At 36.1% G+C, this 144,179-nt stretch overlaps 2 protein-coding genes and 1 non-coding gene across 4 annotated transcripts; 2 read left to right on the top strand and 1 right to left on the bottom strand.

The window, feature by feature from the left end:
• The first annotated feature begins 40,145 nt into the window (after positions 1-40,145).
• On the top strand, positions 40,146-76,937 carry DSG1 (desmoglein 1). The gene is made up of 15 exons (XM_007974371.3): positions 40,146-40,371; positions 48,587-48,622; positions 48,879-49,010; positions 50,195-50,350; positions 51,783-51,927; positions 53,587-53,753; positions 55,456-55,590; positions 55,843-56,028; positions 58,473-58,732; positions 60,427-60,566; positions 61,864-62,145; positions 65,962-66,095; positions 66,439-66,508; positions 68,490-68,698; positions 70,756-76,937. The coding sequence occupies exons 1-15, from the start codon at positions 40,324-40,326 to the stop codon at positions 71,809-71,811; spliced, it is 3,156 nt and encodes a 1,051-aa protein (XP_007972562.3). The 5' UTR covers positions 40,146-40,323; the 3' UTR covers positions 71,812-76,937.
• LOC119618635 (U6 spliceosomal RNA) lies at positions 67,870-67,971 on the bottom strand. The gene has a single exon (XR_005235012.1). It is a non-coding gene; the product is annotated as a U6 spliceosomal RNA (small nuclear RNA).
• Positions 76,938-93,430: 16,493 nt separating the features above from the next.
• DSG4 (desmoglein 4) lies at positions 93,431-130,071 on the top strand. 2 transcript variants are annotated; one of them, XM_037982256.2, is made up of 16 exons: positions 93,431-93,478; positions 101,623-101,658; positions 103,184-103,315; positions 104,878-105,033; positions 105,385-105,529; positions 107,156-107,322; positions 107,560-107,694; positions 108,604-108,789; positions 115,173-115,444; positions 116,784-116,923; positions 119,335-119,553; positions 122,300-122,596; positions 125,624-125,763; positions 125,910-125,973; positions 127,379-127,632; positions 129,304-130,071. In XM_037982256.2, exons 1-16 carry the CDS (start codon positions 93,431-93,433, stop codon positions 130,069-130,071), a joined length of 3,159 nt encoding a protein of 1,052 aa, XP_037838184.2. The 2 variants fall into 2 exon arrangements, with proteins under 2 accessions (XP_037838184.2, XP_007972964.3); XM_007974773.3 differs by lacking the exon at positions 125,910-125,973 and having other exon boundaries at positions 125,624-125,767; positions 127,235-127,632.
• The last annotated feature ends 14,108 nt before the right edge of the window (positions 130,072-144,179 follow it).

Here is a 144,179-nt window from a genome sequence, read left to right as displayed (position 1 = left end):
CTTTATACTGTCATGTGGGAATCTCTGATTGAAATGATTTCTTCCAAAATTGTATGAGTGGTTTTTCCAAAGAAGCACTAAATTTATTTGCATATAAACTAGGCCAAATTTTAAACTGTTCTCAATAATGTTATTTTAATATAATAGCTTTTATATCTTAAGTACTTAAAGAAATTATTGACCCCAAATATTACTTCAGTGTTAAAGAGAAGAAAGGAATATAAAATATGCTTCAAATAACAAATTTTGAGCAGATATAAAATAAGATGAATAAATAAACCAACAATGGCTAAGTAATGGAACCTAATAGTAGTTGAAAAATATTTATCTTTGCCTATAACTTTTAAAATGTAAAATGTAATTATAACAACCTTGAGATAATATGTTACACCTATAAGACTGACAGAAATATTTTCAATGATAATGTTGGTTATGTTGTGATAAAATTGGCCAAACAAAACATTGTTAGTAACTTTATAAATTATAGAATCCTTTTGGAAACAATATGTTTCAACAATCATGAAAAAATTCATATCACAGTTATATCATTTTTGGAAATTTGCTTATTTCTTTACTTAACAGATTTTTATTGAGCACCTATGCTGGTGGCCTAGAATATAAATATCAGCAATATTTATCACCTTCCTTCAAAAAACTAATATACTAATTGAAGTCTTGAAACAAGTCATAAAATACTTTGAGTTGAGTAATAGCTTTAATAAGGTATAATATGCATGGGAAAAGAAGAAAACCAAGAATAAATTATCCTTAGGAAGCCATTTTATTTAAAAAGCAAAAGGTAGATTCATGAAGATGTCTGCAATAACAAAACAAAATAAAGGGATACAAAACTCCTGAAACCTAAAATACATTGACTTGATAAGACAGTTTAAAGCATTCAGATAAGACAGGGTAGAATATCACAATACTTTTAACTGCAAAACCATAGTAAATAAAAAGATAATAAAATGGCATTTAATGTTATGTTTTTTTCCAGTAAATTGTAAACCTTATTTATCTGATGGTTCTTGGAAAATTGAAGAAAAATCTATTTGAATTATAAAATTATAGAGATTATACCTAAATAAAACTGAAAACTCTGCTATGTTAAGTTGTGGAAAGTTAAGGCAAATTAGTATCACATTTGCACCATAAAATTGCTCTAAATTATAAACACAATATTTCTTTCAAATAAGTGGGTATTGTTTGGTGGCTATCTCAATATTTTTCATGCAAGAAAAATGAAGCCGAGATTATTTAAATGACGTATCACTTGTTTGATACAACAGGAGAGGCTCTTTATCTCAACTCAACAATGATTTCCAATGAGTTCAGTAGCATCTAATCAGAAACTTTCAAAGTAACCTTTTCTTTATCTGCCAAACTTTGAACATGGAACACAGTGTGTTTTTTTAACCAGTTATTATATTATAGCACTATAAAGTCACTCTGGATGTCTAACTATGACACTTCTTTGTCCAAAGTTCACAGATATAAAATTTTGAAAACAAAATTCAGCCAGTAAAATTTCCTCCAGAAGGCAAAATTCTGTGAGGTTTTGTTTTTAATATCTATATACACACAATTTTCATCATCAAAGCAAGTTAACAGTATTGCAAGAAAAATAACTCTCAGAATTATACTATAATCGGATAGACTTTTCAGCATTGACCCCTGCTGTTATTAGTGGAATACTACTTTAAGTATGGCTGCAAATGCTTGTACCTAATTGCACTCGTGAATTAAATAACAATGCTTGGATTGTGCCCTTTCCCGCCCCAAAGCTATTTGCAGTTGTACCAACAAGTTAATAGATACGATTTGACCTCTTGCTCACAAGTCTGAAAACAAATGGCCCGTGCACATTTTAGACAATTATTTCTTTAGAAAAATTTATGTTGGTCCCAGCTTTTAAGTAAGCATTCTATAAAAGAAAGGTATTACGTAATGTGATGTTTCTACAGAAATCTTTAACTCTTTAAAAGTTGGAGAGAAAAGTTATGTCTTCAAATAAGTTATTTTTAATTTTTTAATGAAAATGCCTCATGAATATTTATTTGACTTTGCACAGTCTAAATTGAAAACTGAAACAAGTCTTTTTACTCAGAAAAAAAAGAATTGCCAATTATTTGAATAGATCTAGTAATATTGAATAGATCTAATATTTTAGAACTATATCTATCTATGCTTTCACAGAGCCAAGTTTGTGAGATAGACACAACACTAATATTTCTCCTATTCTTTTAAAATGAGAAAAGTAATAAAGGTATCAGCCCAATATGTTTCTTATTGCTCTCCTTATGTTCTCAGAGCACTTAGACATTTAACTGTCCCTGATTTAGCCTTCTGTTCTGCCTGCTTGCTTATCAACTCCCAAGTTCATACTTTAAGCAATTTCAATCAGGACAGATTAATAAATCCCAGCCTATTCCTGGGAACCAACTAATTCAGAATGAATCTTTCCTAATTGTTTTGTGTTCACATGGGTGTTCGCTCTGGCCCCTCTCCAAGCCTCCAGCCAAGGGAGAAAATTATCTCACCACACCCAACTAAAAACAGAGTCAAGGAATGATTCCTTTGGTGAAAGCGTCACTGAATAAGCAGTTTTAGCTTGGTGCGTGTGTGTGTTTTTTAAAAGGAGATCTGTTTGTAGATTGTCAACAAAGCAATTTCCACATAGAAGTATACCAATTCCTGTTGTTGCTTTTTTCCTAGCAATAACATTCTGAAATTTGCAATCTTTAGCACCAAGCTTTTAAAATCCCAAATGACCTGTTGTTTTTTCCTGTATGAAAGTTTTCTTAAAAAGCAAATTATAATTATTTTCTCTGTCGTTTTCTTGTTGTTTTTCATCTCTACCCTTCCAAAATAACATAATTTTCTGATACTTTCATCGTTTAAATTTTAAAAGCACATTCTTGAGTTACCTCTTTCTTTTCAGAAGGCAAACATTAGTGCTCCAGTATAAAAAAAAAAGGTCCTGACACTATTATGGCACAGAACTTTTTACATAGTTTCTTGCCCTTCTGCATATGAAAGTCCAGAATTCGTTATTATATGGTTGGACCTAGGAACTGTGTCTGAGCCCACCAGAGAAGCCTGATCCAATATTCCCATATCAGGGATCTCTTAGCTTTTGGAGAACAATGCAGATTGGGTGCTTACAAAAAAATAAAAAAGAAATATGCCATGAACTGAAGTGATATTCTAGAGAAAAATGGAGAGGCTTTCATAGAGAAATAAGGAAGTGCTAGTGAGGTTTTAGAGCCTCTGTTTCTTCTTCAAATCTACATCCAGGAAGTATCACCACCACTTTCCAAGGTGATGAATCAGACAGTCCACCCCTCTCAGGAGTGGTTTCTGCAGTGATGGCTGGCAAAGCACTTCGCTTGAGGGTTCATAAACACTTTTTGAAAATGGTGGTGATGACAGGTTCAGTGGTCTCTTGCTATAAGGCTTATGGGAGAAGGATTTTAGTCGTAGGATTTTAAATAAATGCCACTGATAAGAGCTCAATGAGATAAAAAAATATGTGTGGATGTAAGAATACAAACAGAAATTTGAAGACATCATTGTCTTCCACGAGGTTGTAAGAACTTACTTTCGACCCAGAAAAATGAATGAATGACTTTCTTTCATGGTATGTTAATGCTGACTGAAGATAAAATATATAAACATCAAATAACTATGTCATGTGTATGCTTTCAGAGTGTGGAGGAGGTGTCTGATGCTACAACATAAATGTTTTGGTGGTATTTACCAAGTAACCTCTCATTTAGAAAAATAAAAACTTATCTGTCTCTTATTTCCTAAAAATTCTCCCGATTCTATAACGTTATCCAGTTAAGAAAACTAGGTATCTTTAACTCCTTTAGGCGACACTAAGAGCCAAATCAACATGTAAATTTGTGCTTATTGTATTCTGTGAAAAATAAAGCAGAAACTTAGGTAAATATTTTTCACAGAATACAATAAGCACAAATTTACATATTGCCACGTCTCATAAACCACGCCCTGTTTGTGAATGAATCTCAGGGAACATTTCAGAAACAACAGAGGAGACCTTTGATTTTCCTTATCCACTTTCTTTATTCTTCTCTTATTTCGCATCCCTTTTTTGTACTTTCTTCGTTAAAAAGAGAAACATAAACATTCTGTTCTAACACCTCCAATCCAATCTATATAAATGATGCTAACCAATTGCACTTCACAATACTTAGTAAACTGTGCATCCACGTTGCTCTGTATTTGTTTTTGTTTTCTTTTTATTTTTTATACTGTTTTTCTCTATTTGGGAAACAATCCACAAGCATTTACTAAGCACATTCCACCTATTTAGTTTCTAGTATTAATTTCTTCCTTCTTGGAAAACTTAAGTTACACTGTGAAGGGCTCTGTGAAAGATGAGAAGGTTCTAACCCCTTTCTCCTAGAAGCTGATGTGTGCATGTGTCCATGTGTGTATAAAAGAGCAGGGTGAGTACGTGAGGTATATATGTGAAAACGATCAACTGCACTTCAAGTCAGAATGAGGAAAGTGATCACAGTATTTTAGATGCGTCTCTTCTGATTGTAACACACATATCCACAAGGTCTGTGAAGCAGGCAGCTCGAGAGGAAGAAGATGGGCAGAGAATGCAGAGGAGGAGGCGTTCTCTGCTGAGGCAGGGAAGTGATGGGCAAGCGCCCTGCGTGAGGGAGCTGAGCGGCCTGGATAGGTGATTTAGTGCATGCCTATTTGCCTTTATCTCTAGGAAATCGAATGTCTCCATGAGATGGCCTCTGATATGGCTTGGATATTTGTCCTCGCCGAATCTCATGTTCAAATGTAATCCTCAGTGTTGAAGGTGGGGCCTGATGGGAGGTAATTAGATCATGGCGCTGGTTTCTCATGGTTTAACACCATCCCCTTTTGGTGCTGCCACTGAGATAGTGAGTTCTCATGAGATCTAATTGTTTAAAAGTATGTGGCACCTCCTCCCTCTCTCTCTTGCTTGTACTCCTTCCATGTGATGTGTGTGCTCCCCCTTTGCCTTCTGTCATGATTGTAAGTTTCCTGAGGCCTCACTAGAAGCTGAGCAGATGCCAGCATCGTACTTACCGTATAGTCTGTGGAACCATGAATCAAATTAACCTCTTTATTTTCGTATCTAAAACAGTCTAAGGTATTTCTGTATAGCAATGCAAGAAGGAGCTAATACAACCTTGATGACCACGCAGGATGGTCAAGTTAATACATTGTAATATACACATCGTCCTGAATGAGTGGGTTTTCTTTCATCTCTGTCAGAATGTAGCTTCTCATTCAAACACTATTTTCTTTGTAGTCAAAAGTGTCCCACTGAGTTTATACCTTAGGGAGATAATGTTTTGAACCTGGTTTGAGCTTTAAATTTCACGTGCTTTTAAATCTTCAGTTTTTTAAACAAAAATCCTTAAAGCTAAGAATACTCAACAATAAATTCAGAAAACATAAGGTGATTTCCTAGGATTCTTTTTTAGGAGGCTGAAGGGGACCTGAAAGAGACTTCCTTGAACTTTGTCCCCCTGAAAGAGAGTTCCTTGAACTTCCTTTGTGGATTTACAACTTCACTTTCTCCTGATTCTCTGATCAGCTTTTTTCTTAAAGGATTAAAGTTATTTGTTATTTCATCAATGTGTTCATTTACTCAGCATTTTATGATAGCGTATTGCTTTCCAAGCAATGTGAGAACTCAAGGAGCTCAAAGAGTGTTTTTGGTTTGTCATTTTTTTCTTTTAGTTTGGTTTTTAGGCTGAAAATAAATAAAATAAAATAAAATAAAATAAAATAAAATAAAATAAAATAAAATAAAATGAGATAAATGCTCCACCAGGAGAAGCCCAGAGCACCCAGGGAGCCTGGAGGAAGAATCTTTACTTCCTGTCCAGAGAAGTCAGTAAGAACTCCAGAGCTTAGTCCAAGCTGAGCCTTTATAGATTAAGAAGTGGTCAAGCATAGGGCACAGAATGTAAAAGTATAGAAAGGCAAGAGGGAATATTAAAAGTGGTGGGAAACTGAGGAGGATAGAAAGGGCCAACCAAAAAACAGGAAAAAATGCAGTGGGAGTGGCTGCTGATGCCACTCAACTTGGGGAAAGATGGCAAGTTAGAGGAAAGCAGGCTGAGTTTGTGCTTCCTGGGGCCACCCCTATTTACTCCCTGGACTTCCTATTTGAATACTGTCAGAGATGACTATAAGAGGACCAGGTGCAAATTCCATAGAAGGCATTCAAGGCCCTGGTATCCTATCTCCAGTGACAGCTTCCCAGCCTGACCTTTCACACTCCTGCTCTCCCTGCTCTCAAGCACACCCTGCAAGCTCCAACTCTGAGCCTTTGCTTATCTAGGCTCTGCTGAGCTTTATGCTACTTGGTCAAGTCTGACTCATTCCGAAGGGTCCATTTAAATGTACCTTCTGTGTAAAGCACTCTGGGACTTCTTATAAGCCCTAAATCAAAATGAATAACTGTCTCCTGTATGCTGCCATGATACTATACTCTAATCTTCTTCCGTTAAATGAGCACTTATAACATTGAACTCAGAATAGCTAGTAAGTAGCTGTAGATACTATGTGCTATGTATAAGTTATTTCTTTAACTGTGCTAGCTCATTTAATATTCACAACTGATCTATGAGGAACATACTATTATCTTACTTTACAAATATGCAAGTTGAAACAGAGAAAATTGAACTAATCTGCCCAAGACCACACAACTAGCAAATAAGAAAGTCAGGATTCAACCCAGCCAGCCTGGCTCTAGGGTCCATACTCCTATGGTGGACTCTCCTATAATGAACTCCTGAAAACTAAGACTGGGTTTCACTCACCCTTGTATCCCCACTAGCTCTAGGGGTGGAAATACTCCATGACCATTTGCTATATTATTATTTATGTTAAGACTTTTAAATGTCAGATGATAACTTTTAATAACTTCCTGTGACAATATCTTCTGGTCTCACTGCTGTATGATCAGGAAGCTGTTTATAATATTTATCTTTAATCTTCCTTACTATGGTCAAAATGCATCCTCTCTGGTTCAATCATCAATGGACCCCTGAAAAACTCATCTGTCTTCCATTCAAAATGCAATTCTGTCTTCAATTTTAGAAAAAGCCTTCCCTCTCTACTGGATCCTCCCCATCAATGTACAAATGTACTTCTGTTTCTCTCATCTTAAAATTTTTGTTAAAAAGTACCAAAAAGTCTGTTGCTCCCACTTTTCTTCCCTGCTACCTCCCCATTTTTCTCACCCGTTAGAACAAAACTCTCAGCAAGAGTTGCACATACCCACTTTTACGTTTCCTCTCCTCTCATTCTCCCTTAAACCCATTCCAATCAGGCTTTCATCCCCACTGTTTCTCAGGAACTGGACACAACTAATGGTCATTTTCCTATCAGTCCTATAGTGTGACCTATCTGCATTATTCAATTGAATTAATCATCTTTCTTTAAAATGGTTTCCTCGTTTGAACCACAGTGTACCTCATGTTTCTTCTCTTCTTCCTCTTCACCATTTCGTCGATTCGTTTCCCTTGTCTGCTTCTTTTTCCTGAGCACTCATATTTAAAATTCCACAAGATTTAGCCCTTGGTTCTCCTTTCTTGCCACACTCCATTGATTGTATCCTCTGGTCTCAAGGCCTGAAAAACCATGTGGACACCAATGACTATCAGACTTACATCTCCAGCCCAGGCCTCTTTCCTGAACTCCATATTGTATTTATCCAATAGCTTATTCAATATCTGCTCTTAGATGTCTCATAGACATCTCAAACTTAACATGTCCCAGCTGAATTCATCTTCAGCACCCTCATTCTGTCCCCAAATCATGACCTTCACTGTTTTCCCCCATCACAATAAATTGTAACTCCATGCTTTCCATCATTTAGACCAAAAATCTTGAAACATCTTTGCCTCCCCTCTTTCTTTCATACCTCATATCCAACCTGTCTGTGAAGCCAACTTCCAAACTTTATTCAGTACCACCCCCTCCCACCTCCATTACTACAGTGTTAATGTTGGCAACCAAGACTATTCACCTGGATTACTGTGAAAGCCTCTTAGCTACGTGACTGCCACCTTCCACATCTCTTTTCTATTTTCCACATTGCAGTGAGAGGCATCCTTTGAAAATAGAAGTCAAATCACATCATGTCTCTGTTCAAAATCCAGCAACACTTTACCACATCCAGAGCAAAAGTCAAATTCCTTATGATGTCTTTACAAAGGCCCCATATCATCTGTTCCACTCTTCCCTTCAATTTTCTGACATACTCTCCTTCTCCTCTATTCTGTTTTAGGTATTTCTGCCTTAAGATATTTGCTTTGGATGTTTCCTCCACCTGAGAGGTTCATCCTTCAGATATTTGCATGGAAAATTCCCTTGACTGTTCGAAGTTATGTCCTCAAAAATCATGTGTTCAGTACAGCTCATCCCGATCATCCTATTTAACAGTGGCCGGTCCCTACTCTTTTAAATTCCCCTTCCTCTGCTCTAACCTTTCCGTGACACTCAGCACTTTCCTACCTGCTATGTAATTTACTTATTTTATTGTTCTTGTCTGTCTCCTTCCACTAGACTGAAAGCCCCAATAACTCAGGGATTTTAACTATTTTAATTACTTCTGTATCCTAAATACTTAGAATACTTACTAGCACATGGTGAGAACTAATAAATGTTTGTCAACCGAATAGATAGGAAAATAACTATCCTCCCTCAGGCTTTAACCTACTAGACTGAATAAACAGAGATCATTAACCTTTAAGTCTAACTTACAACATGGAAATTCTTTTTATGATTCTCCTTTGACTTTTCTCCACATTTTTAGAATTTATTACATGTTGTGAATTCAAAATTGAATTCAGAATTTCAATGAAGCTTGTATAGTCTGAGAGTAGAAGAATATTGACACTGAAATTGTCTAACTATTGATCCACATTTATCATGGAACTGCTACTTGACTTCTGACACCATTCCAAAAACTAAAACAAACTTCTCCTAGAGGAAGCAACAATAAACTTGAATTCCTTCTTCAATGACAAATATGCCTGGCCTTTGATAACCGTATGGTTTGAATGAGCAGATTACTTGTTCACCAGCATAACAATTCCATGATGCCCTGTAGATGCCTTACACTAGGAAGCCATAAAATTTTAACAATATAAAACGTTCAGTTATTATCTACTGTACCATGAAATGTACATGAAATGTACCATTGGTAACATTCCACAGGCTTAGAATCTGTGTTTCCAAAAAGGACGAGCGGGTTTCTCCTTTTACCTTCTCTTATAACTAGCAACAATTGAATTACTCTGGATATTTATGTGAATCTTATTTTGCTATTTGAAAATAATAATTATGCAGTTGTCAAAGAAACTACATGTGACCAAATTTTAGAGCTAACAAAATTGAATCTTGGGTCTAGCATGAATTTTACCTTAGTGCCTCATTAACACAATTATCTATCAAAGTTTTAAACAACATGCTTTTTTACTTGATGGGTAAGTGGGTGGAGGGGTCGTAGGGTGGCAGGAAGGCACAATTTAAGGGGTGTTTGTTTTTGTTCTTTTCATGCATTTTTATAAAGCATGATGTTTTGGCAGCAGAACTTGATGATAACTTTCTGTCTGGTTAAAGACACATACTAGTTATCCCTGTTGAAATTTTACAGAAGATGTTCTCAGAGAGAGCAACTAAGGCATAATTTCTTCTGCCTCATAGTAAGCTCTGTTCACATCAGAGCCTGGGAGTAAACAGGGCATCTTGGAATCAACAAGGGCTTTATAATCACTCACATTGTGATTTGAATACAATTTGCACTACTTCATTCAATAAATATTTATTGAATATCTATTTTAAGACAATTCTGGTTTGAACACTGGAGATAAAGTAGTTCACAAGAAACATGAGTTTCCTGTTTTCATGAAGCTTAAACCCTGCACTTAAAATCTCTTCGGTTAAACATAATAGTGTAATTGAGAGTTTGAGATAACTTAGGTAAGGTACTGAGATAAAACTTATGTCAAGTGCTTAGACAGTATGTCAGTTTCTGGGGTGAATTTCAGTTTCACCATCCCCATCTCTAACATAGCAATGCCTAACAATGGTTACACAAACCATTTCCAGTTTAGTGTTCACAGTGTTAATTTGTTATTAATGAATTGATTTAAGATTTGTTAAAACAATTTAGTTGTCTAGCCACACATCATTTCTTGGGGGTAATTTTCTTCTGAATTGTTCTATTAGGTAATGGATAGAACACTTGAAAGACAGTAAGATTTATGCTATCTCAAACTTTTGTGAAAAGATGAGTCCATCTTCTTACCTCTCTAGGTCTGTGTCATACAGAGAATAAAAAGTAGAACTTGACCTAATGACATCAAAGTTCCTTTACAGTTGCAAGGTTTTGTGGTTCTACTTCCTTTTAATTATCCAAAACTTGCCCTTTTAAGCATCAAATGATATCCAGTATTTGTTATATACTTAAGTTCATTCATATGCAACATTCATTCATATATTTTATAATTATATAAATTTAGAATAGATTTTTAAGGTTTAACACTTTTATTTTTATTTTTTTCTTCAACTTTGATTTTCAGTTCAGTGGTACATTTCCAGGATGTGCTGGTTGTTACATAGGTAAATATGTGCCGTGGTGGTTTGCTGCACAGATCATACCATTACCTAGGTATTAAGCCTAGCATCCATTAGCTATTCTTCTGATGCTGTCCCTCCCGCAATTTCCCCTCTCCAACAGGTCCTAGTGTGTGTTGTTCCCCAACACGTGTCCATGTGTTCTCATCATTCAGCTCCCACTTACAAGTGAGAACATGTGGTTTTGCTTTTCTCTTCCTGCCTTAGTTTGCTGAGAATAATGGCTTCCAACTTTATCCATATCCCTACAAATGACATGATTTTATTCCTTTTTATGGTTGCATAGCATCCCATGGTGTACAAGTACCACATTTTCTTTATCTAGCCTATCATTGATGGGCGTTTAAGTTGATTCCATTTCTTTGCTATTGTGAATAGTGCTACAATGAGCATATGTGTGCATGTATCTTTATAACAGAATGATTTATATTCCTCTGGGTATATACACAGCAATGGGACTGCTGGGTCAAATGGTATTTCTGCCTCTAGACCTTTGAGGAATTGCTACCTACACTGTCTTCTACAAGGGCTGAATTAATTTACACTCCCACCAGCAGTGTAAAAGCATTCTTTTTTGTCAACAACTTCACCAGCATCCATTGATTTTTGACTTTTTAATAATAGCCATTCTGACTGGCATGAGATCATCTTTCCTTGTGGTTTTGATTTGCATTTCTCTTACGGTCAGTGATGTTGAGCTTTTGGGTTTTTGTTTTTGTTTTTGTTTTTGTTTTTTGAGACGGAGTCTAGTTCTGTCGCCCAGGCTGGAGTGCAGTGGCACGATCTCGGCTCACTGCAAGCTCCACCTCCCGGGTTCACGCCATTCTCCTGGCTCAGCCTCCCCAGTAACTGGGACTACAGGCGCCCACCACCGCGCCTGGCTAATTTTTTGTATTTCTAGTAGAGACGGGGTTTCACTGTGATCTCGATCTCCTGACCTCATGATCCTCCCTCCTCGGCCTCCCAAAGTGCTGGGATTACAGGCGTGAGCCACCGCGGAGCTTTTGTTCATATGTTTGTTGGCCACATGTATGTCTTCTTTTGAGAAGAGTCTATTCATGACTTTACCCACTTTTTAATGGGGTCTTTTGTTTTTTCTTGTAAATTTGTTTAAGTTCCTTGTAGAGTCTAGATATTAGACTTTTTTCACATAAATGGATTGCAAAAAATTTTCTCACATTCTGTAGATTGTCTGTCACTCTGATAGTTTCTTTTACTGTACAGAAGCTCTTTAGTTTAACTAGATCCCATTTGTCAATTTTTGCTCTTGTTGCAATTGGTTTTGATGTTTTTGTCATGAAACCTTTGCCCATGCCTATGTCCTAAATGGTATTTTTCACTTGCATTCCTGTGAAGAGATCACCAAACAGGTTTTGTGTGAGCAACAAGGCTGTTTATTTCACCTGGGTGCAGGTGAGCTGAGTCCAAAAAGAGAGTCAGTGAAGGGAGATAGGGATGGGCCCATTTTATAGGATTTGGGTAGGTAGTGGAAAATTACAATCAAAGGGGGTTGTTCTCTGGCTGGCAGGGGTGGGGGTCACAAGGTGCCCAATGGCGGAGCTTTTGAGCCAGGATGATCCAGGAGAAGGAATTTCACAAGGTAATGTCGTCAGTTAAGGCAGGAACAGACCATTTTCACTTCTTTTGTGATTCTTCAGTTACTTCAGGCCATCTGGATGCAGGTCACAGGAGATATGATGGCTTAGCTTGGGCTCAGAGGCCTGACAATTAGCCTGCCAGAAACTCCAATACCATGTTGATTAGGAGTGGTAAGAGAGGGCATTCTTGTCTTATGCCAGTTTTCAAGGGGAATGCTTCCAGCTTTTGCCCATTCAGTATGATATTCAGCTGTGAGTTTGTCATATATGGCTCTTATTATTTTGAAGTGTGTTCCTTCAATACCTAGTTTATTGAGAGTTTTTAACATGAACAGATGTTGGATTTTATCAAAGACCTTTCCTTATCAATTGAGATTATTATGTGGTGTTAGTCTTTAGTTCAGTTTATGTGATGAATCACATTTGTTGATTTGCATATGTTGAACCAACCTAACATCCTGGGGGTGAAGCCAACTTGATCATGGTAGGTAAGCTTTCTGATGTTCTGCTGGATTCAGTTTGTCAAAATTTTACTAAGAATTTCTACATTGGTATTTATAAGGGATATTGGCCTGAAGCTTTCTTTTTTTGTTGTTTTATCTCTGCCAGGTTTTGGTATCAGATGATGTTGGCCTCATAGAATGAGTTAAGAAGGAGTCCCTCCTTTTCAATTTTTTTTTGAATAGTTTCAGTATAAATGATACCAGCTCTTTTTTGTACCTCTGGTAGAATTCAGCTGTGAATCTGTCTGGTCCTGGCTTTATTATTATTATCATTATTATTATTATTATTATTACTACTGCCTTAATTTCAGAATTCATTATGGGTATATTTGAGGATTCAATTTCTTCCTGCTTCAGTCTTTGGAGGGTGTATGTGTCCAGGAATTTATCCATTTCTTCTAGATTCTCTAGTTTATGTGCACAGAGGTGTTTATAGTATTTGCTAATGGTTATTTGTATTTCTGTGGGGTCAGTGGTGATTTCCCCCTTATCAAGTCTGATTGTATTTAATTGATTCTTTCTTTTCTTCTGTATTAGTTTAACTAGTGGTCTATTCTATCAATTTTTTCAAAAAAAAAAAAAAAACAGCTTCTGGATTTGTTGACATTTTGAAGGGTTTGTGTGTGTGTGTGTGTCTTTATCTCCTTCAGTTTAGCCCTGATCTTGGTTATTTCTTATCTTCTGCTAGCTTTGGGATTGTTTGCTCTTGGTTATCTAGTTCTTTTAGCTGTGGTGTTCAGTTGTTAACTTGATATCTTTCTAGCTTTTTGATGTGGGCATTTAGTGCTATAGATTTCCCTCTTAACACCGCTTTAGCTGTGTCCCAGAGATCTTTGGTACATTGTCTCTTTGTTCTCATTAGTTTCAAAGAACTTCTTGATTTCTGCCTCAGTTTCATCATTTATTCAGGAGTCATTCAAGAGCAGGTTGTTTAACTTCCATGTAGTTGTGTGGTTTTGACTGGGTTTCTTAATCTTGAGTTCTAATTTGATTGTGCTGTGGTCTGAAAGACTGTTTGTTATGATTTTGGTTATTTTGCATTTGCTGAGAGGTGTTTCACTTCCAATTATGTGATCAATTTTAGAGTAAGTGCCATGTGGTGATGAGAAGAATGTATATTCTGTTGTTTTGGGGTGGAGAGTTTTGTAGATATCTATCAGGTTCACTTGGTCTAGAGCTGAGATCAGGTCCTGAATATCTTTATTAATTTTCTGTCTCAATGATCTGTCAAATGTTATCAGTGGGGTGTTAAAGTCTCCCACTATTATTGTGTGAGAATCTAAGTCTCTTTGAAGTTCTTTAAGAACTGTTTTAAAAGTCTAGTTGCTCCTGTGTTGGGTGCATATATATTCAGGATAGTTAGATCTTGCTGAACTGAACCTTTTGCCATTATGTAACACCCTTCTTTGTCTTCTTTGATCTTTGTTGGTTTAAAGTCTATTTTGTCCGAAAGTGGGATTCAGACCCCTACTTTTTCTGTTTTCAATTTGCTTGGCAAATTTTCCTCCATTTCTTTATTTTAGGCCTGTGTGTGTCTTCACATGTGAAATTGGTCTCTTGAAGACAGCATACTGATGGATCTTGGCTCTTTATCTGGCTTGTCATTCTGTGTCTTTTAATTGAGGCATATAGCCCATTTACATTTAAGGTTAGTATTGTTACATGTGAATTTGATCCTGTCATCATAATGCTAGTTGGTTATTTTGTAGACTTTTTTATGTGGTTGCTTCATAGTGTCACTGGTCTGTGTATTTCAGTGTGTTATTGTAGTGGCTAGTAATGGTTTTTCTTTTCCGAATTTAATGCTTCCTTCAGGAGCTCTTAAAAGGCAGGTCTGGTGTTGACAAATTCCCTCAGTGTTTGTTTGTCTAAAAAGGATCTTATGTCATTTCAGTTTTACGTTCAGCACCTCAGCATACATTGAGGTCAAGAAATAAATGTGTGTGATGGACAACATGGTATATTCTTGATTGTTTTTTTCCCCTAAGGCAACCAGTCTTTTGTTTCCTGGACCAAACTTGTCTGCTTGACTCTTTTCCCCTGTGAGATATATAAGATTCTCTTCTGGGTAGCTCATCAGTCCCTCATGCATACCTGAATTGCTGGTGGTTCATCCCATACCTATTGAACCTGGAGGCATACAACTGGGTCAAAGAAAGGCAGCCTTTCCTACATTTAGATTCATACTTCTTGCAAGTTACTAGATCTTGCATTTTAGGAGAAGCTACAAAAGGAAAGAATACAATTTATGTAGTTACATATTTATTCATTGAAATTACTAAATACTAAAAGAGCTCTCTATGAAAAAGAAATGCTTTAGAGGCTCTAAAATGAAAGAATTGGCACCATTTTATTTATTTCCCTCTAGTAACCTTTGAAATATTTTATTTTCACAATCTTGTGAAGTCTTTATTTTTTTTTGAGATGGAGTCTTGGTTTGTCGCTCCAGCTGGAGTGCAGTGGTGTGATCTTGACTCTCTGCACATCCACCTCCTGGGTTCAAGCGATTCTCCTGCCTCAGCCTCCTGAGTAACTGGGATTAAAGCCCCCCCTCCCCACCAAGCCCAGATAATTTTTATATTTTTAGTAGAGACAGGGTTTCACCATGATGACCAGGCTGGTCTCAAACTCCTGACCTCAGGTGATCCACCTGCCTCGGTCTCCCAAAGTGCTGGGATTATAAGCATGAGCCACCACGCCTGGCCACAAAGTCATTTTTAAAAGGTTACATTGATCATTGATATGTGGTTGCAAAGAAAGGCAGATACTTCATCCTAAGGAAAGAGAAAAGCAGGCAAAGCTCAACCCAGAAACAAAGCCTTGGTCTGGGAAACCCACATAGTGTGTGCCACTCTGAGCTCTTCCTGGCCCACCCATGTCTGAGATTCAGGGAGACAGTGGTACAAAACTCTTTAGCTTTGAAAGATATTGTAATGCATCATTAATTTGATATCCCCCCATAAGAAAAGAGGGCAACATTTTATTTTCTTCACCCCAGATGGCTGCATCCCAGGATCTAGCTCTCCTGGGATGGAGACAGTAGGTGTTGTTTGGGGAAGAGCAGTGGTGCTCAAGCATCTGACCAGATCTGCTCATAAACACTAGAATGAATTCCACAAGAAATCACAGAAATGCTTGGGGGTTGAAAGGATGGTCTTTTTAGTGATCCAGGGGTGAGTTTTAGCAGATGCAATCTGTATCTGTTAAAAGATCAATTACAATTAAAAGGATCAAAACTACTTACCAATCCATTTTTCTCACAGACTGCCTTTCGTTGCTTCTCTACAATTTGTTTATCAGATTTAATGGATGACTATAACCTTTGGCTAGTTTCCTGGATGATTCAATATCTCCTTAGAAAAGTCTCCAAACATATCACACTGAAAATCACATCAATACCCTTTTGCTTTTTCAATTCATTATGAAGACTACTATTAGATAAAACTCATCATTAGCTCCAGAAATGAAATTCAGACTTTACTAATGCAGCAACAACTTTTTGTTCATCAACACTGCAAACAGTACAACCTGTGAACCACACCATTGCATTGATTTGCCATTGTTCAATTTTGCTCTTACAGCTTAAGGAGCACTAGCACATCATTGCAGTCATAAGGAGTCTAGTGTGTACAGATTCTTTTCTCTTTTTTTATGTTTTTGAGATAGGGTCTCATTCTGCACAGTCTGGAGTACAATGGAATAATTATAGCTCATTGCAGCTTCCAAATCCTGGGCTCAAGGAATCCTCCCACTTCAGCCTCCTGAGGAGTTGGAATTAACAGGTGGATGTCACTTTGCCTGACTAATTTTTTTTTTTTTTTTTTCCTGTAGAGACAGGGTCTTACCATGTCACCTGAGCTGGTCTCAAACTCCATGCCTCAAGTGATCCTCCCACCATAGCCTCCCAAAGTACTGGGATTACAGGCATGAGCCACTACACCTGGCCCAAATCTTATTCAATTGATTCCAACTTTCATTTTTATCGCTTCCCCTCAACATCTCTCACCATTTGCCCCTGCGCCATCTATTCTTCTCTTTTCCCTCCCACGTTTCAACAGTGCTGTCCTCCTCAGAACTGCATCACATGCCCTAAAACACTTGCACACTTTCTCTCCTTTCTCTCAACCTGTACTCAATCCATTCAAGGACCAAACATGCCTAATCTCAGAGAAGCCTCCCCACCTATCAGTCCAGCCCAGCCCAGAGTCTGAGCACAGGTTACTGCTTGCTCTGGGACTTCTCCACCCAGTTCTACCTCCCCACCTGCCGCCTCTGCTCCTCGCCCAGTGGACACCCTGAGGGGATCGCCTGCTCTCCCAAGCTAGTTATACCATTATCTTCACTCTCCATCCCTGGAGCCAGTTTTACTGCTCATTGTTCACTAGAGAAAGGAAAAAAAAAAAAAAACTAAGGCTTTAATTTTCAGAAGACACTTAACTAGGGAGGAATTTGGATGCTATGGGACAGTCACGTTCAATCCCTTTTGTTTTTTTTTTACCATAACCCATCACAAGAAATACCTTTTATACTCTTACCCAGTGTATATACTTATACGCTGAAGAAAATATAAATTAGTACAACACACCAGAGGAAGGAACCAAATACACCAAGTATATCATGTGCAGAATTAATTTCTGTGAATTCAACCACACATTTAAAAAATAATGGAAATTTAGATAGGATGCATGTACTTCAATATATTATATACATTTCTGTGTTGTAATTATAACAGGCAACACTTATTCAGCACTTATCCTGTGCCTGGCACATATATTGAATCACGTAATTCTCCTAACACTATGTGGTAGGTGCTGGTGTTAGTCCTATTTTACCAATAAGGAAGCTAAGGCACAGAAAGATTAAATAACTTTCCCAGGGTCACATAGATAGGAAATGATTGGACCTGGGTTTAAACCCAAGCTGACACACTCCACGACTACTACCCTACCTCCTCCATCAGACATGTGTAACTTTATACCACTACGTAAGGTTATGTTCACAAAGTATATTGCTGTTTTTCGGTAATTTAGAGGTTTTTCTAGGGTTTTATGATCAAAGTGATATTCTGATGAAGTTTTCATCCATTATCTTATAATCTTACTCTCCACAAGATGAAATTCACAAGAAATATTCATATTTGACAGACTTTTTTAAATTTTGAAGATGGCATAGGCTCTCTTAAGGCAATAAATTGATGTTAATAATTAGCATATTCTTTCCAATTAAATATAAAACACTGGCATTATACTTTACAATAAGAACCAACTGTGGTGGAGTGTGGTGGCTCACACCTGTAATCTCAGCACCTTGGGAAGCTGAGGCAGGCGGATCACTTGAGGTCAAGAGTACGATACCAACTTGGCCAATGTGGTGAAACCCCATCTCATGTAAAAATACAAAAAATTAGGTGGGCATGATGGTGGGCGCTTGTCACAGCTACCATTACAGTAGGATTACAGTAGCTGTAATCCCAGCTACTCAGGAGGCTGAGGCAGGAGAATCGCTTGAGCCTGGGAGGTGGAGGTTGCAGTGAGCTGAGATAGCGCCACTGCACTCCAGCCTGTGCGACAGAGTGAGAATCTATCTCAAAAAAAAAAAAAAAACAACAACAACAACTGTGCAGCAGCTTTTCTTAATGCAATTTTAAAGTTTCCTTTCTCATAAGAAAATGTACTTATTACAAAAATATTTACTTCCTAGAATCACAAGCTGTTAGAACTAAAAGCAGCCACACTTAACCAACATACCATTTTTACTCTGTGAAAAAGAACCTTGAGACCAATAGACATGGCAGTTCTTCTCAGGGAACAATTTAATTAAAAATGAACAAAAGATTTTTAAAAAATTAACCGTAACTTTCTGGAATACTACCAAGAAACGCTCATTTATAATGTCACAAATGATGTGAGACTTTAAAAAATTCGTTCTTTTCTTAAAGTTTCTGTAATTGAAATATTAAGAATGCATTGACTTCAAAGCTAAGTTCTGTGTGAATAACTTCAGCTGGTCCAAAGAAATAACAAGTCTGAGTATGAATTTATGCTAATTGGACACACCTACTCAGAAACAAACAAGTTTAACAAGTTCTTACTGAGAATATACATTTAGTAGACCTATTAATTTAGCAAATTAATAGTAATATTGACACAAAGCAACTATACCAGCTCACAGGATAATAAGATAGCAGTGGACATAGGACAATGGTCAAATGCTTCCTGAGTTTCACAAGTGATTTTCCAATTCAACTTAGACATGCATCATAAGCTGAGTGTGAGGTAGCATTTATGGGTATGGCGTTATCTGGGAGGTATCTCTAATATACCTAACTAAATATAATATAAATATAACTAAATAAATATTTAGTTAAGCAGTAAAAGAAAGTCCATTTAGCTTTTAGTAATATCTTAAATTTCAACATCATTTTGCAGAATCCAGCCAGGTAATGATTTTCCTGAACATTGGACTGTCGATGAATTTGTGAAGGTGATGCACCCAAGAGTTTCCAAAATCATTTTGAAATTAAGGGCTTACTATTTAAATCAAATATTTACCCCCAAGTTAGAAAATTTGGTGAATAATATACATGTAAATACAAATACATCATCACTTTGACCTGATACTGCTTTCAGGTAGGGGGCTAGTAAACTTTTGTATGTATCACTCTCACAAATTCATCAGCTGTCCAATGCTCAGGAAAGCCATTACCTGACTAGATTCTGCAAATGCCATCCTGATGTGTAACAGCCCCTAGTAAGCAACAGGCCCTTAGGTATATAAGCAGTTAGATTGAGAAGATGGATAAGACTGTCACAATCTACTCATTTGCTCAATGCTATCCAAGTATTGGCTAGTCCTACACATGACCCAAAATACTAAAGCATCCTCTTATGTTTCAGCAAGTTTAGATAATCTTCAGTTTTAAGTGCCACAACTTTCTGAAATTCAAGGACAATTAAATAAACTATATACTCTGTCCTTAAAAATAAGGATGTTTCAAAAGATGGTGATTGATTCATTTCATAAGAATGTAAAAAAAAAATGAACATTTCATGTAAAATATACTTTAAGTTAGGAGTTAAGGAGGTGTTCAACTACGTTCATTAAATTAGAAAATCTTTTTGTCTGCTCTCTCTATTGCAGTAAAATGCATGTGGTAGATATCACACTAACAGAATTTCTGATCTTATATTACATTTTCACTTTCGGTGCTTATATTCCTTTACTTATTTAAATATAAACAATACTATTTAGGGTTACTGCAATATATTTATTCATTTATGAACTTTTAAAAGTTTAACAAATTTTTCACAATTTCCCATCAAACATGTGATATAAGAGGGTAATTTAAATATCAGGTCATGGCATTTATGTGACCAATAAACACATGAAAAAAAAGCTCAACATCACTGGTCATTAGAGAAATGCAAATCAAAGCCACAGTGAGATGCCATCTCATGCCAGTCAGAATAGTGACAATTAAAAAGTCAAGAAACAATAGATGCTGGTGAGGCTGTAGAGAAATAAGAATGATTTTACACTGTTGGTGGGAAAGCAAGTTAGTTCAATCATTGTGTGAGACAGTGTGGTGATTCCTCAAGGATCTAAAACTAGAAATACCATTTGACCCAGCAATCCCATTACTGGGTATATACCCAAAGGAATATAAATTATTCTACTGTAAAGACTACATGTAAACGTATGTTAATTGCAGCACTATTTACAATAACAAAGAGATGGAACCAACCCAAATGCTCATCAATGATAGACTGGATAAAGAAAATATGGCACATATACACCATGGAATACTATGCAACCATAAAAAGGAATGAGATCATATCCTTTGCAGGGACATGGATGAAGCTGGAAGCTATCATCCTCAGCAAAGTAACACAGGAAGAGAAAACCAAACACCGCATATTGTCACCAAGAAGTGGGAGTTGAGCAATGAGAACCCATGGACACACAGAGGGGAACAACACACACTGGGGCCAGTTGTGGGGTTGGGGGCAAGGGGATGGAGAGCATTAGGACAAATAGCTTATTTATGCAGGGCTTAAAACCGGAATGGCGGGTTGATAGGTGCAGCAAACCACCACAGCACATGTATACCTATGTAACAAACCTACACATTCTGCACTTGTATCGTAGAACTTAAAGCAGAATAAAAAATTTAAAAATAGGACAGGGCGCAGTGGCTCACGTCTATAATCCCAGCACTTTGGGAGGCTGAGGGGGGCGGATCAGAAGGTCAAGAGATAGATATCATCCAGGCCAACATGGTAAACCAGGTCTCTACTAAAAATACAGGTGGCATGCACCTGTAGTCCCAGCTACTCGGGAGGCTGAGTCAGGAGAATCGCTTAAACCCAGGAGGCAGAGGTTGCAGTGAGCAGAGATGGTGCCTGGTGACAGAACAAGACTCTGTCTCCAAAAATAAATAAATAAATAAATAAATAAATAAATAAATAAATAAATAAACAAACTCATAATGAGGAGTCTAGGCAGAAACAGACACGAAGGTAAAGTTCCAGTATCTGTGTATCTGTTCATTTTACACCTATTTTTCCTTATGGGCCGGGTTATTTTTTCATATTTGTAATCTCTGCTATTCCCTTAATAGGGACCCTGCTAACAATAAAGGTTGTACTTGTGAAAAAACAAATAAATAAATAAATAAATATCAGGTCATGGAGAAGATTAGAGGATATCTAAGTTTTTTCCAGTTTTTGTGATAAAAAAGACATTGTGCTGCATTCATTTTTTTCCTGCATTTTTACCTAGACAGTATTATTTAGCAAGGGCAATTACATTTTATTTGAAACATTAACATCTTATATACAAATTAATGAGAAAAATAGTCATTTCAGAGAAATTAACTTATTCATATATCTTGTTAACTAATCTCAAAAAATTATATAAAGTTTTTATACAATATTCTGTGCCAGATGCAGCATATAGTTGTAGGCACTCAATCAACACTAGTGGAATAAATCAGAGACTATAGCATTAAATATTACCAACTGAAAATTCTTTGTGGGTGACAAAACAATAGTAATAAATTACTCATTATTTGCTTTAAAAACTATGTCTTGGCTCACTTATGTTAGCGCAGTTTAAATGGTCAGTGGTTCTCTGGTGGTTTATATTTTTGGAATATGAGAGTCTCCTTTTAAATATTGATTAAGCTTGTGTTTATATAAGACCTTTTTACTATATTGTAATGTTACTACTAATACCTATCAAAAAATGACTAAAATTACAACTAATTTAATTTACATTTTATTAATTTTATTACATTTTATAAATGAGATGATTTTTATAAATATTTGAAAATTTGAAAAGCTACTTGGACATATTTACTATTCATTTACTTTAAGTAATGAGTGGAAAATATATAAATTTGTATCTATCAATTAATAAGTCTATAAAATTTGATGAGTAAATGTAAGATTTCAGAGGTTCCTTGCAATTATTTCAGCCCTCTAAGCTCCTAGCTTACAGGCTGAGCTCCTCTGACCTGAGAAAAATAAATAATATACCTATAAATACAAAATAATGCTTGCATTTTCTCCATGAGGGCATCATGCTCTCTGGACTATGACCTCCTTATGACTATCTTCATTCCTCAACACCCAGCATAGCATCTGAAATATAATAAGAACTCAATCCATGTTTATTGCATGAATAAATAAATTCTTGAATTTTACTAATTGGCGGGTCTGTCTAAATTTATTATCCATCACTTTCTCAAGTTATTTTACTACCAGGATCTCTTCTCTGTTATAAGAATTGATGGGTATTCTTTCACCAAGTGAGTGTATACTGGCTGTGAGTGTGAGTGGAGGCAAGGGTGTTCCGAGGAGCAGGTGGAATTCCTGCTGGCACTCAGACCATACTGTAGTGCAGGGGTGTGACCTTATTTGTACCACCTCCTTCACAACAGAGAAGGTCTCTGGGAAATGCCCTCTTTAAAGAGGAAGTAACTCTTGAAGGCTAACCTGCATCTTACCAAGGATCCTGGCATGAGGGAACCCTGGCTCAAGCACAGCTTTATTGGGTGAGACCCCATTCAATGTCAAAAAGCCCCTGTGTTTAGAATTAGGGAGAAAGACATGGAGATTTCACAATGGGATATCTAGTCCCATGGAACATTTCCAGATCCAAAAATCTTTTCAATAAAAAGGGCAATCAGAAAAGGAGAATCTTTGGTATGTTGTGAGGAGTTTGCAGCAACACACACAAAACAACAAGCACATATGCACCAACACACACATACACGGCAACACACACACACACAGGCCGAGAACATCCTCTGAAAAGAAGATATATAATAGATAAGCAACAATAATAGGTTGTTAAGCAAATATTTAGAGAGGAATACCTAGCATTTAAGAACATTATTTTAGATTCTGGTTGTATACATAAGATGGCTAGGAAACTTTCCCATCAGGGCCCTCATTCTCAACTTGTGCTGAGGAGGAAAAGCTTACCATAGAGCATCCGAAGATGCCTTGCAGGTGAGTAACATAAACCAACTGTTGAAGGAGCACTGGGAAAGCAGCACTTGGCCTTCAGAAAACAATTCTGTTGTGGGCTGATGTGAGCAGGCCAGTGATGATTGCAAAGCCACCTGCTAGGGTGTGTCCTGGTGAGGAAATGCTGGAGGGAAGAGAATGATAACCCACATGACATACCATTCCTGTGAGGGCTTTTGCAGCCCACTCCACAGCTGGAGAAGGAAGTTCGTCTGTGTCTCCCATTGGAATAAAATAAGGCTAGGCTAATTACAACAAAGCTAACCCCAAGAACAGTCAGCTGCCAAGTCCTGTCTCTTTCAGCTCTCCAGGCTTTGGCTGACTGAGGATTTGGAAAACTCTGTTTCCTCTAGGATTATGCATTCTCCACCTCCCTCATCTACAACATCTTCCACATTTCATTAAGACCCATTTCAAATGTTAGTTCCTCTCCGAAGACTACTCTCACTCTTTAGGACAAATAAGTGTTTTCTCCTACAGAATTTTGTACAAACTTCTATTACAGAAATTGTCACATAACATTTTAATTTACATATATTCCTCCAGTAGACTTTGTTTGTTAACCCACTTATATTCATATTCTTATATTCATATTCTCACTTATATTCATATTCTCAGATCCTAGCATGGTGAACGCTCAATGAACAACGCATTCTGCTTCCATGTTCGTGTGTGTGTTTCTGACTGCTTGGCAACTTCCACTGAAAGTGCTCAAATTGTCGCTGGCAACCCTTTTTGCTGGCAGAGAGATTAGCACTACCTTTTTTGACTTCCATGTTCCCAAAACAATGTCCCTGTCATCTGCTTCAGGATCTTTAGACAGTGAGAGGCTGAGATGATTTAAGTAGAGGGCAGAAAAGATATCTAAGGATATTAGAGATATCCATAGATATCGCTAATAAAATAAAGACCATCAGGCAACAATCTGGGATTTGGAAAATTAATATCATCAGGCTCAAGTAGCTTCCAGTGGCTATAAGACCATTCATAACCATCTATCTGGTTTTATCTCTCACTACTTCCCTTCATACACGTCATTTCATCTCAGTTGCACTATCTGAAGTTATACAAACTCACCAAGATTTCTCCTTCCCCTTATTTAGTTTCTATAAACTTTTGCTTGCCTTTTCAACATAGTATCTCCATTTTTCAAATGAGTATATCTAAGACTTATGAGCATTAATTGATTTGGCCAAGGTCACTCGAGATCAAATCAAGTGGCCAGGATTTGATCTCGGCTTTGTCTGACTCCAAAGCTTGCTTTCTGTCCCGCTATGCCAAGCAATTCCTCTGATTAACAGCAACATTCAAATTGTTTCCCATTGCTGAGTTTGTCAATAAGAGTTTAAGTAATGGAATACTCTCAGAATCACTGTAGTCTGTACTTGTTTGTAACAGTTGTGATAAATGCACGAGTACATCTTTACAAATAAAATTTTATTAACCAAATATCTATAAAAAGGGTTCTCAGATTTTAAAGTATATCCAATCCACTTTGGGTGCTTACTAAAACTATAGTTTTGTGGGTCTCACTCTCTAGAAATGTGGATTTAATCAAACATAAAATAAAGCCTAAGAATTCACAGTTTAAGTATACTTTGGAAAACAGTTTTCTATATACTCTATTATGCAAGACATTTCAAGTGTATTTTAGACACAATTTTCTATGCTCTATTAAGTAAGACATTTATTGGCATCAAATTTAATACTTCTGGATGGAAGCAAATATTTTCAATGGTAAAATATTTTGCTAAGATTCCGTAGTTTCTGCTTGATATGATTAATATGGGTTAGAGTTGATGATATAACATTGACACAAGATTCCTGATAGAATTAGGTGTTACCTCTCAATCAATATATCTGAATGTATGCAGATTTTCCTGGGTGTTCTTCTCACTAACTCTAAGTTTAAAGTTCTGTGACTCACAACATACAAGTTTGACTGCTTGCATGTGCATTTCCAGAGGTTAGTCATCAGCGTTTCCTACCACCTAGCTGATTATATCATGGAATTTTGATGATGTTTGCAGTTGCTCTAGTTGGAAAACCCTCCCAAGAACCAGAAACACGTTTTTAAAACCTGTTTCTTGTTGTAACTCTTGCCATAATTGCCAAAAACGATTTGCTGCTCACTGGCTGCAACTGCAACATAATTCTTGAAGTCCCTAGCAGTAGAAAAAATGTGATATATATATATATATACACATATATATATCACTGCCTGGGATGAAGGGATGAGGAAATAGATGGCTTTAAAAATACTAATTATTCATTCAAGAAGTTGTAATGAAGTAGAGTTTATATGGCTGTAACTATGAGATACAGTCTAGAGAGATGCTCTGAGACCTGAAGTGGCAAACTTTCTGAAAAAATTGGGCTTTAATTCAATTTAACTCAAAATATTTACTATGTTTATACTGGGTCCCAGGCAATGGTAAGGAAGCAAAGGGAGGGGCACATGCTCCCCAACTTTAAGGCCCTTTTTACTTCCCAGGGAGCATGTACACAGGCTCTAGAGTACAGATCCTACCATCATCAACACCGGTTCTCATGGCCACATCCTAAGCCTTAGGAAATCATTTTACTTCTATACATCTGAACTCAAATATGAAAGCTTTACAACCAAAATCTACTATCCTTCTGGAAATCTCATTTCTTTGCTTGTATTAAACATACGTATGTCTTTTGACCTCACAGACTCCAAACCCATACTCTGCATTTCTTCAGAATTAATCGTATAAGGGATCTATTCTTTGCTTCCTTCCCTTTCCAGAACATACCCCATAGTCTGTTTGGATATTCTTGCCAACACTCACCTCCACGTAATTATAAGTGCTTCTGGAATTCTCCAACAATCATCTATTTTCAAATTAGTTGGCTTCTTTAGGATTTAATTCCATCTTCTTAGATCTCTGAACGAAGATTGAAACGTACCCTTCCTTCTTGAAACTCCACTTTGCTTTCATTCATTTATCCATTAATCCAAAATAGTATATGGTAGGTTCCAAGAACACAGTTTCGATTAAAACGTTTTACTTGTTCTCAGGGACATAACAGTCTGGTAGTGAGGATAGAGAGTAACAATCACACGAATACCTGTAAACTTGGCAACTATGACAGATGTGAAGGAGGAGATGGACAAGGGTCCCAAGAGCTCCTTCTGGACTGAATGTGGTATAAGGTGAGACTGGAGAGTGGGCAATAAATATTTTATTTACAAATAAGTGTTAGATAATGTAGGACCTTGCAGTCCAGATGAAAGACTCTTGTTCCCCTTTATTCTAAAAGTTACCAAGAGGTGTTTGTTAGTTTGTTTGTTTGTTTTTTCTTTAAAGGAATTGATATGCTTAGGTTTGCTGTTTGAAATTATTTTTCCACCTTTAGTGTAGCAAACAGATTGGAGGCTGGCCAGCATAGATGCAGACCTGCCAGAAAGTTATAACAAAATTTCTGGTGAAGGACAATAATCACCTGGCTAACATAGTGGTAGTCAAGATGGAAAAAAGTGAATTAACTTGAGAGATATTTTGTGTGTAAAAATCAATAGACCTTGGTGATGGATTAAAATAGAAGGGTAAAAAAAAAAAATGTTGATAATATCTCTTGGGTTTCTGTCTTGCACAACTAGATAGATGGGGGTATTATTTTCTGGGAAGTGATCACTGGTGAAGGTAAGAATGAATTTCCAACACATTGAGTTTGAATTGTATTTGAAAATTCCAAGAGAAACGTCAAGTAGGCAATTGGATGTGTAGGTTTGGAGTTCAGGAGAAAAGGCCTCGACTGGATAGATCTATCTATACGTTGTTATTTGCATGAGATCACTTTTGGGAGAGACAACAAACAGGAAAGAGGGACACAGACCGAAGCTTCATGTGACGATACATTGAATGGGTGGTTAGAGAAGAATATACTGGCAAAAAAACAGAAAAGTAACAGTCAGTTGGAAAGAACATCAGGGGAATTTCAGTGCTCTTCCTATTCTCTTATCTTCCGGAGTCGCATGGAAACTTTTTACCTCGAAGCATTGCCTTTGATTTAAATTACGTTGGACTGAGCTAGTTCTATGACTTCTTTGAAGCACCTTTTCTGTCTCCTTAGCTGACTCTTCTTCTTTCTAAGCAAATGTGGACAAGCCAGTTTGCTCTTCGGATATTTTCATGTCTTTCTCTTCAGCTCTCCCTAAATGATTTCCTCCACTTATGTGATATCATTAACACCTTTAAACTGACAACTTTTACATATACATCTTTAATCCTCATCTCTATCCTCAGATGGACAAAACATCATCTCATCGAGTTGCTGTGCCAATACTATATATGTACATTGCTGCGGAAAGTCAATTATGAAACTTAAAATATTTTTACTTTTTGTTATAAAACAAAGGCCTGTTAATCGTAAACTGTAGAAATGTATTAGAAGAATAGAAAATTAAGCATATAATTATTTCTTCAGTTAACAGATTTTGGTGAATAATTACAAAAATTTCTATGCATATATAAAATATATTTACACAACATATTTTTATTTTTATGCGCAAGTGTTCACATTGGAGCCATTATTCTACATACTTGATTTTACACTTACTGTAAGTTGGACACCATTCATTATTAATATATAAAGATCTGCCATTTTTTTTTGTTACGCCGTACAAATGAACCCAAATTTTCTGACCAAATTCTATTCTAATAGACATTGGGGTTGCTAAGAACTTTTCATTATTACAACAACAATGAAATGAACATCCTTGCAGGTAATTTTTAATCTGTTGTGCCAGTGTATCTTGAGCTAAATTCAACGAATAGAAATTGTTGCATGAAAGTGTATATATTTCTTAATTTTGTTAGCTGTTGTCAAATTGCTGTCCCAAAACATTATATAAACTTACACTTTCACTTCAGTCAAGTAAATGATTTTCTACTTCTGCCTCAGCAATAGATATCTAGTATTTATAACAAAACTCTAGTACTTTTGTTATAAAGTGCCAATCTGATGGATGAAATTTTTTTTACTTGTTTGGTTGTTGGTGTTTTTTGCTATTTATATATCTGATTTTGACTGAGGGTGAATATCTTTACTTCTGCATATTAACCATTTTATATGTTTTTAAATGCAAGACCTATTTGTGTTCATGTAAGTGAAAGACCTCTTTATTTCTTTTGCCTATTTTTCTTTTGAGTCATCAATTTTTTTCTTATAGTTTTACAAGAGTTAAGTATATATTTTGGAAACTAGACCTTTGTTATATATGTAAAAAACCTTTTATTCTACCTTGCCACTGTTTTTGTTTTGCTTATGCTTACTTAACATATAGACATTTTAACTTTTATGTTGCTAAATGTGTCAATCCTTCTTGGTCCTGGATTTAGAGAGACATTCCCCACTTCAAGATACTTCCATTGTTACTCAGTTATTTTTTCCCTACTATTAGTTTCTTTCACATTTAAATCTTTTTTCCATCTGGAATTTTTTCTGGCATAAGAAGTTGGTGAATTTTTTTCTAAGTGGCTAGCCACATGCTCAACACCATCTTTTGAGTTATGTACATTTTGCTCAGTGATTTGAAAAGCCATCTTTATTTCAGACTAGAGAGCTTTTGTTACCTCTTCTATTAAGTTTATTTCTGGATCTCTAATTAATATTTTATTCATTTCCCAGTTCCAAATTGCATTAATAACTATAGTATTACAATGTTTAGTAATCTGTCAGACTTGACTTTACTAATTACTATTCTTTTCCAGAATGTTCATTTCTATTCTTGATTATTTGTTGTTCCATATGAAATATGAAATAATTTTGACAAATTTCACACACACAAAAGACTTGAAGGTCTCTTTATGATATTGCCTCTTTCTGTACAAAAACAAGAGCACTTTTCTATTGATTCATGACTTCTTCTGTCTCTTGAGAAAGCCTGAAGTTTTTGTCAGGCAGGTGCTACACATTTCTTCTCAGCTTCTTTATAAGATAGTTTATACTCACAGTTGCCACTTTAAGTGGGACATATTTATTTCATTATATTCTGTAACTAATAATTATTTATTTAATTTATTAATTATGTACTCAACATTCTTAATTAAATTTTCATGTGTCTTACAAGTTATAATTGATTCTCTTGGAATTCCCATGTAGACAAATTTATGGTCTATTAATATAATAATATTTACTCCTTTCCAATATTTTCCTTTGGCTATTACATCTACAGACATTAAGAATCTAATAGTGAGATTATTTTTTCCCTGATTTTAGTAAGACTGTTTACCATTTGGACACTAGGAATAATAGTAGATTTCTGTATAATACATCATTTTTATTAAGTGAGAAACCATCCTATTTCTTTATATTTATTCTTTCATTGAAAAACAAATGATTAATTATATCAAGTTTTTCAAATATGCATAGAAGTTATTTTTTTAATTTGAGTTGTTATGATGGTTAATTACTGTAATAGATCTTTTTAAACATTAAACCGACTTGCATTTTTAGAAAGAATTTCCATTGGTCATGACTTATTCTTTTACTGTGCTCCCCAAATTTATACATCAGTGTATTATTTCAAACATTAGCAATTATATTAGTGAATATGATTACTCCATTCGGCTTTTTGTTGTGTTGCATTTTGTGTTTGCTGTCTTTGTCTAATTTGTTTGCAGAACCATTTTTTATCATCTGTCAATGACTAAAGATATAAATTAAATCCTCTTTGTCCTATCTAGTTTGCCTGTAGGTTTTGTTTAGCATGTTATGCTATTTCACCTGATGCAAAAATATTTATAACAATTACCTGTTCACCATGTATTGCAATCTACATATTTAGTTGTCTCATTTTTTTTAAATTTGCCTCATCCAAACACGAAAAGAAGTCAAACTCTTTCTCTTCACTGAGAATATGATTGTATATTTAGGAAAACCCTAAAGATTCTACCCCAGAAGTCTCCTGGAACTGATAAATGATTTTAGTAAAGTTTCAGGATACAAAACTAATATACAAAAGTCAGTAGCATTTTTTATACACCAACAACATTCAAGCTGAGAGCCAAGTCAAGAATGCAATCTGGTTCATAATAGCCACACAGGAAAATAAAATACCTAGGAATACATCTAACCAAGGAGGTGAAAGATATCTACAAAAAGAACTAAAAAACACTACTGTAATAAGTTATAGTTGACACAAATGAAAAACCATGTCATGTTCATGGATTGGAAGAATCAATATTATTAAAATGGCCGTACTGCCCAAAGCAATCCACAGATTCAATACTATTCCTACGGAGCTACCAATGTCATTTTTCACAGAACTAGAAAAAAAAAAACTATTCTAAAATTCATATGAAACCGAAAAAGAGCCCAAATAGCCAAAGCAATCCTAAGCAAAAAGAACAAGGTTGGAGACATCACATTACCCCACTTCAAGCTATACTATAAGGCTACAATAACCAAAATGGCATGGTAGTGGTACAAAAACAAAAACGGCATGGTACTGGTATAAAAACAGACACATAGACTAATGACATTAAAAATATTAAGAGAAATGAACATTTAAAAACTTTATTTTTTTCTAGAGTCTAAAATGCCCAAAATCAAAATTTTAAATTGCCCATTTTCCCATAAAATGTCCTTTACTGCTATTCTTTATTGTTGATAGAGGCTCTGTGATCCAATTAAGGATTGAACGTCATATTTGGTTTTTTTTTTCCTTTGAGTTCTGGGATACATGTGCAGAACATGCAGATTTGTTACATAGGTATACATGTGCCATGGTGGTTTGCTGCACCCATCAACCCATTATCTAGGTTTTAAGCCTTGCATGCTTTGTCTGTTTAGTCTCTTTTGGTCTACTACAATCCCCTACTATATTTTGTATGTCATAACAATGACATTTTTTAAAGATCCAGGTTATTTTTTATTAGAAATTCTAAAATTGATGTTTTTTGGATTTTTTCTTCCTTTGATAATTCAGGTTAAATATTTTGGGAAAGAATACTGTGTGTGACATTGTATAGTTTTCATTACATCATGAAAGGAGGTACATATTGTCACTTTGTCTCATTATTAACAATACTAGGTTTTATCAAACAGTAAGATGGTGAGATAATTGGAGACCATGTAAACTCCTAGTTTTCTAACTTTTACTCAATAGTGTGAATACCCATTGATGGTCTTGGTCTGAATCCGTTATTTATGTTGCTGGGTGCAATATCTCAATTTTCTACTTCTATCATTTTCTTCTCTATTTACTAGCAATCTTCCCTAAAGAAAAGTTTACTCTTCATCACCGCCACCACCCTGTTGAGAAACACTATGGACTCATGTATTCTTTTTCGTTCAGCGTGCCAAATAGCTCATTAGCATCAATTTTTAGTACTTTTTGCAACAAAGACACTAAAACTATGATTGTGTAGCAAAAGTCTTTATTATTATAAGGTATATGCTGTAGTAATTAAGTGGCACAATATCTACAACTCACTTTTAAATTATTTAGCAAAAGATGTGTTTATGCATAGAAAGAGCTAATAGGACAAAATGTTAACATATTGTAAATCTGGATAAAAGTTTGAATTTTAAGGTAAAAATAGAGAAAAAACACAAACAAACTACATGTTAAAAACTGATCAGTTCTTCCACAAAAAACTCTAACAGATTCTTTTGTTGTTGTTGTTATTAATGGGATAAGTATCTTCCCTGTGCACCTAATTTCAAAAGAAGCAAAGTGTTTCCCCTGAGCCTCCATCACCCTATTCCCCCACCCCCTTTGAATCTGCCATCTGCTACTGTCTATTTTAACTTCATCATGCTCCCATCTCTCTTCCCCTTCCCATTGAAACCACACTATTTCAGGTTCTTTACCTAAACTATTATGGTAGCCTCTAAATTCATCTTTCTCCCTGTAGGGTCTCTTGCCTACCCACTCATTACAGAGCTTCCAGGACAAACTCCAAAAACACAACTTTGAGGTCAATACCTTGCTCAAAAGCCCACACTGGTTCTCTATCTGCATTGAATATAGTCCAAATTTCTCAGCAGAGCATTCAAAGTCCGTCACGTTCTGCTTTCACTCTATTCTATTATCAGCCCTGCTAACTCTCACAAGTGAGACACTTAGTCCAATATGACTCCTTTGGGTCCTGAAAAATATGTATTTCTTTCTGCTTTCTTTTACATCTGTATCTTTATTTGTTGTGAATGTAGTCATCCTGAAAATTTCAAAATCTACCTCTTCCATGAAGTGCTCTCAAATTCCTTTAATGGGAAAATTATTTCCCTTTTGCAGGGGCTCATAAAACACTATAAGTCTTTCCTATACCACATATGTCAGTGTGCTTAGTAAAAGGAACAAGCCTGCCTCATCACACCTTTGAGATCCAGTCAAGATGATAGCCTTCTTAAACTTTGAAACTTCTATTATCTATTTTTTAAAAATTTCTCCTGGCTTGCTGAGAATGATGGTTTCCAACTTCATCCATATCCCTGCAAAGGGCATGAACTCATCCCTTTTTATGGCTGCATAGTATTCCATGGTGTATATGTGCCACATTTTCTTTATCCAGTCTATCATTGATGGGCATTTGGGTTGGTTCCAAGTCTTTGCTATTGTGAACAGTGCTGCAATAAACATATATATGTGTTTGTCTTTATAGTAGAATGATTTATAATCCCTTGGGTATACACCCAGCAATGGAATTGCTGGGTCAAATGGTATTTCTCGTTCTAGATCCTTGAGGAATTGCCACACTGTCTTCCACAATGATTCAACTAATTTACACTCCCACCAACTGAACAATGAGATCACTTGGACTCGGGAAGGGGAACATCACACACCGGGGCCTATCACGGGGAGGGGGAAGGGGGGAGGGATTGCATTGGGAGTTATACCTGATGTAAACGATGAGTTGATGGGTGCTGACGAGTTGATGGGTGCAGCACACCAACATGGCACAAGTATACATATGTAACAAACTTGCACGTTATGCACATGTACCCTAGAACTTAAAGTATAATAAAAAAAGAAAGAAAACAAAATAATAATAATTTACACTCCCACCAACAGTGTAAAAGCATTCCTATTTTTCCACATCCTCTCCAGCATCTTTTGTTTCCTGACTTTTTAATGATCATCATTCTAACTATATAACAAATCTGCACATTCTGCACATGGATCCCAGAACTTAAAGTAAAATTTAAATTTTTTTTAATTGTCCTGGCAACTATCACAGTCCCTACCAGGGCTCAGGAAACATCAGTGCAATTGGATTTTTAAAACTGCAGTCAAAAAACAGTTTCTGAAAATGATGGAGTAAGCTGTTTACATGCCCATGGGCTATACACATACCCCTAAATGAAAAATATCCTGGACAAACATCAATCACGACTATTACCTTTCATATTGGTATCATCACTATCAAAAGCCGGGTCTTCAAAAATGAAAGGCAATGGTGGAAAAATCTTAAGACCATAAGGGTGATGGCACTTTGTTTCCATCATATACAATAAATAACCTGCAGACATAAATTTGCCATAATGTTTTTACAATGTAAAGTCATTTTCTTCTGAGAGGAAATATGGAGTTACTGCGTTTTCTTTTCTTTCCTTTACTTTTTTTTTTTTTTTTTTTTGACGGGGTCTTAATGTTGCCCAAGCTGCAGTGTGATGGCATGATCTCAGCTCAGTACATCCTCTGCCTCCCAACCTCAAGCAATACTCCCACCTGAGCCTCCTGAGTAGCTGGGACTACAGGTGTGCACCACCACACCCAGCTAATTTTCACATTCATTTGTAGGGACAGGGTTTCTCCATTTTGTCCAGGCTTGTCTTGAACTCCCAGGCTCAAGCCATTCTCCTGCCTCAGCTTCCCAAAGTGCTGGGATTACAGGCATTAGCTACTGCGCCCAGCCTACAGCACTTTCTTAAGAAGAGGCATGACATAAAGAAAGCAATGTTTTAGAAACACTATTCTGGAAAAGAAATACAACGTGGACTAAGGTGAAGAGTTTGGATGCAAAATGTATAATCAGAAGTATGCACAGCAACACCAGGTGAAGGGGGCCTGGAGAGAAAAAATGAGAGCAGAAATGAAGACCGAAAGGCAAAGTGCAGACAATAGAAACAATTGACTATGGCTGTATTCAATTAAACACTATAAAATTTAAAGTATAAGATGAGAGATTTAGGTAAGCTACAAAGAAAGGAAGCAATTAAGTATTTTAGCAATCAGTTCTATTATGCCACAAATGTGTATCCATTAACATTATAAGATTTCTCTCATGTCACCTCCAATAAAACTGGGCTATGGATTCCCAAAGCATCTTATGTACGCTTCTGTTCAGCAAGTGGAAAAAAAAAAAAAAATCTGTTGTTTTCTCCATTCCACTTAGCTTGGAGCCTCATGAGGGCAAGGACCGTATTCTATCCATCTTTGTAACCTCAGTCACTAGTATAGTGCAAGGAATATCGTAGGCCAAAAAAAAAATGCTGTAGAACTGGCCTGGTGATAACATATTACAAGAAAAAAAAAAAAGCCTGAAGTTGCACATGAAATCCAAACACTCCAGTGGGATGGTGGCTAACCCACATAGGTGTATGAGTAGAACAGTCTTCCAGAAGGGAGTAGAAATACTTCTGTGTCAGTGTGTTTGTAGCTACAAGGTAAGCTCCTTAAGAGCCAGAGTTCAAAATTGTTTTGAACACAGTGCCTAGTACAGTGATGAACATGTAGCAATACTCAGAATTATCATATATTTTTAACTTCTTCAAAACACAAGCAATAATAGCTTAGTCTCTTTCACCATTCTTATTTCATCATAAAATACTCACATATTAGATAGAGGTCACAGTTCTCAAAATCATTTAAGATTTTCCCTTGTTCATAAACATTGTTTCTATATAGAGAAAGGCATAAAAAGATGTAATGCTGTTGAATTCTCATTCTAGAATTGACTAGAGAAAAATAATTAAGATTTCCCTTAGATCTAGAAAGAAAGGAAGAAGAGTTAGGCTGTAGATTATTTTGGTCAATTATAAACAAAATCTCTCTAAACATATAAAACTAAAACTACAGTTTTATTATAAATATCTTTTTCTCAGTGATTGGTTTTTTTAATTTTTTTTTTTTTCAATTTGAGATGGAGTCTCACTCTGTTGCCCAAGCTGTAGTGCAGTGGCACCATCCTGGCTCACTGCAGCCTCCCCCTCCCCAGTTTAAGCAATTCTCCTGCTTCAGCCTCCCAAGTAGCTGGGATTACAGGTGTCTGCCACCACACCTGACTAATTTTTGTATTTTTTAGTAGAGATGGGGTTTCACCATGTTGGCCAGGCTGCTCTCGAACTTCTGACCTCAAGTGATCCGCCCCCCTTGGCCTCCCAAAGTGCTGGCATTACAGCCAAGAGCCACTACGCCTGGCCTAGGTTTTTAAATTTTAATGGTTACTTTCAGTCAACATGATTTCTGTTCACATCCTTGAGATCAATTTTGTGACTTCTCCTAAAATCAACTAATCTACTCATGAGTCATATTTGTACTGCAAGCTATAATCTATTCATCTAGTCAAGGGATTGTCAAACATTTTCTGTAAAGGGCAAGAGAAGTAATTATTTTAGGCTTTCTACGCCAACATGGTCTCTGTCATAACTTCTTAGCCCTGCTGTTGTAGAGTGAAAGGAGCCACAATCTATATGCAAATGACTATGACTGTGTTCTACTAAAAAGAAAACAAAAACCACACAGTGGACCCTATTTGACCCATGGCAATAATTTGCTGACGTCTACTTAAGTTCATTATTTTTACTTTTATTAGGAAAATTTTCAAATATACACAAAACAAAGAAAACCATACGCTATCATTTAGATTTAACAGTTGTTAATATTTTGTCATATTTATTTTATCTGTTTCATTGCTGAACTATCATGAAGAAAATTTCCATCATCATGACATTTCACTCCTAACATAATTCACATATCTGTAAAAATAGACATAATATGGCCAGGCATGGTGGCTCACACCTGTAATCCAAGCAGTTTGGGAGGCTGAGAAAGGTAGAATGCTTGAGGTCAGGAGCTCAAGACCAGCCTGGCAACATGGTGAAACCCCATCTCTACTAAAACTACAAAAAATTAGCTGGGCGTAGTGGCTCACACCTGTAGACCCAGCTACTCGGGAGGCTGAGGCACGAGAATTACTTGTTCTGGGAGACAGAGGTTGCAGTGAGCTGAGATCGTGCTACTGCACTCCAGCCTGGGCAAGAGAGCTAGATGCATCTCAAAAAAAAAAAAAAACCAGACATAATATAATATAACCTGATAAAATAGGTCATACTTTTCTATAGTTCCTATTTAAATTTTCCAAGATACTCAATATTCCAAAATTACTTCTGTAGCTCTTTTGTCCAAACCAAAAATCCACTTACCAACCAGACATTGCATGTGATTTTTATATATTAAAAAGAAAAGTATCTTTTAATTTAAAATGCAACCCCCATCTCCCAGACATATGTGGGTGTGACATTGACGCTTTGAGGAATAGTTTAATTTTAAACAATGTGAACAAGATCTATAATCAATATATCTCATGGGAATATTATAACACTATAGAGGCAAAAAGAAAATTTTTATTTATATAATGCCTAACATATTTACTTCAATTTCTCCTCCAGTTTTAAGTTTTTTACCTTTCACCTATTTTTTAAACAATTTGTAGAGTTCATTAGGAAAATTTAGACACATGTAAAACTAGAGGTTCACATATAACATTAAAACATAGTTAACAGTAATTTATGGTATATTTCAATATAGCTACAAGAGAAGAATTGTAAGCTTCCCAACACAAGGACATAATAAATGTTTGAGGTGACGGATGTCACAGTTGCCCTGAGTTAATCATTATAACAACGCATACAGATATGCAAACATCACATGCACCCCGAAAATATGTACAGCTACTATATATCAATTTAAAAATACTTTATTGCTAAATGGAAAAAAAGCACATTCCAAAGAATTTCTCTGAAATTCGAATTCATGCTATGGATGCTATGTAAATGAAGGTGGATAAAACAGTTACTGTCTTTAGGCTTGAGAACTTCTAGATCAATACAACATGTTACCTTTAGTTAAATAAGCAGATTATTTTGTTTTTCAAAATTACTTTTATAGAGGCTGATTATTTTGTTTTCTTAAAAGGTACTGCAATATTTCAAGCTAACAGCAAATGTAGAAATGCAAACACTTAAAATACATTCTGGAGTTTGCAATGCCTTCTTAAAAAGAGGAAAATCCTTTTCTCTAGAGAATTTTAGTCTCTATAGAAAACTTTGTCAGCTCACCAGGGAAATTCCAGACAGAAAAATCACCCCAAATTTCACAAAATTTTTATGAAATGAGAACTGTTGCTATGTACATGCAGGTACACATACTGAACAACGTTCAGAGTAAAGAAAAGGAGTTCACTGAGATGGGAAAGAAGAAGCAACAGTGTGATGTGAGGTTACAGATGAGATTGCTGGAAGAAAGAATTGAAAACAATGTGAATGCGGAAATGAAACGGTTTGTGTTGCCTATGTTGTAAAGTATGTTAACTCATTGGCATTAGGAAAGAGGACCACTAAGTCAGGAAAAGGGACAGGACCAACTGAGATAGGAGTACGTGAAGGAAAACTAATTAAATGTGCTAATTGAAAGCTGGAACAACGGTGGAGTTCTCAGTTAAGAAAAGGCATAGGGTAGATTGAGAGAGTTGAGTTTGTAAAAACCAGAAGGAATTAAATCTTGGAGTAAGAGAGAAGATAGACAACAAAAGCAACGATGTCTGCACTGTCCAATATGGTAACCACTAGCCACATGTGGTTATTTAAACTTAAATTAAGCAAAGTTAAATATTCTTTTCCTTAGTCATAATAACCATATTTTAAATTCTCAGTGGCCACATATTATAAGTGGCTACCATATCTGACAGCATAAAGAGAGAACATTTTCATATTGCAGAAATTTCTACTGGATACCACTGTTCTGAGGACATTAAAATGAGTAAGAAACAGAAAAAGGTAGGGAAGGAGGCAAAGGAGAGAAAGTGATTAATAATTTCCCTCTCCCACTGTGTTTAACATCTAATTGGCTCTCATGTGATTGCCAACACAGACGCTGCTCTGCAGTGCTGGAGTTCTACCACACCTCCTCTCCAGAAAGATGTTTGGGAGGTTGCTGCCTTATGAATCACCTAGTCAGATAGGAAGGTTGGAGTGAGGCATTGAGTTAGAGGTGGAGTCAGGGTTGGGTTTAAGGAAAGGTAATTTAATGGATGAAGAAGGCCCCGTGCATGTCCTAGCATCGTGCCCAGAATCCAAGGTACATACACATTGACTTGCCACTGGAAAGCTGCAAGAGTAGGTCCAGTTGTGTCTGGTGCCCAATGAGTCTTCTGTTATTCATGGTCAGACAACCTGATACTAATATATTGCTCAGACTAAGTCATAGGTTTATGCAGTCTATTTTACTTGACATTTCTCATTAGAGAAAATTGACCAACCCATCTTTCTAAATTTTATTTATTTACATCTGCTATTTACAATCATAAGCATTCTTATTCACTGCAAATAAACATGGGCAGCCTATCTCCTACCCTCTACAGTCTATGATGGATAATATGAAAATTCAAACCACACATCTTCTTTGCCACAAATCTGTAGTGAAATGACAGCCTTCTATAGACTCTCTGACCCTCAGAGATATTCTTCCTTTTGGAGACATTTTGAGTATTTTTTGACCATAATCAACATCTCATCAGATAGGTCTCTTGTTCCAAGTAGCCGTTTCAAACTCTGAGGGCATCCAGTGCCTATGAGCTTCCTGCCACTCACAATATTTATACTAGACATTGTCAGGGGAAGAGAATAGCGTCCAAAAATATGTCCAAATGCTGCCTTGTGAAGGTTGCTATTTATTTTCACAAACCACAGGGCTGCATTCAGTTTCCCATCTACATGTGTAGGCAGCCATTTCTTCAGTGTATTCCCTATGTTCTAATTGGCTCACTGTACAGATTCTTGGCTCTGTGCTTGGGAATTGTCATTGACTTTTAACCCACCTCACCTGTTGAGCAGCTTTCTGTGTTTCCATTAGTATTTCAGGCACCAAATCTCATTTTAAAAATTATTATCAAGATTTTAATTGATAGTCCTCACTATTCACCCTTAATTAAGTTTAGTAATATTTAAAGTTTTGTTTTATTGCATTTAAAAAAAAGAATCATAAAGAAAGAAAAATACTTAGGGAAAGAAAATCATTCCTTTAGAGGGAAAATGGAGGATTCTTTAGACTTAAGGCTGGTCAGTTAATGGGAATTGTGACTTATGCAGAGGATCTAATTATAAGCATCACGGTTTTACTTGTTTGAATTAATAACTTTAAAAAAGCCTCACTCGTATTAGCAAATTTTCCTTCTCTTAACAGTTGAAAATAACTGAAACTTTCCCAACATCTACTAAAATGGAAAGTTTGTAATTTTCTACTATGACCCGAGGGTTTGGCTACAAACAGCTAATCGAATGAATAATATGAGCATTCAAGTTATACCTGCCTGTTGAATATGGGGAGAAACTAAACTAGCTGTAAAGAAAGCATGGGGTGAGAAGCCCCCATCACCTGTATAACCCTCCACATTTCTGTTCACTTTAAGAGCCTGCTACTGAAAACCTTCAGTAAAGGAGTGAATCTTCCTTGCCCCATCGAGAGTTGCTTTTCAGCTGGAAGAAGGGTGTGTCCCCAAGTTTTTACCTGGGAGCAATGATGATCTTGTCAAGCATTTCAGTGAGACCAGCCCAAGTTTTTAGGGTGGGGATCCAGACTGGTTATACGTACCTTCAGTCCTTCTCCCAGAGGAAGGCAGAAACACCTCAAAGCCTGCATGTAAGAACATCTACTGAGAAATTATTTTAATCAGACACCAGCTGAGTGGGAGAAAGAAAAAGAACAGAGAAGAACAAACAAAACTCCCTTGGTCTTGGATGTAAGAGAATCCAGCAGAGATGGACTGGCGTTTCTTCAGAGTAGCTGCAGTGCTGTTCATTTTTCTGGTGAGTGGATTCTGGTAAAAACCCTTCATAATCGTGCTCATTGTAAACAAGTGAAAACTTTTTAGAAAATGTTAGTAGGCATTATTTCTAACCTAAACCCATTTAAAATGTATGTTAATGACAAGGTGATTTTATGAACTAGATTTTTCAATAGCATTTCTCTCTTTAACTGAAGACTCAAGATCATGTTAATGCATCAGTGTCAACTCATTGTATTACATCTCTGACATTGAAGCCATTGCTAAGTCATGCTGGGAAAATATTGAATTTAGGAAATTCCTGTCGCTAGTTAGTAGCACTTTGTGGTTCAAAATCTCTTTTGCAAGGGGGCTTTTAAACTAAATATCACAAGTGTGTCTGGGTTTTTAACCTAATCTTTTTTTTTTTAGTATCTTTGATAGTGGAATTACTCTAATTTTTAAAACATAAAAATGGCATCCACATAATTTAAAATCATAGCAGTTTGTGGCTGGCCTCGCTATCCAAATAAACTCATCAGTTGCATATTTGGTTAGAATCTGTATCACTACTTTACAAAGCCCCACACTGTTTATGATTTTATTTAAAACACTTTTAATTTCAAAAAATGGCAGTATAGGAGGTTTATAAATGACATATGAAGTGAAGAAGTGGCTACAATTAAAGAGTAAATATAACTATTATTACACTTGATCTTACTACTGGAATGTCAGTGATGACTGTGATACAAAAGTTGTGCACTTGATGGTCAGACGAATGTGATGAATACTTTATCATTGCCCCCTTACATGTAATTCATTTTCTCTTTATAGAGATAATACTAAGTGCACCACTAATGTATTATGTCAATTTCACTTTCAGTGAAAATTTGAAAATTGTAATCTCTCTCACAATAAGGTTAATGTAATTCAAAAAGGCAGGTGCCAAGTCAATTGCCCTCCAGCTTGGCAGGATGTATAATGCTGTGGTTCACATTTGTTTCTACTTGCTTCATTTTTGAACTGGAATGTTGGGTTGGTATAGTAAGTTAGATCTTTGTTTCAAGGTATGCTGGTTAGTTTGAACTCAGTTTATTAACTAAGGCGGGACATAATCAATGGATTTAGTTATAAATGAGCATCAGTAAGCTGGTGGCTTTACTTCCAAGCTTTCCTTCAAACATTAGTCTTATCCCATGCTCTTTTCAGTGGGTATTTAGGATCAGCTGATTTCATTACTTAGGGTTTGGTAGGGATCACTGAGCATCATACAGTATGTCATTTGAAATGCAAGAGTTTCATATTGTCAGTAATCAAATACTTTGACTTAAAATTTCAAATAAATGTGATCCATTAAGGGCTATTATAGTTTTAGTTGATCAGCTTGTTCAGAAAGGTGTGTACACTACCTTTCATAGAATCTCTAAGATATACCTTATTTCTTGATTTATTTATTTCAAATTAATTAGAGCATATCAAATGTCTTTAAGCAATCACTTTCTATTTAGTCATTCTTCAATAAAATGTATCATCATCAAAATCGTATATCTTTATTGAACTTTCTCTGACTGTGCCTAGATTGTTCTTTGTTGGTTTATGGGTTTTTTTTGGGAATGGGGGAAGAGGAGGTTACCTTATTTTATATTGAAATCAATCACAAGTCTCTCACATGCCTTATTAAAATGATTTCTCAAATAACTTACACTATCATGAATTACAATGTTTCATTTTCACGTTGACATGACAGCTTTTTTTTGAAAACATTTCACTTTCTAAGGTTTGGAAGATCAAAATTTATTTTAAGTACTGATTTTGCCACATGGGATAATTTTGGTAATTGTCCTTTGGAGTTTCCTAATCTGTATTTTTCTTTAAAATACTTTTTTTCTTCAAAACAACCACCCATTATAGCAAATTCTTTCAGTTATCTTTCTTCTAGTCTCATTATAAATGCATGCTTTTACCAAAAAGTGAAAAAAACTATGTAAAGTCTTTATATTCATCTCTACTTAAAGTCAGTAAGTGGGAACCTGCATTAGGAAGTGTATTTGTACAGTGGTTAAGGCCTTTACGATATTTAAATTGGTCATGTCTTTTAAGCAAATCTACCTGAGAACTGGGTAACTATCTGTTTGCAAGCGTACTGTGTATTCAGCTCAATGCATCTGAAGGTTGTGAACCTTGTTCAAATGAGTGGGTTGAATCAGGGAGAACAAAGCTGGAGGAGCTGCTCTTACAGCAAACAAGATTGCTCTATGGCTAGTCTATTGTTCTGACAAGTCTCCTGGACAGACAAGAGATTACACCTGCTATAACACTGCAAGTCAAACACATTTTGTTAATTCTGCATCTGTTTTGCTTTCTTCTTTTTGTTTCCATATAATCATTGTATGGAGTAGGGAAAGGAGTTAGAATGTATTTTCTTTAGGCCAGAGAACAATGTTTCCTATGCACCAAATAAAAGAAATCTGTGTGCATGTGTATGACAATGGTAAAAAGTACAGCATGGTCACTGTGGGAAAGCAAAACAGAGCCAGCGGGATCTCTATCGTTTTAATGATTTCTGAAAATTACTTGCAGCTTTGCCAGGTCCAATTAGTCCGTTTAAGTCACTACAAATATGAAGATGTCTTTTTCTAAAAAGGTAAATTTCTGCAGCTCAAGCTCAAAGAACAGAGAAAATGACTTTTATCTATGACCATGAATGATCTGATTATTTTGGTTCATTATGGTAACCATTTTCCCCCTCTTTCTATGGGTTAATATTTCATTTCAAAACAAATAAACAAACAAACAAAAAAAACTCCAACCCTCTGACCACCTGATAAACTAACTCCACAGTTTGAACTGAACTGAAATTCTGTAAAATACGAGCAGGAGTTTTTAAGAGTACTTTCTGCACTCAGGCTAAAATGCACAGAAAATAAAACACATTTCATTACATAGTTCCTAAACTTACTTGAAGACATCTTAAGTCCCCATAATTGCATTCACAGATGCCTAAAGCAAAAGGAGGACTAACAAACTAGTGCAGACCAAACAGAAGGCACGCAAAAGAGAGGGCTCTTTGTACCTTCTTGAGCATGTATTATAGTGATATACAGCATAGAGATTAGTGTTTCAGTAAAATATTTTACAGAGAATGGAAGGAATATTTCTGTTCACCTATTCAGTGAAACTTACAAATTGCATTCAAGTATCATCATTAACAGTTATATATGGTGTTCATAAAAGCTTTATTATTTCACTGCAGATTTAGGATTAGCATCTTCCGTCACATTTACAGAAACAGGGAGTACAAATTTATCATCGCTCAATTGGTTTGAGTTGCCGCAAAGTAAAAACATTTTGTCATCCCTGTTTTAGGAAAGAGTAGAACCTAAAGCACTAAAGAATGCTGTCTTAAATCTGAAAGGCTGACCCTAGGAATAAGATTCACTTGTTTAACAAATCTCATCAGTCTAGAAATTATCTTATCTCTACCCAGAGCACTTAATTTCTGGTAACTCTTTCTCCATGACACATTCATCAAAGACATGGTTGCTGAGTATCCCTGTGTCCTAATAGACATTGCCTAACGTATCAGCAGGAAGCCTGCTCTGCCAGGCGTCGCAATTAGATTTATAGTGCTCCCTCAACTCAGGGAACACCCCTGCCCAGTGCTAGGTCATGCCACCCTTGCTGATTATGCTTGATATGCAAATTCCTTCAATGGACTTAGGTCAAATTTTTTTAAATCCCATTGGCTGCTGATCCATACTCTTAATTGGTCTATGATAATAGGGCACAGTTTTCCATACTTGTCTAATGAGAAATCATATCTCTATAAATTAATGGTTGCCTGTTGCTCGTAAAACTACAGGCCTGTAAGTTATTTGAAGGCAGGTTCTGTGTCTAATTTGCTTTTGTATCCCTTATAGTACCCTGCACCAATGCAAGATTGCTCAAAAGATGTCTAATCACACACAGCAGAGGTACCACAAGGAAATTTTTGAACAGTTTATACAGCTCTTCCCCCACACACTCCAAAAAATTATTACACTATTAAACATAGAAACAATAACACTGGATTTCCCCTTTCATAGTGTAGTATTAAATTCACTTTGCATTTCATCTGAGGCTTACTATAATATTTTTAGGCCTTTGAAAGTCTTAATCTAGCATTGGATCCACATAATACACATTTAGTATGTACTTGTAAAATACACAAACAAAAAGAATAAATTAGAGAATTCAACCCATTGAAGTGTTGTCAACCCCAGACTGATACCCTTTGTCAGAGCAGTACAAAGGAAATACAAGAGGAGGTTTTAAAATAAAGCAAATTGTGATATTTTAGCTTTGTTTCAAGTGCATCCTTGCTATGTATATAAAAGTTAACAATTACATTAGAATTGAATGCTTAACAAAAACTTAGCAATTATGTTAGAATTGAATGCTTAGCAAAAAGTGACTGAGAAGACCGTCTCACAATTGTTAAAGGCAAGAGATTTTTAAAAATAAAAATAGCTTGTTACCCTCAAACCCATTTTTATTATGTGCAAGGAAGCATGAACTTCAATATTAAAAAGAAAAATATTAAAAATTACTGTAATTAGGGATTTAATAAAATTAGCCTGCAATTTTGTCTTCTGTAGCTTTTAAAAAGTACATAAATGGATTGGTTCCTAAAACAGAAACGAAGGGAAAACTCATTGAGGATGCATTTCAGATGAATTATTTACTGCTTTCACAGAATTTTAGGACTAGAGGGGACTTTTAGTCTCATTTACAGCTGAGGAAACTGAGGCACAGATTGATTTAATGACTTACCCCAACATCCCTATCCACTGGGCAAGACAGCTGAGATATACTCAGCCTGACAACCCCTGTGTTCATCTCTAGGTAAATCTCCATCACAGCCTGCATAGCACACACTCCAAACTCATTTGGGAATCCAAACTTCTCCCTTAATTGCCAGAAAATAACCTCACCCTTACTCCAGGGACAAGGTCTAGGTCATTTAGGAGAGTGTCCTCCCATTTGCCTTTCCTAATTTATTGATTTTAATCTCCATCCACCTCACCCTTACTCCAGGGACAAAGTCTAGGTCATTTAGTACAATGTCTTCCAATTTCCCTTTCCTAATTGATTGATTTTAATCTCTACCTTTCCTTGCCTTTGTCTTTGAGGTCCTTTCTTTTTCTGCCCGTTCTCTCCTGCTCTCCCCGTCACAACACTTCCATAAGAATCTTCCTTCTGAACATCTCCTTTTAAATCAAAATCTCCTCCTAGCTTCTATCTTAACTTTCAAAAATCCTTAGGTTCCCCTCTCTCAAAAAATGTCATTGAATGCTATATCTAATCCTACCATCTTGTCCCTCTGTTCCCTTTTATCACTAATATCTTGAAAAAGTGACCATCTTTATGTCTTCCTCTCCTCCTCTTATTTCCTAACCCCTTGCTGTCAAGCAAGTGCATGTTCCATCCCGCTAAAAATATTCTCTTGAAGGTCCCTCAGAACCTCAGGATTTCCTCAGAATTCACTCTGCTCAACTTTTTTACATTATCTCTTTCAACCCCATCTGTCTTTCCATTTTCCTTTTCCTCTGACCTCCATTATAATGCATTATATTTTCCTATTGTTTCTTTTGCCACTCCTTCTCGCCTTCCTTTTGTTTTTTGTTTGTTTGTTTGTTTGTGACAAAGTCTTGCTCTGTCCCCAGGAGTGCAGTGGTGCAATCTTGGCTCACTACAACCTCTGCCTCCCGGGTTCAACTGATCCTCCTGTCTCAGCCTCCCAAGTAGCTGGGACTACAGGCACGCACCACCATGCCCAGCTAATTTTTGTATTTTTAGTGGAGACGAGGTTTCACCACGTTGGCCAAGATAGTTTTGATCTCTTGACCTCGTGATCCACCCGCGTCAGCCTCCCAAAGTGCTGGAATTACAGGCATGAGCCACCGCGCCCGGCCCTCTCCTTCCTTTTTTTTTTTATTTGTTTGTTGTCCTTGTTCCTAGTTCAATAAATGTAGAAATTCTTCTAGTTTTATCCTCAATTGCAGGCTGCTTCTTGATTGTATCCTCTACTTCAGGAATTTCAAATTCTCACATGATTTCAACTATCCTGCCTGAGCAGATGTACTTCAAAATCTACATATCCAGTTTGAACTTTTGCTCAACTTTTGATCCATGTTTCCAGTTGCTGATCATCTTCACCCAGGCATTATCTGACATCTCAAATTCAATGTGTTCTAATCTGCTAAATTCTATTGCTGTCTTGTTCCCAGTCCCACAGTTTAAAACTGCCATCCCCTGAGCGTCCTCCCTCGCTTGAACACCCCCATCCCATTTGTTCTCAAGCCCTGCCAATGCTATGCTGCAGTATCCCTTGATCTTTCCCCGTCCACTCCCTCTGCCTCTGCTCCAGGGTACCTCCTTCTCACCTCCAGTCTGCTTTGATACAGAGACTCTCAACTGCTAGCCGTCTGTAATCACCGCCTCTTCCCACTAGTCCTACCAACTGTTGTCGCTAGTCCTACCAACTGTTGTCAGAGTAAGCTTTAAAACCACAATTTTATCATGCCCTTCCCACATCTAAGTACTTCAGTATTTTCCTACTGCACACAGGCATTTAATATTAGAGCTGCAAAGTTACCTGTATAAAATTTAGTCTACTTTTGTCATTACAAGTGAGGAAACTAAAGTTCAGAGAATTGAGGAAATATATTGAAGATTTTCCAACTCTATCAAGACTCAGATTTCACTATTTTGCCTTTGAAAATCCAAGAGTGACTTTGTATCAGAGTTTATTCTAGACTCTGAGCAATAGAAAATAAGCTTACACCAACCCACCACATTTTTAAGCAGACGTGGCAGTTTTTAGATTACAGATCCAATTGAGAGTCTGACTGTATGGCGAAACCTACTTGGTCTTCTGCCCAAGTTGTCTCTCATGGGAAAAAGAATGACCCAGCTTCATAAAGCTGGAAATATTTCTTAGTCATCTGCATAGTTTTCCAAAACAAACAGCAAGCACTGATGCTCCAATGCAGTAAGGAAAGTGCAATAACAGATAACAGATGCATGCACAATTCTGCAGCTATGAAGAAATGGCTTTCAAACAGACAAATAAGGTATGCCCATCTCCCATCCCACACTCACAAACAAGAGAGAAGAGTGTTCATAAATTCACAGGTAGCAAGGAGCATGCATTTACATGAACATCATTTCATCATTTCAGTTCTGCATCCAAGATGGGTTCTACAAATAATATTTCAGTTATATGTTTTAAAATTTGGGCGATTTACTTTTCTTTTTTTTCTTCGTGTTGTATTACTATCATTGTATGTAAATATTACCAATCACAAGGATAATAGGTTAGTTTAAAATCAGAATTTTTCGAGTTCTTAAAGTTGCAGTATAAATTCTTTGTAGCAAGTTTTACTTAGTAGCAATTTACTTGAGGGAATAGGCTATCTCATATTTTATTGTAAAACCCACAGCTCAAGTGCAAATTTATGCTAAATTGTATTGAATTATATTTAGCCATAGGTTAATATCCAAGACTCAAATTTCCTCATCTGTAAAATGGAGATAGTATTAGTCGTGATCACATGTATTTGTTGTGATGATTAAGTGCATAGATTTACATAAATACATAATCTAATACCTAGTTATTATTTAATAAATTATAAGAGTAATAATAATCATAATTATTAATATTAAATACACAATGGATATGCAATTCTCATAATAAAACATTATCTTTTTACACTTCTCATATTGATCATAAATATTTTCTGAATTATCTATTGTGACTTTTTTTTTAAAGTAGATACTCAGAGACATTGTTTATATTTTCTTTTATGATACAATTAAAATTATAATAAGAACTTTTTTATATTTTTTAATTACTACTCTTAGTATTTTTAAATGCAAACTATAATTTTCTTATATCAGTGATACAAATAAAATTTTTCATACTTTGCAATTCCAAATAAATTCAATTAAAAGTTGAAAATTTCTTATTTAGGGAGAAATACAAGTATAAAATAATAGTAATAAAGAGAAGAGTAAATTGAAAGGTAAAAACAAAAATTCTTAGCATCATCATCAGACCCAAGACATAAACCAAATCCACCTGCTATTTGGCTCATAAAATAATTTTAATGACTCACAAGCCAATGGTTTCATGTCATTTTTAAAGTAACTGGATGATATAAATTTCAAAGCATTTAATTAAAAAATAACTAGTGTGATTATCTTATTTTTTACAGGTGGTGGTAGAAGTTAACAGTGAATTCCGAATCCAGGTAATATATAACAAATCCATTTTTCCAAATGTTTAAACAAGAAAATAATTTGAGAATAACAATATATTTTCTGAAGAAAATGTATTCTTATAAGTAAAGTTCATATAATGCTAAAATTAATAGATTACCAAAATTACCAATTTTCCCAATTAAATATCTCTGTTTCTGAGATTATATCCTCTTCCAAAAATCTCAGTGGAATTTGAATTACGAATTCAAATTAATATATGCCATTTCTTTATTGCTGTCATTTAAGGTAAGAGATTATAACACTAAAAATGGCACCATCAAATGGCATTCAATCCGAAGGCAGAAACGTGAATGGATCAAGTTCGCAGCGGCATGTCGTGAAGGTGAAGACAACTCAAAAAGGAATCCAATCGCCAAAGTAAGTATCAACTCCAAAGTATAACATTGAAAATCAGAATGGATAAAGTTTCAAAAGCAACTGTCTGTTAAATATTTTGTGAACATGTCTCAGTGAGAAACTACAATATGGAACAGAACTATAGTCATCTAGATGATGAAAACTGAAACTCATAAGGACAAATTAAGCAGGTGCTCAGAGAAACAGGTAAACGTTGACTCATCCCTTTGGTGAAATGCATACACGTGATCATGTGTTATCCCAAACTCTAGATGAAAAAAGATCATTATTTTAATAAATAATCTGGCTTTCAGCACATTCAAAGGAAAATTTTCAATGTGTGCTCTTTTTGACTCACAATGTATTAGAATTGAATTCCTACTTTTTTCTTGTTTATTAACATTCACAAGGTGCCCTCTCTCATACCCCTTTTCTACTCATTTTTCTGTATCTTCCTTTCTACATACACACACACACACACTCAGAAACATCCCCACAAATTCGTGAACATACAGATATACATATCCACAGATACACACACAAATATACACATACATCCACACAGACGCTCACGAAGACTCCCCACTAAGATTTGTTTACAGTCAAACTATATTTTATTTCAAAGAAAGAGTTCTGGTTTCTATAACCATTTATTTGCGTGGTCTCCTTCCTTTTCTGCTAATACTTCCTTCCCATTTTCAGAATTCAGAGCTTGCACTCAAACCCAGATAACACTTGTCACCTAAATAAATCTACTTTCTTTGAAAACTTTACATTGAAAAAAAAATTGAAGATTAAAGTTGCATGATGACAACATTGGTAAACTCCTTAAGAGGGCAAGCAGTTTCCTTCTGTAGCTCCAGTGCAAGCACAGACCCTGCAAATAGTACAAGATAAAATTTTAACTGTTGAATGAATGAAGGTATGCATGATGATCGCATAGACTTAGGTACATTAGGGTGATATTTTGCTTTTTTTCTTGTTTGATAGAAGTAGAAATTGAATTTCTTTAATTACATTGTCAGTTACCATTGAAAATATTAGAACTGTAACTGTTACTCTTATCTAGGAAAATAATTCTCCATTGTCAACATTTCCTAAATAACAAGGTCATCACATGCAACAACTCTCAAGAAAGCTGTCATATATCAGATATAGAACTCTATTTGCTTCCTGTAATATTTTTACTTGTGTTCCTTCTGCAGATTCACTCAGATTGTGCTGCAAACCAGCAAGTTACATACCGCATCTCTGGAGTAGGAATTGATCAGCCACCGTATGGGATCTTTGTCATTAATCAAAAAACTGGTGAAATTAATATAACATCCATAGTTGATCGAGAAGTCACTCCTTTCTTCATTGTAAGTGGACTTCATGTCAATATATATGTTCATGCTGAAATTCTTCTCAGAAGCCCTTAATCTCAGATCATACTTAATTTGATTTCAAGAGTCTCAATATTTGGCATTTTTGGTTATTTCTTAATTCACGAGCATCCCACGACTGAAAAGAAATGCAAAGATTCAGAGAGAAGGAAATGTTTCACTTAAGTGTTAGCAAAAATGCTAACGTCTATATTGTCCTCATTGGCAAACTAGAGTATTTGTTTGGAAGGACAAATACCTAACTTTTTAATTTTTCGTTTTTTTAAAATTCAGTTAAGAATGTTAGCTTCTTTTAAGTCTAATGTCAAGTAATGATTCTAGAGCTACTGCAGGACTGTTTTCTGAGCAAGTATACTTTACTATAAATTTGTATTCCTCAAGCTCACATGAGCTCCGAATGCACCTTGAAAATTCATCCTTTCTTAAGTGAATCTCACTCCATTCTTTATAGGAGCTGTCACATAGTTTAAGTATCCTATCTCTTCAAACCCTCTACCTCATTTCCACTTTAAGCAGTTGACATTGTGACCAACTTCACGAAAAAGGCTGAGGCCATCCATCACAAGCTCCCACAATTATTTCTCTCTCGCCCAGCTCAGAAATGCTCTTCATTAAATCTAAAAGCAGGATCAATTGTTTGCTTTTTCCCACAGCGTATTCCAAGACATTTCCATCGTCCTGCAATTACCAGTTACTTGGAGAATCATTCCATCACCTCTGTTTTACTGTCTCCCTTCTGCCGACTCCTTGGCTACTCCCATTCCCCTCTATCATCGTGGCCAACACTTCTTAATATTAAAAATAGGAATAAAGAAACCCTATTTTGCTCCTGTTACCTCTTCTATTAAAACCCCATCAAGCCATATCCCAAAATACCTTCAAATAATAATCGATATTTGCAGTTTTCACTCACACTGCCTGCCTGTATTCCTCACACAACTTTAATTCTTTAGCCTTCAATTCCAAACCTTTATTTCTCCCATCTGTACCACAATGATCCCCCACACACTTTAAAAAGGCATGCTACCCTGTTAGCTTTTCTTGGAGCATAGTGCATTTTTTAAATCTTTATTATTTTTTTAGAGACAGGGTCTCATTATATTGCCCAGGCTAGTATCACAAAGCATTTATATATGGAAATATGCCATTTTGTAAAATAGTACACATTACACTTAGGGATGCTTCAAATACAAATAATAATAATAATGATACAAACCCCCATGTAGCTACTACCTAGCTTAAGAATGCCACATTTGCTTTCCTTTAGTGACTGTAAGTAGGGCTTGTGCCTATGTTCTAGTTAGACATAATAATTCTTTTAATTCCCCACAGTGCTAGTATAATGCTCAAAGTAAGAACTTAATAAATCTGTGTTTCGCAATATAATTATTTATCTTTTCTCTCCCAGATCTACTGCCGTGCTCTGAACTCAATGGGCCAAGATTTAGAGAGGCCGCTAGAGCTCAGAGTCAGGGTTTTGGATATAAATGACAACCCTCCAGTGTTTTCAATGGCTACATTTGTAGGACAAATAGAAGAAAATTCTAATGCAAGTAAGTAATGTAGTGGCTTCCAAATCACTCCTAACAGCCAGGCACCTAACTGGAGACCAAACTATGTCAAATACACATCATGAACGTAACAGATAAACCATGGAAAATATGCAGAATAGCAAGTCTTTCGTTTCAACTATGGAAGCAGCTCCAAACTGAGAGACACAAAGCGTGATTCCAAAGCAATGAGGAGGATTTTCTCATATAACTCTCAGGCCAGCCCTGTAGAAGAGTCCTAACAAGAAATTTCAAAGGCATTTTGCACAGTGGTGGCAGGGGCATCGGGATGTGAATTCAGCCTCCCAATCTAACTGTGTGGATGGGCAGTCCCACCCTTTTCTGCTCATACTGCGTTCCCCGCCCCCACCACCTTTTTAAAGTTAGCTACTTTAAAATCACTTATAGAAGTCACTTCCACACAAAACTTCGTTTTGTGGTTTAACCTGTAAGTGATAACTTATGAATTCCAAAAATCCCTACACTTTACTTTTATTCATTAAAATACTGTACCTATACTTTCAACTTTTAAAAATGTTATTATAAAAATGTTCATTAAATTTACATAATATGGAAAGGAAAAGGGAACAAAAATCTGTTGTCTGAATTTCCTAGTACCATTCTTCAGAGGTATGCACTGTGTACATGCATTCTATTTATGTAAACATAAATCACATGCTTTTTAACATAAATGGTATCATCTGTTACATACTAATCCACAGGAATTTTTATATAAATATATTTTGAACATATTTCCATATCAGGACACCTAGATTGTTTCACTGCTTTCAAATAGTTGCATGGAATTTAATTATATAAATTATATAAGTGTATATAAATGTTAATTATCTAGTGAAAACATTTTAAAGGTTATGCTACAATGAATATAGGTGGGGGATGACAGATGCTTTGGAGCATTTGTAGAAAAATTGTATTTGAAATGGAGTTGGAGAGTAGAGAACAATTCCAAAGTTACGAATGAGCACTGGAAGTTTTTCACATTCTCCAATAACCCAATAATCTTCATCAAAACTACTTATAAAATTAATGAAAAAGATAAGAGACAGGACAATGTATGTAGTTAAACAAGCATTTCTTTACATCTACTAATTACCTTACACTTGATGAAGGATCACCCAAAACAAAACAGTAATAATGTATATTTATCAAATGTGCATTATTCATTAGGAACTTTATATAGTTTTCTCTTATTAATGATTTAATTCTCACATGAATTCAATGAGGATGGCAGTAATATCATCCCCATTTATAGACATAGAAACTGAGGCCAAGATCATATAGCTAGAAAGTGTCGAGAAAGTTGGGAAAATGTTGGTCTGGTCTTATTATCATTTTGTTTTGCCACAACATCCTTTAAAAAAGAAGAAAAAATACTAGAAGAAGAAATAGCCAGAATAACACATTTCCTTTGTTTCCCAGTTATCAGCAATGTCTAGATTCCTAGTAAAATGTGATCTTTTTATTAGGCAAAGATATAGAAAAGAGCCAAGATATTCATATGTTGAAGGAGCAGAAAGGTAAGACAATGAAGTCCACATCATATGGATCAACTAACTCTAACACTTATTTGGAAAGGTGATATACTATACTGTAACAAAAATGTAAGTCACCCATTTGCAATCAATGTTCCTTGATTTCTAGATACACTGGTGATGATACTCAATGCTACTGATGCAGATGAACCAAACAATTTGAATTCAAAAATAGCCTTCAAGATTATAAGACAAGAACCTTCAGATTCACCAATGTTTATTATCAACAGAAATACTGGAGAAATTCGAACGATGAATAATTTTCTAGACAGAGAGGTAATTCTTTTTCTTTGTGGGTTTTTAGTCTCAAAGGAACTGATTCTAAAAGCAAGGATACTGAAGAGACAAAAAGATGAAGAAAATGATGTTTTAAATTTTTACCTGTATAAGTTTTTCACAAAATTCTTTCATGTAAGAAATATTTTTTAAATGAAAAAGGGAGGATTTTTAAATTACTTTTTGTACTCTTTTCATGTAGTTAATTAAAATTTGCTTCAATTTAAGAAAGCTATATTGTGAAAGTACATGAAAATATGCCTAAGGTACAATCAAAAACTCTATTTCTCTAAAAAGTGTGTTCTATAACAAAATGAATTTAGGAATCACTTGCTGTATGTCCACATTTTGGTGAGTTACAATGCATGTGAGTATGTTGGAGGCTCCAAGAATATTTACACGCTAAGTTCTCTTTCTTTAACCTAGCAGATCTAAGCTCCATTGACAACAGAACCCTTGTTTTTCCTTTGTAACATCTATTGATAGCCCATCCATTCATTTACTTTGGGAAATGAACCACAGGATAAGAACGATGGATAGGAATTAAATGAAAGCCTGACCAATCTTTTTATTTACAAATAAGAAAATAACTAGTGATTGTTAACAGAGTAAAATCAGCATTGTGAGGTTTCTAGCATGCTATGTGATTTCATGATTTAGTTTTAAAGTATGTGATTTTCATTATTTAAAAAAATATTGTCTTTTAACAGAATGTTGCTGACCTAAATGTACATTAGGGGCATAAGTGAGGAAGCTTTATTTTCTGATGGTATTCAATTAATTTTGTTTTAATTATTAAAAATGACAATCTTCTTGCTGATGACTTTTAGGTTTAGGATAAATCACATTATTTTAATACTCTTTAACTATCTAAAGGTTATAAGCTTCTAAGTTACCTAAGTCTCCCTTCATGCATGTTTGAAAACAAACATTAGAAGAAATTAAATGTTTACTTTTTTCTTTCTCAAACTTTCTTAAACGCCCAGTGGGGTTTCGTTCATGTCAAAAGAGCTTTCATGGTAAAGCACTGTAAGAAAGGGCTGTCAGAAGAAAAGGGACTCTGCAGCCATTGGGAAGCCACCAGAGCAGATATTCTCAACCTGGGGTCAATGGAGAGACCTCAAGATGTCTCCATAAAACCCTCTCAATCATATCCATCATTTCGAATGAGTGTGCATTTTTGCATGAGTCAAAGAAAGCCTCCATAGCTTTTACCAGCTTCTAGAAATGTAAGCACCATTGAATAGAGTCAAGAATAGATACATCACCAATAACTCCATTGCCACAACCCACTACCTCCCAAAACACAAATCTATGTTACCTCTCTATATGCTTCTTGCCCACTCGGGGCTGATTATTTAGGTTATGAAATTTTCATGCCATAAACTTTTGGTAAACTTACTCTCTCTCCTTGAGATCATTCTGGTTTGTTTTACCCTTTATAAACTTTTTCAATGTCTGGGCATATTATTATTAATAAGAAATGAAGCCTTTTAAAAAGTGTTGCATCATTTAAACAATGCATGATAAGCATTATTGGGAATAATCACATGAAACCTGTGGATTTTCCATATTCTGTGTTAACCCTCCCTCTATCGTAGATTTATGTAAATGTTGAGCCAACATTTCAAAGAACTTTACATAAGACAAAGTAAAGGCTGTCTACGTCAAGTGTGATATTGCTTGTAATATGTATTTTTAGCAATATGGCCAGTATTCTCTTGCTGTAAGAGGCTCTGACCGAGACGGCGGGGCAGATGGCATGTCAGCGGAATGTGAGTGCAACATTAAAATCCTTGATGTCAATGATAACATCCCTTACATGGAACAGTCTTCAGTAAGTATTTGTTCTTGGAGTTAATAACTCTAAATTCACTATATACTAAAACATATACAAACAATTCTACTTACAGAGGCACATGTTATGTTTATTGACATACAACCCACATACCTTTTACTTATGCTTATGCAAGAATAGATGGAGTTAAGCCATGAAAAATGAGATGAAAACTACAACATTCCAGTATAAATCTACTATAGTTCTCTTTTTCACACAGTTTGTGATAAGAGTTTTCACTTCTTGTTTCAGTATAGGGTGGATATTGAAGAAAATACTCTAAATTCAAACATGCTCGAGATTAGAGTAATTGATTTGGATGAAGAGTTCTCAGCTAACTGGATGGCAGTAATTTTCTTTATCTCTGGAAATGAAGGAAATTGGTTTGAAATAGAAATGAATGAAAGAACAAATGTGGGAATTTTAAAGGTTGTTAAGGTATGGTGTAATTATCCTAAATATTTTGTTTCCTTAATCTTTTTTCAAAATGTTAAAATAAAATGATGCTAACATTTCACAAACTTGACTTAGTGAAAGAATAAAGACTACTGTGTTTTAAATTTATATGTAACATAGAGCTTTTTAGTATAGTCTTTCTGTTTATAATCATTTTTAAAAAACAGGCATTGAATTTTAACTTAAAACATTTTGTCAATACATTACTCCCCAAATAGATCATATAAATTGAAAACACCTTAAAAATAATATATTTTATGCTTACAACAAAACATAATTAATCCTTAAGGTTAATGTTTTAAGAATTTTTTAAAAGCATATTTAATAGGGGCTTTAAAACTGTGTCCATGTCAACATTGTAAGTCAATTATTACACATGTGGAATATCCATCATGTAAATAAAAATGTGTTTATTCCTCCAGTGTGTTTTCATAAAGTTTAAATTAAATTACTATAAATGTAGAATTATCATACTCCCATTTCACTGTGGCTGCTGATCAAGGCTTATTAGGAACACAGATATACTGGAAATTTGGTCCAAGTCAACTGGTCCAGAACAACTGAATGCTCTTATGTCCTCCCCATATTAATGGTCCACATTTACCTGCAGTAAAATTTCATGAGATGTGAGAAAAAAAATTTGCCTCCTAGGGAGCTGATAGTCACGTTTCTCCCTGTGCTACACAACTTGTAGAGTCCATTTTTAAAATCTACAACAGCTGTGCATGGATTGTATATGTTTCATGCAATATGTATTTTCATGGTAAAATATAATCCTTATTTAACTATTTTTTTCCGGAATAGGCCTGGAAAACAGACTCTCAAACAACTCTGTCCCCATAAGAATCTGTGACTTTTTGCCTCCTGCGTCTTCTTAAAGTGTCACCATGCCTACAGCTTATATTTAACTTGATACAGTGTGCAGGTGCTTTAGTTTATCCCTCAAAGCATCCCTGCAAATTAGGTTATATTATTTCCATATTGCAGATAAAGACATTGAGGCTCCCAGAGAGCACAGAACCTGCGTAAGTTCTCATAGCTAGTAAGTAGTACAGCCAACATTTAAACCTAGTTTTCTCTAGATATGAAGCTCACATTCTTTCCATGGTACTATTTAGGATTCAATACTGGGGAAATTGGAGTCTAATCTATTTTGCCCCAACTATTATATTATTTAGAAAATTATTCAACCTATCCGTCCTCAATATCTCTATCTGTAAAATGGGAATGATAATCGTTTGCCCAGAGATATCATATATTAAATCCTTTGTTATAGCTATATACATATATATATTATGTGTGTGTAATGTATATATACATTTGATTTTACAGCCATTCTTTGAATTGCAAATAAAACCAACATTAGAACAAAGATTCAAAATTTTAGCTAAATAAGAGAGCTCAATGCGTGAATCTCTATTTTTATCTAAATTACTCCTGTGAAATTTTAGAAAAATATATTTGGTATATATGGGCCTAATGGCATAATTGTTTGTGGATTTTATGTGTTGTAGATATTAATATCATTTTTCTTTTTTTTTTTTTTTTTTTTTTTTTTTTTTTTTTTTTTTGAGACGGAGTCTCGCTGTGTCACCCAGGCTGGAGTGCAGTGGCGTGATCTCGGCTCACTGCAAGCTCCGCCTCCCGGGTTTACGCCATTCTCCTGCCTCAGCCTCCGAGTAGCTGGGACTACAGGCGCCCGCCACCTCGCCCGGCTAGTTTTTTGTATTTTTAGTAGAGACAGGGTTTCACCATGTTAGCCAGGATGGTCTCGATCTCCTGACCTCGTGATCCACCCGCCTCGGCCTCCCAAAGTGCTGGGATTACAGGCTTGAGCCACCGCGCCCAGCCAATATCATTTTTCATAAAGAAAATCACTACTTGATTATTTTATGAGATAAATATTTCCTAGAACAAGTTGAAGAAAATATTTATAGTATATATATTACATTATATTATCTGATTTGTTGAGTCACACAGATGTGAAATTTCTTCTAAATAGTTCTTATAGATAAAACCATTCAAATGATTGAAACCCTAATATGTTTGACCCATACTGTGTAATAAATAGCTACTTTCTGAAAAACGTAAAATGATTGAAGGTAAGATAAATTGCCTTTGCACTAAAAAATACATAAATTTGACTATCCATATTATTTTAAGTTTTTAATTTGTTTGGTGAACAATTAGAGCTCATGTCATACGTTTGCAACTTTTCAATAATGAATCTAGGGCAATTGAATTGTTTCTTACTTTATTTGCACAAATTTACATCAATTAAAGATTAAAAATTGTGTATTTGTGTGTATTTATGTTTCATAAAAAAAAAGAGAATCATATTTTTTTTGCTATTATCAAAGGATTTCTCTTTCACCTGGAACGTTTTCTCTTCTTATACTAAAACTATTTTACTCTGTATTTTCTAGCCCTTAGATTATGAAGCTATGCAGAATCTGCAACTTAGTATTGGTGTCAGAAATAAAGCTGAATTTCATCATTCAATTATGTCTCAGTATAAACTGACAGCAACTGCAATTACTGTGACGGTGTTAAATGTAATTGAAGGCGCAGTGTTTCGTCCAGGTTCAAAGACATATGTTGTAACTGGTAATATGGGATCAAATTATAAAGTGGGAGACTTTGTAGCTACTGACCTGGACACAGGTGGACCTTCAACGACTGTTAGGTAAGAGTGAGATTTTCAACTAATTTTCCTTACATACTGAACTTAAGTACATATGTTCTTTTTATAGATTATAAGTATCTGAGTTAAAGTACTTTTCATTATTTTTGAAACTATCATTTAATTGTAAAAAGTAGTATAAACTGTTCATTTAAAATGTTTAACTTCAGAAAACATAAAAATTCATGCAAGATGTAAGATGTTAAACCATAAAGATGTGATATGTGAAAATAATATATCTCAAAAGTATTGACACTCCTGTATTTCTGTATCTTACTGATCAATTAGCTGATTACTATAGGCCATGATTGGTCCCTCAGAAGAGTTTATGGAATGATTTTCCGATTGCAAATCTGCCCAGCTTTAAATCAATTAGATTTTATTAGCTCATTTCAATTACATTCTTCACTTTACTCAGCATTCAATATTGATCAATAACACTGGTATGAAAAATTAGTTATATTAAGGAAAATTATGCCATGTCATTTTTTAAAACTATATATGCAAATATTTCTACCAAGTCACAAAAGAAAATCTGTGTGTGTACATGTACCTGTGTTTGCACATGTGACTGTGACAAGAAGAATGGGAGAAGCACTTTACCCATGCATTTTTTGTTGTTTGGGGTTTGTTTGTTTGTTTGTTTTTTGAGACGAGTTTCACTCTGTCACCCAGGCTGGAGTGCAGTGGTTCCATCCGAGTTCACTGCCACCTCCGCCTACCTGGTTCAAGCGATTCTCCTCCCTCAGCCTCCCAAGTAGCTGGAATTACAGGCACCTGCTACCACACCCGCCTATTTTTGTTTTAGTAGAGATGGGATTTCACCATGTTGGCTAAATCAGTCTCGAACTCCAGAGCTCAGGTGATCCACCCTCCTCGGCCTCGAAAGTGCTGGGATTACAGGCTTGAGCCACTGCACTCAGCCCACCCATGTGTTTTAAAAGTTCTTTCTTGGTGTTCTCCTCACATAGTGTGAGTAGTTCTGTTAGAGGTCCTGTCACACTGTACCATGTTGCTGATGAGCTCTCCTGTACCCCACAGGAGTGAATTCACTGAAGGTAGACCCAACCCAGAGCTTAGCAGAATGCCAGAGAGAAAGAGAGAGACAGAGAGAGAGAATTACCTGACCAGTGTTTGTTTCACGAATAGTAGATGAGAAGAAAAACATGGAAGTCAAAGATGAGAAGAGAATAGAATAGAGGCTCAAGGCAAGGCCATATTTTGAAATTCAGAAGAGGTCTTTTCAAGTTCTAGTGTATGCGGAGAGGAGGAGAGGAAACAGGGGGGAGGGCAGGTCAAGTTGATGAAATAACTTCTTTGTAAAAGAATAGTTTAGAATTAGGAGCAGCCCAGGAAATCCTAGGATCTAGGTCTTCTGTAATAGTTCTGCTGCTACCTAAATCAAATGAAAATGAGACTGCAAGCATCAAAGGATTATTCTGACATCCAACTGGGCATAAAAGGACACTCCATCAGAAATGGGTGCTCAGTATTTTTTTTTTCTTAAATATAAATCTTGATGTACCCCTGAGTGGCCCCATATAGCTAAGACAGCCCTGAGAAAAAATAAAGTCTCTAGTAATTGAAAACTATATCTAGGGGTTATAACCACTCACTGAAAAAATAATACATTTTAAATGAAAATGTCTTTTTTTAGATAGCTGACATTAATTTGTATCATTTTCTTTCAAATACAGATATGTAATGGGAAATAATCCAGCTGACCTTCTAGCTGTCGATTCAAGAACAGGCATAATCACTTTGAAAAATAAAGTTACCAGGGAACAGTATAATATGCTCGGAGGAAAATACCAAGGAACGATTCTCTCTATAGATGGTAAGAAATCAATTGACATTTTTATCTTTTCTAGAGAAAGCTGTATATATCTTAAGATACTAAAATTTTAATCATCACATTTTAAAGTAACCCCTTTCCAACAAAAATTGTCACATTGGGCATTATAGACTCATATCTTTAACAACTTGAGGCAGTATAATTGAGTAGCTAAGATCGTGAGTCCTGAAATAAGACTAGATTTGTGTCTTCTACCATCACGTACTAGCTATATAATCTTAGAGAAGTTATTTATTCCATCTATAGCTGTTGTCTCTTTTTTAAAATGGAACAATAACAATATAGGTTTAGAAGGATGTGATAATGATAAAAATAGCAACAAAAACAAAACAGCAGGATTAGCATAGTTGGGCTGAAAGGATATGGGCTTTGATAACATACAGACTGGATTTAAACATATTTCTGTTATATTTCAGAAATGTTTTTATTCACTTATTTAGAAAGTGTATAATTGAGTCCTAACTAAATGTCAGCCATTGTGCCAGATTCTAGGGTTACATCAATTAATAGTCAGACAACTGAGCTCACATCTATGTAATAAAGATTACAAAAACAACCTCAAATTATTCCCATATTTTTGCTGAATAATTCCACTTTCAATAATCTTAGGAAAAGTTTAAATATAACAAGCTGAATGCACAAGATGTTAATTACAGCACTAATAATTAAATATTGAAAACCACATCAATAATAGGCAACTGGGTAAGTAAACCGTGGTCCATTTGATATAAAAGTATATAACCATCAGGAACTATGTTAATAAAAAGTTTATTAAAATACAAAATAATACTTATAGCTTAAAGTAAAAAAATGGAATGAATCATATGATCACGTCAGTGTAACATAAATAATAAGCAACCATTAGGCATTATAATTAAGGACAAAAGATCATTTTAAAAAATATCAGCGAGGGTTGTCCTTGGGTGCTGCTACCACGAATTTGGTTTCTGGTTTTGTTTTGCTTCTTTCTGTAATTCTATACTTTTCAAATTATATATAATATCCAAATTATACATAATGTCCAATTATAAATAATATCCAAATGTAAAGAAATAATCCAATAAATAGTATTACTATGACTAATAGTTATAATAATAATATAATAATTTAATTGATTTTTAAAACCGAGTCAAAAACAAGGGATGATTTGGCAAGTGAGGAGAAATTATGGGAATAAAGACATTGAAATAAATATTGATGTAAAAAATAGTTCAGTATCGTCCAACCATTACTACACTAAATGTCTAAAATATTTCTTCCATTTTGAACGTTATTACAGATGCTCTTCAAAGAACTTGCACTGGTACAATTAATATTGACATTCAAAATGTTGATGGAGATGACAGGACTAATACGCAGGCGAACACTACAGATACCAATACTGGCAGAGAAGAAAGTACTTCTTCCACTAACTATGAAACCAGCACAATTTATACCCTCTCTCAGCAAGTAGATTCTACTCCATACCAAAATGGAGAACAAGTCCCATTGTTCGCAGACAATGTGCATTTCGGTCCTGCTGGCATTGGACTGCTCATCATGGGGTTCTTGGTCTTAGGATGTGAGTACTTTAGCAAATCCTATGTATATGTGTACCCCAAAAACTGGTGGGGGAAGAGATACATTTTCTGATTCTTTGATAAAACGTATTTTACAAACTCTCATTTTGTGCAATTATAAAGAAATTTCTACGCTTGGCACTGGGTTTATAAGGTGAAAAAAAATTAAACTTCTTGACCCCTTACAGGACTGTGGAGGATAAAAACTTATTTGCAATAAGTCTCAATGTAATGGGGAAATGCCATAACAAGCAGGCTCAAATTGCTATTGCAGTGAAGAAGACAATCAGAAAAGACTACAGAGGGGGCCGGGTGTGGTGGCTCACGCCCGTAATCCCAGAACTTTGAGAGGCCAAGGCGGGCAGATCACTTGAGGTCAGAAGTTCAAGACCAGCCTGGCCAACATGGTGAAACCCACGTCTCTACTAAAAATACAAAAATGAGCCGGGTATGGTGGCAGGTGCCTCTAATCCCAGCTACTCAAGAGGCTTAGGCAGGAGAATTGCTTGAACCCAGGAGGCAGGCGTTCAGTCAAAAAAGAGGAAAGAAAGAAAGAAAGAAAGAAAGAAAGAAAGAAAGAAAGAGAGAGAGAGATAGAAAGAAAGAAAGAAAGAAAGAAAGAAAGAAAGAAAGAAAGAAAGAAAGAAAGAAAGAAAGGAAAAGAAAGAAAGGAAAAGAAAGAAAGAAAAAGAAAGAAAGAAAGAAAGAAAGAAAGAAAGAAAGAAAGAAAGAAAGAAAGAAAGAAAGAAAGAAAGAAAGAAAGGAAGGAAGGAAGGAAGGAAGGAAGGAAGGAAGGAAGGAAGGAAGGAAGGAAGGAGAGAGAGAAAGAAAGAAAGAGAGAGAGAAAAGGAGAGAGAGGAAGGAAGGAAGGAAAGAAAGAGAGAAAGGGAGAGAGAGGAAGGAAGGAAGGAAGGAAGGAAGGAAGGAAGGAAGGAAGGAAAGAAGGAAGGCAGGCAGGCAGGCAGGCAGGCTACAGGGAAAGAGTAAACTCTGAGTTGCGTCTTAAAAGATGAATAAGAGTTAGGCTGATGGACTAGAGAAAGGGAACACAATACAAGGGGAAAAAAAACTATGTGCAAAAACCCAAAAGAATGAGAGTGCAAGGTACTGCAATGAAGAACTCCAATGTGCAAGAAATAAAATAAGTGCATGACAGCATAGTGAAAGTTTAGACTAAAAGATAGGCAGGTCTCAAAGAGATTTTATTGATACTAACACTGCATAGTATTAATAAAAGGAGAGTCCCTAGGGTTAAACTCTGGTTTCTAAGCCGAATTGTCTGATTCTTCTGAAGGTCACCTAACCTTTCTGAGCCTTGTTTTTGTCATGTATGAAATAATACTTACCTTAAAACAATGCTTTGATGATGAAAAAGAAGTACCACACATGAAGCATTTAGCGTGTTCTATGGCCACTAGGGTAGCACTAGTCAAAGGTCTAGCCATAAAGGTAGATTACAGTGGATTCTCCAGGTGGTCTTTAACATTACCTTGAATGATGATAGAAATTAGAGCAAGATAAACCACATGGCACAGTCTTTGAGAAATGAGAACAGGACCTCTAAAGTAAGTAGGTTGTAGTCTGCACATTGCAATTAAATTAATGCAAACATTGTCATTTTCAAATGTGGAATCAAAATCTTAAGGTCAGAAGGTACCTCAGATATTTAAATCAAACGCACACACAAAATATAAAGTCAGAGCACTTACATACAAAATATTTTTTTTCTACTTTCATTTTTCTTTGCACATGAACAGCGACAGATATTTTTTGCTACATTTATTTGTGAACTGGGTTTTCTCTGATTTTAAACAACTCATTTTTTTTGAAGTTTTCTTCAACATTGGACTCATCTAAACAAGTCTGGTCATGGTGATAACACAGCTTAAAGCTGGAGTTCTTTTTCCAAAATTTAAAACATATTTCCAAAAAATGAAATTTCTACATTGACAAATAAGAGTTTATTCTTATTGGTTCATAATTAATTGAAGTAATAACTAGGAAAATTTCTATGAAACGGGGAAAAGGGAAAGAGAGAAAGAAAAAAGCATTCTCATCAAAATGAACCAAGACAGGAAGAAGGCAAAAATGCGAGTGAAGTTGCAGAATATAACATGAAATACATATGAAAAGAGTTCATTCTCTATTTGTTATGCATATTGATTACAACTTACCTTGTAAAATATTTAAATTTAATACTTCATAAGAGCAACTTAATTACCCAACTGCTGATTATCACTACTGTAAATAATACCTGACTTTCATGTTGAGATTTTTGTTTTTGGGGGTTTTTTTGTTTTTTGTTTTTTGTTTTGAGATTGAGTCTCGCTCTGTTGCCCAGGCTGGAGTGCAGTGGTGCAATCTCAGCTCACTGTAACCTTCGCCTCCCAGGTTCAAGCGATTCTCCTGCCTCAGCCTCCTGAGTAGCTGAGACTACCCGCACGCACCACCACACCCGGTTAATTTTTGTATTTTTATTAGATATGGGGTTTCACCGTATTGGCTGGGATGGTCTCGATCTCCTGACCTCGTGATCCACCTGCTTTGACCTCTCATGGTACTGGGATTACAGGCATGAGCCACCGCGGCCGGCCTGAGTTGGTTTTTTATATTGCTGACTACCTCTGGGTACTGTAGTTAATAAAAGATTTACAAATTATATATGGGCCTTAGAGTCATCACTACCTGTAGACCCAAAGTTTCCTCTAGTAGATTTTCAGAAAACCAACACATGGGCTTCTTCTCTTTTTTTCTTTTTTCTTCTCTCCCTCTCTCCCTTATTTCTATCCTTACTATCTTCCTTCCTCCCTAATTTACTTCCTTCTTTTTTCCTTTCCTCCTTCTTCACATTTTAAATTTACAAATTCTTTCTTTCATCCATTTATTCAAAACCATTTACCAAGATTAGATTATATAAGAGGCTGATAATAAATAGAAAAATAAGAAAACTCCACTTGATTAACAACAGAAGACACTGCTAAGCAGCGTGATGTTTTCTATTTGTATAAGAGTTGTTGAAAGAAAAGACACCTGAATAGGGGGAAATAGTAGCCTCAAGGAGAATTGCTGGAAGCATGAATAAGATTTTACCGTTGAAATAAAGGCAAGCATATGTGAAAGGAAGAAAATAAAGACATGGAGGAGAGAACACAAAGGATCAAATATATTGCCTGACCTTTCATCTTTCCTTCTTCTCTCCTTTAATATTTTTCTAAATAATGACATGGAAAGATTAATTGGTTTTAATAATGTAATACTATCTGTAATTTTTTTTTTTTTTTTTTTTTTGAGAGAGGGTCTCACTCTGTCACTCAGGCTGGAGTGCAGTGGCACAACCACCGCCCACCTCCCTGGTTGAGCAGCCTCAACCTCCCTGGCTCAAGCCATCCTCCCAACTCAGCCTCCGGAGTAGCTAAGATTACAGGCAAAAGCCCCCATGCACGCCTAATTTTTGTATTTTTTGTAGAGATGGAGTTCCACCATGTTGCTCAGGCTTGTCTCAAACTCCTGGACACTAGCGATCCACCCACCTCCGCCTCCTGAAGTGCTGGGATTACAGGCGTGAGCCACCATGCCAGGCCCACTATTTGTAATTTTTAATACTATAAAACAAGCTAAAATTGAATGCAGTCTAATATACAGAAGCTCCCATTTGCTTTGGGCTCTGATCATTATTCAGCTTGTATTCTGAAACTTTCATAATTTTAGAACCAACCGGAATTATATCAGGAATTCAAATTTGACCATAAAAAGTCAGGTTGTTCTGTTTTTGATTTGCACCAAGCGCTAATCTAGTATTACCATCCTTCCACCACCAGTGGTCCCATTTTTGATGATTTGTTGTGATTGTGGAGGTGCTCCTCGTAGTGCAGCTGGCTTTGAGCCTGTTCCTGAATGTTCAGATGGAGCAATTCATTCATGGGCAGTAGAAGGACCACAGCCTGAACCCGGGGTAAGTGCTACATTCTAATAAATAGCCTTTGGTAGTCACTGAAATTCAGTCTTTACACATGAACCAAGATGGCCACCATCACTCACAGTCTATGCTGTTTTTTGTGCTGAGAAAGCTAATGGGGAAAATGAAGAGGAATCAAAAGCACAACAAAATTAGATGGAAGTAACCAGGGAAGGTTTTCTAAGTGAAGTTCAAATTTTAAATGGATTTCAGCATTTCCTAAATAGTATTTTTTTTTTCCGGAAATCTGAGGTAATTTGAGAATAAACCAAATGTATGACTATAGAAAGATTACAGTCATTGGTCATTGAAAATGGCAATGTTGTTTCCTGTCTTTTAGGTTATGACCACCATCATACCACAAATACCACCTGATAATGCAAATATAATTGAATGCATTGACAACTCAGGTAAGAAAAAAAAATTGTTTAACAACTCAAATGATTAGGAAGTCTGTTTTCTCTCTTTGCATATTGTTTTTTGATGATCTTATTTTTCTTCAAAAGTGTTTATATCATTCTTTTTTAAATGACTAATTTGTAAACTAAATGGCGAGGAAAAACCTACAGTAATTATTATTCTTATATGCTGCATTTTAAAAATTTTCCTCAACCATCAAAGAGTACTTAGAAGATGACCAAATTAGGATCTCTATATATGCAGAAGTACTGAATTGTAACCATGAGTAAGTTTTAGTCAAGATTTTTAATTTAATAGAGCAAATTTCATTAACAGACATACACACACATACTTCATACACATATATACACTAATTCAAATTAAAGCACAACCCAACTAAAATAGACCTGTGCTCATTTATTGAGGCTAAAATCTTTATACACAATTAATTTAAGGATTCAAAATTGCTTTGACTTTAGCTGCTTATTATAACATAGAAAAAAATTACATCCATTTTCAGTATCATCACAAATATTACCTAAAAAATATTTGTCCAATTTCTTTAATTCAAAGCAAGTAGATGAAACACTATCAAAATCTTTCAAAGCTCTCAACTGAGATTGTGTGCACGTGGTGGAGTTTCTTCTAGCACATGGGTAAGACTGTATAAATACAACTTGCCTTAAAACAGGAATCTAGACCAGTTCACAGGCAGAAACCAGGGAACAATTAGAATTTCACACTAAGTGGATAACTACCACTATAATAAAAGAACAATTAAAATAACATCCATATCTGTGAAAATAGTTGTATCACATTACTTTTCTCAAGGTAAATAAATACTATTGGTTAGCTTATTTTTCTCTTAGTCTTTTTAAACAGTAACCATTGTTTTCTACTTTAAACTCTAACAGGCATAGACATGTGTATAACTTGTAGAACTGGAACTTATTCAAAGAATTGGACACAGTAATCTTTAAATCTATTTCTCCACCTGATTTGTCCATTTTCATTAACAACTCCAATGTCTTCTCACCTCAAAAGCAGAATCTCATTGTTGACTCACATTCACTAACATCAAAACAGTTCTCAAGACTTATCAAATCATCAAATCCATCAGTATTTATCTACACATTTGTTCCCATTAAGTCTACAAACTTTTGCACAGATTTTGAACAAAGCACCGTAAGAGGCACCAAGGACAATTGAAGCATGAAAAACACACTGTTCCCAAACTCAAGATCCTTCACTTGCTAAAACCAGTGGATACATATCCCACTGACAACATTCATCATTCCATAGCAGTTCCACGGTCCCAGCCATCATTTTATCTCACCTACCTCAAATATTTCTTTTTATTTTTTTTAATTTAAAAAAGATGAAACACTTGACCAATTTGTGTATCATCCTGTGCAGCGGCAATGCTAATCTTCTCTGTATGGTTCTAATTTTAGTATATGTGCTACTGAAGCAAGTATCTACCTCAAATATGGTAACAGGCTTCCACTTACTCCTCACATCCAAGTGCAAACCCAAGATTCTTCATGAAAACCTTTCTCCTCACATAGCCATGGCCTCCTTTCTGAAAGCCAGTGGTTCTCATGTCTTTTTCTGGATGTCCTGTGCTTCTAGTTACACATTGGGGCATTCTTACACTATTTTTTTAACTTTCAGAATTTGAGTATTTTTCTTCCAATTTCCTTCAGGTTGAAATCAAACTCTTTAGGGCATAGATTTTTATAAGTCCTCTGCAGCCTTCACTTCCAGCAGAGAATATAGTAATCAACAGATAATTATCAAATTAACAAATTAATAATATTATTTTGAGCTCAATATTGTATTTATATCTCATTTCTTTATGTATTATCTTTTTATTTCTTTGTTCACAAATGCATACCTAAATGAAAAAATCATATATTATAAGGCAAGTTGTTAATTTTTTAGTTTATGATAGACTAAAGAAAATAAACTTAATTTGATCAACACTTTTAGGAGTTTATACAAATGAGTATGGTGGCAGAGAAATGCAAGATCTGGGAGGAGGAGAGAGAATGACAGGATTTGAACTAACAGAGGGAGTTAAAACATCAGGAATGCCTGAGATATGTCAAGAATACTCTGGAACATTAAGAAGAAATTCTATGAGGGAATGTAGAGAAGGAGGTCTGAATATGAATTTCATGGAAAGCTACTTCTGTCAGGTAAGGTCCCTAGCCACATGTCTTTCTCGCTATCCATGTGCCTGCTGTTCTTCACCCCAAACTTTCACTAATTCCTAAAGGGGCTTGGGCAAGAGTCTCCTAACTAGATTCTCAGCCTTTTTGTCCAACAATCCATGCTGTTAATTAATTATAGATCTAAAGCTCTGACCTGAGCACTTTACTCCCCAACTTAAGAACAGCCAATGGCTCTCAGCTCTCTTTTCTTCATGGCATGCAATCCAAAGTCCTTAACATGTTAATTAAGGTTGTTCACAAAATGAACCCTCCCTCTCATCTCCAATTACTCCTTGCCATCAACTCCACTTGCTGAGCACCTTTGCCACAGACTTTTCATCTCCATGCGTTTGCTCATCCTGTGCTTGCATCCTGGAATGCTTGCATCCCACTATGTCTCTCACAAACTCCTACCCATTCTTCAAGACCCAGTCCAAATATCACTCTCCCTCCAAAGTTTTTACAGTTAACCCTCTCATCCAAAATAGGAGTAATGTTTTCTCATCTCTATTTCTGCAGTACTTTGTTTACACATTTATAGAACCTATCATTGCTGAAATCTGTCAGTTTATATGTTTACCACCACTTTTAGTGTCTCATCCATATATTCTCTCCATTGTATTTCCAGTACATAGTTCAGCTCTAGACACAGAGTCGATAGTTAATAAGAGTGGGGTCAAGAGCCATAGTCTACTTCCAAAACATTGTAAGAACGTGCTGCAGGTGGTGGGAAGAGCATGAAACCTGGAGAAGCAGCTGCAGGAGAATTAACTTTGCCATTCACAGGAAGAGATGTAATTGTCCATGGTTACACACCATATGATACTCAACCTTCAGGAAGTTCCTGTCCCTGATACCAACTAGAAAAACATTTCTGTCCTTCTACATTCTGGCCTAAAATGGTTCATTAACTAACCTAGTGGTTGGTTTAAAGAGTGGCTGATGTTTTTAAATGAAATATTGGTAAAAGCCTTCAAATAGCAATAGACAGTAATGAGGCTTGCTGATAACCATAGGAATACCTATTCATATATATAACAAAATATTTTATATTATATTTTAATAACATAGAAATATCTTCCTTCCACTCTCTGATCAAATATCACTTTATCGGAGACCCCTTCCTTGATTACCCTATCTAAAAGAACAACACCCATCATTTTCTTTTTCTTTACCCTGCATCTGCCACCTCCTGACCATAGGCTTCTGTATTGTCTGTCTCACTCAACCAAAATGTAAGCTCTGTGAGAGAAGAACTGTACCTGGTATTGTTCATTATGCATCGCTAAGTTCCAAACACAGAGTGTCTGGCAAATAGCAAAGGCTCAATAACTTTTTTTTATATGAATGGCACAATGAGTTGGTTTCCTATGAGATATTTCTGTTAACCTGAAAATTTACAATCCACTATTATGAACAGCAAAGATGAAACAAAATCATATATGTCTTTGAACTTTTACTTCGAATTTAGAGAGATTATATTTTTAAAAAATGTCTTTGCCCACCTTTAATTTTGTAGAACAGACCCAGAGTCAAATTTTCCTGTTGCTGTGCTGAAAAAGCCATGTTGCAATAAAACTTCACAGAATCATCATATTCACTCCATCTGAAGGAAAGAAACAAAATCCTGAGTGAACCCAAATCAACTATGAACTACCTTTTCCAGTCAAAAAAGCAAAACAACACATTTTTATGTCCTTCAAGTTCAGCATTTTTATATACCTCCCTCTAACTTTGTTATAAATAATTCATGTGTTTTTTTGTGTGTATGGTTTTATGTCCAAAGTACACAATTATAAATAAGTCCATCTAAGTAAATTTTTAAAATCACATTATTGGAATTACACTTAAAATAATTTTTAACTGAATTATTTCAAATAATTATAAAATGATTTTTAAAGCATCTCTAGTAGATGTTAGAATCTTGTTTTATTTCATTTCTCTTTGGAAATGCTCTGGAAGAAAAACTAATGATAAAGGCTGTTCTATTATTACTAAACATGCATTTATAATTTCATTTTCTCTTTCTCCTATAAATTCAGAAAGCATATGCTTATGCAGATGAAGATGAAGGACGCCCATCCAATGACTGTTTGCTCATATATGACATCGAAGGTGTAGGTTCCCCTGCTGGCTCTGTGGGTTGCTGTAGCTTCATTGGAGAAGATCCGGATGACAGCTTCTTGGATACTCTGGGACCTAAATTTAAGAAGTTGGCAGACATCAGCCTAGGAAAAGAAATTGAATCATATCCAGACCCTGATCCTTTTTGGCCACCCCAAAGCACTGAACCAGTTTGCCTTCCTCAGGAAACAGAGCCCATTGTCAGTGGACACCCACCAATCTCCCCACATTTCGGCACTACCACGGTAATTTCTGAGAGCACCTATCCCTCGGGACCTGGTGTGCAGCATCCTCAGCCTATTCTCGATCCTCTGGGCTATGGTAATGTCACTGTGACCGAGTCTTACACCACCTCTGACACTCTGAAGCCCTCTGTGCACTTTCACGATAACCGACAAGCATCCAACGTGGTGGTGACAGAGAGAGTGGTCGGCCCAATCTCCGGCACCGATTTGCATGGAATGTTAGAGATGCCTGACTTGCGAGATGGGTCAAATGTCATAGTGACAGAAAGGGTAATAGCACCAAGCTCTAGTCTACCTGCCTCTCTGACTATTCATCATCCTAGAGAGTCTTCAAATGTGGTAGTGACAGAAAGAGTAATCCAACCAACTTCTGGCATGATAGGTAGTCTTAGTATGCACCCCGAGTTAACCAATGCCCACAATGTGATTGTGACAGAGAGGGTTGTTTCTGGTGCTGGCGTAACTGGAATTAGTGGCACCACTGGGATCAGCGGTGGCATAGGCAGCAGTGGCCTGGTTGGCACCAGCATGGGTGCTGGGGGTGGGGCCCTGAGTGGAGCTGGCATAAGTGGTGGTGGCATTGGCCTGAGCAGCCTGGGAGGGACAGCCACCATTGGCCACATGAGGAGTTCCTCTGACCATCACTTTAACCAAACCATTGGGTCCGCCTCCCCTAGCACAGCTCGAAGTCGAATCACAAAGTACAGTACCGTGCAATATAGCAAGTAGTCAGGACCCCAGCTCACTTTTTCATAGTCACTGTGGTTTAGATCCAATTCCCACCACTAAAAAACTAACAATGTGATTTATAACGCACAACTTCATGCTCAGGTCATCTAGGAGCAAGGTGAGAAATCACAATGAGAAAAATAAATGGAAACACCGCTGCTAGGGGAGAGGTCTCCTTAGCGTTCATAAACTTTTTTCTTGTATTAGGACTAAGGAACTAAAACTTGAGGCAGAGCCTTCTTTGTGCCTGAGTGGCCTGTAGTCTATCTCCAGCATGTAACTGGCCTTACAACGGCAACTGGCATAATTCTCCTTGCTCTGTTTTGCTTTTCCATATAGCTTGAGCAAAATTTAAAAAGAACTAAATATGCAATATGTGTTCATGTCTGTGGGAAAAATCTAAAATGTGTGCCACATGCCCTCAGTTTCACAGATAACATAAATAAAAATTTTAAAAAAATTTTTTTAAGTTTGACTACATAGTCAAGTCCACAAACCATCAAGCACTCCTCCTTAATTATTGCACTAGATAAAATAAATTTCAAATTAGGAAGTGTTTCCTAGGAGGAAAATTCCATTAGAGAATGACAATGGGATGAGGTTTCTTCAGGGTAAACTAGCAACGCCTGAGCCTGAATCTTAATTTGGGGTCTCAGTTAAATGTCCTGTGGAGTCAAGGATTCTTCTGATTCTAGTTTGTGTTTAGTGATAGGTGTAGTCTTGACGAATATTGCTTACTGGTGAGGTTGAGGAATATCACACTCACCTTTCCCTTTACCAATGTGGTTTTGACTTAAGAAAGCAAAACTTTCTAAGTTTACTTCTCGAATTGAAGCAAGTGAGGCCAGACGTGGTTGTCATCACTAGTGGTAAATGACCTTCCAAGTAAGCAAATGGGAACTGAACTGTGTTTTCAGGTTTTGTTTTTAGTACGTGATATTCCTTCATATCCAGCTCTTTATTACATAGCTCTGAAGTTAAAATGATTTACATAGGCTGAGCTGTGGACTAGAAAAAAAGAAGCAGCTTGCAGTATGCTTAAGCTTTGGGGAATTTTTTTTAAAAGGGGATCTAAAAAACTGTTTTTAGAACATGTAAAATGTTTAATGGGGAAAGTTGGAAAAGAATTGTTTTGTAAAGTAATACCATGCTAATTATTCGCTTTTAGCACGTAAAGCAGTGGTTGCTTTAGCGAACCTCTGCTGCCCTTTTGCAGGGATCAATCAGGAACCTTTAACAGAGTTGACGATATTGTATTGATAAGAGTGAAATAATAATAGATAACCCCCTAATTTTTCTCACTAGTATAAATTTTAAATTCCTGATTTGATTTGTCAATAAGATCTGGGCTTATTTATGCTCTGATTTATAGGTAGTGTCCAAATTATACAGTAAAACATGTTTTTCTAGTCTCAAAATTTAGTAATGTCCTATTTATGATATACCATTTCTGTGTGTTTGCTATATAGTATTACCCAATTAAAAATCTCTAAAAAGAAAGCATTCTAAGGAAAAGGTAAATTTACTATTGCATGGTAGAGAAACATTTTCCTTTCTTAAATACAATGTTACTATAAGCTCACTAAACTGAAACTCTATATGACAAAATAAAATTAGAATAAAAAATTTGCCCTGGAGTTGTGAATTATATACAACTTTTAAAGAATTTACCCCGATTACTCAAATTTCCCAGGAAATTACAAGGCCAAAGAATATTTGACTTCCTACACTGGTCAAAAGGGGATAGGAGTGAATTATTTAAGCTAGAGCTGTTTTGCTCTGTATAACAGCAGATAAGGCTAATATTTTTAAAAGCCACAGTATACATCTTCTTTTAAGTCGTAGAATATGTAAAATTTTGATAGTCTGTAGTACGCCAAATGCAGAGGTATAAATAGAGTCTTTTCTTTTTCTGCCACTTAGGGGGCTACACTAAGGATGGGTAATCTTTCCAGGAATAAAGTCAAAAGGTATTTATTAAAATATACTTGAGTATGCCTGGGTCCAGGAGTTTTAAGGAATCGAAATAATTATTAATGAATTAATTAAGTAATTTATTAAAGGGAATACTAGCTGACCACAGGAAACTTGCTTGCTGTTTTGATATGAAATATCATCACAAGCCTTTTCTTAAGACATCTGATATCTTCCAGAGATATTTTTTAGGTTGTCTTGCAAACAACAAAATCGCTATCTTTAATAACTGTTGCTGCTAAAATCCGATGGTTGTTAAGATCCCTCCAATTTAGTTACATTTGAACTCCTAAACACTGTTAAACGATGGGAAAAACAAGAAAAAACATAGCCATATGAGACATCTATCTTTCTTGGAAGATACTTTCTAACCAAACTTTTCTTCCAGGATTGCACATTGATGGGAAAAACAAGAAAAATTGAAGTATTAGTCATCTATCTTTCTGGGAAGATACTTCCAACCAATTTTTTCTTCCAGGGTTGCACATTGATTTTCCCTTTAGTCCTAAATTTTAAAATTACCTTTTTAAGATATCAATGATTTTAGTAGTTATTTAAAGGCATGTCATTTTTCATTGAACAAGCTTTGGACAGAACTTCATTCTTCTTTTTAGATATTTACTCTAGATCATATATATCATGTCATAGACCAAGAAGAGACACGGAAATCATTTTGTAAGTGAATACTATAATTAGGATTCAAGTTGAGTTTCAGATCAACTTGCTCTTAACAAAATGAAGAAGAAAGAGGTAGCAATTTAATGCTATGTATGTATGGTTTGAAAACAAACCACAATGTTTATAAAATATCTATCTGGCTTTCTAAAGAGGTAGTCTTTAGTGGCAAAAATCAGTGTATTATAAATACTTTACCATTTAATATCAACCAAAATAACATCTCGAGCTAACTTTGATACTGAATTCCAGACACACCTGCTACATATTATTTACTTCTAAGCGTGTTGCCTGATGTAATTGTATTTGCACTGAAAAATCAAAAGAAAAAGTACATATTTAGGCATATTTATATATCGTCATCTAGACATCTGTTCTACATTTGTGTATAAAGTTTTTAGCATCATAATTTTTATTCAAGAAAATGTTCTGGCAACATTTTAATTATATGTCTTCAAAAATGACATTTTTTACTCTAGTAAGTAGATGTTTTTAGTAATCTAGGCAATTTATTTCTGAATTTATACCAATGTTTGATTGTCATGGTACAAAACATATGACACCTTTTGGCTTTCGCTGGAGTTGAAAGGCATTATAATCTTTACCATAAATACCCATGATTATTTTGGGAAGACATTTAAAACCCAAAACAAACTTTTAAAAGCATGTGCCATATTTTCCCATGCCTATTTCACAAATTCCAACTTTTTGTTTTTACAATTTCTGGTATTTTCTAAGACCCATTTCCCATTGTATTAGGATACAGCAGTCCACAGTAGAGTGCTACTCTCCTTGAAATCAAATCTGTCTTCCACTTCCAGATTATTCCATTTATGTTAGGACAAATCTTGACAAGATCAACCTATTATCCATCAAATAATTTTAAAACAATGTGTAATCTTGTTTAATTGTCTGCATTCTCTCCCCAGTTCAGCTGTATTTGAATTACTAAACACTTTATCATCAAACTGTACCCAGTCTAACTTATTTTTCTTTTGCTATCAGTTTTACAAGCATTTTAAAATTCTAATATTCATCTCTAGTGGTGTTTAAAACAAGGTTCTCTTATTCAAGTTTCAATATAAACGTTTTTGGATTATTTGGGTGCTAGTTTCTTGCTTGGTTATCTGTTTTTTTTTTTTAAGTTGATTTGTAATTTCCAAAGAGTTATGCATACAGCAATAAAATGATTAATATGCCTCCCTTATCTTTTCTGAATTGTAAGCAAGGGGAAGGTTTTAGATGGTAAAACCAAAGTTATCAAATCTAGTTGTTATTATCATCCTGTATTGGAAGAGAGATAATTCTTTTATTTTCACAACGTTAAAATACATTTTCATTCTCCATTTCCTAGCTGTCTTTTTTTTAATGTGTACTGAGGAAGCTATTCTCTGGACCACTAATTACAGATGCTAGAGCCTAGTCTTGACCAGGTGATTAGCCCCACAAATGAACAGATGATAAAAAGCTGCATTTTTAGTTTTTATTTGATGCTTGTAGCATCTTTATACTTTTACCTTTCTTTCTTTCATACTCTGCATTTTTATTTTTGCATACACCAGCATTTTATTTCTTTTACAGTGACTTTTCTTTTTTGACTTTTAAATCATACCCTTTCATCTTTACTGAGATGCATCTCCTTTTGTTCTCCAGTGCCACTTCCAGACTATTATCAACTTCATGGTGCACAAAATCTTACCTCTTTCAGACTCGTATGATCCTTTCCCTCTCTCCTCTTCATAATGTCTCCACTTTTAATGAAGCCTCCAATGTCCTGGCCTAAAGTCTTTTGTGACTTTATCAACTTCTGAAAGTGTTCATAGTAACTTAAACATCCACATGGATGAACCACCCAAGACCCGGATTCTCATTCTAAACCTCCATTTCCCCCCTCCACTCAGCTGCCATTTCCTTGTCATAACCTGGTATATTGGTACCTGGAATGCCTCAATTTCTGCCTCTGACCATTTCCCTCTCATCCCTGCAGCTCATGGGCTCATGTTGTTGTCATTTCTCCACTTTATCAAAGCTTCAGTGTCTTGACTCTCACCACTTTCTCACTGTCAGCTTCACCTCTCTGTCTAATCTAGCTTCATGAGTACAACTAGAATCACTTCTTTGTGAATGCCTTCAACCTACTTTCCCTGCTCTCTGTCTCTCGTCCCAGACCTTTCGCCCTCAATCTCCATCTCCACACAAACAGCCAAACAAATTATCCAAGTGAGCTGACTTTTTAAATATTAAACACTCAATCTCAACTCTCAGCATAACATCAGATACTTCCCTGAAATCCTATCTGCTTCTCTTATAGATGTCCCATCTCATCATACTAGATTGCTACTCTGCGTCTTCTTTGTCCTCAAACCTCCCATACCCCCTCTTCCCTTCTCATTCTTTGTTGATGACCTAATCCTATTGTTCATTGAGAAATCAAAAGTCATCCATTTCAAATGCATTCATCTTCCTCTGCGAAACCTCCATATCCACCGGTACTTGCACCCATCTCCTCACTCCCATGGGCTTATTCCATGGATTTGTGGCCTACTTATATGAAAACACAGTCCTCCAGTTCTGCTCAAATCAAGGACTTTGCTCCTTCCCTAATAGTACCTTTCCTATTCTTTTTCCTCTCTCTCTCTCTTTCTGTTTCTTCTCCTTCTCTCTCTTCTCTCTTTTTATCTTCTCTCTCTTTCCTCTCTCTTTCTCCCATCTTTTTTCTCTCTCCACTCTCTCTTTTCATCTCCTCTCTCTCATTCTCTTCCTGTCTCCTCTGTCTACTCTCTCTCTCTCCTCTCTTCCTTCCTTTCCTTCCTCTCGGTAGAACATTTTCATGCTGCACCCCTCCTTGCAGCTAATGCCTCATTTGTTTGCTTGTTTCATCAAGCTTCTTGAAGTTCATGTACACATGCTGTCTTTTCTTTTCCATGTCCCATCAGACTTCAAAGTCCTCCCATCAGATTGTCATAATGGTCCTTATCAAGCTTATCTAAGATCTATGCATTGCAAGCACAAGGCCCACTTTTCTGTTCTCTCTCTTTCTTAACCTCTGGGAAAAATCTTTAAAAAGTAACCCTTCTTTCTTCCTTGAAACACTCTTGTGTCTTGGCTTGTGTAATACCGTTCTCTCCTGATATCCCCTGTATTTCATCAGCCAGTCTTGCTCATTCTATTTCCCTTGTTTCTCATTTATCCAATCCAAAGTTTGGTCCCAAGCCCTCTTCTCTTAACATTTTACACTGATTCTGTGAGACCTCATCAAGACCCCTTTTTAAATGTTCAAAATTGAACTTCTGATTTTACCTCCAGAGTTTCCCCATTCCAATAAATATTATCCCATCTACCCCTTACTCAAGCCAGAAACTAAGGACTCCTTGATCTCATTCTTTCACTACCCAAATTTTATCCATTAGGAAGTTCTGTTTATTTTATAACCTATATATATATTAAGCCATTTAATAGTTTGTATTAGTCAATTACCGCACTGCTATAAAGATACTACCTGATACGGGTAATTTTGAAAGGAAAGAGGTTTAATTGACTCACAGTTCTGCATGGCTTGGGAGGCCTCAGGAAACTTACAATCATGGCAGAAGGCGAAGGGGAAGCAAGGACCTTCTTCACATGCCAGCAGGAGAGAGAATTACAAGCAGGGGAAATGCCGATGCTAATAACACCATCAGATGTCATTAAAACTCACTCACTATCATGAGAACAGCATGGGGGAAACTGCCCCCACGATCCAATCACTTCCCTCCCTTGACACATGGGGATTATAATCCAAGATGAGATTTGGGTGGGGACTCAGAGCCAAACCATTTAATAGTTTTAATCCTTATCTGTCACCATCCTACTGGCAACTGCCTCCTAGGTAGTCTCTCTGCTTCCACATCAGCCTTCTTCAAACAATTTTGTATAGATGAACCTATGTAACCTTTCAAAATATTAATCAGGTTGAGTCAACCCCCCTATTTTTTTAATTATACTTTAAGTTCTAGGGTACATGTGCACAATGTGAAGGATTATTACATATGTATACATGTGCTATGTTGGTGTGCTGCACCCACCAACTCATCATTTACATTAGGTATATCTCCTAATGCTATCCCTCCCCCTTCCCCCACCCCACAACAGGCCCCAGCATGTGATGTTTCCCTTCCTGTGTCCAAGTGTTCTCATTGTTCAATTCCCACCTATGAGTGAGAACATGCGGTGTTTGGTTTTCTGTCCTTGTGAAAGTTTGCTCAGAATGATGGTTTCCAGCTTCATCCATGTCCCTTCAAAGGACATGAACTCATTCTTTTTTATGGCTGCATAGTATTCCATGGTATATATGTGCCACATTTTCTTAATCCAGTCTATCATTAATGGACATTTGTGTTGGTTCCAAGTCTTTGCTATTGTGAATAGTGCCGCAATAAACATATGCGTACATGTGTCTTTATAGCAGCATGATTTATAGTCCTTTGGGTATATACCCAGTAATGAGATGACTGGGTCAAATGGTATTTCTAGTTCTAGATCCTTGAGGAATCGCCACACTGTCTTCCACAATGGTTGAACTAGTTTGCAGTCCCACCAACAGTGTAAAAGTGTTCCTATTTCTCCACATCCTCTCCAGCACCTGTTGTTTCCTGACTTTTTAATGATCGCCATTCTAACTGGTGTGAGATGGTATCTCATTGTGGCTTTGATTTGCATTTCTCTGATGGCCAGTGATGATGAGCATTTTTTTCAAGTGTCTGGTCAACCCCCCTATTTTTAAAATTTCAATGGATTTCCAGTGAATGTCCCAGAAAAGCTTGCAGGGAGCTGTCTGATGTAGCATTGGTCCACAGTGGATGACGTTAATTTGCACTGTGATTGTTGTAATGGAAAAGTTGAAAAGAAATTAATTAAGGAAACATTTTGGCTTTTGCAAATGGTACTCACTCTGCATGAAACATTCTCCTCTTTACTTTTATATAGCAGCATTCTTTCATCCTTCAGGTCGCAATTTAAATATTATTTCCTCATATATTCTTTCCTTCGTCAATGTTTTCACATATTCATTCATTTACTCCACGGATATTTATTGAATTCCAAATAGTTACACCAAGCAGTGGTGACATGACAGTGAAAGATAAAGTCCTTCTCCTCGTGGAGTTTATGATCAAGATAGAATGGAGATGAGGGAAGTCTGATAGTAAAGAAATAAACAAGTACATATATGGTATGTTAGATGACAGTAAATGATCAAGGGAAAAATAAAGTGGGATAATTCAGGAGAGGGATTGCAGGGCAGGAGGGATGCACTTTTATATAGGGTAATTGAGGCAGGGTTCTATTAGAAAAGTAATATTTGAACAGCGATTGAAAGAACATTAAGGAGCAAGCCATGTGGCTATTTGGGTACAGGACATTTCAGACAGAGGGATATTCATGCAAGAGCAAGATCTCTGTGTGTGGAGAGATTAAAAGAAGGAAAGCAGCAGGAGGTAGGATCCCAGAGGAAAAGATTGAGATTGAGCTTGGCCTTGCAGGCCATCCTAACAAATTTATTCTGAATGTAATGGAGAGCTACTGGGGAGTTGGGGCTGAGGAGTACTTTGTTCAGGTTTGAGGTTGTTTGTTTATTTGTTTGTTTTGAGATGGGCTCTTGATCTGTCATCCAGGCTGGAGTGCAGTAGCATCATCATGACTCACTGCAGCCTCAACATTCTGAGCTCAAGAGATCCTTCCACCTCAGCCTCTAGAATACCTGGGACTACAGGCATGAGCCACCATGCCCTCCCAATTTTTGTATTTTTGGTAGAGACAGAGTTTTGTCATGTTGTCCAGGCTAGTTTCGAACTCCTGGGATCAAGCAATCCTCCTGCTTTGCCCTCCCAAAGTGCTGAGATTATAGGCATGAGTCACTGTGCCCAGCCTGGATTTGTATTTTTGAAGGAACATTTTACCTACAGGGTTGACACTTTGGGAAGGAAGTCACAAAAATCAAGAGGATATGTTAAAGAGCTACTGCGATAATCCAAGTGAGTGAGTGATCCAACCACAGCAGGTAGCAAAACAAGTGACAAAAACAAAACAAAAGCCCTGGACAGATCAATTACAGAAAAAAAAGTAGCGAAAAAGGTCACTGAGCAACAGATTAAATTTAAATCTCACTATGAATTGCCTTGAAAAAACTCAAACATAGTAAGTACAAATGGAGAATGTTAGGTTGGTCTAACAGTTTAGAAATGATGCCAGTTTCTAGTCATCTGCTTGGCTATTGAGTTCAAATAAGACAAATTCCAGCTGACCCTGAGAGAATTGCTTTTCCTAGTTTTACAAAGGAAGCCGAGCAACTTGGTATATCCCAGTCTGCGCCTGTTTCTCAGTCATACCTCTTCTTTCTTTAGCTCTTATATAAAACTTAGAAGGAAGAATTTCTGCCTCCAGAACTTTCTCTAAACTACTCAGAATATCAGGCTCTGATTCTTACCAAAGTTTGCATCTGATTGGACCCAGAATATAATTTGTCACATGTTTTCAAAGAAAAATATTTTGATCCATTCAATTTATTAACTGTGTGTCTCAAAGCATATGCCAGTTTCAGCTTAATAAATTATAGACATGTGATTCTCAGCTTGTTTTGATCACTGCCTTATATTGGGATCACCCAAATGCAAACTCTGAGACAGGATTACAGAGCAATTTTGGAAGGAGGTAAAGGAACCACTGGTAGGTGACAGGGAGATGAAACATGCAAGGGAAACCTACCAATAAATTGTACCTATCAAGCCAGTTACAACCATGGGCAATCGAAGCTTAGTCCTCCTGGGGAAAACACTGGGGGCCACTGTAGTACATGCCCTGTGGTTAAGCCATCGGATAAATAAGGGAGGGCCACTTCTGGAAATAGTTAATTCCCTGCATCTGCTGCACAGGTGGGCAAAGAGGCTTTGGCATCAGTGAAGTGAAAAAATGCAGGAGCTGGCCCTTTGGGTGGGTGGATAGGAGAAACGATAGGAGAAAATGATAGGAGAAAAATATGGAGAAAGCCTTGTCAAGGTCTGTTAACAGCTATTGGGATATTGCGGCACTCTGATAATAGATGCCATGAGAAACCTCAGAATTTGCTGACGTGACAGGCCTTTCTTGAACGTTTCCCTGTAAATAAGAATGGGTCAGATGCTACCATATTAATAGATTAGGTAACAATACTCAACGGTGTAAAATAGAAAAATCTTCAGGTCCCCTGTGTCATTAACTTTCATATCATTTATGTTAATTAGATGCTTGCCCCCCACAGAGTGCTTACACATATAACCATTTTTCTACAATACATGACTTGGCTTTACCATTACAAACATAGGAATGGACTGAATAATTGGTTTTGCTATCTACTGCCAGAAGGAAAGGCTATGAATTCATCAAAGTTATCATTTTTTGTAAACATAACCCCAACATTTTAGTAAGTTGTTACTAATAACATCATACCAATTTACCCACTCTCTGAGACATATTCTTGCACCTAGCTTATTTTAAAAGGCACAACAGACCAGGCACTGTGGCTCACGACTGTAATCCCAGCACTTTAGGAGGCCAAGGCAAGCAGATCATTTGAAGTTAGGAGTGCAAGACCAGCCTGGCCAACGTAATGAAACCCCATCCGTACTAAAAATACAAAAATTAGCTGGGCATGGTGGTGGTCACCTGTAGTCCCAGCTACTTGGGAGGCTGAGGCAGGAGAATCGCTTGAACCCGGGAGGCGGAGGTTGCAGGGAGTCGTGATCACGCCATTGCACTCTGGCCTGGGCGACAAGAGCGAAACTCCATTTTTTTGATGTTGTTGTTGTTTTTTGTTTTGTTTTGTTTTTAAGGCACAAAAAAAAAAAATTACATTATATTGCCATTAGTTGGGTATGAAAATAATTAAATAACAAATGTTGAATTAATGTGTGATGCACAGAAGTCAGCACAGCAACAAACAGAAACTTGTTCAGCACATGAGTAAATGCAGTTCGTTTATACTAACATGGTTCTAAAACCCATCTTTGCATTGACAGTCTATAAGAGAACTGACACCCTCGATTACAGCAAATTGCTTATCAAATTCTCACCACTCCAAACAGAACTACTTTTTCTAAATTGCTCATTGGTGTGATGGCACCTCTTTGAAGGACAATATGACTACATTTTGTGAGATTGTAAAATGTGTCTCGGCCAATTATCGTACATGCATTTTAGGAAAAGATGAGCTATGTAAAAATTTAGACTTAACTAATTTTTAATTAGAGCTGTAGGATAAAGAAAAAATGGTTTATTTTTACATAAACATTTTTCAAAGATTTGAAAAATAGAGTCCAAAAAAGGGATTCTAAAGTTGGGACAAGAATGTATCTTTCTTCACGTAAAAAAAAAAATATATTAGTAGCAGTAGAAATGTACTCCCAGAACTCTGTGAGATTGATAAATAAAAAAAAAGTATAAAAGATCACCTGATAGATGAAATCAAATGTACGAAAAGATTCTGAACCTGCTGAACTCAAGAACAAGCGTTGTTCTCTGGCAGGATAAATGTAATTTTTCCCTCTCCTAGAGCAAAAATATTTTATCAAGTATTCCTGCAGCTTAGGCGAAGGGCATGTCAAAATATCTATTCATCTTTGCTCTCTGTTCATGACCAGTGAATAATTTTTGGACTGCTACCTTGATTGCTAGGGCAAGCAGAGCAAGCAGAGGGCATCCTTTGCAGAGAGGATATGAACTTCAAAGTTATTGCCCATGAAAAGAGCTATTACTCACTGCAAATTAATAAATTAATATTTTGCTTTATACATCATCTTCTATAAACTTGACTGTTGAGAATTCATCACCAAGAAAACTAATCTGCTTTCAGTATAAAGACAAAAATAAACATGAGACTGGAAAACTGGAATATAAGACTTGCAGTGGGGAAACTCTAGACAAGAGACATAATTAATAGGTTTTATTATTAATGGAGCTCAATCCTCCTTAGAAAAATCCTGGAAGCCTTCTGGTTGGTCTTCTTTTACCAACACTTTTATCAAAAGCCTAAAAGCCTTCCTTTTACAACATTGTGGTTTGTGAAGTAAGGATAATGAATTCTTTTTTAAGATGAATAATATATTTAATAGTCATGAAAGCCAAAATAAAACTTAAAAATCAATATAATATAAAATTTCAAATACAGGGAGACAATTATCACAAATTATGCATTATGAACCGGAGTAGCAAACAAAAAAAGAAAAATCATATTTAATGACTATCACTAAATATTAGATATTAATATGTGGAAAAAATCAAGTCAGATCTATACCCCATACTATAGGTTTTAATAAACAGGTAAAATATGTAAACACTCACTAGAAATTCTGAAAGGTGGAACACACAAAAAGAAAATAAATTATGTGCTATTTTCTTTACATAAAAGTATCTAATTTAATCTCCCAAAATTCACTAGGGAGTGAAATAAGGAAATTGTAATTTAGAGTGCTAAGTTATAGAAAAAAAAACCAAGTTAATAGTTTTGGAATTTGGAGCAGATCTAAATTTGTATGCGTTTTAATATGCCTCAGTGACATAGTACATTTTTTTAATTATAAATAGGGATATAATTAGATAACTATTGACAAGCTAGAAGCCATAATTAGGAATAAATAAGCTAAAAATATGTATATATTAGCTTCTACAAAGAGGAAACTGCCAAAGATGACAAAAATGAAGACATTGAGAATGTGCAGTAAATGATATCAGAGTCAAGACATTCTTACTTTACTCAGCTCTGTGAAACTAACAAATAATAAATAAAATAAAAATGGAAAATAACCCATCTTCACAAAGAGCCTAAAAATAGTTATTAACCCCTCTGCCCCAAAAACACACATAACACAAATAATGTCTACTAAATACAGTAAAATTTGTATCCAAATTACTAACATTTAGAACTAGTTAATTTTCCCTCAGCTCTCTTTCAGAGTTGCTATTGTCTGAATGTTCATGTCCTTTCAAAATTAATACATTGTATTCCTAATCCCCAAGGTGATGGTATTAGGAGTTGGGACCTTTGAGAAGTGATTAGCTCATGAAGGTGGAGCCCTCATTAATGTTATTAATGTCTATATAAAGTAAGCTTGCTTCATCACATTACCTGACTTCAAATTATACTATAAGGCTACAGCAACCAAAACAGCATGGGTCTGGTACAGAAATAGATACATAGATCAATGGAAAAGAACAGAGAACTCAGAAATAAAGCCACACACCTACAGCCATCTGCTCTTTGACAAAGCTGACAAAAATAAGCAATGAGGAAAGGATTTTCTATTCAATAAATGATGCTGAGGTAGCTGGCTAGCCATATGCAGATGAATGAAACTGGACCCCTATCTTTCATCATATACAAAAATCAACTCAAGATGGATTAAAGATTTAAATGTAAGACTTCAAACTATAAGAACACTAGAAGAAAACCTAGGAAATACCATTTTGGACATTGGGCTCGGCAAAAAATTTATGGCTAAGTCTTCAAAAGCAATTGCAGCAAAAACAAAAATTGACAAGTGGAACCTAATTAAACTAAAGAGCTTCTGCATAGTGAAAGAAACTATCAACAGAGTAAACAGACAACCTACAGAATGAGAGAAAATATTGGCAAACTATGCATCCAACAATGTCTAATTTTCAGAATCTCTAAGGAACTTAAACAATTGAACAAGCAAAAACCAAATAACTGTATTAAAAAATGGGCAAAAGACATGAATGGACCCTTCTCAAAAGAAGACATACAAGTGACCAACAAACACATGAATAAATGCTCCACATCACTAATCATCAGAGAAATGCAAATCAAAATTACAATGAGATACCATCCCAAACCAGTCAGAATGGCTTTTATTAAAAAGTTTAGAAAACAAAACAAAACCAGTTGCTGGTGAGGCTGCAGGGAAAAGGGAAAGCTTATACACAGTTGGTGGGAATGTAAATGAGTTCAGCCATTGTGAAAAGCAGTTTGGAGATTTCTCAAAGAATTTAAAACAGAACCTCCATTCAACCCTGCAATCTCATTACTGGATATATATCCAAAAGAAAATAACTCATTCTACCAAAAAGACACACGCACTTGTATGTTCATCACAGCACTACTCACCGTAGTAAAACACAGAATCAACCTAGGTGCCCATTAATGGTGGACAAAGCAGGGTACATATACACCATGAAATACTACACAGCCCTAAAAAAGAACGAAATGATGTTCTTTGCAGCAACATGGATGCAGCTGGAGGCGATTATGCTAAGTGAATTAATTCAGGAACGGAAAACCAAATACCACATGTTCTCACTTATAAGTGGGATCTAAACATTGACACTCATAAACATAAAGATGGCAACAGTAGACACTGGACCTTACTAGAGTGGGGAGGGAGGCAAATGTGCAAGGACTGAAAAACTAACTACTGAGTACTATGCTCAGACCTGGATGATGGAATCAACCATACCCCAAACCTTAGCATCACACAATGTACCCATGTAACAACATGTACACCCTAAATCTAAAATTAAAGTTGAAATTATTTTTAAAAAAGAAAATGCAAATTTAAATTGCAATGAGATACCACTACTTGCTTAATAGAATGGCTAAAATTAAAAAGTCTGCCATACCAAGTGCTGGTGGGAAAGTAAAATGATATCTCAAGTTTGGAAAACAGTTTGACAGTTTCTTAAAATGTTGAACATGCATCTACACCATGAGCCAGACATTCTACTCCCAGGTATTTACCCAAGAGAAATGAATGTATATAAATCTGCACCAAAGGTGTGTACACAAATTTTTATAGCAACTCTATTTCCGGTAGCCCCAAGTTGATAACAATGCAAATGTTCATCAACAGATGAACAAAATTAAAAAACTGTACTATACTTATACAATTAAATATTACTTAGCAATAAAAAATAAATGAACTATTGATGCACAAAACTGAGTATGAATTGCAAAATAATTGTGCTCACAAACGTCAAACAAAAAATGAACACACTGTGTAACCCCATATGTAAAAAGTAAACTATACTTTAATAAATATATAACATAATATATAATTCCATAAAATGTGAATTAATCTCTAGTGATAGAAAACATATTAGTGTTGCCTGGGAATAGGGTAGCTGGGTAGGGTAGGAAGGAAGGATTATAAACTGGCATGGGGAGACTTTTAGGGATAATGGATATGTCTATTATCTTGGTTGTAATGAACCTGGATGGAAAACTCCTAAACAAAATAGTCACAAACTGAATCCAGGAATATATCAAAAATACTAGTGACCAAATTTGTATTTATTACCAACAATGCAACATCAGGTTAACATTAGAAAATCTATCTGTGTAATATATACAGTAGTAGATTGAGAAAAAACATATTATCTTCCCAATATATATAACATGTTTGCTAAAATCCAGCATGTTCTTATGATAAACATTCTTAGCAAATTATGAGCAGGAGATTTTCTTAACCTTATACACAATTTCTATAAAATCAATAAAACAAATATAATACCTGATAGTGGAATATTAAAGGTTTTCTCCTTGAAATACAGAAATAACAATGATGTTCACTATCACAGCTTCATTTAACATGGCATTGATGGTTCAAAAAGTAGGAGGGAAAGGTTATAGAGACTGGAAGAAAAAGAAAACTATCATTATTGTCAGATTAAATGATTGCGTAGTCAAAACTCCAAAAGAATCTTTGGAAATATCATTCAAATTTAAAATATGGGTTTAACAAAATTACTGGAAACAAAAATCAAATGGTTGAAATCAATTGCATTTCTATCTGCAAGAAAATGTAATTAACAAAATATAACATTTCTACTAGCATCAAAGAAATCTCAAGTACCAAACAGTAAGTATTTAAAATGTCTCTGTAAGACCTTGACACTGAAAAATAATTAAACTGTATTAAATAAACCTTAAAAAAGGGATATTTTCTGTTTATGTATTCTAATACTTGAGCCAAAAATGAAATTTGATAATTCTTTCCAATTTACTTCAACATATTTTGCAATTCTAATCAAAATCCTAGTTCACTTGTGAAACAGATAGCTGATTTTAAAAAGTACAGGAAATACAATTGGCTAAGAATAGCCAAAACATTTGAATGGAGCAAAGTGGGGGAACTTTCTCTATCAGATATTAAGATTTACTACAAAACTATGCAATTAAAGTGAAATTAGCAATGACATAAGAATAGGCAAATAAGTAAAAGGAAAAAAGGGATAGTATGCAACTTAAAAAGATACACACTTTTATGAACACTTATTTTTATTTAAATTTTTTATATTTTTAATATCTTTATTTGTATATTATGTATTTTACGCACAGATTTTGACTTATGATAGCTGGTATTATAAGCAGTGCAAAAAACACACTGTTTCCAATGAATGTGCAAGGACATTAAGGTATCCATATAAAAACAAAGATGAAATTGATCCTATACCATTTACAAAAATCATCTCCAGGTAATATAGAGATGTAAACTTGTAAGGCAATATATTATAGGTACATTAAAAGCTTTCTTAAACAAGACATAAGAGCATTAACTATAAAAGAAAGAATTGATAAATGAGGACTGAAAATAAGAGTTTCTAGTCATGATAAGAACTCATTAAAATAATTTAAAAGATGAACCACAGAATGAGTTCAAAATATTTGTAATGCATGTAACCAACAAATAATACATGGATATGCATAACGCAGAGCACTAAAAATTATTTTTAGCAAAGAGAACAATACAGTTTAAAAAGGGGGAAAAACACTTTAATCTGAAAATATTAAATGTTTATATTGATATTTAATATTAATAACATTAATTAAATAATTTAATATTAATATTAACAATTAAGACTAATAACAAAGGAAAAAATCCAAATGACCAATAGACATATGCAAAGATGCCTAACAACAATAATCAGAGCAATGCAAATGACATATAATACTCATCCTACAAATTGGCTAAAATTTAAAAGTCTAAGAATGCTTTTGATATTGGTGTTGGTGAGCAAAGAAAACTCTCCTTCAACTGCTGATGGGAGCTCAGTTGGTATTCTCTAGCAGGTTAAAAAAATGTTAACTTATGACCCAGAAATTCCACACCTTGATACAACCTAGGGGATTCATGTAAATTTGCTGACATAAAGGAGACATGAGGAAGGAAGCAGAGATGATGTGATTGCTGGAAGGAGGACATAAGCCAAAGAATGAAAGCACCCTCTCCATGCAGGAAATAGCAGGGAGATACATCTATTCCTTAGGACCTCTAGCAGGAACAAACCTTGCCCAGGATTCATTGTGGACTTCAGACCTCCAGAACAGTAAGATAATAAATTTGTGATGTTTTAAGTCACTAAGTTTGGCATAACTTATTACAAACTTCTGTACTGTAATAAGTTATGACAGATAAACTAATACAGAAAGCAGAATTGTTTATAAAAACCTACCCTGTGCAAAAACATAATCATTATCAATTGCAAAAAAATCCAAACAAATTCAAAAGAAAAAACAAGTGAATTGTGACACATATGACAGAAGCTCATTTCTCTCATATACAAAAGCATATGAAAGAACCAGTATTAAAGACATCAGCAGCCCAGTGGAAAACCAGGAAAAAGGAAATAAATATTTCAAATAAAAAGAAATATAAATAACCAATATCTCTCCCCGGCCCCTGGCCCACCCCATGAAGAGATGCTAATCTTATTCACATTAGAAAAATATTCTTGACTGGGTGCCGTGGCTCACACCTGTAATCCCAGCACTTTGGGAGGCAGAGGCAAGCAGATCACTTGAAGTCAGGAGTTCAAGACCAGCCTGACCAACATGGTGAAACCCGAACTTTACTAAAATTACAAAAAATTAGCCGGATGTGGTGGCAGGTGCCTGTAATCCCAGCTACTCAAGAGGCTGAGGCAGGAGAATCGCTGGAACCCAGAAGGTGGAGGTTGCAGTGAGCCGAGATTGCACCACTGCACTCCAGCCTGTGTGACAGAGGGAGACGCTGTCTCAAAGAAAAAAGAAAAATGTTCTTGTTTACCTGGTGCCATTTCTCCCTGGGCCACCCACAGGGCCAGGTGATTACCCTGATTCAGTAATTCTTCAACTTCAGCCTGCCGCCCCAGATTACCTAAAGAGCGTGTTAAGAATGAATAATTCTAGATCTCATCCCCAAAGATTCTGATTCACTAAATTTGGGGCCAGGAAATTTGCATTTTCTACATAATGGCCTAAGAAATATATTTCAAAAAATACTGCCTACCTTTTGACCTTCCTATTGCTGGATTTCTTCTTCAGACATCCTGAGCTGACCAGATTCCATAGTCAAGGCTGCCAGATATATAACGAACAGCATCAAAGGTTAATCAGGTACATGATACAACTTTGTCATAAGAGGGGCACTGCCAGTGTCACTGAAGAAGTCAGAGTGACATCTAAGTCATTATCACACTGTAGAATGGCTGCCACTGTAGTCATCGGGAGGCAGGAGGTAAACTAAGATGATATTTCCAAGATAAGTATGTAGCAAGTATGCAATAAGTATGTAAGTAATACACTTTATTTAATATAAAGTTAGAAGCCTTGCTATTCTGTCTCCACTTATTTGGAATATATCCTATATCTGTGAAGTCACAGAGATAATCAACAAGGCATCTCTGTCAGGATGTAAGTATGATTTTAGGGCATAAACTAACATAATCTTTATGGAAATAACATAACAAGGAAACTGATGTTTAATCTCTATGATTTCTAACACCCACTAAATAACCTGGTTGGCTGGCCCCTTGTTGCCATACATAAGTTGCCTTTAATGAGGGGACAGGATGTTTATCTTCAGTGTGGTAGGTGAACAGACATGTATTCACAGCAATTACTCTAGGTCAAAACCTTGACAAGCCTTGTTTACCTTTTGTCCCCTGCTCCCCAGGCCCAGACTAATTGAAAATCCTTTGCTTGTGTCAGCTCTAGAAACAATTTGTGCTGCATTTGACCGACATGCTTTAGGACCATAAATATTTTTTAAATTTCCTTTCCCCTAACTCCTGCTTTCAAGAAATGGAATTGTCCTTGGATACTTTAATAATATCCAGTAGTAACCCTAGACTAGAATAATTTGATGGAAAAGTTTGCCCTAATGTCATTTCCACAATATCTTTGCCTGTATAAATTACATTTCTGTTTTTCAAAGAGAACTTGTATTGGTACATATTGAATTCTTTGCCTTCTGTGGCATTGATTTGAAAAGTACGTGTGTTAAAGCTCTCACTATATTCTACACAGATGTGATGTGGAGAATAAAGGTGTCTTGCTACTTTATACAACATTACAGAAGCATAAGAACAATAATTAAATATCAATAGCATCCCTGAAAGTCAATGTACGGTTTCATCTGAGCAAATGAAATGTCACTGGTTTGACATCAAAAATAAATACTAAAAAAAACTTGCTAAAAAATATTCTGCTCATAGAACCAACAGTTCAGTAAACTCTAAAGTATGGGAAAGTCTTTTAAAGCTAATAGTGTTAAATCATCAATTATTTTGCCTTTACATACATAGCTAATAATGAAAAGTGGCTTGGTATTTATACAAACTGACTTTGAAAGAGGAGACGGAATTCTTGCCTATCTTTGGCCCTAATAAACCGTACAGCCTCTCTGAACTATCACTGTCACATGGGTAGGAGAGAGGGAGGATAGGAGAGATTGGATTATATGATCTCTGTGGTTATCTTTAAGCATTAATGTTTTGTGCTCTGTTTCTATAATGACTGATACTCTTCAAGAGAAACAGAAGTAGCTACTCTTTATCTACACAAGCTCAGAACCATAACCAAGTTTTGCCTTTGAGAATTCCACTGTAAAATCATCCCCTGTGGGAAACAGTAGCTCACACCTGTAATCTCAGCACTTTGGGAGGCCAAGGCAGGAGGATTACTTAAGCCCAAGAATTTGAGACCAGCCTGGACATTATAGCAAGACCTTGTCTCTACAAAATATTTTAAAAATTATCCAAGTGTGGTGATATGCACGTGTAAACCCAAGTGCCTGAGAGGCTGAGGTGGGAGGATCGCTTGAACTCAGGAGGCAGAGGTTGCCGTGAGCTGTGATCAGACCACTACTGCACTCCAGCCTGGGAAACAGAGCAAGACTCTGTCTCCAAAAAAAATTTAAAACAAAAGATCATTCCCACAAATCTCCAAGGAGTAAATAGAAATGAAATGATGGGGCTTCAGGTAGTCACCCCTTAGTTATTGAAGAATCTTTTAAATATGCTCATGATTATAATCTATATTCAAATTCTGGATACCACTGAAATCAGGAGTTTCAAATGGAGAAAGCTAGAGGTACCCACATAAATGATCTAGTACCTATTTCTATCACTTCCTGTTTCTTTTCTTTAAAACCCATCCTATAAATAGCATTCAAGTAGACAGAAAATCTTCTATTTCTGAAGAAATCATCTATAGTGTAAACAAAAGGTAGAAACCTTTGTGAAATATCTCCTTCAAACACAACAATACAGAAGAATGTTGTTTTTCCCTTGTGAAAAGCAATGCCACATAAGGACCTAGTGTTGTTTCATTAATTCTCTTAGGCAAATTAAATTATCTAATTCAACATGACATGAAATAATGCAAAAATAAATTACTTTATCTGTCTTCCAAAAATGCTAAAACTACTTTTCTCAAAAAAGTAAGCAATACTTAGAATACATTCTATTACCAGGGTCAACCTTGTTTCTGAATTACAGTGATGGGATAGTGAAGACAGGAAGCAGTCTCCCTTTGAAATTCTCCAACCAACATATATTATCTATAAATCAGAGAAGAGTTAACTGCATTTTCTTTTAAGTTTATTGATGTTACTGCCAGCCTGCAATTTTTGTATCAGGATACTCTATAACCTGTTTCAAACCCATAGTAACAAAGGAAAAGGGAGACATGAAAAAACGGAAACAATATTTAAAAATAAAAATATCCAGATCCCACTCTGGGCTTTTTTTTGGTTAAATTCTCACATTTCTAACTTCAGTTTCTCTTTGATAAATGTTTGTGATGGTGTAAACGGTGTTCTTCACCCACACTATGTACTTTTTATCAGTGGTAATACCATGAGAAGTGAGAATGTTATATTGTAGTTACTTTAAAATGATTTTGTAAATATCATATTGTAGAGGTTTGACTGAATAAGCAAGAAAGAAAATGCCAAAGTATGGAAACAAACATACTGGTACTAGTTAAATAAGAGTTCCTTCATCTTAACTTTGTTAAGAACATCTTTAAAATTGAGAGTGCAGTTCAACTACAAGACATTTTAAAGAGAGAAGCAAGAATCAACTGAATTGAGACGAGCTTCATTATTCTATCTTTCTTCCTATACCATGCTTGAGGCCTGATGACTTTCAACAATGGCCTCTGCTAAAAGTATCATTCCTTGAAGTGGGTTCTGTAGTGGACATGCGTGTGTATGTGTTGTCAGTATATGTAATTTTGCTTTTACAATGTTGGCAGTAAGAAGAAGCCTTCTAATTTTATTCAGCATGATGATAGGCCCTAGCGTTTTAATTATTTTTTATGTTGTGAGTAATTTATTATTCATTGGCTATCTTCCCTGTAAATCTTGTCCTAGCTCTGTAAGGTTTTTCTTTGGTGTCCAACAAAGGGTTTCATTGCAATAAGAATCAAGGTGTGTCTAAAATCTTGCCCAGAGCCCAAACAATGCCAGTCCTCCAGACCAGCCTGAGAGTTTGGGGTGGGGAAACAGAGTCGTTATAGAATATCTTCATCTCTCTGCCCAGAGATCACCAGAGTTATCACCCATGCCCTCCTAAAAGGGTGTCTCGAAGCATATTTTGCTGTAGAGCAGAATTCGGAACTGAGAAGACAAGGGCTCAAATTGAATCTCACAGGATTTGTATGCAAGAGAAACGCAAAGGAATGGATTGGCTCTTCTTCAGAAACTTTTGCCTTTTGATCATTCTAGTGGTAAGTAGAATTTAAAGAGGTGGGAAGGAAATGCAGCCTCAAGGTCTTGTCTCTATCAGTGATCGGGCTTTCTACATGGGATTTATTCCATTTTTAATCCCCTTCCTGCAAACAGAGTTCTAGAAGTCCAGCCTCTGTTAATTTCAAACAACTCTCTGTGCTTTGAGGAACAAACTGCCATGGAGAAGCAGGGTGAGAATCTGGCTGAATTAAATTTATATGCCCTCAGAGACATAATCTACTTCACTTTAAGTGCTAGGACTATTTTAAAATTTTTAATTGGAAATAAAATTCATATTCTATGGTCATATAAATAAATCAGATAGATTGCTGTGAAAACTCCCAGTGCAAATGGGTTCTAAATTTGAAGGGAAGTTAATTGAGCCCATTTCTTTTCAACAGCTATTTCCCTATGAGTTTCTTTCAAAGTGGAGTAATGATAGCCATGTTGAAATTACATTGCAACTAATGATGAAATATTTAAGTCATGAAAATTTTTTCCAGTCAGATATTGCTAAAGAAAAATGAAGCCCAGTCATCAGGACGAACCTTTTCTCAAATTATTAATACATTCCTACAGACCAGCAAAGAAATATTCAAATGACTTATTTCTTTACAGGAAACATGGCATTTTGGATATTATATTACTTTCCTCTAACCTTTGGGTGCCCAAGGTGTGACATGATTTCCAGACAGGCAGCATGCATAGCAAGTATCCTACCCTAGGAAGAGGTAATTCCAACTCCAAAGAACAGAGTTCCAGTTGGCCAACTAAACTATTGCCAATTCAATTAAAAAAGTTTTGTTTAAAGAATCAGTTATACTAGACTAGACTTAAGTCTACTGATGATTAAATGATAGAACAATTCTGTCCAAATAGCTGAGAAAAATAAGTGGGAAGATAAGAGGACAGGATTATTAGGAATTATACAAATTTTTCAAATTAAGACGAATGCATTATAGTTGGCCACACTTCAATCTCCCCGCAGTATCCACATTAGTGCTACAACCTATGCTTAGAAAATGATTCCCATCCTATTCTTAGGCAAGTGGCAATTATACCAGACTCTTCTGAACATCAGTTGTAAGAAACAGAGAGTAGCTAGGGCTGGGAGAGATGGGAGCACGTCGTTCTCCAGTAGGCACAGTGAGAGCTTCTCTTCTGGAATTCACATATCTAAACTTCAAGAGCAGCACAGGAGCCAAACACTGCCAAAGGGCACACAACCCCGAGCTCAAAAGGGAACGTAAGAACAGTGGTAGAATATTGCATCCTCTGAGTTTAGGAGACAGATTATTAAACAAGACAATTTTTGAAAAATATTCTTAAACTTAAAAACACAAGCTAGAAGGGCAATATTCTGTTACAATGATCATGATTTATTTACTGCATAAAATAAATGTTACTAAAAGAAGAGGCAAGAATCGAACTTGGTCTGCAATAGAAATAGTAAGTTATTAGTATATACCTCTTGTTACCCTTCTGAGTTTTTCATGCTTTGACTCAGCTAAACTTTTGGTTTTCTGTAAGGAAAACTGTATGTATCAAGATTTTAGAGGCCACTTCTGAGCACCAAATCTTGTCCCATTGCCTTCTGCACAGGCATGTTTTATGATAATATTATTTAATCGAAGAGTTGATTATTCTCCTTGATCTTGAAAGAGTATTGTATTTCAGACTCTCGGGATCTTTTTTGGTAGTATTTACTTTCCTTGGTAACACTAGCGTTTTTAATACTTAATTCCTCCTACTCCTCATTGATATTGAAGTCTTTGTGTTTGACATTTCATGGTAATTGTGAAAAAGTTCTTTATGTATTTTTTTCTTTATGCGTGTATAATAGATCCCTTACCATATCAATCAATAATGTCTGGAATTGGGAGGTAGAGACTTCTAGCATGTTTCAAAATTGAAACAAATACAAGAATTGTTTAAGGAGAATCAATATGATGTTATAGATATTATAAGAAAGTAGGCATGCCTACTTGTCTTTAATTTCCTGAACTTGAAATCTGCCCCTTCTTCATTAACTAAATCAAAGACTTTCTGGGGCATCATTGCAGCTTACACTAATGAGGGTGTGGCAGCCTCTCAGAGACTCCCAGGTACTTTGTGTCAGCTACATCTCAACCGCAAAGAGTACTTTAAACAAAGTTCTGACTGGCTAACCAGTAAAAGGTACTCAAAACTCTAGATTACAATAGGCCATTGATTTTATCACGAGTCATTTAGCATTTTCTTCCTAAGGATGCTTATCATGTTCTTCTCCTATAAAACAGATAGGGGTGGTGCGGGACAATCAACAGTGAATCGAGACTCAGAGGTCCCGGGTTTGAATCACAACTCCTCTTCAAAGTGGCTGTGTGACTTTGGCAAAAGCACCCACCTTCTCAAGGCTTCCTTTGATCCCATGTGAGAATATATGGTTAGACATGATGTTATTAAGTTGCTTCTACTGTAGAAACTCTACAATTCTAAAATTATCTCCACTGAATACTTACATTGTAGAAGTTCATTTCTGGCTCATAAATAGTTTTCATAAATTTGGCTGGAGAATCTGAGGATTTAGGTAATGCTACGGATTGTATAAATTTTATAAGGAAGGAATCACTTAAGGCAGGACAGTTATTAGTTAGAAGAGGCCTATATTATATAAAGTTGATAAGGTCATAAAAGACAACCATTTATCGATAAGAATTTTTCTCTATGTGTGGTGACCATTCATGCTACATATAAGATGTAAACACTTCCATTAAATAGTCTGATTCTTGGAAGTAAAGAAGGTAGGTGGCTAAATACAGCTATTATCTCATTGTAAGTTGAGAGCAGGCATCAAAATTTGAAAACATATTTAAAACTAACTTCACCACTTATCAATTTAGTTCTCATATGCACTCAAATATGTTATTCTAAAACATGGAACGGAAATTTGTTTTTATTTACTTGTCAGGCAAATTTCCAGAAATATGATGGAGAGAGAAACACCTTATCTGATTTGGTTTGATATTTGTACTAAACAGAATACCCTAGATTGCTTTAAATGATCAGTTTCAGTACTGCTTATTACAGAAAGAATGTACTCATCACCCCAAAGGTTACATCAAAGCAAACCTCACCTCCATTATTGTTTTGTTGATATAAGTGGCTAAGGAATTACTAAATGTATTTTAAATCAGTGGATAAGTTTATATTTTTTGCCTTCAAATTCCTGCAGAGTCCATGGTGAGAACCTCATACAAAAAAAGTTTTATATCCCAAGAGATATCTGGTATTACCATGACCTATAACTGAGCGTCGTTTTCTCAGGAATATCTACTTATTGACTCGCAGGATAAAAATCCTGCCCTAAAAAGATTTCACGGCCCTTGGGATTCTACGATACTTGTTTGCGTAGGGGAGAGCTTCTGGATCTTGAGTACATAGTCCGATGACTCTTTTCTCGTTCTTAAGTATCCAGGAAGGAGTTCCTTACAGAACAGTGAAACCGTTGTTTAAGCTGCAGTAATGTTTCCTTCCCTTCCCCAAGTGGGAGCACAGCTGGAATTCCTCACTCGTGGAAAGCAACTCTGACTACAGGGTGTGTGACAACAGTGCCTAGAGGGAAAACTTCAGACATAACTTGCATGAGAAATGTTTGCCCTTCTTTTCTATGCAGAAAATTACATGGCTTACAAACTAAAATGCCATTATTGATACACCTTCAATTATAAACAAAAGTGGTATAATTAGGCTTGAACTTGGCAACTGTACCGTAGACCTGGTAGGATGGTAATTGCTTTACTCAATTATTATTATAAGCATTATTCGGGCAAGAACTGCTTATTAATAAGTTGGTCCTACATATGCGGATGACTTCAAAACTGACTACTTACTTTAAAAAGGTAAGTCATAGAGATGAAAAAATAGCCTTGTTCTGTAGCTACTACTTTAAATACACTCAGAATGTAAGAGAATAATATCTATTCCAATATTGCAAGAAGCATATATGACTTAGAGTCTACATATCTTATATAAAATCATTGTATTCTCTCTAGAAGTAAGTATTAAAAGAGAAAACAAGACCCAGAAAAATTTCTGCAATTTTCTAAGAGTTAGATGACAATAGAGTATGGCATAGCCTATTATTCCTCTCTGGAATATATATATTATTACAGGTCAAAACTTGTCTTGCACACGGAGAACAGTGTCTGTCACATGCTTTGTCAATGAAAATGTTTCAATGAATGAATGGATTTAGTTTCTAACTTATCTTTCTTACCAAGTCACTTCATCATATATTTCCCACCCACATGTTGATGAGCAACTTTAATATGGTTAGTGAGCTTTAAAAAGAGCTCGACTGTTTCAAATTGAGACGAGGTGTTGGTTCTCTGAAGCTGCCAACCACTACATTGCCATTCTAACACCTGACATTAACAAAACATTTCAGTTAACAAAACCATTTGAAGAGATTACAAAAGTCTCAAAAGGTAAATTTTACAAATTTAAAAAAAAAATGTTCAAGGGATAAATTAGTCAGACAGCTCACAACTGGGACAGTCAGGATGTGAACCCAAAACTCTTTCCACTCTGCCAGCATTGACTCCCTTCCCCTTTTGGGCCAATGCCCAACCCTATACATTCTTCCTTTACATTGCCTAATTCATCCCAATATCTTTTTTTGTTTTCCTGCTTGCCTCCTGTTTTAACATGTCACTCTTTCTAGGCCTGTGTCTTACTCTTCATTTCTTTCTCAGAAATTAGCACAGACATAAATTTTAGTTTCTTTTTTCTTTTCTTTTTTTTTTTTTTGAGATGGAGTCTTGCACTGTCGCCCAGGCTGGAGTCCAGTGGCACAGTCTCAGCTCACTGCAACCTCCACCTCCCGGGTTCAAGCAGTTACCCTGCCTCAGTGTCCCTAGTAGCTTGGGATTACAGGCACCCACCACCATGCCCAGCTAATTTTGTGTGCGTGTGTGTGTGTGTGTGTGTGTGTGTGTGTGTGTGTGTTTAGTAGAGATGGGGTTTCACTCTGTTGGCCAGGCTGGTCTCAAACTCCTGATCTCATGATCTGCCTGCCTCAGCCTCCCAAAGTGCTGGGATTACAGGCATGAGCCACTGCGCCTGGCCAAATTTTAGTTTCTTAAGCATTTTTATATTTCCAGTAAAAGTCCTGTTCAAGTTTTTGCCATTAATGCAACCTATCGAAAGAACATCCAAAAATAAAGTGAAACAGGAAACTGTCATCAACCACACCCAGAGAGACTGTAACACACTTAGGATACCACACATCTCTCTGGGTTATGTTTCCTACCTCAACAGCACATGCCTCCAACTCCCTTTTCTAGTACTTTACCATTGTGATGACTGGCTCAGCCATTTCCATTCTGTGTGTGTGTCTTTTACTCAGGGCCTCAGGTCAAGCCACATCAGCGGATGATGCCTAAACCACATATTGCTCTGAAAACATGACTTTTGGACTGGTCCAAAGGTAGTGAGTTCTCTCAACTGATTGTTCACAGTCACTTGCAGGTCAAGCTGCTTGTTCTATTCTTTCCCCACTGTCTCACTACTGCACTTAACTAGTCTTAAAAAAGAAAAAATTGTAAAAAGACTTTTGTAGGCAAGGAATTTCCACAATTACCTAGGAGTCCATGACTACTTTTCACAGTTTAACTGAGGTTCATACAGTTATACTATGCTATGCAATTTAGGAGGCTGATGTCATTCCATGCTTCTTCCAAAACACTTATTAACAGGTGTTTCCTAGAAAGTGAGGGCTCCTGATAGGGCTTACGATTTCATAGGGCCTGGGAGTAATACCTGGCAAGTTCCTTCCAGGAGACCTGTACATAAAGTGACAGGATTTGGAGAGTGTGGCTTCTGTTACCCTCATCCTTAGAACCAGCTGAGCAGGGAGCAGAAATACTACAAATGTACTATGGAAGCACAGCACAGGTTCTGCTAGATGAGAACCCTGGGTTCTAGTGTTCCACTTCCCTGGCCTGAAAGTAATTAAAAATAAAAAATTCAGGGACAGCAAAAGGATGAAAAGGGGCTTATACTCAAAAATTCTCAGAGTTACTTCAGTTGAGCTGGGCTCTGTAGAAAGGTAAGACTAAGGTAAAATGAACTCAAAACTCCTCATCCCTTTAAACTACAGACAAGTCTGCTTGATGTGGCTACTTTCAAATCCTTGAAAATGATAGACTAGTACTTTTAGATGTCACGGGGCACTATGAACGCGCCCTTGAAATCACAGAAGAAAACTCTTCGTCCATTTTTCCTTCCTCTTTACAAATGTACTGAGTGTTTGCTGTGCCTGTCACTTCCGCCTTGGTCATTCTATTTGGATCAGAGTCTGAAACAGGGAGAAGCCAAGGGATTTGTCCAAAGCCACACTACTGAGTTCTTGTGCCCGCATGTCTCAAGAAATTTTTGATAAAACACATTGTTTTTTATTAAGCCAAATTATAATTTAAGGCTACATATCCACTATGGACTATAAATCATTGAACTTCAAAATGTACACTTGATATCAGCTTAATTGTTGCTATAATAGTCTTCAAATTGGGACACGTATTTTTCTGAATGCATATTCCTTTAAAACTCTAGTTTTAAAACTCTAGTTTTATTCTAGCATTTTCCAGATCCTCAGCTCCTAGTCTTTCTTCAACTCAATCTACCTCAGTGTGCACTTGAACTTGAGGTATCAAGCTAGTCCTTCTCTCCCAGATCCCCCTTAAAAAGTCACACCTCTCAGCCATGGCAAACATTATTCTGTTGCACTCCAATAGATTGTGAAATTATCTGGAACACTAAACTAAGGAATAATGGAAAATATTGACGTCAGTATTGAGAAAGAGAGTTAATTTCAAAGCACTTAACAAATCCTTTTGCAAGTCATGTTTTCAATTATTTGTCTTCAACAAAATTAAAAGAGGACCTAAAGGAGTTGTCAACTTATACATCATTAAAAAATCATTTTGATAATAAATTGTCTTATAGATTTAGGTCATGTACTTCAGAATAGGTTTTAAGAATTTAATGACTCTGCTACCAGAAAAAAAATTCCAGTGTCATCTATTAATATGAACAAGTTTTCCCAGTACTTACAACTGAAAGGCAAAACCAGACAAAATAGAATTGGTTCTGAAGCTTGTTTAATTCTAATAATAAGTAATATTTATTTATGAACTAATTTTTCTAAAACCTCATCCTCATGTTTGCAATGCATTTCCAATAAAGTTTTACTTTTCGTATTTAATGATATTGCATTGAAATTTCAATATTTGCATTTTGTTTGCTCAATTGTGATGCTAAGTATAATTGTAAAACTAATCCAATTCAGAGAAAAAATGTTTCTTTACACTTAGAGTTTCACAATGACAGAAATTTCAATAAAATAAGATTTCTATTCATACCTGTATTTTCATCACAGACAAGTATGCTAGACTGCTCAATAAAAACCTTAAAATACATTAAAATATGTTTGAAGCTTGAAAATATATTCCAGTAGATGAACCTATGGAAGGGATAATTCATCAATAGAAAGGTGATGTAAGAGTTCAAGGAGTAATAGGAGTAAAATAAATTCCAACTGACAAAGAACTTATTCATCTGTTTTTCTAATGGATGGCACTGAGCATCAGAGGGCAGTAGCATGTAGATTCTTGTGTCTCCCACAGCTCCTCATACATTCCCTTACCTTCCAGCAAAAATATTATTGACCATTTCTGGAACATCCGCTGACTTAGAGCCTTTACAACTGTCTTCTTGTTTCACCCTGGCTGAAATGCTCTTCCTCATCAATTCCTCTTATCAAACTAGCTTCATTCTGCAGAGCCCTTTCAAATCCCTACTCTCCTAGGAAGTCTTCTTGAAATTCACTTGGATAACTTGAGTTGCCTTCTCTATCCTCCATCAAGCCCACTGAGGTATCCTAACCTGCTGTATAGACTTATGTGTTTGTCTTCTCTAAAATGTAAATACTTTGGAGGGCAAAAAGTCTATTATTAATTTGTGTTAGCCATGTTTATTTCATATCATCAACAAAATGTATATTTAATAATGAATTAATAAAAGAAATTGTCAATGTTTTTATGACATGGCTTCCTCTAAATTATGCAGATTTATGCTAATGTGGTATCTTCTATTAAAACAGGTGGTGATGGAAGTAAACAGTGAATTTATTGTTGAGGTAATGTATAATAAAATTATTTTCTCAATTTAAAATTAAAACAAAAACTGAATTTTGTAATGTGTTATATATAAAAATCAGAATATTTGAAATTGTAATTATCCAGATAAAAGCTAAGAGAAAGAATCTCTGGTGAACTGAAATAGCAATGGTAAAGCCCAGGCTCCCAAATCTCTATGCTCTTAGGGCATGTGTTTGCAACAGCGTGTTGTCTTAGTAACTCCCGTTTATCAAACGATATGAGTAGTTAACTTATTTATGTTTTCCAACAACTAGCAAAGCAAAAGAAGCAAAGTGACACTTCAGAGTGGGAAGAGACTCTTTAGATACATTACACAGAAAGATAATTAATGGTTCATCAATGAGAAAAAGGACAAACATTCAAATTGTATAATCGCAGCTAAATGGAAAACATACAATCTGGTGCCATTTAGAGTGGAACTCAGGAAATAGAGCTGCTGTCCTCCATCTCTGGCAGAGTTTTATTTTATTACAGTAGTTAAATTTTCCTTATGATCCTCTCAAGTCATTGGAAAAAAATAAAATTACTTTTCTCATCTTTTTGGTGAAATAGGGAATAGGTGGTATATTTCAGTAAGTTGTATCAAAATGGGGAAATAATGTAAATACCCTGGTTGTAATATACGCTTCATTCAGTGGAACACCTCCTTCCCACAAAGTGGTAATTAAATGAAGCTTAGCCTAAATAAACTTATAATCACCTGTGTTTCAGGGGGTACATTAGGACTTACAAAAATAAACACACACATATATATAGTTTATGCATATATACACGTGTGCTTGCACATGTAGTGACATTTCTAATCTCATTAAGAGTATGAAATTCTTAACTATACACCAACAGTAGCAACTTAAGGCTACAAAAGAAAAACCATATAGCAAGCACAGATACAAATGACAACATTGCAAAGCCTTATAGGTGTCCATGGGATTATTGGAGGAATCATCAATTCCTCCAATACTGATAATATGTTTCTAATTCTGCAAAAATATATTTGAGTGCTTAGCCACAGTGGTGTCCTTATCAACAGAAGAGAAAAAGTCTCTTCTCTCTTTTAGGTAAGCATGACTCACCAGCACAACTTTTATGTTATATGGGATGTGCATACATGGAGCAATGATAATCTTTAAACTCTGCAGACTGTAAATTCTGGTGAAAGCTCAATGACGGGTGAGGTAGGCAAGGCTCCTATATGGTGAAGATAGATTGAAAAAAGGAAAACTGCCCAACTTATACAGTATAGCACATCATGAGCTCCTCAAGTAGCTAATCAAATTTGTTTCACTAGAATCAGATAATTGGAACCAAGATGATTCCAAAAGGAGTGGCAGCCAGGGGTAACCAAGCTCTATGGATCCAGAGTTGTAATTCGTGAAAACGTTCTCTGTTCTTCAAATTCAATATCACTGTTTCTTTCAAATGCACCTTACAATATTAAATAAATGTCCTTTCTAAGTAAAATTGTTCTAACACTGTAAGACACCCGAACCATTTTTGCTTAAGGTGAAGGAATTTGACATTGAAAATGGCACTACAAAATGGCAAACAGTCAGAAGACAAAAGCGGGAGTGGATCAAGTTTGCCGCAGCCTGTCGAGAAGGGGAGGACAACTCGAAGAGGAACCCCATTGCCAAAGTAAGTAACGAAGCAAGCTGATGACAGATGCTTTTGCAGAGCAGAGAAACTTTCAAATATTTCCAAGATTTGCAGCCTTCACTGCTCCACAGTTATTTTAGAAGACAGAATGTGGTCATTTGCTCCAGTTGCTGAGCCTCCCTCTACGATTTGAATATCATGTGCAGGGAGGCTGACATGGGGCAGGCAGTCAATGGCAAGTGATTCTAGAAGAAAGAGCTGGATCTCCAGCACAACGGGGCTTTGTTCATCCATTTGTGTTCTGCTCATTATTGCCTGTCAATGTCATAGGAAGTGTATTCACTTAATGACAGTCTGAAGACTGGCCCTCCAGAAAGTCAAGCTAAGTTTACTGCACTTGATGAATTCACTCCGAGAAAGTAAGGATAGTATCAAAAGTTCCCACCAGATCTCCACACCCAGAAAATAAGAGAGTCTTAAAAGACTTTCACAAATAATGCCTACTGAAAGGAAGGAGAGTTAAAGAATGTGTAATAAATTGATCCATGAAGGATGGGATCCACATTAATAGCTTCATTCACTCTTTCTGGGCATCTTGATCTTGAACAGTAAACTGATCTGCAGAATTCCCTCCTTCCAGCTTTACATTAAAACGTACTAAACATCAGCAATGATGTTACAGATACAGCCTTAGCTCAAGAAAACAGATTTATTCTCTCTCAGATGTTTTCAAATTGGAGGGATGCTTTTAAATTATTATTTCCGTTCAACTCATAGTGGTAGCTTTATGTTATTCCACTTATATTGCACATTCTTTTCTTTATCTTTGCATTTTGGGAGGTTCTTAAGTTTTCTTCTATGCAAAAAGGGCCTTTGGATTAGAGTTGAGATAACCCAAGTTCTATTTCCAGCAGTCTTTATTTGACTGTGAATGTGCGGGTAACAAATCTTACTATTTTACTGAATGCTCTTATCTTTAGTATATAGGTGAGATTTCAAAACTGTTTCAGTTTAAATTTATCAGCAATAGATAAAAAAGCTACTAAAGCAAAATCTATGTGGCAGAATATTTGCCATAAAAATCTATTTGGCAGAAAAGTGGTGCAGTATGTTTACATTTATAAAATGATTACCAATATCTCTAACCATGATAGTTCTCTGATATTCTCAATTTATAGACCATTTTGACTAAATCTCAGACTCCAGCTTAGGTAGGATACTTATTAATATGACACAAGTTTTAAAAAAAAAAATAGTAAAGATTGTAATTTCTTTTGTGCAACTCTTTCTGCGTATGCTAAAAAATCAGAGAATTGAACAATGTGTTATTAATAACAAACCTAGCATCAAGTGTATATGTTGTACACATTACCTCACGTAATTCCCGCAACAAATCCGTGTGATAGGTGATATTATCCCCACTGTAAGCTGATCTGGGCAAAGTTAAGTAAATTTTACAAGGTCACACAGGAATAATTCATGGTGCCAGGTTTCAATCCAAAGCCCATTTGGTTAAGAAACGTATTCCCTTCTCATTCCACTACACTCTTAAGTATTATCTGCTCTAAATTGGATCACAATCCTAGCTATTTTTCTCACAGATTCGATCAGACTGCGAATCGAACCAGAAGATTACATACCGAATTTCTGGAGTAGGGATTGATCGACCACCATATGGGGTATTCACCATTAATCCTCGCACTGGGGAAATTAACATCACTTCAGTGGTAGACAGAGAGATAACTCCACTTTTCTTGGTAAGTCATAGCCATATGTTTTGATTTGTTCATATGAGTTTTCTTCCCTTTTTCAAAAAATATTGTCTTAAGATAATGGATTACTTTTGATAAATCATGGTAGACTGAACCCAAATAGAAGACTTGAAGGAATGGAAAGAGTGTGAAAATAAAAGTTTATAGTTCAGGATTCTCTGGTGTGTTGCATGTACATGTAGTCAAGTGTCTTGATCATATTTAAATTATTTGACTGTACTACAGTCTGAATTCACTGGAAAAATTTGTTTCTTTGCCTATTTTCTGATATATTTTCAAGCATGTTACTAAAATTCCTTTGGTGGAAAAAGACAGCTTTTTTCCAACTTTCCACAGATCTATTGCCGGGCTCTGAATTCACGGGGTGAAGACTTAGAAAGGCCTCTTGAGCTTAGAGTCAAAGTTATGGACATAAATGATAACGCTCCAGTCTTTTCACAAAGTGTATACACAGCCAGTATTGAAGAAAATAGTGATGCCAGTAAGTAGAATGACATTCCTTCTCTGTGTCACAGTGTATCTACTTCTCTTGGTCAAAAGCTTTAGAAGACTGACATACAGGAAATGTAAAGGACAGAAAAAGTCACACTTGTATTTTGAATAAACCCCACATATTTTAACTTATAACTGAGCTAGAAAAGGAAATCTATGTCTAAAATGATAAAATAAAATATCTTCTTACTTGTGGAAGGTCCCTACAGGAATTTAGCAGGTGCTTAGCACCTTCCCTAGAGATTGTTACTGGGCACATGAACAACTAAATCCAAGTGAGCAAACTGAGGAATAAACCAGGAATGTTTAAGAAGGCTCTGTTCTGGTCTGTTTCTCAAAGTGTTTGGCTGACCCACACCAGGTCCAGCGTGATGGTGCAAGCACGTGCAATTGTACCCATCAGATCATTCACTAAGGTTAATCGTTGATCTTCACAGACTACATATGAAACTACATTCTATTCTCTCATTTTCTTTCATTTTTTTCCATTCCACTTAATTCCATTTCCAGTTCTAATACCCTGTGTCTTTCCTTTATACTAGTTCCCCTGAACTTCTTTCCTTCCTACTCTTACGCTTTTCTTATATGGCTACTTTCCTGTCTCTCCTCTCCCTTTGCCTTCTGACCTTGATTTTATGTCCAGCACATGAATATCAGTTTGTTCCCCAATCCTCTAATGTCCCTTTCCCTTTCAAATCTACGTCTGCCCATATACCTCTAAACAAATTTAGGGGGAAATAATACGAAAAATAAATTTCAGGAGAAAAGGCAGATAAACACAAAATGTTTTTTTAAACTAGGATGGTCCTCCCATAGAGAGGCAAAGAGATTTTGCCTAGGAGAGCCAAAGTCCAAAGTCCATCTTTGATTCCTCATGAACACACCTCAAGACAACATTGGTGAAGGAAGAGAAGGTGAAACCCACAACCAAGTACCCCTGCCTAGGAAGCAAAAGAACATTAAGGACCTGACAATTCTGAAAAATCTGTCCTGTAGATTGATGTCCCTGGGGATTTGCCTAGGATACCTATTCTTTCTACCTATGAGTAATTAGGAACTTCTTATATTGCTATGGACAAGTCTTCTTTTCAATAATTATATATTTGTGACTGTTTGGTAAAATGCTATCTTCCAGTGCAACCAAGAGTAATTATCTGCTTTCTGGATAAGTGGCAATTAAGAATATAGGTGTTCAATAAATAATTATAATGTTGCATTTAATTAAACTATAATGTTAATTAAGCTTTTGAAAATGATTTCACAAGACCATGGCAAAAAACAAAACAGATAAAAATCTGTTTATTCAGCTTTCTGATAAAGAATCTATTGAACTTCTTCTTCATGCTTTAAAGAGAACTATGTTTTGCTACTAATTTAGCATTTAATCATTTAAGGAGTGCAAGTACTTTTAAAACAGTAAAGGGTTTTGTAAAGTAAACCACAATTATTTTTGTAATCACTGGTAGAGCTGAAAGTTATGGTACTATATTCCCATGGAAAACTCAGAGAGAGAGAATTCAGGAGAAGACCAACCACTCTGTCTTCTTATGCCTTATGATTTGCTGAATTTATTCTAAGAGTCCCAACCATTCTCCACCTCCATTTCTATTTCTAGATGTACTGGTAGTAAAGTTATGTGCCACAGACGCGGATGAAGAAAATCATCTGAATTCTAAAATTGCCTACAAGATCGTCTCTCAGGAGCCGTCAGGTGCACCCATGTTCATTCTGAATAGGTACACTGGAGAGGTCTGCACCATGTCCAGTTTCTTGGACAGGGAGGTAAAGCCTTCTGTGAATGAATAAAGAAATAAAAAATCCAGTTTTGAAAAGACAAAGATAAAATGATCTATGTGTACCCTTACTCCAATATAAAGGAGGGAAGGAAAATAATCCATTTTTAATAAAAATTAAAAGCTCAATTATATAAATAAAGGAGTAGAGAAATAATGGCATTGAATGCATTGGATTCTATTCAAGACAAACCTAAGTCTTACATTCTTTTTCATTTTGATTAAGCAACACAGTATGTACAACCTAGTTGTGAGAGGCTCAGATCGGGACGGAGCTGCAGATGGACTGTCTTCTGAGTGTGACTGTAGAATCAAGGTTTTAGATGTCAACGATAATTTCCCCACCTTAGAGAAAACCTCAGTAAGTTTGTATTCTTATCATCCTTTTTCCATAAGTGTCAATAATCAATTTGCTTTCATGCTGGCCCATGAGCCTGGTTCTGCTACGTATGGATATACTCAACTTTGTTGTAGAAACTTTGGAATTTCTTAGGTATAGTAATATACTTTCAAATTGTATGTTGGTCTTTGACTCACTACTCCCAACAAGCCTTCTCTGCGAAAGCAACGAACTGTCTGCTCTGTATACTCTGTTCACAGAAACATAGAAATCTGTTGATCTAACTCTGGGAATAACATTGCAACATTAATGTTTTTGTATGTGCCTCATGATTTGCTGAATGAATTCTACTAGAGACCCAAACATTCTGAACTTCCACTTTCATCTCTAAGCATAAAGAAGCATAAAATCCAAACCAGCAGGGCCAAATCTAACTTGCTGTCTGTTTCAGTTTAAAAACAAAACAAAACAAAACAAAAAACGTGTTATTAGAGAGCATAGCTGTCCTCATGCCTTTATATGTTGTCTGTGGGGGCTTTGTGCTGCAACAGCAGAGATGAGGGGTTACAACACCAATTCTCTGGCCCACAACATCTAATATATTTACTGTTCAGCCCTTTACAGAAAAAAATCTGATCCCTTGTCTAAAAGAATAAAGAAATTAACAATAAGCAGAAAATTAAAGAAAGAAAAGAAAAAGAGATGAAGTGCTAATTTGATCTTGATTTTACATACAGCACATGAATGTCAGTTTTATTATCTTGTAATCATTTTATTCTTATTTTCCGGATTGGACTATGGGCATTTAATAATGGTGCAAAAATAATTGACATAGTTTGTTGTTAGTATTTTAAATAATAATTATGTGTTCTTAAGTACGTTTCTTCTTTTGAAAATTCATTGACTACAAAATTGATCCCCACATTTTAGTACTCAGCCAGTATTGAAGAGAATTGTTTAAGTTCGGAACTGTTACGATTACAAGCAATTGATCTTGATGAAGAAGGTACCGATAATTGGTTGGCGCAATATTTAATTCTCTCTGGAAATGATGGGAATTGGTTTGATATTCAAACAGACCCACAAACCAATGAAGGCATTTTGAAAGTTGTCAAGGTACAGTATAAGGATCTGCAATATTTTCTTCTGCAATATTTTCTTCCAAAGAAGTTTTAAATGACCTTAGAGACAGAATAGAATCTGCCTTCAGAAAAAGATGAATATTGCTTATATCAAGGGTCCTAAGTAACTACTGTGTCAGTCTGAGTCTCCTAGCTAGCAACACAAAATTTATTACCTAGAAAAATAGGAAAGCAGTTTTGTTCTGACAGTGTCCAGTATCTAGTTATGAAGATTAGGTAAGCACCCCTCAATTAGACAATGTATGGGAGTTCACAGTGTAATAAATAGTACAGATGTCATGATATAAAACATAATTAATTGCCAAGGGAATGAAATATGAAATAATGAATGAGATAAGAAATGGTGAGATCCTTCTGAGCTGGATTTGTCTGAAAAGATTTCATGCAGGAAATAAGGCTTAAGCAAGATATTATAGCTAAGATTGCTAATGTGGGTAATAAAATAAACAAACACATAGAGTGAGAAAACATGAAGCATGTTCAGGGCATGGTGAGCGACCCCGTGGGGCTGTAGTGGAGCATTCGAGTAGGGAAGTAATGAGAAGTCAGATCAGAGAAGTGAAGCTGGAATCGGTCCCCTGAGAAACTTGCATACTGAAATACCAGGTTTGATTTTTTTTTCTACAGATTAATTTTTCTTTAATTACTTGCTTTTAATTCATAGACAATGATAAAACTGAAAAATTTATAATTAGAAATGAATAAAACCACAAACCAGTAAGATTCAGATTAACATTAATGTAATGAGGAAAATTGTTATTTTTTATCAAAGGAAATTGCTGCTTAACAACATAACACTTATAGTCAGGAAAATATGTATTAAGACATATACGTACACACATATTTTTAGTTTGCTACACAGTGTGATTGTGGAATTTACAGTGTGATTATTCAGTTCTGGTACTATTTTTCTCTATTCAAGCACATAGGCTGTTTTTGTGTTACTATAAAGTAATAGCTGAGACTAGGTAATTTATAAAGAAAAGAGGTTCAGCTGAATCACCATTTTGCAGGCTGTACAGGAAGCAAAGTGCCGACCTGTCCTTCTGGTGAGGGCCTCAGGAATCTTACAATCATTGTGGAAGGCAAAGGGAGAGCCAGTGTATCACATGACAAGGACAGTAGCAAAAGAGAGAAGGGGAAGGTCCTAGGCTCTTGTAAACAATCAGATCTCGCAAAAACTCATTTATCACCAAGGGTATGGTGCTAAACCATTCGTGAGGGATCTGCCCAATCACCTCTCACCAGGCCCCGCCTCCAACTTTGGGAATCACATTTAAAGATGAGATTTGTGAGTGACAGACACCCAAACCACATCATCAAGTGACTGTGAGGTTTTTTCAGATAGCGTGTTAGGAAACCATTTAGCCTTCTGGATGCAAACATATCGTTTATTCATTGGGGTTTTCTCCTTTCTTTCTCAAGTTATCTGAGCGATTTTAGTATTACTACTTTACCATCAACGCACAACCATGCACACTGAAATCATATGGTATATTAACTTATGAGCTGGCCACCAAAATTATGAAAAATATTTATATATAAGATTGTCATCCAAATGAATACACAAAGTTTACAATTTCTTAAGTGAACACAAGGATTCAAAGAGTATATCATGGCCTTTCTATTTGGAAAACATTGCTTTGGGACAGAGGTCAGCAAACTATGATCCGGAGGTCAAATTTAACCTATCCCCTGTTTCATAAAGAGTTTTATTGGAACACAGTCACATACATTCATTTACATATTTTCTATGGCTATTTCCACACTCAAGTAGCTGATCTGAATACTTGAGATAGAAACTATATATGATATGATCCCTAAAACCTAGGACATTTACTATCTGGCCCTTGACCAAAAGTTTTTCAATTCCTACTTATAGACCAAGGAAAGATTTGGGATATTTCTAAAATAACAATAACATCAGCCAGGCGAGGTGGCTCATGTCTGTAATCCCAGCACTTTGGGAGGCCACGGCGGGCGGATCATCTGAGGTTGGGAGTTCGAGACCAGCCTGAGCAACATGGAGAAACCCCGTCTCTACTAAAAATACAAAATTAGTCAGGTGTGGTGACACATGCCTGTAATGCCAGCTACTTGGGAGGCTGAGGCAGGAGAATCACTTGAACCCAGGAGGCGGAGGCTGCAGTGAGCTGAGACTGCACCATTGCACTCCAGGCTGGGCAACAAGAGTGAAACTCTGTCTCTAAGTAAATAAATAAATAAATAACAACATGAGTTCAACTCTAAAAAGACCAAAGTTATCAAAATTATTATCATATTAATTAAGTCCTGAGGTACTAAGCATCTGATCTAAGGCGATGGCAGTAAAAATTGAAAAAAAAAAAAAAAAAGGGAATGGGTATGAGTCATTACCAAATACAACATGAAGAGGAATAGAGGAACAGGAGGTCACCTCCCACCATATCAAATTCTGAATATTTAGTCAAGTTTTTCTTCCAGGGATCAGAATTTGTTAAACCTTGCATCCTGGTTAAAAATCAAGAGCTAGACATAACATGCAATTCTTACCTATGTTCTTACCATCTTGGTGACTGACTTTGTATATTATCTCATATTATGTAACTGTTCTTCACTTTTGGTCTGTCTCCCAACCTACTAAAATAATAGAATTTTGTGCATAAAGAACTTGATCTAAATATCTTTCTACCCCCAGCACCTGGTCCAGCGTCCAAAAGATAGTAGAGACTCACAAAATTTGAGAATAGTATTGATGATAATATTTACCTGAAACTAATGGTGTAGATATCATCCAAACAGAAGTCCATGGACTTGACTGCATCGTTTATAACTTCTGCATACAATTACAAATATGAAAAAATTAACAATGTAGGCAATGTACTATCTGACTTACGTAATGTGCCTTCTGTGATAACAACGTTTTTTAAAGATATACTTAATTGCTACAAAAAAAATATTGAAATATTAATTTCATGAAAAATTTGTCAGTGTAATTTGGATGTTGTATATACAAAGCCCTATCTATTTTTTTCTGAATAACTTTCCAAGTCTCTTAAAAAGAGTAAGAAAAAATGTGCTTAAAAATACCAAAGTAATAGAGAAAATCTAATTAAAATGAAATTTTATGTGTGTGTTACTACCTAGCCAAAAGAACTATTTTAGAGAACATAAGAGTAATTTTCCCATGTTTGACATTTTCAACAGCCAGAGGTCAGTCTCTCATTCCAGATACATTTGGAATGAGGTTACTAATGTCCTCTTACACTTTCTCCATTTTCATTCAGGATACCCCTTAACCTTGTGGAAACTGGCCCTTCATTAATGGATTTTTGACTAAGCTTTATATAACCCTTCTCTTAGTCTGAGGAAATTACAAAGATTCTGTTCAAAGGATTTAAGGTGGTTCGTGCCTGTAATCCCAGCACTTTGGGAGGCCAAGGCAGGAGGGTCACTTCAGGCCAGGAGTTCGAGACCAGCCTAGACAACAGGGTGAAACCAAGTCTCTACTGAAAGATGGGTGTGGGGGTTCTACTTGAACCCTCCCCAGTCAGGGTTCAAGAGATTTTCATGCCTCAGCCTCCCAAGTAGCTGAGATTACAGGCATGTGCCACCACACCCAGCTAATGTTTATATTTTTAGTAGAGACGGGGTTTCACCATTGTTGGCCAGGCGGGTCTCAAACTCCTGACCTCAAGTGATCCACCCACCTTAACCTCCCAAAGTACTGGGATTACGGGCATGAGCCACCGCACCCAGCCAGTAATTCCATTTTTAGAGAAAGTGATGAGGACAAATTGCTAGTCTCAGTTTACCCAGGTGGTAAATGGCAGAGACAAGATCCAATCAGAACTCTCTGGTCCCAAAGTCATATTTAACTGCCACCTTCGTGTCTCACTGTGTAATCGGGGGCCAGTAAAACCAATTTTAGGAAAAAACTAGCACCCTGAGATTTTCCCTCCAAGTCTGTGTACCGCTATAAACTCCTTCCCAGCTGTGTGTGCCCTGCTTCTCTCTTCCCGACACATTTGTACCAGAAAATGAGCCTTCCTGGAAACAGAACATACACACCCAGGCAGATATTTGACCATTTCCCCAGTCCCCTGTTGTTGAAAAACTGCTATCACATCCTCTTTTGGATGGAGACTTCTAACGTTCTCCCTCTTTCATACTTAATTTTAAAATGAATCAGTGTCCCCACTAGAATTAGCCGTGTCATATTAAATTAGAACAACAACAACAAAAAATGGATGTGAGAATCTAAGCTTAGCTTCTGTACTACAATCTACAGAAGCCAAATCCTGCCAGAAGCCAGATACATTTCTGGATGTGTTATCTTCATCCTGAGCCCTTCCAGAGCCTCACTCTAGGTCACTGCAACTCAAGCCCCCACCCACTCTAACACACGCCTGTGTACCTTGTTAAGCGGCTATTCTTCATTTGTTCCTTACACTGCAGAGACTGAGTTTCCCCAGCCTCTTCCTTTACTTTATAAAGAGACTCCAAGGTAAACTATTGTTTCCATTGCTCTTTACAATCCCTGACCTCTGGACACAATCAGAAAATCCTGACTAAAGGGCCCCACTTGCAAAGAATGAATAAACAATTGTATGCCTTTCCTCTATTTGCCTTTCCCTCCTAGAGGAAAGATTCACCCCAGACCAATTTCCTGCTCCTAGATTATGCGAAGATCTTTAATTGATACAACTTTAGACACATATTGGTATCTTTTCATCACACTCTGTTCAATGGGGAGAGAACTATTAATATTCTTACAAACAAAAGTGCATTTGTGTGTATACATAACAAAACCACAAGAGATTTCTCTATCAGAATAGAGGTTATCAGGCTGGGCACAGTGGCTCATGCCTGTAATCCCAGCACTTTGAGAGGCCAAGACAGGTGGATCACCTGAGGTCAGGAGTTCAAGACCAGCCTGGCCAACAGACAAAACCCCCATCTCTACTAAAAATGCAAAAATTAGCCCGGTGTGGTGGTGCATGTCTATAGTCCCAGCAACTTGGGAGGCTGAGGCAGGAGAATTGCTTGAACCTGGGAGGTAGAGGTTGCAGTGGGCTGAGATTGCACCACTGCACTCCAGCCTGAGCCACAGAATGAGACCCTGTCTCAAAAAAATTAAAAAAGAAAAGGAAAAAAAAAGAGGTTCTTGATTTTTCATTTATTTTAAGATAGCATGGAATTCTATTAAATAAAAAAAAGATTTGTAGAAGAAAGATCTCTTCCGGTTGAAAATTGATTTTTGAGTACATAATTTATATTCAGTTCTGTGCTAAATATCATGTGGGGTAGTCTATTATGTGGACCAGTGGACTAGGTATTATGTGGACCTGTAAATAGATGTGCAAAAGGAATCAATATCCCAGACCTGACGGGTTTTGGCTGAAATTCAAGTGTGGCATGCTGAACCATCTTCCAAGAAGAACCTAAGTAAATTTCTGTGAATGTTTTTCTTATCAGCTCTTCTGAAAAGATGTAACTCTAAAACCTAAGGAAACATTCATGATGTAAGGGAGTTTCACTGAGAAGCAGAGCTTTACCTCAGAGTTCTGCTGATGGCAAGCCTTGCTGATATCTTGACTTCTGCTGTTGGAAATGCATTGCAAGTGATGCTTACCTTAGCTTCCAAAACACTTCTAAGCAGACATTGCTCAGCAATTCTTTCTTTGCAACTACTTTTTCACTTGTGACTTTTCATGTCACCACATCAATCATTCTGGATCAAAGGATTCTATTTTTTATCCAGAATACCCATTTCAAAGGTGACTTTTCTCTGGGCATGGCATTTACTTATTTGAATATGCCCCATAAAGGCGTCTTCCTATCCACCAGACCCAGCGACTATAATCATCATAAATTCTTTATAAGTTGTTTACATCATTAAAAAAATTACGTGTTCAGTGACATCATATATATTAGCGCCTTTATTCTGCTGATTATACTTTCAAAAGATTCTCAGATGTGAGTTCTAGAAAGGAAATCTGGGTACTATTTATTTATTCATTCAATAGTGTAAACATTTTTTCTTTTATTCTAAAGAATTTTTCATAAACACCTCATTTGGAAAATATCGTTTTTCACTTGAGCATTTTTGTATAAAAAGTCCAAAACTCCAAAATGTTATTCCAATTTAAAATCACAGGCTTAAATGATCTACATAGTGGATTATGCTAAAAGATAAACAGAATAAGATATCTAAGACACCTAATGCAGTCATAAGTAAATTTCTTTTCATTTCAAAATCTAAATAACGTATCTCCTGGACTTTATTCTAGTGTGTGGTTTGCTTTACCATGGGTTCTTACTTTATCAAAAGAGAGTTCTTTGCTGTTTCAAGTGTTTTATTTTCTTTCATTTCAGATGCTGGATTATGAACAAGCACCTAATATTCAGCTTAGTATCGGAGTTAAAAACCAAGCTGATTTTCACTACTCTGTTGCTTCTCAATTCCGAATGCACCCAACCCCTGTGAGAATTCAGGTTGTTAATGTGAGAGAAGGGCCTGCATTTCATCCAAGTACTATGGCTTTTAGCGTGCGGGAAGGAATAAAAGGAAGTTCTTTATTGAATTACGTACTTGGCACATATACAGCCATAGATTTGGACACAGGAAACCCCGCAACAAATGTCAGGTACTGCAAATATTTTCTTCATGTTCTATGGTTCTATCCAGTGTTAATTCACGTAGCATGTGCTAGTATATGTTGGTTGTAATACTTTTGGAAGGTTTTTTTTGCTTTTATTATTCCTTCGATTTAAAAGACTATTAGAGCATTTGAAATCTTAGAATTTTAACAGTGTTTTAGAGGCTTCAATAATGTAAGGGCTCCAACTAGTTATAAAAGTAATCGTGTCCAGTGAGCAATCGTAAAGATCAAAGAGACTCCTAAATTACTCCATGAGTCTTTTTGATCTTTTGTGGCCAGTTTGTACTACCCTGGACCTGGGCCGATTAAGCCATATTATAGACAATAAGACACCATAAAAGTTGAGTCACCGCTTGTTTCCTTAAACCTGTGTTACCTATGACTTTGAGACTAATTTCAATTCTCTGCTTAATCTAACAGAAAAAACATAATCATAGAAGCTAAAAACAGTGTTTTAGAAATTTGATAGGCATAAGGAGAGCCAGAAGAGGAGAAATTAAAAGGTAGTATTGGGGCATGAGATACATAGATTATATGTGAATTAGAACAGTGTAAAATATTCTGGAAATAACCACAGTGAAGTACACAGGTCTTCTCTATATCCTGCCCTTCTCTATCTCCTTTTCTTCTTCCCAATATTCTTGGAGTAAATAAAGTCTACTGACTTATAAGTTACTTTGATGTTCACAGTTTTAGTTATTAAATCAGTTAACAAATTGACAGATCAAAAAAACCTGTGAAGTCTGCCAGGATGGGTGGAGGTAAAAGCAGTTCAGAAAAAGGAACAGAAGGCTTGAAATTGTGCCTGGTAGAGACCAGATCTTCTTCCAGTGAGGTCAAGCACTTTAAATCTATCATCTGTAACAAGATTCAGACAGACACACTGAACAGAGGATACCACAACCCCCAACAGGCCATCAGTGAGGTGCTCTGAAATCAACATGGCTGAAAAGCCACAAAAAAATCCTAAGTATACTTCATGTGAAAATAAATAAGCAATATTTGTTTCTGAAAATGAATAACAGATGTTTTATATTGCTATTATTTAATAAACAGAGCTGAAATAAACTCAAACATTTTATTAACAGTTATACTAGGAGCCAGAAGAGGAAGAATGATGAAATTTTAAAACTTGCCAATCTGTATATTAATGTATATATCATTGAATTTTTATTGAGATATATACACTTTTTATAAACCAAGGCAATCATCACTATAAAACATAAAAACACAATATTTAAGTTTGCCACACTGTAGCTCTTATGTGATTTAATAGTACTAACATTAATAAAAGCATGATAATGAATTTTTTATTTAAAAACAGATATATCATAGGGCATGATGCAGGCAGCTGGCTAAAAATTGATTCAAGAACTGGTGAGATACAATTTTCTAGAGAATTTGATACGAAGTCAAAATACATTATCAATGGGATATACACAGCAGAGATCCTGGCTATAGATGGTAAGAAAATTTATTTTCAGTATTTTAAGAAAACTAATGCTATTATATTAAGTATTATGTTACTCTAATGCTGATATTTGAGTTACTCAAACATTTTTAATGGTGTATGTAAGACTTATAGAAAGTCCTAAGCACCTTAAATCAAGAATTGAAGTCAATTAAAATCATAATTTACACTTAAGCCATAGTTTATTTCATCTACTTGCAAAAATGAGTTGCATATGGCTTAAAGCATAAAAGTTAAAATATAATTTATCTTCTGTTTATAACTTTGTCTCTTGAGTACGGCTAATCTCACTTGTAGGGTATGTTGGGAATGTTTACTTAAAGTAAGGGCTGTATACATGCTCTCCAAAGTTCATTTGGGGATCATCTTGCGAATATAATTATTTTAGAGCCATTAAAACTGAACTACAGTGAATACAATTATTTTAGAGCCATTAAAGCTGAACTACAGTGGGAAGCTTGTGTGAGTGTTGCTTGATTTGATATATTTCCATAGTAAGATGCTATGGATCAAGAAAGCACAGGTTATTCCAAATATAAGATCCATATTAAAAGTCATAAATGCAGATGCACTGACTTAACTTGTAAGTGAGCCACTTCTCACATGGGAAAATCTATGAAGCAGTCCTCTTGGTGAGTAGCAATAGGATTTGTTTATTTATCAATAGTTAATGATTCTATGAAGCAGTGCCTAGGAAACCAGCTGCTGTAGAACAAAACAAGAGAGAAAGGTCAGGAACCACAAAGGAAGGGGAAAGATAGGTGTCCGAGATACATGCCAAATGTAAGACAGATACTGTAGGTTTGCATTGAGTTTATAGCTGACCTTTCTAGTATCAAAACAAAAATAAAGATAAAGAAGCAGCATAAAATTCAAAAACAAACCATGATAAAACCAAACCAACTATCGTCCATGCATCCTGAGCTTCACCCTGTGGCAAGTAACTTTTAATGCCTGGGTCAGTTTTATAAATAACATTGTCCTATTTATTATCAGTATTCTGGAAGATCTAATTTGAAAATGGATTCTAATCATGTTGATTGCACCCTATGTTTGCATATGGGTCACATGTGAAAATCTTCAAATGCTAGAACAAATAATTAGTCATGCCAAGCAAATAGAGAGAAAGTGTTATCAAAATGTACCAAGAGAAATCCAAAAACAAAGCTGATGGTTTATTCACCTAAGCAGAGTGTCTGCACTGGCACAGAGCAATCTGAATAGTTGGAATAAGTTTGCTTCAGCACATACCGTCATCAGGTGAAGAGACAGACCTCTAGGAAGAGCAAACTTTATTGGGGAGTAAACGCTATAAGCAATAGCTTGAGTTTTGGTTGCCAATCACAAGGTAATAGAAGAGCTACCAAAGATCAGAGAATGACAAATAAAACAATCTGTGGAATAATCTGATGGCTCTCGAATGAGAAACTAAGTGAAATCAACATCTTTCATCTAGTGAAATCAGGTCCAATGCTGAATAGGGTATATAAACATATACAAAATCATATAGACTATACTAGGCTCTCAGTTTATTTTCATTCAGTTACCTCAGTGACTACTACTTAGGCACACAGAAGACGTCTATAAAAGGAATTTATTGCTTTCTCAGAAAATGACCTACTAAAGTGCCCTAGAGATGACCATGTTCTAGTTTAAAAGTGAGAAAGCTAAGATATTTTTCAAGTTAAAAACAAGCAAAAAAAATTCTTTATTCGCTGTAACAGAACATAGGTAGAAAAGTGGACTAAAAGGCTCCTGTACTCCTAATCTTTAGTCTTTGGCCCTTTCTGATAAATTATACTATCCAAAAACTTGTTTCAAGTGGATTAGGGAAAAATCTAATAGACTTATATTTGTTTTCAGAAATGCCATTTCTGAAAGAAATAGCATGTAACCGATGCAATTAAAATAAACAGTGAACACAGAAGAAAAACACCAACAAGTATTTATTTCAACTGTGCTTATTTCTACAAACACAGGACTCAGTGAGCATCCTGAATGGAGGTCCATAACTGATCCGGGGGTCTAATTTATGGGAACAGGGTGAGACTAGAAAGCAGTAAACCTTCTCTGAGGAAGAACATTTGATTTTGCACCTTAGGATGTGTTAGAATTAGCAAAATGAAATGAGGATGAAAAACATTTTAGGAAGGGTGGAAAGAACGTGCCAGAGTCCAGAGTAAAAAGAGAAACTTGTTTAAAGAACTCAAAAGAAGCAGTGTGGCTGGAAGGTAGCACACAAAGGGAAGAGTGACTTTGGGTCGCTGAAGTGGGCAGGAACCTATCAAGCCTCCCAAGTCATGTATATGTTTCCTACAAGTTCCATGGCATCATCAGGGGATATGAGAAAGAGTTTTCTCCCTAACACCATTTACCTCAACACCTATGACACTTACTCTTTCAGATGGCTCTGGAAAAACAGCTACAGGAACCATATGTATTGAGGTTCCTGATATCAACGATTACTGTCCAAATATTTTTCCTGAAAGAAGAACCATCTGCATTGACTCTCCATCAGTCCTTATCTCTGTTAATGAGCATTCTTATGGGTCTCCCTTTACTTTCTGTGTTGTTGATCAGCCACCAGGAACAGCTGACATGTGGGATGTCAGATCAACAAACGGTAAGTGAAATGTAAGCTTGCTTTTCGGACTTTAAGTCCCAAAGCGAAACAATTACCAAAAAATGTGTCAAGTCACTTAATAAAACATTCTATTTTTGTTTCCACAATTCTTGCCATATTAACATTAAATGAAAAAAATCTTTCATGTACACAGAGGATATTTGACAAAATTTTGAACTGAAATAAGAGTCAAAATGTTTCATTAATATTGCATTTACAAATAGTAGTAGATAAATACCAGTTTACCCATCATTTTGAGTAGGTAGGATATTAAACCAATATTTATTCAGTTTAAAATAAACAGAACCCTTAACAAACTCATAAATTAAGAATGTCACAATTCCCTATTCTGAATAAATTCAGACAAATCACATAAATATCTCTGAAACTCATATATCCCATAGATACATTTAAACATTTACTACTCAGGAGCACATAAGATCAATTAAATTATTTTTAGCAATAACTATGAGTTCAGACTTATTTTTAAGGGTAAAAATTTAAATCTGAATTGTTCAGTATTAGAGAAATGATTAAACAAATTATACTATATATTATTAAGGTATGCTAATATATAGCCATTAAAATTAGAATTATACAAAGTATGTAGATACAAAAGAATGCATAAACCAAAGAAAGTAAAGTGAAAAGCAGATCACAAAGTTGTATATGTATGTATCTTGACTATAGCTACATACAACTGAATGGCTGACATCGATAAAAATTAAGAATAAATTTCAGATAACACAACATTTTATCTACTTTGGGTTCTTTTTCCTAAAATGTTAAGCACATAATAAAAAAGAAAATTCTATGAGAGGATCCCATTTGGGCTTAGATAGCTCCCTAATCTCATATTCATGTGGGGCTACAGGGAAAATCTCATGGGCTAGTCGGTGGCCATTCAGACTACAGAGCCCAGGATGAGAAGAAATACTTCCCACCTCTTTGAGGCCACCAAGCCCCTCTGTTTACAGAATGGAGAAATCCTAAAATATGGTAGGAAAAATACTACCAATAAAGACTTGGTCAAAGTGAGCAACTAGGCAATTTGTTTTTACCATCAAACCTTTAGCTCTTTTCAACAAAACCACTTTAATATTTTTTAAAGTTAATCACATTAAAGCAATTCCATTAATATCAAGTCAACTCTGAATATACCATCTCCTATAAAGCTCAATAGCCCATTCATAAATAATAATAATTGCTAACCGGTTTTTTCCTCATTCAGATCCTAGATGTTATGATTTTACACATAAGAAAAAATGTTCTGCATGGAGGTATAATATTATAGCTATTACAGGTTTGCCAATAAAAAAGATAACCGCACTGGAGATAATATTCCTAGAGACCTGTTTCAATGCTTGTGTTTTAGAACAAAATGAACTTTACTTAATGTGCTGTGGCATTGTCTTATCTCATTTTTACTTTGTGCACAGATTTTGGTAGACACCAAATCTGGCTTGCTATCTAGCTGAGGATAATAAGCCATCATAATAAAAAATATTGTGTGCTATGCATCAATCAGTTACTATTCATGGTTTAGCTGTAAATTTAATCATCTCTTAACACTCCTTGTATTAATAAATAAATTCCAACCAATATTTTAGACAATATGTTTCATAAAAATTCATAGGCAATGATAGCACAAAGAATTAGGCGAATTTGAACAATTTTAAGTGAAAGGGCAACAATTTTGACTCAGATACATATAAACAGTCTTAAGGAGGTTATTGTGTAAACTGTAGTCCTAAATAGAAGACTTCCAATATTTTATTTCAACTTAATATGATTTATTCATGGAGCAAATATTCATTGAATGTATATTATATGCCAATTACTGTTGCTCCAGAAAGATGCAACAAGGTCCTTGCCTGCATTGTAGAAGTAGCAATCCAGCAATAAGCAATACTTATTTAAAAATTAGTTATAAATGTTAAAAAAAGAAAAAGAAAAAGAGACTGGGCACAGTGGGTCACGCCTATAATCCCAGCACTTTGGGAGGCCAAGGCGGGCGGATCACGAGGTCAGGAAATCGAGGCCATCCTGGCTAACACTGTGAAACCCTGTCTCTACTAAAAAATACAAAACAAAATTAGCCGGGCCAGGTGGCGGGCGCCTGTAGTCCCAGCTACTCAGGAGGCTGAGGCAGGAGAATGGTGTGAACCCGGGAGGCGGAGCTTGCAGTGAGCCGAGATCACGCCACTGCACTCCAGCCTGGGCGACAGAGCGAGACTCCGTCTCAAAAAAAAAGAAAAGAAAAGAAAAGAAAAAAGGCCAGGCACAATGGCTCATGCTTGTAATCCAAGCACTTTAAGAGTCCAAGGCAGGTGGATCGCTAGAGCCCAGGAGTTCAAGACCAGCCTGGGCAATATGGCAAAACCCTGTCTCTACTAAATATATATATATTAGCCAGGCATCGTGCCACGCACCTGTAGTCCCAGCTTCTCAGGAGGCTGAGGTGGGAGAATCACTTAAACCTAGGAAGTCAAGGCTGCAGTGAGTCATGTTCGTGCCACTGCACTCCAGCCTGGGCAATAGGAATGACACCCTGTCTCAAAAAATAACAATAATAATAATAATAAATTCAATGTTAAAAAAGTACAAGGTGCTTTATGACTAAGAAAGCATGAAAACTCAAGTGTTTTAAGTCAGTGTTTGGTATTAGGGAGAGTTAACCACCACCCCCCCAACAACCAAGGAATTTCCATTTACTTTCTGTTCTGTTTCCTCTCTTCCATTTCAGCTACCTCAGCAATCGTTACGGCTAAGCAGGTTTTATCTCCAGGATCTTATGAAATCCCAATCCTGGTGAAGGACAATTATAACAGAGCATGCGAATTGGCACAGATGGTGCAGTTATATGCCTGCGACTGCGATGACAACCACATGTGCCTGGACTCTGGTGCCACAGGCATCTACACAGAGGACGTAACTGGTGACACGTATGGGCCTGCCACTGAAGACCAAGCTGGAGTTTCAAATGTTGGTCTTGGACCAGCAGGGATCGGCATGATGGTTCTGGGCATCCTGCTACTGCTTTGTAAGTACTCAATTAAGTCCTTCTTTTCAACAGTTCTTCAAAATAGGACTGTAACGAGGTTTGCTGGGATGGTTAGGTTCATGTAGCCATTTCTTTTTGGTATCTCTAGCAGTTTTTGAGTGCCTTAGAAATAAACAATGGGACGGACAAGGATATACGCTTAATCCACAATGATAACTAAGAAAGCCTAGAGTGAGTGAGAGTCCTAAAAATGGGAAACACATGCAAATCACTACATATACTACAGAAAAGCACAAAACAACTCCCATCATGGAAATTTCCATGGAAAAGTTAGGACAATCTTTTTGGAAAAGTGGATTTTGAGGTAAGCCTGAAAAGCTGAGGATGTTTTTTCTTTTTTTTTTTTTGAGATGGAGTCTTGCTCTATTGCCCAGGCTGGAGTACAGGGGCGCAATCTCGGCTCACTGCAAACTTCCGCCTCCTGGGTTCAAACTATTCTCCTCCCTCAGTCTCCCAAGCAGCTGGGACTACAGGCGCCCACCACCATGACTGGCTAATTTTTGTATTTTTAGTGGAGGCAGGGTTTCACCATGATAGCCAGGATGGTCTCGAACTCGTGACCTCGTGATCCACCCGCCTCAGCCTCCCAAAGTGCTGGGATTACAGGCATGAGCCACTGTGCCCTGTGAGGATTTCTTTTAAAGGAGGATGCTGTCTAAGGAAATTTGAAAGGTAATCAAAGACAAACACACACACACACACACACACACACACACACACACACAAAAGGGAGCAAGATATGGAAGAGCATAGCACACCTAGGAGTAGAGAGGCTAAAAGGGAGGCTGGGAGTCAGCATTGAGGCATGTTCATGACACACCAGGCATTCTGGGCTTCAGTACCGTGGCACAGAAGAGTCGATGAGGGTTGATGAGCACAGGTGACCCTGCGGTAGGAAGCAGGGAGAAGAGACTAGAACAGAGAATTACCCTCCGGGCTCTGGGTGAGTGCCTAAACGAAGACTATGGTCACAGAAATGGCAAGATCCCCAAAGAAAACTTTCCCAAAAAGGGCCCTCCTTTCCCCATAGTGTTTTTTTAAACATATAGATCCTCAGAGGAAGGATACTTCATACATTTTAGGTTGCCCTTGCAATACTTAGGTTTCATGGGGATCAAAAGCTGGGTTGTAAAACTTGAGAATTAAATTTGTCAGACTGTATTGTTGCTATGTTTTCAGGGATGAGCACTAATTAAAATGTAATCATTTCAAGGCACAAAAAATAACAGCTGACTTTTGGGGAGGATTTCTTTCTTGAAATAATCTGCGAGGTTTCAAAGCTATGCAAAGATCATGAGTGATTCTCACAATGATATTATTAGAGATATTTTCCCAGAATGTAACTCTACAGCAATTGAGTAGTGGTTTCAGGTAAGCTTTGAGTTAGTGGTTCTCAACCCTAGTTGTACATAAGAATTAGTTAAAGGTCTTCCAAAATTACTCATGCTTGGGTCATACGCAAGATGAGACTAAGCATCGGCATGTTCAAGCCCTTTGGTGAGACTAATGTTCAGTTCCGGGTTAAAAACCCAGTGCCAGCCGCATTTCCAGAAGGTTAGCACTAAGAGTTTCGAGACTTTTCCTGACCCGGTCAAAGAAAGCAGGAGACTTGTTCAACTGATTGATTGTAGAATAGGAGAGGAATATCCCTATGGACACTTGTTTTCAGCGGAGAAGCCCATGGTCGATTTTAGGAGACGGGGGCAATGTGATGGTAGTGGGAGGGATCTGAGCCCAAACCTATGTTCCCGAAGGGCCTCAAATTGACACTTTTGATGTTAGCTCCAAATGAGATTACACATACAGTAATTGTATTGGGTATGCGCTAAAAAGACTTCATTTATTAGATAATGCCTTTGTTAGAGTTCATGCCTGCAATGGTACATGATCCAGCTCACATTTAAATTCACAGAAATATAGAATAGGTGGAACCATGGCCTAGGGGCTACCAATTCTAGTTTTAGCCCTTTTCCAGAAAATGCTATGGAAATGTATAACTTGACTTTTCACTGTTCATAGTGTAGATGGCAAAATTGCCAAATTAATTGTTGTAATAAGATTAAAGCTGATTTTGCAGCTTTGATATTCTCTTCTTTTGTATCTGTTTTTAATTTTTAATTTTTGTGACTACATAATAGGTATACATATTTATGGGGTACATTAGCTGCTTTGATACAGGCATGCAATGTGAAATAATCACATCCTGGAGAATGGGACATCCATCTCCTCAAGCATTTATCCTTCCATTCTTTATCTTTAATTAACCCACTTAGTAAAATGCATGCCATGCTAGAGAATTAGGAAACTATGAAAAGCAACTAGAGTGGGCCCAAAGAACTAAACAGAGTGTATTCTAGAATCTTAGAAAACTTAAGCAGTGTCTATATTTATGGATTAAAATATAGAATTGAGGTGATTATTAGGGTAGCAAATAGGAAATTTCCTCTTGGAAGAAACACTTGGATAGCTAAACATTTTTGATAGCTTTAATTTTTCATTATAGTCTATAAACAAGTCTTAAAATAATTGTAAATATCTCCATTAAATTTAGTGAGTATTATTTGACTTCTATTTTAAGTGTAACTGTAATAAGGATTGAAGAAAGGTTCTATCTCCAGGTCCTATAGCTGAAGCCTGTATTCAATCCTCTTGATAACATATATTCACGATGTGTTTAACTTACGTGTGTGTGTATCTGCCCCAACCAGCTCAGGAGTCTTAGACTAAAGACGACCTTACTTTCCTAATCTGTCAGTAAAGAAATTCAATTACCTGATCTCAAACTCCTTGCCATCTAGCGCTTAAGTTCTATGTGATTTGGTGGTGTTGTATTTATAAACTTGGATATGTATACTCAATCCTCTAAAGGAAAAAAATGAGATTTTCTTACATATATTTGTATTTTTGTTCTAAATATAATGCCACCAAATGCTCCCCAAAATGATTCATCCAGTGACTTCCTAAACTGAGCAATTTGTGTATACTCGTTGTCACTTTCTTGAGCAGTGGCTCCACTCTTGCTGCTATTGTGTTGCTGCAAACGGAGACAGCCTGAAGGCCTGGGAACAAGATTTGCTCCTGTGCCTGAGGGCGGAGAAGGAGTGATGCAGTCTTGGAGAATTGAAGGGGCCCATCCGGAGGACAGGGTGAGTGGACTCTCACTTTCCAGAGAAATTTCCACTGAAATTGAGTATGTCTTAACAATTACATGCTGCACAAAAATGAACAGATGTCAGTGTTTAAATGTTTAACATAAAGCATTTGTTTTTCAAATGTTTATTTTTCTTTTCAGGATGTGTCAAATATATGTGCACCCATGACAGCCTCAAATACCCAGGATCGGATGGATTCCTCTGGTCAGTAAACACCAAAATCTGCTTTTCCTTTTAAATTTTTCACAATTATTCAACCAAAAACCAACTTCATGTAAAAGTACCTTATGGAAAAGTCTGTCAATCCTTTGACAGTATAATTAGAGGAAGTGTGACCTGTTTGAAGTAGCCACTTTTTTTTTCTATCTGAAACTACAGACAGTGAAGTATGACACAGCAGTTAAAACAGCAAACTCTGGAAGCAGAATGCTTGGGTTTGATTCCCAGCTCTGCCACTTGCTTAAGGGCTGCATAGCTTTTATCCGAAATGCACAGGACCATGAGTTTGAGTTTGGCTCAACCTTTTTGTGCCATGGTGATCAAAAAGTTTCAGACATAGGAGCATTTTGGATTCTTGATTATTGGATTTGGGTTGTTCAACCTGTGGTAATAAGTCCATAGTCAAGACATTTAACCTCCCTGGGCCTCAGTTTCCTTATCTTTGAAATTGAGCTTATGATAGTACCTACTTTAAAGTGTTGCTGTGAGGAGTAAATAATACATATTACATATGTAATATATCATACATACATATATTGTATAGATTATTATGTATAACACATGTGTGTGTATATATACACACACATATATAAATATGTATATATACATATATCACAAAATATGCGTTAGAATAGTGCCTGGCACAGAGTACATGCTACTGTAGTCATTATTTATAACACAAGCTGGTTTAAAAAAAAGAAAAAGAGCTAAAGAAAAGGTAGTAAATGTACTCTAATAATACACTGAAAAACTTTTCTTAAATTCAGACAAGCTTTTGCCTCAAGAGAGTGTCTTAAACTCTCCTATCTTACCAGCCCCACGTATATCTAAGAATATTGAACACACTACTTAGCTATCTGGCAATGATTGCACCAAATAGAAAGGGTGCTGAATTCTGCAGTGCATGTGAGCTTTCTCTGATGGTTCCTTAGTATTCCAAGTTTGGCCCTTTGCATGCAAAAAAGCTCTGTGACTGAACATCCCTGTGAGCCCAGCTGCATCTTGTTCCAGAAGGAAGGACTATGAGCTCAGTTTCTGCAGTCACGCCGCTGGCCTTGCTTTGGAGGGCTCCCGGATGGGTCAAGCCCGCAGCAGCCACGGCAGGAACGGGGGCCTGCTTGCAGCTCCTCTTGGCAAGTTCTACACCTTTAGGTCTAGGGCGAAGTCTGTGCAAATGTGGGAAGGCCACGTCCCACCACTGACTCCGTGTCATTAATTTACTTTTCTTTGGTCAACAAGCCTGGAGATGTATCGGTGTTACTCGTATCGCTCTTTGTCAGCTTTTTAGCGCTGGGTGGTGGTGGCACCGCAGATGGCGGCGGCAGCGTTTTAGGCAGATACGCGCTGCAGGCAACTCGAGCGCTGTTACACCAACATCCTCCCTTTTCAGAAATCTACACCAACACCTATGCAGCCGGGGGCACGGTGGAAGGAGGTGTATCGGGAGTGGAGCTCAACACAGGGATGGGGACAGCCGCTGGCCTCATGGCCGCAGGGGCCGCAGGGGCCGCAGGAGTCGCAGGAGTCGCAGGAGTCGCGGGGGCCGCAGGGTCCGCAAGGAAGAGGAGCTCTACCATGGGAACCCTGCGGGACTACGCTGACTCCGACGTCAACATGGCTTTCTTGGACAGCTACTTCTCGGAGGTAATGCCCTCACACACACAATCGTCTTGAGACTGAATAATAATAGTAAAATACAATAGCAGTAGGCCTCTTCTGAAATATAGTGTTATTCTCAACCCTATCCCAAACCTGAATAAAAAATGTTTCACTTCTCCTTAAAACACAAAATACTAATTTGCCGCAGGATTTCATATTCAACTGCCATAGCACATCTTAGTACTGTGAACAAGGCCACACCCCTCATCATTCTCCACTTCCCTTTTCCATTTTTCTATCTTCCGTTTCCTTGATTCCTCACCTTGTTTCCCATAGCAGTAGCAAAGCAGGAAAATGTTCATCAAGGGGGAAAAACGGTGCATTTATGACCTCTTTTTTTGATGTCCTTCATGTTCTCCGGGAGCCTCCAACAGAAAAGAGAAAATAAAAAGACAGAATTGGGAACGAAAGGAGTTAAAACTCAGGAACACAGCATCACCACGACTTGTGCTAGATTAAGACCTAAGATAGCTCTCCTATTCTCAGTCCAGTGACTTATCCACCAACTGACCTTCACTAAGAAAAGGGGTCCAGCAATAGCACTGCTGGGTATATATACAAAAGAAAGGAAATCAGTATATCAAAGAAATATATATATGCACCCCCATGTTAATTGCAGCACTAGTCACGAGGCCAATACATGGAATCAACCAATACAATCATCAACGGATGATTGGACTTTTAAAATGTGATGCACATACACAATGGAATATTATTCAGCCATAAAAAATTGAAATCTTGTCATTTGCAACTACATGGATGGAACTGAAAGACATTGTGTTTAGTGAAATAAGCCAGGCATAGAAAGACTAACTTGACATGTTTTCACTCATTTGTGGAGGCTAAAAGAAAAAAACAAATTCATGGAGATAGAGAGTAGAATGACGTTTCTGGAGGCTGACAAGGGTAGTAGGGAGGGGAAACAAGTGGACATGGTTAATAGGTACGAAAATACTGTTAGATAGAATAAAGAAGATCTAGTATTTGGTAGCACAACAGGATGACTATAGTTAACAATAATTTATTACACATTTTAGAAGAACTAAAATAGAACCGGAACGTCCCTAACACAAAGATATCATAAATGCTTGAAGTGAGAGATACCCTGATTACCCTGATTTTATCGTTATGCATTGTATACCTGTTTCAAGACATCCCATGTGCTCCATAAATATATACAACTATTATGTATCCATGAAAAAAAGAAAAAAGATCATGGGTCTATCAGCAAAAAAAAAAAAAGCCCTATAGACATTGAGTTGACCTAACAGAGTAGCATCAAGAGTAAATAAATCCCCTCATGAATTCCTATTTAGTAAGTTTACTCGGCTTAAATAGCAACCCATTTTATCTCATATTTCAGTTAGCCTGCTTTATTCCCCATCTGGTGATACATGAATTTCACCATTATTCTTTACAAAAAAAAAAATGCTGAAGATGTTGTTGCAATTATAAACTATATCTTAAAATTGGTAGTTACAAATACTATCACAGAATGTGCATGAATAGTATAAATTATTTTAATGAGTGACTGATACCATTATTCAGTTTATTCCATAACAACTTAACTGAGAAGTCTCTCTGAGGGATTGCTGTTATTCTTCCTTATTTTAGGGGAAAAGAAATTTCTGATTCTGCACTTCCTTTTAATTTTAGAAAGCATATGCTTATGCAGATGAAGATGAAGGTCGACCAGCCAATGACTGCTTGCTCATTTATGACCACGAGGGAGTAGGGTCTCCCGTAGGCTCTATTGGTTGTTGCAGTTGGATTGTGGATGACTTAGATGAAAGCTGCATGGAAACTGTAGATCCAAAATTTAGGACTCTTGCTGAGATCTGCTTAAACACAGAAATTGAACCATTTCCTTCACACCAGGCTTGTATACCGATCAGTACTGACCTCCCTTTGCTTGGACCTAATTACTTTGTTAATGAATCTTCAGGACTGACTCCCTCAGAAGCTGAATTCCAAGAAGAAGTGGCAGTATCTGAACCCGTGGTTCATGGGGATATTATTGTGACTGAGACTTACGGTACTGCTGATCAATGTGCGCAACCCACTACAATTATTTTTGATCCTCAACTTGCACCCAGTGTTGTAGTAACCGAAGCAGTAATGGCACCTGTCTATGATATTCAAGGGAATATTTGTGTACCTGCTGAGTTAGCAGATTGCAACAATGTAATCTATGCTGAGAGAGTACTGGCTAGTCCTGGTGTGCCTGACATGAGCAATAGTAGCATGACTGATGTTTGTATGGGACCTGTGATGAGTGGCAATATTTTAGTAGGGCCAGAAATTCAAGTGATGCAAATGGTGAGTCCAGACCTTCCCATAAGCCAAACCGTTGGCTCCACATCCCCAATGATATCTCGACACACAGTAACACGATACGGTAACATACATTACACCCAACAGTAAGTGCTTTATGGTCAGTATTCTCTATGGAGACCTTGTACCTTGTAATCACAAATACATCCACCAAAGATATATAATGTACCATATATATTAACAGTCAACAAATACTCAGATATTCTAAGGTCAATGCCATTATTTGATTATACCATTTTGAGGGTGAATATGGCTAGGCACTTTAGATAAGCCTTTTAAATTTCTTTCTGATTTTAAATAATGTGTCAAAAAATGTGCAGAAAATGTATTACATCCCTTGATACTGTCTAATGAATAGCACATAACTCACATTGTGAATCCTATGGGTCTTGAGGCCTGTAGCACCAATCTTGTCAACCAAGATGCCTTGTTCTTGGAAGTTACAAAAGAAGCCCTGTCTACAACCACCAGCCATATTTTTCTTTACAGAAATATTTATATTAAAATTTTTAACTGAAAAATTGAATGAAATGTACATTTCTGAAAGGAAATTGAAAAGGAACGTAGAGTATCGGTCAATATCTTCAGATATCTGAAGTCATTTGTCTCTTCAAAAGATTTTTCAAGATTATGTGCTATTAAGCAATAGGTCATGCTTAATATAATAAGAAAAGAGTTTGCTAACTGAAAGTATCGCTGGAAATGGTTCATTGAAGAAAATATATATATTTGTATTGAACTTTATTGATTTATAAGATTAACTGTAAATTAATCTAGAATAGCAAAAAAATTATGACAATCCTAAAGTAGAAAGAGTTATTGAGGAAATACTAGAGTTTTCCCCACTTACAGGGAATTTTTTCCCTACTGTTGCCAATTATGTCAGAAAAATACATGAAATATGACTTAATCAGTTTCATTGAACTGAATCATAGAGCTTTCAATTGGCAAGCAGATATTCTCCAAAAGCACTCTGTAGTTATTCATATATTCAACAATATTTACTTAGAAGCAACTAGGTGTTGAGTGCTAGTCATGGCTCTGTGAATATACAGGTGAAGAAGACAGACATGGTTTCTGCCTTCATAGAGTTTCTATTCATTTCTAGACTTAAAATAAAACTCTGTGATACGGCTTTAAGTTCCTAACAACAATAATTGACCAACTATTTAAGTCCATTACCAAGTTGTGTTTCTTTTTGCAACACTACTGTTTATGTTGAATAAATAAAATGGAAACACATACATAGATTGCTTACTTTTAGTAGGCATAAAGCTGACTTGAGAAAAAGAAACTAGCCAGGTAATTTTACTTAATTCTGTAAAATATGTGTAGAGTAGCAGCAATAATGTGACTGAGATAATGTAAATGAAATAAACTTATTTTCAAGGCCTAATCCTTTTGAAGGGAAATAATTGTAGTGCTTCTTGCCTCCCTTTTGCTCCTTTATGAATACAACTATGGTAGAATTTAAGTCATCTCAGATAACCTCTTATCCAATTCTCTCATTTTCTAGACAAGGAATCTAGAAATAGAGAGGTTAAATGATCCCAACCAGCTAGTTGTGCTGCAAAGCCTTGAACCCATTGTTCAGATACCCTAGCCAGTTTGCTTTTTTGTACGATAACTTCATCAGATATGAAGAGGACCCAAATTTGCCTGTTGCGTACTCTTTGCTATTCCCTAATAGGAAGAAAAATTGTCTCTCAAAAACTTAAGTTTTATGAAGTATAAGCACAGAACAGCTAAAACATTGTAATGCTAGAAGGTTATTTACATATTTCCTGATATTTTCCAAATTATATATACTGCCAGCTGCTACATCCATTTCTCACTTTAGTATATTTTACTACTCTATAATTGATGCAATCCATGGGGTGGCTAAGGAGCATTGATCTCATGGTGATTTAACACTCAAGCAACAACCAGCCACATAGCATCTGGTACACACTCCATTCTGTGGCAAATCCTGACATGAGCATTTCTCTCTTAAAGTTTGCATTGGATGGCTTTTGTTAAGTCAAAAACTAACATGTTGGTGAGATAGCAGAGAAAAAGGGACACTAACACAATGTTGGTGGGAATGCAAATTAGTCTAACTACTGTGGAAAACAGTTTGGAGAATTCTTAAGGAACTGGGAGTTGAATAGCCGTTTGACCTAGCAATCCCCTTACTAGGTATAAACCCAAAGAAAAATAAACTGTTCTACCAACAGGACACGTGGACCCATATGTTCATTGCAGTGCTATTCACAATAGCAAAAACATGGAATCAACCCAGGTGCCCATCAACAGTGGATTGGACGAAGGAAATGTGGTACATATACACTATGGACTACTATGCAACCATAAAAAAGAATGAAGAATGAAATCACGTCCTTTGCAGCAACATGGATGCAGCTGAAGGCCATTATGCTGAGCAAATTAATGCAGGAACAGAAAACCAAATACCTTATATTCTCACTTATAAGTGGGAACAAAACATTGGGTTCACATGGATATAAAGATGGAAACAATAGACACTGGGGGCTATTAGAGGAAGGAGAGAAGAAGAAGGGGAAGGGCTGAAAAACTGTCTATTGGGTACTATGCTCACTACCTGAGTGACGAGTTCAGCCATACCTCAAACCTCAACATCACATGAGATAGCTTTGTAACAAACCTGCACATGTATCCCTTGGTTCTAAAATAAAATTTGAAAAAGAAAAATAACAAAATAAAAAATTTTAAAAACAGGTATCTTTTTTATATAATGATTTCTATTATTTTGGGTAGATGCCCAGTGGTGAGATTTCTGGTTTGAATGGTAGTTCTATTTTTAGTTCTTTGCAAGATCTCCATACTGTTTGAATTTTTTCTTTTTTTTTTTTTTTTTTTTTGAGACGGAGTCTCTCTCTGTCGCCCAGGCTGGAGTGCTGTGGCGCAATCTTGGCTCACTGCAAGCTCCGCCTCCCAGGTTCACGCCATTCTCCTGCCTCAGCCTCCCGAGTAGCTGGGACTACAGGCGCCCGCCACTGCGCCCGGCTAATTTTTTCTATTTTTAGTAGAGACGGGGTTTCACCATGGTCTCGATCTCCTGACCTTGTGATCCGCCCGCCTCGGCCTCCCAAAGTGCTGGGATTACAGTGTTTGAATTTTTTTAACTACAAATGGATAAGTAGGATCATACTCTTGGTATATAGAAACACATGTTGTTGTTAGAGAAATTTGTTGAGTGTATTTTAAATTACTGTTATCGTTTAAGATTTAAAACATGTTAAAAATTATAAAAATGAACTCAGTTTTCTCTTCTAAAATATAGTGACTATTTTAAATTTGAATTTTTTTATATTTTAAACTGACCAAAAAAGTGGAAATTGACCTGCAAAACTAGAGTTTGCATTCTATTAGGAAAATCATTCTAAGAATTATAAAATAGTCAAAACACTATGAGATTAAAGAAATGAAGAATAATACCAAGCATTTAACTAATAGGTTACTTTTTTTTTTTTTTTTTTTTAAAGACAGTGTTGTTCTGTTGCCCAGGCTGGAGTGCAGTTGCATGATTTTGACTCACTGCAACCTCCGCCTCCCAGATTCAAGCGATTCTTGTGCCTCAGCCTCCCAAGTAGCTGGAACTATAGGTGCGCACCACCAAACCCAGCTAAATTTTTTGTATTTTTAGTAGAGACGGATTTTTGCCATGTTGGCCAGGCTGGTCTCAAACTTCTGGTCTCAATCAGTCTACCTGCCTCAGCCTCCCAAAGTGCTGGGATTGCAGGCGTGAGCCACTATGCCTGGCCCTGCTTACAATTTTTAAAGGGGGTAAAAACACCACTTGTGAAAGGATAAGAAAATGTTCCTGTGAGCTTTTTCTTCTCTTTATCAATACACAAAGACTTAAAGCTGCTTCCAAAGGAAAGATTTACCTCTAATAGATGCCCTCCTCCATACTATCTGTGGAAACAAGAGCTGAACAATGTAATTTTCTCTCAACATTGTTAGTAAGGAAGAACTCTTCCACCATTCCAAGGTGATCAGTATCATTCAGATGCAACTCAAGCTTCCAAAATTGACATATTTTTTAAATGTCATCTCAAACAAAACAGCATAAACCAATATTCTCTTTACTGTTTAAAACTCAGGGTGTTAATTTGTGTAAGAAGTAAAAACGATATCGTGTTTGTTAAGGTTTGAAAATGAACCCAAAAGCTCAAGAAATTATATTTTATAAATAAACATGATAACATATAGTCTGAATCATATTTCCTGCCCTGTGAAATTACTTGAGGGGGTAGCATCATTACGTGAATTAATGGGTAATCTTGGAAAAGTCTTAGGTGAAGGGAAAGGAAAACATTAAGAACACAGAATTAATAAACTTGTTAAAGAAAAAAAGTTACTTTCTAAAAAAATTCTTCTTTTGAACTAGTTATTTCTGATCATGGTGTATTAATTACTAAATGTAATTTTTTATGTATTTATTTAAAAACTACATATGATGAGGAAACAATGTTTTATTTTCTCTTTGGTGAATGTAGTATTTCATATGTAAACACAGACAAATTCAGAAAATCTTTTCCCATTTTATTGATCATTATCTTTATCATTATGTGCACAGTACAGGGGCATGAATTCACTTGTAAATTAAAATTTAGAGTAATTCATTTGTTTTTTAATGACAAAATTTATCAATAGAATTATTTTATTAGTAAATGTTCATCACAAAATAACACATAAATTTAACGAACTCCATAAATTATTGTAGACATTGCAATTTAAAAATTAAGTATCACCACGGAATACTATGCAACCATAAAAAAGAATGACATCACGTCTTTTGCAGGAACACAGATGGAGATGAAACTATTATCCTTAGCAAACTAATGCAGGAACAGAAAACCAAATACCACATGTTCTCACTTATAAATGGGAACTAAATGATGACAGTACACGGACACATAGAGAGGAACAACAGACAATGGAACCTATTGGAGGGTGGAGAGTGGGAGAAGGGAGAGGATCAGGAAATAACTAATGGGTACTACACTTAATACCTGGGTGACAAAATAATCTGTACAACAAATCCCCATGACACAAGTTCACCCATATAACAAGCATGTACATGTACCCCTGAACTTAAAATAAAAGTTTAAAAAAATTTATCTCTTCCCACTGGATTCAATCTCGGGGCATGAGATTTAAGAAATGAATTTAAAATAAAATAGTACCAAGCATTTAATTAATAAATAAAAATTTTAGAAAGAGGTGAAAACAGTACTTGTGAAAAGGGTGAGAAAATTTTCCTGTACAATTTTTTTTTCACTGATTCTCTATTCACCAAAATTATTACTATTGTTTCTGTACCAGAGAAACAATTTCTGTAGAATAAGGAAAGAATAATTATTTTCAATCAGGGGAATTGAGGAAGGATCCTTGAAGATGATGTAGAATTTTGTCTGATGGAAATTACAAAGATATAAAAGTCAAAACACAGGGTAAATCGAAAGACTATTAAGTAGCCAAATTAAACTTACTTAAAAATGTCTGAAACAAAATAGGAATTTTAAAATTATCATATAGTCTGTCATTTTTAAATGATGGTTACTGCATTAATTACTCAAAATATACTATCCTACTGAATTATCAAAATAACACTATGAGGTATGATTTATACCCATGTCATAGATGAAGACACAAAAGCTAAGCTAAGAGAAATCCTTTTTTATTTTTTGAGATGGAGCCTCACTGTGTGTCCCAGGCTGGAGTGCATGGCACGATCTCAGCTCACTGCAACCTCCACCTCCGGGGTTCAAGCAATTCTCCTGTCTCAGCCTCATGAGTAGTTGGGATTACAGGTGCATGCCACCACACATAGCTAATTTTTGTATTTTTAGTAGAGACAGGGTTTCTACTAAACCAGACTGGTCTCAAATTCCAGATCTTAAGTGATCCGCCAGTCTCGGCCTCTCAAAGTCCTGGGATTACAGGCGTAAGTCACCGCACACGGCCAGAACTCATTTTTGTTAGAGGTTAAGTGGGTAGCAAAATTAAAATCCAAACCCAGGACTCACTCCAAAAATCTTACTGCTATACGCCAAATTCTTTTTATTTAATTCTGGAAGGATATGTGAAAGGCAGCCTATAGAAGGATCTTGAATCCAATTAGGAGGCTGGATTTAACTTGGTAGGAAATTGAGAACCAGTGAATTTTTTTGTGCCGGCCAATGGACAGGCCCAATTTTATGAGGTGGCACTGAGACGGCCCTCAGGAATCCTCATGACAGTCTGTCTGTATTCTGTTGAGACACCCACGTGGCTTGTTGACTGAGGTGGAGAGCCTAGTATTTGTCTCTGTGGAAGTCAGGATCTTCTGATAAGTCACCATTCCAAGTCTAGGAAATCCTTTAGCTCACTACTAAGGTGAGCAGGTCCTTGATGTTTCTAAAGCGATTTCAATTAATCATCCTACTTGTTCAATTAATCATCCTAGTCAAAGTATTTGCACATTGAATGCCCTTCCCGTTTTTATCATTTGAAGTGAGGTGTTTGGACTAATTGTAGTTCCTAGAACAGGACCTGCTTTCTCATACCTCTGTCACGCTGCTCCACCCTAGTTTCTTAATCTGGAGCCCTCTCCACTGACCTCATCTGTTTGGCTTTTTCTTACTCACCTCAAGCATTGCCACTTCTCAGAAGCATTTCTTGTTATCTCTTCCACCACCCCAGCCTGCTTGGGTGCTGCTATAGTTTCTCTTCTAGTAGGTTGATATATGATTAGGTATGCTGATAATTCTGACTATTGTTATAGCTAACTCTCCTTTATTCCCTTCAGAAATTACCACACTACTTCCCTGTGCTTGCTAGCCTGTGAGCCCCTTAAGAATACGGACAATGCATTTCTCTTTTCTGTATCTGTGGTGTTAGAATGTCTAGTGTATAGCATGCATTCATTTAATTTTAGAAGTGAAAAATATAGTCAAGTTCTCTCAAGCACCTGAAAGTAAGTGTCTGCAGTTCAACAGTGTTGCCTCTAGATAGCAGCCTTCTGAATGATCTCCAAAAAGCTCGTGTCAATGTCACCCTTTAGGAGAAGACGCAAGCATATGACAATCACAATTCCGGAGAAATTGATCTTTTGCAGAAAGAGTACTAAAATAAAGTCACGGAAAATAACTTCACATGCTTTTTGAAAGAAATTGTGGTATAGACGGATAAACTAAATTCTAAAAATGCTACAGAGAAAGTGAAGCTGGGAAACGTAGTTCCACAAAGGCCTTAAAAGTGGGTGATGGAAGAGCAAAATTGACAATTGGTAATTATCAATACAGCACAGATACCCAACACAGCCAGTTTTTAAAGCAGTGGCAGCAGATTTGCTTTTCCTACAGTAAGCCAAACAGAGGTATTAGAATGTGAATTCAGTGCCAAGAGTTTGTCGTCGAATTTTTTCTAGTATACTTTTCTGTAGCTTGATTTTCTCACCTTATCATGAGCATCATGTTGTGTCAGCACATGTTTATCAACCTCATTCATTCAAAAATCTGCATCATATTCATAAATTTGTACCACACCTTTTTAACCATTCTGTTATAACCAGAAAATTAAGTTGATTTCAGTTTTTGCTGTTACAAATAATGCTACAATGAATATTTACATATCTAATATAGACATAATATACATGTACATATAAGAACAAACACATGGAAGTTGAAATATTTGTATAGGATAGACTCTTTAAAGAGGGATGCCATATCAAAGTATATGGACACATAATTTTTATAGCGTTTTCCCAAATTTTTCTGTCAACAAGAATGTCCATTTACACTTCTGCCAGCTGTTCCTGACAGGGTTTGCTTAGCCATAGACCTAATAATAATTGATGTTATCAGCTTTTTAATGTTTAGTAATCTAATAAAGATTATAATTACTTGATATTACTCATCATTATACAGAATTTGGCATTCAGTAAATATTAGTTGATAATAAAAAAATAAATTGATCAATCAATATTATAAATTTCCATACATAAGTACATTTCTAGTCTCTCTTCTATTAGATTGATATATTATTGGGTATGCTGATAATTCTGACTGTTGTTATAGCTGTAGTATACTGTTTTCAGCGTGTTTTACTATCTGGTAAGTACAGTCCCCACCCATTGACTCTTCTTTTATTATTATTATCTTGTCACTTCTAATACATTCAAGTTAAAAGAAATTTGAAGGATATGTTTAGAATTAATTAAAATTAAATTGAATTTATACATTAATAACTTTGATGTCTTCAAAACTCCGGCATTAATTTGTAACTTTGCCTTTTCCATTGTGACATTTACACAGGATAAATGATTTAGAAGAATGTTAATACTTCTAGAAATTTGCTGATCACTGAGAGAGGCCATTGATAATAAGATGGCTTTCATTACAGCCGTTAGTTGATTAATAACTTTTCTTTTCTTTCGAAGTTATTTCTTACGTATAAATTCAGTAACAAAAAAATTATATGAGAGGCAGCAAAATTAGAGCTCTCAGCATTAAGAACCAGATAAAAGTTATTTATTTTAATTACATTTTCCAAAGCAACATGAAAGCCAAATAAATGAATCCTAAACTTTAAACTTACATGTCACATGGAAAAATCCCACTTCCAGAAAGCCAACTTAGTATCAGTAAATACGAGATAATTTTCAATTTTTATCATAAATGTTGAAATACATAAATGATTGCTACAGTATTTTAAACACAGACTAAATATCAAACACAGATAATGAAAATTAATTTACTAAGACAACTTATTTAAATTCTATTTTAGCTTACTTGAAATAACAGTAGGCTGAAGAAACCCAGTTGATACTGAGAAGGAATTACTGGCAGCAATTTTGCCAATGCTTTTATGGATTAAGAAAGCAAACAAAAGATTGTGAGATGTCTTATCATTTTTGAAAATAATAAGGTAAAAGGCAATAAAACTATTCAAACAATTATAGAAATTATATGCATCCATTTATATATTTATATATACTTTTTATAAATAAAATTATATAAATCCATTTTACCGGTAACAGTGTGTATTGTCTGATTACTGAAGTGTTGGCAGGCAGGTAGCGTGTGCTAGCACAAAGTGTTTGTTCACTAGCTGAATTGTGCATGAGAAAGGTAGTGTCAGGGTGCCAATATATAGAGTAGATAAAGTGAGTTGAATGAAAGGGGAACAAATGAAAATTGAAGACTACCTGTATTTATTGCTGTTGGCATAAAAGATTGACCCTAAGCATTGAGAAAACTCTTCTTAAAAAGCGGACCACAAAATATAAATCAAAACCACTATAAGACAGCATCTCACTCCAGTCAGAATGGCTTTTGTTAAAAAGTCAGAAAATAACAGATGTTGGCAAGGCTGCATAGAAAAGTGGACACTGATACACTGTGCAAATGCAAATTCCTCCAGCTACTGTGGGAGAGCAGTTAGGAGATTTCTCAAAGAACTAAGAATTGATCTACCATTCTACCCAGCAATCCCATTACTGAGTGTATACCCAAAGGAAAATAAATTGCTCTACCAAAAGGACACATACACCCATATATTCATCACAGCACTATTCATAATAGCAAAAACATAGAATCAACCCAGGTACCCATAAGTGATGGACTGGATGAAGGGAATGTGGTACGTATACACCATGGAATACTATGCAGCCATAAAAAGGAAGAAAATCATGTCCTTTGCAGCAAAGTGGATACAGCTGGAGTGATTACCCGAAGGGAACTAATGCAAAAACAGAAATCCAAATACCACATGTTCTCAGTTGTAACTGGGAGCTAAACGTTGGGTACCCATGGACATAAAGATGGGAACAATAGACATAGGGCCTACTAGAGTGGAGGTGCGTGTGGGACAAAGACTGAAAAACTACCTATCTGGTACTGTGCTCACTACCTGGTTGACAGTCATACCCTAAACCTTAGCATCATGTGCAGCTTTGTAACAAACCTGCACATGTACTCTCTGATTCTAAAATACAACTTTTAAAAAATGAAAAAGAAAAGAGAGAGGAAAACAAAAAAGGACCATACGTTGGTTAGAAATTCACAGAGCTAAGGTTTTCTGAGATTGAGAAGATTACCGAGTTAAAGGTAAGAGAGAGGCTGAATGTGTGTTTGATAGGGAGGCAGCAAGTTTGTGTGGTGAGTGATGGTGAGATGTTGGCACAAAAGTCACCACGCATGCATGTGATCAGAATAAATATTGATTGACTAGGAAGTCTTGTGAAATACACGTTATGTATTTAACAAGGAGGCAGTGACTGGGTGAGGACTTTGATATCAGTGTGGCATGAGCCACCATATGTAAAGAACATGAAACTAGATAGGAATTATAAAAATTAAAAAAAAAAGTAAAAAACAAGTATTTATTAGTATGTGTCTAGCACTAGGCTAATTGTTTCTCAAAATTTTTCTTATTTAATGTACCTTATGATCTTTCTTTTATAGATGAAGAAAATTGAAAAGAAAAACTATAAGGAAATCACCATGAACCAATTCCAATGCTCATTCATTCATTCATTAAATGTTTTTTGAGCATTTTCGTTATTTGCCTATGAGCTAAGGGCTAGGGATAGAAAGGTGAATTAGGGTCCTTACCATCAAGGACTTCAGTCAGATTCAGGAAGAATTAAAGGGTTGAAATACAATATGAGATACAGTTATACAAGGGGGTATGAATGAGAGTGTTAACGGAGAAAAGAAGGGGGACCTAGCCTTAATGAGTTTGGAAAGGCTTCCCATAACAAATGACCTTTGAGCCAAGCCTGGAAGGAACCACAGGAAATAGCCAGATGAAGAAATGAGAAGAGCATTCCAGGCCAATAGGATGGAATTGGAGAGAAGGAGAGAAACAGGGAAGATGAAGAAAGACTGGCTTCTCTGACAACTGGAAGCAGCTGGTAAGGCTGAAGAATAAAAGCAGATTATCACAAGACAGGAAGGAGTCAGAAATCTAGAAATGAATGACATGCTAAGGAATTTCCATTTTAATCTGAAAGTTAAATCTGAAAAAGAACCATTGAAATGCCTAAAGGAGAACAGTGAATTTGAAATCACTTGTGAAGTTTGCCTTGGCATGCATAGGAAGAGAATGAAGCTGTTGATGAGAAGACCAGCAAGGAGTTGTTTCAATGAACCAAGGTACTGAAGAAATAATATGCATTCCATCTACACATCTTAACCGTTGGGATAACTGAATTATTAGCTGCCCACATCACAAAATCGTACTATAATTGTTCATTTCACATCATCAGCAAATGGTGGTCACAAAATCGTACTATAATTGTGCATTTCACATCATCAGCAAATGGTGGTCACAAAATCGTACTATAATTGTGCATTTCACATCATCAGCAAATGGTGGTAACGAGTGATGCTGGCTACATCCCAAAGGTGGCGCTGTAACCTAAAAGCACGGAGCCCAGGAATTGCCCTGCAAACTATAAGGGTCTCTATGTAGGACTATGTGCTGAAGGAGCTGACTCAGACCTACTCCTCCACCTCAAGAAAAACATGCCTTCTACATTTATAGGGAATAGAAATGAAACGAAAAGAAAAACTCTGTTAAGATGTCAAGGTTTTTTTTTTTTTTTTTTTTTTTTTTTTTTTTTTTTTTTTTTTTTTTTTTTTTTTTTTTTTTTTTTTTGCTCTTGGTGCAGGATGATTGTTTTCCTAGTATAAAATTAACATATGCTCATTGTAGAAAATTTAGAAAATGTAAAAACATAAAAGAAAATGAAAATCATTTCCCATTACCCAGAGACAACAACTAACACTATGATAATTCTCTTCAACTAATGCTAACACAGCTCTACCCTTCAACTGACAGATAAGGCCTAAGAAAACCAAATCTGTGACTGAAATTTAGCCTTTCTCTAATACCCATATTCATTGCATACATTATTTTTTAAATTGAGATTATCCTATATAAAAGCCTGTGCCTGCATTTTATGCTTCATATTCCTTGTAAAATACATTAAGAGGTATTTCATCCCGTGAAAGGACACTGAGGTTTCCTCTACTCCTTTTATACTATAAGTGATTGTGTGATTAATACATTTGTGCATAGAGCTTAACATGCACTTTACATTATTTCCACTAGAATTGAAGTTTTAGGGTTAATGACTATGCACATATTTTAAAATATGTATATTACAACACACTGTTAACAAGATAGTCCTTGATGTTACTGAAGACACCTTATACATCAAAGTACAATAATCACAGCTATAAGTTTTTTTGTATCTCTGGAGTTCTAGTTTTCCTTCCAGTTCTGAGTCTGTGAGTTCAACCGATATCATTATGAAGCTTATATTTGTTTATAAGGTTGCCAGCATCAAAAAGGCATATTTAAATAGATAACCCCTGCTACCAAGGGTTAGGTTGTTCCAGTTGTTTTTGATGACCGTAAAACTTACTTGGTTTTTGGACTGAAGACAATATAGGCTTTGCTATCTACAATGTGTCCACTCCCTATCTACAAATAGTATAGTCCTAGAACCAAAGTTAGAGGATGTAATTTTCTAAGAAAGAACCAAATTACATCTAACAATTTGAACCCTGAAGAACTCTTTCTTCCAAGAAAATAGGCATGAGAGGACCTGAACCACAATGCCACAAGAGAATCTCCCAGGTATTACCTGTGGTCTGATTGATAGAACTCGGTTGACAGATATCAATAAGTATCCTTAGATTTAAATACATGTTTTAGCAGAAAAAATATTCCCAGCTTATTCTTCAGTGCAAATGAGAACAAGAATATATATATATATATATTCCCAGCAAAGAGGACATGATCTGACATGATAATGGTGGATCTTATCCTGAGATGGCACTTAATACTTATCTTCATTCCTAATTTCAAACAATTGAAGATTTTTACACTGTCCAGAATATATTACACTATGACTAATCTTTCACAATTTGTGTATTTCACATACTAGCCTGTTCCTTGTTATTTTCTATTTCCATAGTTTCCATTTCCACCCCTCTCTTTGCCTTCCTTAATTTAGGGAGCATATATGCTCTGCCTCACCTGCACTGTGATGTTGGCAAGAAAGAAGGTACTGTGACAACTGACATTTTAACTCGCATAAAATGTTTTGTTTTATCCCTTGGATAGGATGGAAGACCTGGACATGTGAGGGAACATTCCGTTTATATAGTAATCACTTTCATAACAGTTACAAGCTGGGTGCAAACTTCCCCAAACAAATGTTGCAAGCTAATAAGAGTTACTAACTTTTTCTGATGGCTGTTATCTATTTATACAGCAGCATAATCTTCACAGCATGATTAGAATCGTTTACCAAAGACTCAGAATGCCTCCACCAACTACTGAAATCTAGTAGTACTTGAGGACCAAGTCACAGAGCAAGGGCTAAAAAACGTTAACTGGAACCTTACCACTTTTTCACTCATCCCAATTTCATAAAATGTATCAGTAAAAAAACAACCAATTATCTAAAGAAACAAAAAGTAAAGAAAAATTCTTTATCGCATAGGTAACTTGGTATCAACTAAGTAACTGATCTATTTTAATTTAGGAAGCTAGTGTCTTCCTCAATTTTCAGATTTTCTGAGGGGAGGGTCAAGAGACTGGAGAGGCTCTCTAAAAGGAGAAAGCAAGCCAGAGAATCTGAAAAAGTGAGCAATTCACTAGCAGAATAAGACAGAACAGGACACCTACCCTCTATTAACTCCAGCCTCTCCCAGTCTCTCTCCAAGGCATCAGCTCTTTTCTGCCCTGCATCACAGGCTACCTCCAAAAACAAAGTCCAGAGCATCAGTAGGGCACTGGGCTTCGCTGATTCCTCCCTCCACACGCTTCTCTCCCCTAAAGGGCAAAAGGAGGGGATAAAGAGAAAAGACCACAGATAATCTCCCTGGCTTAGGAATTATGGTTTCCATGGAATAAAAAGGAGTGTTCTTTCTCTGAAGATGAGGGTGTGTTCATTTCACTGCATGTTTTGGCAAAGTACTTGTCAAGCATTCTCAGCTAAGACAGAAAAACAAGTAGCTTCACAAGAAAAAAGGCTGAGAAACGAAATCTGAAGTTGAAACCACTAAGCTCCTTGACAGGCGGACAGATTAGCAGTGACTACTTGAAAGAGAAAACATCCATCAATTGACCAACAAGAAAATCTGGTCAAAACAAGGAAATGCTTTCTCATG

This window comes from Chlorocebus sabaeus, chromosome 18 (assembly GCF_047675955.1).
Source record: "Chlorocebus sabaeus isolate Y175 chromosome 18, mChlSab1.0.hap1, whole genome shotgun sequence".
NCBI classification, from domain to species: Eukaryota; Metazoa; Chordata; class Mammalia; order Primates; family Cercopithecidae; genus Chlorocebus; species Chlorocebus sabaeus.
This window is presented reverse-complemented; position numbering and strand designations above follow the sequence as displayed.

What these genes read in the sequence shown, in the direction of transcription:
- DSG1 (XM_007974371.3), top strand. Translation starts at nt 40,324, where the DNA reads ATGGACTGGCGTTTCTTCAGAGTAGCTGCAGTGCTGTTCATTTTTCTG. An exon ending in AAAGGAATCCAATCGCCAAA is followed by an intron (nt 49,011 to 50,194) that starts GTAAGTATCAAC and finishes TTCCTTCTGCAG; the next exon opens with ATTCACTCAGATTGTGCTGC. An exon ending in AAGTCACTCCTTTCTTCATT is followed by an intron (nt 50,351 to 51,782) that starts GTAAGTGGACTT and finishes TTTCTCTCCCAG; the next exon opens with ATCTACTGCCGTGCTCTGAA.
- DSG4 (XM_007974773.3), top strand. Translation starts at nt 93,431, where the DNA reads ATGGATTGGCTCTTCTTCAGAAACTTTTGCCTTTTGATCATTCTAGTG. An exon ending in AGAGATCCTGGCTATAGATG is followed by an intron (nt 116,924 to 119,334) that starts GTAAGAAAATTT and finishes TTACTCTTTCAG; the next exon opens with ATGGCTCTGGAAAAACAGCT. An exon ending in GGGCATCCTGCTACTGCTTT is followed by an intron (nt 122,597 to 125,623) that starts GTAAGTACTCAA and finishes TTTCTTGAGCAG; the next exon opens with TGGCTCCACTCTTGCTGCTA.